At 42.5% G+C, this 144179-nt stretch overlaps 2 protein-coding genes across 6 annotated transcripts in view; one reads left to right on the forward strand and one right to left on the reverse strand.

Annotated features, from left to right (window-relative positions):
* Window positions 1-2947: 2947 nt before the first annotated feature.
* On the forward strand, window positions 2948-109993 carry LRSAM1 (leucine rich repeat and sterile alpha motif containing 1). 3 transcript variants are annotated; one of them, XM_089675185.1, is made up of 25 exons: window positions 2948-3072; window positions 15976-16084; window positions 19028-19084; window positions 21990-22034; window positions 35073-35150; window positions 36316-36384; window positions 36820-36904; window positions 52409-52530; window positions 55291-55381; window positions 57530-57660; window positions 60182-60211; window positions 60386-60508; window positions 61382-61521; window positions 66941-66985; window positions 69741-69811; window positions 73140-73239; window positions 73917-74004; window positions 76085-76159; window positions 80177-80257; window positions 83580-83675; window positions 88011-88109; window positions 88439-88570; window positions 96537-96609; window positions 97268-97404; window positions 105145-109993. In XM_089675185.1, the coding sequence occupies exons 2-25, from the start codon at window positions 16010-16012 to the stop codon at window positions 105268-105270; spliced, it is 2169 nt and encodes a 722-aa protein (XP_089531311.1). In that variant the 5' UTR covers window positions 2948-3072; window positions 15976-16009; the 3' UTR covers window positions 105271-109993. The 3 variants fall into 3 exon arrangements, with proteins under 3 accessions (XP_089531311.1, XP_089531314.1, XP_089531313.1); XM_089675187.1 differs by having other exon boundaries at window positions 2963-3082; XM_089675188.1 differs by lacking the exon at window positions 80177-80257.
* An 8904-nt stretch (window positions 109994-118897) lies between these two features.
* Window positions 118898-144179, reverse strand: part of FKBP15 (FKBP prolyl isomerase family member 15) — a 79526-nt gene continuing 54244 nt past the window's right edge. For 2 of the 3 annotated variants that reach the window (XM_089675189.1, XM_089675190.1), the window contains 7 exons: window positions 136532-136633; window positions 136269-136322; window positions 135574-135675; window positions 130650-130757; window positions 127349-128037; window positions 123668-123755; window positions 118898-119638 (listed from right to left, as the gene is read on the reverse strand). In XM_089675189.1, coding sequence (XP_089531315.1) covers window positions 119555-119638; window positions 123668-123755; window positions 127349-128037; window positions 130650-130757; window positions 135574-135675; window positions 136269-136322; window positions 136532-136633 — 1227 coding nt within the window. In that variant the 3' untranslated portion in view covers window positions 118898-119554. The remainder of the gene's footprint in view (window positions 119639-123667; window positions 123756-127348; window positions 128038-130649; window positions 130758-135573; window positions 135676-136268; window positions 136323-136531; window positions 136634-144179) is intronic. The other variant, XM_089675191.1, reaches the window with a different exon arrangement.

A 144179-nucleotide genomic window follows, 5' to 3' on the forward strand; every position in this document is an offset into this window, starting at 1 on the left:
ATCATTTACACTTTCAACAGGAAACATGTTGTCACTTTCACACCTGCAAATCATATAGTGTTTCCATTTTTTGTCTAACTCTTGTAAGTGTTGAGGGAGGGGGGAACTGTTTTTTTTTTTTTACCTAGATAATGCATTTGATCATAAGCCTGAACAATAGTCTGTCTGGGCCATCTAGAGATGGTGAAATGAGAAGCTGGCAAACCCTTCCTGGATCCATCAGTATCCAAAAAAAAAATGTCCTCCTTAAAAATGTGGTGGCTGAGAGATAAACTAACGCAGACTGAACCACATCCAAACAATTGAGTGAAAACTCTCTTTAACGAACTGGAGCTTGATAAAGGGAAAAACAATATCCTAAATAAGGTGGAATATGAAAACGACCTTGGGAAGAAAGGAAGGCACGGGCTGCAGTATCAAGAAGTAGGGTAGTAAATCAGTCCTTGGGACAATATACTGTATCAGGGGTGGACTGAAAACTCATGGGGCCCCCGGGCAATATGGGATCATGGGGCCCCTGTGTCCTTGCCCAAACTCAAAAAAGCCTATGAAAAATGTACCAGGGGCATCTCATGGGGCCCCCTACTGACCCCGGGCCCTCGGGCAGTGCCCGAGTTTCCAAATGGTCAGTCCGCCCCTCTACTGTATCTGGACAGTCTGGTGGAGCTCACTGCATGCTTGCAAGAATTCCTATCAAGCAAGAATCCCCTAGCAAGCAAGTAAACTGGGAAATGTCAAAATACATAATAAGTACGGTATTTCTAAATTCAAAGATATATACAATGTATAAAACAGAGAATAGTCTTTGCATTGGTTGACCACGCATGCAGAAAGCACATCGTTAGCAGGAGGTAAGGTGTTATTAAATGCCATCAGGGTACGCCGGCATGAATTTGGCAGGTGCCCCTTGGATCCCACAAGCAGCTGTGGACTGTCCAGGTGGACGAGCCTGCTTATTATGAACACATTGCGGATCTGGGATCAGATTAACAACACGGGAGTTCTCTCACCCCCCCGCCCCCCACCTCACCTTTAGCTCCACTAGACGGCTTTACCTGGTTTCCCCCTGGGAAAGATCTTGCTTTCTTTAGCGCATGGGGTAGAGAGGGAGATATTACTTGTTTGCAATTAGCACCCACGGGGCGACATATCTTTAGAGAGACTATGAGGTTCCTTTGGGACATACTGTGACGATCACGGCGTCAGACCCCAGTCCTTCTCACCAAACTCGTGACCAAAGGACTAGCCGATCTAAAACTCAGTGAAGGACTTGGTTTATGGCTTTACAAGCCCTTCTCTAGCAAGAGTTTCCTAGACAGAGGGGAACCAGCTAGGGAGGTTTATAGCCATAACGCCCTCCCAATGAGTTTGCTGCCTGTGATCTCTGTCATCAAACAGACCACATGTCACTCAACAGACAGGGAGGGGGATGAGGAAAACTGATTTGGGAGTGAGAGATACAATATGGAGTTGTTTGGAGCAAAATGGATGATCGCGTCCATCTCTGTGTGCACGATTGCTACACCTACCCCATGGACTTCTGGCACCATAGACAGCTACATGACGTCCTTCAGAAACTGCTTCCTAAAGCACACTCAAATGACTCATCAACTTTCTTTGAATCTATGTGTAAAGACCCAGTAGACTCCAAGCATCTACTCTCCAAAATGTATAAATGCTTATTGTCCACTCACTCCCACACTACCCTCTACTTTGTAAGGGAATGGGAATCAAAATTGGGACTAGAATTTACGCCCAACCAATTACAAAAAATAATAAGACCCAAGAATCGTGTTAGAAATTTTTATCCTGTTGATACAGGATAAAAAGTATTACCTGGAGTTTGGCTTTAATTAGTTTAGTGTATATAAATCTGCTAGTGCATATAGACACTGTAATACAGGAGGTGTGCTTTTTTTATACTTATTTAAAATTGGGCAGCACAGTGGCTAAATGGTTAGCACTTCCGCCTGGCAGTACTAGGGTCTTTGGTTTGAATCCCAACCATGGCACCACCTGCCTGGAGTTTACATGTTCTCTTTGTGCCTGTGTGGGTTTCCTCCGGGTACTCCGGTTTCCTCCGACACTTCAAAGACATGCTGGTAGGCAATTGGATCCTGTCTAAATTGGCTCTAGTATGTGTATGTATGAATGTGAGTTAGGGACCTTAGATTGTACACCCCTTGAGGGTTAGGGACTGATGTAAATGTACAATATATATGTAAAGCGCTGCGCAAATTGACGGCGCTATATAAGTACCTGAAATAAATAAATAAAACCTTTATCCCACAAAAAAAAAATCTTGCTGTGACTACTTAAAAAGTGTGAGCTGGAGTTTGGCTTCAATTTTTTACTGTATCTAAATCTGCTAGTACATTTAACACTCCTCTTCCCCAAGCTTAACAATGCTGCTGTCCAAAGGTGCCCCCTGTGCTCCTTTATCCAGAGTGGTGGCACTCTAAGTCACTGGTCACACCGCTGCGATTTGCGTGCAATTTCAGCACAATTTCAGGTGCGATTTCTGAAGCTACTCGTGAAGATTTTCAACGATTTCTTGCAATTTGCCGTGCGATTTCCATTATATTCTATGTATGTGAAATCGCAACAAAACTGCAGAAAAAGTCATGCAAGAACTACTTTAGAAATCGTGCTGCAGCAAATCGCACATGTTAAGACACTGACATTCACATTCATTAGCTGCGATTGCAATTCGCAAATCGCACAGGTGTGACTGGACACTAATACAGGAGATGTGTTACTGGCCAAATCAGCAGGTGAAAACAAAGAAAAAAAATTAAAAAAAAAAAAAAAAAAAAAAGAATGCAGTGCAGTCACTTTATCTAATGGTTGGTAAGCTGCAATATATTACGTTTTTGGTTTTGAGTTTCATAGAACACAGCCTGCATGCAGTATTCTGGATGGTACCCAGGGGGCGCTCGCTGACTGTTTTGGTAGGCGAATCACGTGACTGCAAAGACCCGGAAGCACCTGAAGTCCATGGCTGCAGCAGTGAATCTGCATGAAGAAGAAACGCAGTGAGGGGCCCCTAAGAGTCGCTGTGGCCCCCCAGCAGTGAGTACCTGTATGTCTATCCCAGGCATCGGGCAGAGCTGCTATTCTTGGTGTTTTGTGCTCCTTTGGGTCAATGTGGGTGGCTGCCTTGTGCCTATCCTAGTGCTCATTGCTAGGTAACCTGTGGATTGGGTGCTGCTGTGGAACTACAGATACCAGCATGCCCTGTCAGACCAGACAGATTAATATAACAAGCTGCTGGTATAATTAGACCTGCCCCCACAGCTTTTGTTTTCTCTGTAGACAGGAAGGAAGTGTTGGAAGGTCTGTCAGTATTTCCTGACTGTCCCCTCCTGTCCTGGTGACCGGCTGTGACACATACAGGGGTGATAAAGGACAGAGCAACTAAATCCCATGTATTTCCTAGATCAGGGAGGATCCAGCTTTCATTGTTCTCTGTTGGGTCACGTTACACAAGAACAGTGCAGGAAAAGTGCGTTCTGTGAGCGTTTCCCCAATCGTGTTCAAAACGCACTGACTTTGTCTCCTACTGCCAATACATTCATAACAGCATGCCAAACGTGGGCACCAGATATCGTTAAGCTGCTTACCATGTGATTTGGTACGGCGCATTTTTCCAAACGAATGTGTGTACCACTTCATGTGCGTTAGGGTACAATTTCAGGCCATTCAAATGAACAGGCTGCAAAATTGCACTGCAGGTGAACGCACAGGCAGTCCTGTGAGATTCTGGTGTGAACCGGCTCCAGCAATTATTGTTTGCAATATTAGTGTCACATGACCTATATGCGTCAATGATTGCAAGTGATAATTTAAGAGTCAAATCATGAAGCTAATGATTGAATCTGAGATAAATAATGACAAAGCTTTATCACAAAAATAATTTATCTCATGGTACAGATATTTTCCTAATGTAGGAACTAACAATGTGGTGCAGTCTGCACTAGCTCCGGAATGCATAGAACTTGTAACATTGCACCAGAGGGGATCAGTGTGTGAATGAAGGCACACCAAGTCTGATCACACACGGGTGACTGTGCCCTGAGCGATCCTGACACTGACAGCTTGTCAAAATCAGCAGAAGGATCACTAAGGCTGAATTTGCACAGGAATGCAGAGCGCTTTACCATTCCAGCAGCTCTCCATTCCTGGCTGCAGTAGGGGGCAATGTGGTGCAGGATTCAGCACATCACAAGGCTCCTTTGTTTTATACAAACTTTGTGAAGTGTACAGAACATACACATCATTCATTGCAATGTACAGCAGCATGATTCTCTGAGGAGCTGTACATTGCTATGCGGTTCGGCATGGTGTACTGCGATAAAATGCAGCATGCTGTAGCCTAGCCCTAGGCTGTGTTGCAGTGTGAATGGGACACATAGGTAACAGTTGTTTCCTGTGCGCCCTTGCAGTGACAGGTATTTTACAATGCAGTAAAATGCTTGTCACCATAGTATGTGTGAATTCACCCAAAGATGCTGCCTGTTTTGTACCTGTGGAATCGCTCCCTCAGTACCTGAAGAAGTGAGATGTCACTCCTATGACCAGCTATCGAGATTCAGCATTTGAGCCAGCGGCAGAGTGACGTCTCACTGCGATTCCATAGGGAAATACAGGCAGCCTTTTTTGCAATTCTACCCCTGCCAATTTGTCACTAACGGCAGAATCGCCTCTGTGTCATTAGTCTTAGAATGTTTTCGTAGTTTAACTGCTTCCTGCCCAGGCCATTGTAAAATGACGGCCAAGCAGGAGCCCTATTGTTCTGGGAGGATGTCATATGACGCGTGTCTTGCAGACCATTCTTCAGCACAATCTGTCACCCACTGTGTTCACTGGACATAGCGAATGACTGATCAGTGTACCAGCCTGCTACCAGTACCATGTGATCGCTATGACCATTCATTCTGTGACGATTCATGCCATTCATTGTGTACAATTGTGTTGCTACCTGTGAATGGTCACAGTGATCACATGGTAGAGACAGGGCCAATTAGAGCCCATCTGTACCATGTGATTATCTGTGACCAATCACAGCTAGTTACAACAATACACAATGAATGAAGGAATCTATTTAATTCAGTAAAAGTGCTTGCTAATATCAGTGAAATTCACTGCTATAAGCAATCCCCAGAGTAATACAATGTTACTAGGGTAACAATGTATTGTTTTGGCCACAGTATGTAAAAGAATGTGAAAAAGAAAAACTATAAAAGAAAAAATATATTACAAAATAATGAATTTTGTGGGGGGGGGGGGGTTTACATACTGTCGCCAGTCATTATCCCTGCTCACTGCCATGCAAATTATATGATGGTGCGTTACTGTACTAGTGACAGTTTGTAAAAAAAAAAAAAAAGTGAAACATTTTTTTTAAAATTTCCTTATTTTTCCAAAAAGTTTGGAATTTAAACTTAAAAAAACCTGCTATGCCTCTTACTAAATACCTTGGACTGTCTAGTTTCCAAAAAGGGGCAATTTGTCAGATATTTGTACTGTCCTGGCATTTTACGGCCTCTAGAAAGGTCAGTACATCAGGATTGATCAATTTTCAGATATCTATCCCATAGTTTATGGACTTTTAGAACTTTCTAGCTTTCCTACAGACTAAATATTATATACTGATTTGGGTTATTTTCACCAAAGAAGTGTAGCAGAATATATTTTGGCCTAAAGTTATGAAGAAAGGTAATATTTTTGCAAAATTTTATAAATAAAAGAAAAATGTGTTTTTCCCCAGAATTTTTTCCCTTTTTTTTTAAATTATGTAGCAAAAAAAAAAACCTCAGTGGTAATTAAACACAACCAAAAGAAAGCTCTATTTTTGTGAAATAAATTATAAAAATATCATATAGGTACAGTGTTGTATGACCGTGCACTTGTCATTCAAAGTGTGAGAAGGAAGGGGGTAAAATGGCCCGGTGTTGAAGTGGTTAAAAATTCTTAGTGTGCTTTCGCTGATCTCACTCGGAGGCCAGGAAGTTTTTTTTAAAAAGTTTATGCAGCATTTAGTGCTGTTTTCTTATTTTGTGGTAAATACCACATAAACTGATAATGAAGTGAGATTTTCATGATTGCATGTAATGTTTTGATGAAATGAGTAATGTGATCCAAGTATCACATGCGGTATTACTGTGTGAATTTAGCTCAAGAAGTGACAAAAAGCAGCAATTAATTGATGACTCATAAAGGCTATTTAAAAAAAAAAAAAAAAAAAGTTATGATGGGATTTGGGCTGTGAAAAACACTACTGGTCACATGGTCCCCATTCAGCCAATAATCATATGTATGTCAGTGAGCCCCCCACAACCACGCCAATTTCAAAAGTGACAGCTGCTGCAGGGGAGAACCACCATGTTACATACTACACCCCATGTATGAGTGTAACCTGATGTAAAACATGATTTTTTTAAAGCAGAATTAAAGTGGTTGTGAAGTTAGAAGATTTTTTTTTACTGCCTTCACAATCTGCTGTGTGCTGCTCCATCCACAGCCCCCCTGATACTCACCTCTCGATCCAGCGTTGTGCATGAGAGCCTCGACTGTCCTAGTTCTTTCTCTCTCCTCATTGTCTGAGACAGCAGTGGGAGCCAATGGCCAATCCCAGCCAGTGAGCCAATGAGGAGACAGCTAGGGGAAGGGCCCAGCTGCTACTCTGTGTCTTATGAATGCGTAAAGCGGGGCTCGAGAGCAGGCGCACACCAGTGCCCTCATAGCAAGCAGCTTGCAATTTGGGGGCACTGGTCAAGGGGGAAGAGCCTAGAGGGACCCTAGAAGAAGAGGATTGGGGCTGCTCTGTGCAAAACCATTGCACAGAGCAGGTAAGTATGATGTGTTTGTTGTTTTTTTTTTGTTTTGTTTCTTAAAGCCAAACCTTTGTTTGTTTAGCTTTGCAGTACACCATGGAGTACTGAGTAGAATAATCTGTACATTGGGGTGTATTGAAAAAGACTTATTTGGTTTTGGGTGTATTGTAGCATCTTGGCAGCCCATTCAAAAGGAACAGGCTGCCCTAATGCAATGAACATTAACATGTGGTATGCATCACAATGGTGTGAAGGGCCCTTCAAGAAAAATCTATCAAGGAGCTCAGAGTAAGTTTGCAACGTATAGTCCATGATTAAAGACAATGTCCATAAAGAGGATTGATATATGTAATATCTCAAGTAGCACTCACATGTGAGTGATTGGCCCTGGGCCCAGACTGCCTGTGTCCAGGACTAATCATTTGCGTGTGATCGCTTCATGAGTGATTATGTGTGAGTGGGTGAAGTTAGCTGCGAGAGCCAGAAACCTTCCCGTGCTTTTAATGGGGCGGCCTACTCACAGCTACTCGCCGAGCAGGTGCAAGTGTGAATGCACAGTTACAGGCTCCCCTCCTGTACTGAAATAGCTTACTCTGATTTCAGTGCATGCTGTGAGCTTTTCACAGTGTGAATTGGAATCTACAGAAAGTCAGATATAACCTGCCTTGTTTCCTGCTGGAGGATCAAGCGTCCTCTGCAGGGATTCTCAAATCATATTGCCTGACGCCCAGGACATGCAGTTCTGGACATCTGGCACGTGTTTTTTTTTTACATCTATCCTTGCCTCAGACAAGCAACGGGGTTTGCTTTTTTTGCACCTTAAGAGAACAGAAACTGGAGCTTGGTTTGGCCACTGCTGAGTGTTAAGAGAGCCCAACATTTCACCCAATCGGTGCTCATCACACTACAAGGTCTCTCCCCTCACTGCTAGTCTCTAGGTGCGGTTCTGGATACAATTAGGGAGGTGAGTAGGAGATAAGCAGCACAAAGTTAAAAACTTTAAAAGTTTAAATCGCCAAAAAGTCCCTTTTGTTTTTAAAAGCCCAGACATTCCTGAAAGCACATCTGCCTAATACAGAACAACCCTTCTTGCTATCAATAAAGACATTATTTAAAGGATGAGTTCACCTTTTGACATAAAATAATAAAAGCACATTTTTTTCACGTAAAAAATTGTGCGTTTATTATTTTTTGTTGCAGGAGCCTGTAAAGCATTGCATCAGCGATCAGCAGATTGCTGGAGCCATGCAGGTCTCCTGCAGACCTGTCAGTATATCTGCTTGTCTGTATGGGATGTACTGGCAAGCATATATACTGACAGGAAGAATGAATGAACTACCACGGCGCTCTACAGTGCTATGGTAATTTGTTGAGGACCACAAGCCGACAGCCACTAAGGCTATTGGGACTTGTAGTATTTCATTCATTCGCAGAACTCTGTGAATGAATGACACAGTCGTGTGGGCAGAGCCGCACACAGCCATGCTGTGTTTTTCAAAGGTGACAGCTTGTACAGGGAACTGCTCCCTGTACTGCTATCACAGGATGGGGGTGGATCGGGCAGTGGGAGCACGTAAACCTTAAAAATAAGTGGAACATGTAACATATTCCCAAAGGTGAACTTATCTTTTTGATTAAAATTATTTTTTTTATCAGGACAAGTAGATTGGGAGCCCGAAAAGTCTACACTGTATTGCCAAAAGGATTGGGACACCTATCCAACTCATTGGATTCAAGTGTTCCAATCACCACCTAGGCCACAGGTGTATAAAATCAAGCACCTAGGCATGCAGACTTCTTCTACAAACATTTGTGAAAGAATGGGTTGCTCTCAGGAGCTCATTAAATTCAAGTGTGGTACCGTGATAGGTTTAAATTTCCTTGCTACTAAATATTTCATAGTCAACTGTTGGTGGTATTATAACAAAGTGGAAGCAACTGGGAAAAACCGCAACTCAGCCACAAAGTGGTAGGCCACGTAGAATGACAGAGCGGGGTCAGCGCATGCTGAAGTACACAGTGCACAGAAGTCATCATTTGTCTGCACATTCAATAGCTAAAGACCTCAAAACTTTGTGAGGCCTTCAGATTAACACAACAGTGTGTAGAGAGCTTAATGGAATAGGTTTCCATGGCCGAGCAGCTGCATCCAAACCTTACATCACCAAGTGTAATGCAAAGGGTCAGATCTAGTGGTGGAAAGCACTCCGCCACTGGACTCTAGAGCAGTGGAGACGTGTTCTCTGGAGTGATGAATCACGCTTCTCTGTCTGGCGTCCCATGGATGTGTCTGGGTTTGCCGGTTGCCAAGAGAACGGTACTTGCCTGACTGCATTGTACCAAGTGTAAAGTTTGGTAGAGGGGGGGTTATGGTGTGGGGTTGTTTTTCACGGGTTGGGCTTGACCCCTTAGTTCCAGAGAAGGGAACTTTAGAGGTGTCAGCATACCAAGACATTTTGGACAATTTCATTCTCCCAACTTTGTGAGAACAGTTTGTGGATGGAACTGCTCCCTGTACTGCTATCACAGGATGGGGGTGTATCGGGCAGTGGGAGCACGTAAACCTTAAAAATTAGTGGAACATGTCCCAAAGGTGAACTTATCTTTTTGTTTAAAATTATTTTTTTTATCAGGACAAGTAGATTGGGAGCCCGATTTAGTTCCTTGGACAAGTAGTTTTTTTTTTTTTTAAATTTCCACGCCCCTGGTCTGGTCCCTTTCTCCCCAGACTGACTGTCGTTGGCCCACCCTTTTTATTCATTCGATGTGAGATCTTTCAATTAGGCTCAGCATCACATGTAGGCATTACCATAGCTTTCTGTTTTCAGGAAGCTTTGTACAGCACCCTGCTAACCCCTCCCACCAATAAAGATCTACCTGCATTACATAGAAAAGCATAGTAACCCAGTGATGATGTCATTGGTTCTCAAAAAGGTACAGTGGGGATCGAAAGTTTGGGCACCCCAGCTAAAAATTTGTATTAATGTGCATAAAGAAGCCAAGGAAAGATGGAAAAATCTCCAAAAGGCCTCAAATTACAGATTAGACATTCTTATAATAAGTCAACAAAAGTTAGATTTTATTTCCATCATTTACACTTTCAAAATAACAGAAAACAGAAAAATGGCATCTGCAAACGTTTGGGCACCCTGCAGAATTTATAGCATGCACTGCCCCCTTTGCCAAGCTGAGACCTGCCAGTGTCATGGATTGTTCTCAATCATCATCTGGGAAGACCAGGTGATGTCAATCTCAAAGGTTTTAAATGCCCAGACTCATCTGACCTTGCCCCAACAATCAGCACCATGGGTTCTTCTAAGCAGTTGTCTAGAAAACTGAAACTGAAAATAGTTGACGCTCACAAAGCTGGAGAAGGCTATTAGAAGATAGCAAAGCGTTTTCAGATGTCAATATCCTCTGTTCGGAATGTAATTAAGAAATGGCAGTCATCAGGAACAGTGGAAGTTAAAGCAAGATCTGGAAGACCAAGAAAAATATCAGACAGAACAGCTCGCAGGATTGTGAGAAAAACAATTCAAAACCCACGTTTGACTGCACGATCCCTCCAGAAAGATCTGGCAGACACTGGAGTTGTGGTACACTATTCCACTATAAAGAGATACTTGTACAAATATGGTCTTCATGGAAGAGTCATCAGAAGAAAACCTCTTCTACGTCCTCACCACAAAAATCATCGTTTGAACTTTGCAAATGAACATATAGACAAGCCTGATGCATTTTGGAAACAAGTTCTGTGGACCGATGAGGTTAAAATTGAACTTTTTGGCCGGAATGAGCAAAAGTACGTTTGGAGAAGGGGCACAGAATTTAATGAAAAGAACCTCTGTCCAACTGTTAAGCATGGGGTTGGATCAATCATGCTTTGGGGTTGTGTTGCAGCCAGTGGCACAGGGAACATCTCACGAGTAGAAGGAAAAATGGATTCAATAAAATGTCAGCAAATTTTGGATGGTAACTTGATGCCATCTGTGAAAAAGCTGAAGTTAAAGAGAGGATGGCTTCTACAAATGGATAATGATCCTAAACACACCTCGAAATCCACGGGGGATTACATCAAGAGGTGTAAACTGAAGGTTTTGCCATGGTCTTCACAATCTCCTGACCTCAACATAATTGAAAATCTATGGATAGACCTTAAAAGAGCAGTGCGTGACAGACAGCCCAGAAATCTCAAAGAACTGGAAGACTTTTGTAAGGAAGAATGGGCAAAGATACCTCAAACAAGAATTGAAAGACTCTTGGCTGGCTACAAAAAGCGTTTACAAGCTGTGATACTTGGCAAAGGGGGCAGTACAAGATATTAACTCTGCAGGGTGCCCAAACTTTTGCAGATGCCATTTTTTGTTTTCTGTTATTTTGAAAGTGTAAATGATGGAAATAAAATCTAACTTTTGTTGACATATAAGAATGTCTAATCTGTAATTTGATGCCTTTTGGAGATTTTTCCATCTTTCCTTGGCTTCTTTTTGCACATTAACTTGTTGCCGACCGCAGATAGCCGAATGACGGCTGCACTGCGGCCGGCCAGTTCTGAGTGGACGTTATATGACGTCCCCCCAGAACGCACTCTCCTGCGCGCCCCAGGGGGCACGCACCCGGCGATCTCCTACGGACACAGCTGATCACGAGATGTGGTAAAAGGCCAATCACAGCGGCCTTTTACCACCTGATCAGCGGTGTCCAATGACACGCTGATCAGAGGGAAATGCAAGTGCCAGTTCTCGGCTGCACTTTCCTCACGCTGTCAGATCGTGAGGAAAGTACTCCCAAGAACCGGCAGTTGTCAGAGCGGGGATCGGCACCGATTGTCAGGGCCCTGATGATCGGTGCCCAGCAGTGCCACCCGCAAGTTCCGCCCACCTGTGCCCAGCAGTGCGCCCACTAGCTCCGCCCACCTGTGCCCAGCAGTGCACCCACCTGTGCCCAGCAGTGCACCCACCTGTGCCACTCTGCAATGTCACACACCTGTGCCCAGAAGTGCCACCTACCTGTGCCCAGCAGTGCCACCCACCTGTGCCCACCCACCTGTGCCACCCACCAGTGCCACCCACCTGTGCCCACCCACCAGTGCTGCCCACCAGTGCCACCCACCAGTGCAGCCCAGCAGTGCTGCCAGTCAGTGCCACCAGTCAGTGCCCAGCGGTTGTGCCAGTCAGTGCCGCCAGTCAGTGCCCAGCAGTGATGCCAGTCAGTGCCGTCTATCAGTACCCATCATCAGTGTCACCTATCAGTGCCGCCTATCAGTGCTGCATATTAGTGCTGCCTATCCGTGCCACCTCATTAGTACTGCCTATCAGTGCCCTTTAGTGCTGCCTATCAGTGCCCATCAGTGCCGCCTATCAGTGTCCATCAGTGCTGCCTCATCAACGCACATCAGTGAAGGAGAAAAATTACCTGTTTGAAAAATTTTATAATAGAAACAAAGAAACGTTTTTTGTTTTTTTTTTAATTTTTGGCAATTTTTTATTTATAGCGCAAAAAGTAAAGTGCCCAGTGGCGATTAAATACCACCAACAGAAAGCTCTATTTGTGAGAAACAAATGATCAAAATTTCATATGGGTACAATGTTGCATGACCGCGCAATTGTCAATCAAAGTGCGGCAGCGCTGAAAGCTGAAAATTGGCCTGGTAAATAAGGGGGTATAAGTGCCTGGTAGGCAAGTGGTTAATACAAATTTGTAGCTGGGGTGCCCAAACTTTCGATCCCCACTGTATGTAATGAAAATGGAAGAGTTTTTTAATTAATTTATCAGCATGTTAATGAGGGGGAAATAAGAAACCAGAGAAGGGTAAACTTCAGCTTTAAAATATAATATCTTTGCTAAAAATGATATAACTAATACTGGTGTAAATTAGACAATACAGGTAGGAGCAATTTTTTATAGTGATACTAAAGGCTGATTTTTTTTTTTTTTTAAATTAAATAACAAACATGTCATACTTACCTGCTCTGTGCAGTGGTTTTTCACAGAGTAGCCCTGATTCTCTTCTTGGGTCCCCCACAGCGCTTCTGGCCACTCCCTCCTGCCTAGTTCCCCCATAGCAAGCAGGTCCTGAGCCGCTGCTCTGTCTGTCCATTCAGACACAGAGCATGGCTTGGCCCCACCCCCCCATCCTGTCCTCATTGGCTATGATTGACAGTAGCAGGAACCAATGGCTCCTGCTGCTATCTTAGCCAACGAAGAGGATGGAGCCACTGTACTTTTGCACATTGCTGCATCAGGCTCAGGTAAGTATTGGGGGGGTGGCTAAATGCGTTGCTGCACAAGAAGGTTTTTTACATTCATGCATAGAATACATGAAGGTAAAAAACTTGAGCCTGCACAACCACTTTAAGCTATAATGTGTTGGTTATGTTCTGTTGCATTTTGTATTTTCCATCATGTGACTGTTATGGTCAGCGCTTAGCAGCTGTCAGTGTTGAAAATAACAATGTGTGTGGACTTGTCCATTAGCCGGCAAATGTGATGGCCATCCCAACTGTGTGCTCATTACCATAGTGCAATGTAACCACAAAATAGACTACACAGTTTTATGTACTCTGTTGTTTCAGAAGAGGTCAGTATAGACGAGTTTGACTACATTCCTTACCATGTAAAGTTGACATCAAATAATTTTTACTGATTATACGTACACATTTCTTGGCATTTTATCCCCAGTCCATGGAGGACTATCTGAAAGCAAACAAAGCCAGCATTTACTTGGTGTATACATATTGAATTCTTTTTGTGCGGTTTTCTTTGTATAAGCCTAGCCATACATGTCTAGATTTATCTTGTTCAGCCCACTGGCTGAACAATAAAAAGGCACTAAGTTCCTTCATCCACACTAAATAAGCACCACTTTCCATTGTATTCTGACAGCTGGCACCCATAGTTGTCAGAAAAACTGAACAGTTACTATATCTGATTAGATGCATCCACTGTTCATCCTACAATTTTCCACTTGCGCCTTCTTCAAAATTCAATTGAAAAGTCTAAACTGTATTGCCAAAAGTATTGGGACACCCATCCAAATTATTGCATTCAAGTTTTCCAATCACCACCTTGGCCACAGGTGTATAAAATCAAGCACCTAGGCATGCAGACTTCTACAAACATTTGTGAAAGAATGGGTCGCTCCCAGGAGCTCATTAAATTCAAGTGTGGTACCGTGATAGGTTTAAATTTCCTTGCTACTAAATATTTCATAGTCAACTGTTGGTTGTAATATAACAAAGTGGAAGCAACTGGGAACAACCGCAACTCAGCCACAAAGTGGAAGGCCACGTAGAATGACAGAGTGGGGTCAGCGCATGCTGAAGTACACAGTGCACAGAAGTCATCATTTGTCTGCAGAATCAATAGCTAAAGACCTCAAAACTACGTGAGGCCTTCAGATTAACACAACGGTGTGTAGAGAGCTTAATGGAATGGGTTTCCATGGCTGAGCAGTTGCATCGAAACCTTACATCACCAAGTGTAATGCAAAGGGTCAGATCTAGTGGTGTAAAGCACTCCGCCACTGGACTCTAGAGCAGTGGAGATGTGTTCTCTGGAGTGATGAATCGCAATTCTTTGTCTGGCATCCTATGGATGTGTCTGGGTTTGGCGGTTGCCAGGAGAACGGTACTTCATTGTGCCAAGTGAAAAGTTTGGTGGAGGGGGGATTATGGTTTGGAGTTGTTTTTCAGGGGTTGGGCTTGGCCCCTTAGTTCCAGGGAAGGGAACTCTTAAGGCATCAGCATACCAAGACATTTTGGACAATTTCATACTCCCAACTTTGTGGGAACAGTTTGGGGATGGCCCCTTCCTGTTCCAACATGACTGCGCACCAATGCACAAAGCAAGGTCCATAAAAACCATGACCATAAAGCGTCCTGACCTCAACCCAATACTTTTGGGATGAATAAGAGCAGAGACTGCAAGCCAGGCCTTCTTGTCCAACATCAGTGCCTGACCTCACAAATGGTCTTCTGGAAGAATGGTCAAACATTCCCATAGACACACTCCCAAACCTTGTGGATATCCCTCCCAGAAGAGCTGAAGCTATTACAGCTGCACAGGGTGGGCCAACTCAGTATTGAACCCTATGGAATAAGACTGGGATGCCATTAAAGTTCATGTGCGTGTAAAGGCAGGCATCCCAATAATTTTGGCAATATAGTGAATATAGTGTATGTGATTGTTGAGCCAGGTGATGCTGGTAGGCCACCCACAGCTTGAATTTCGACTGTGGTGAAATCTTCCTAGTGGGGTCACAGACATGTTTAAAAACCTAAAAGCTGGGACTATAGAGCCGGCAATGGGCTTTTTGATGGCAGTGATTCAGCAAACTATTAAGCTGCCCAATCACTTCCACAACCCCCTGAATGCCCCCCCAAATGCTTGAAGATTCCCCCTGAATGTCTGTTTGCTGATCTCCCCTCTGGTATATAGAAAGGGACGTGATGTGTAATACATCGCTTCTGGTTTGACTGTCACTTTTCCCAGCTGTTGTGGCCGAGGAAGAAACTAATATAATGTAACACTACTTTACTTACTGCTCTTCCCATTTATGTTTGTTAAAGTTCTGTAGATAACATTCCTTATTTACATTCTAGAGACAATAACTTCTCCATTTGCTAAAGATTCATTACATTGTAATGCGGTTTGTAAACTGGAATTCCTTCTTTGATCTTTACATAGGACATCATTCAATTAGATGGTGTTTGTCATAACACTTCGCCCTTCTACAAGTGCCATTTGCAGTAATCATATTAGAGACTTGCTGAACAGGTTATCTGGTAATAAGTTTATAATAGATTGCCTTTTTGCCAGAGCTAGGAAGCCACAAGGTACTGATGCACAGTTCTCTTCAGAGATTTGATCAGTTCCATCCTTGCTGGCCATATGCAGATTGGGCTTTGGTCTAGAGTTCTCCTTTAAGTGATCCCTGTGTGAAGCTGCTGTGGCTCTGCCTGTATCAGATTATCCCTGGCTGTCACTGTCTCCTCCTCTACACAAGATTCTAATAACCGAGGGAGCTGCCTCCCTTCATAACTGGTCCTGGGCAGCTGGAAGGGGAGAGTAATGGATTTGTCAGGCTGTTTCTTCCCGGGGGAGTGAGCCCTGGGTTACTGAACTCTGTTTGTTGCAGCCCTGTTGTCTAGGCAAGGATCGAGGTGCCAAATATGATGCCGCTTTTCTTCAAGAAACAGAAGCAGAGCGGCGAGGCCAGGAAACGCCTGGAATATCAGATGTGCCTGGTAAGTCCTGACTTTTATCGTAATGGCATGATTTGACATATAAAAGAATACTCTCACAGATGAATCTGGTCCATTGCCAGGAGGTGATCTCATCTTAATCTTGTGTGAGCTCACATCACTGCAGACAGTGCCGTACAGTACTATATAGTGTAAAAAATATTGTGGTTGTTTACTTTATGATCCTAATACTCGCTACATCCGCCACTTATATGAAAGAGCCTAATTTCCTCCATATGTGAGCTAATGGGTTTAAAGTAAGCCTGTGGTTTGCCCATTCAGCGCAGCTCAACAATCTCTGATGATAGCTCTGCCCTATGCTGTAGATACTTACCTGTGTTTCCCATTCACCCCTTGGAACGCTTTGACATATTCAGTAATTCCTGGTATGGGGGGGGATGCATGAGCAGCCAGTCCCCAGGTCTGAGTGCTGTCATGTGGGGTTAGGGTCCAACTTACACATAGCTTTATTTTTACACTCTAGAACAGTGGTCTCCAAACTGCATCCCTTTGCCTTTATCCAGCCCTAGCGACACTATTCCTACTATTGACACCAACATGGGGGCATAATTCTTGCCACTGACACCAACAATGGGGTACTATTCCTCCCACTGGTACCACGGATAGGGCACTATTCCTCCCTCTGACACCAATGATGGGGCAATATTCCTCCCTCTGACACCAATGATGGGGCAATATTCCTCCCACTGACTCCACCAATAATGGCATAATTCCCGCCACTGACACCAACCATGGGGTATTATTCTTCCCACTGATGTCAATGGCGGACACTGTTCTTCCCATTGACACCAATGATAGGGCACTATTCCTCCCACTGACACCACCAGTGCGGTCATAATGGAAGAGCTCAAGCAGGACTAATAAGTCTTTTTAGAAGGCATATTGAGGAGCTTACTGGATATCTGGCAGGTTCAACAAGTATTTTTCTAAATTTGCAGCATTTTTTTGGGATATGTGAAGGAATGAAACATAATTACCTTCTGTTTTAAGAAGGCTTTGCTGTCCTACACAGCATTTTGTAAAGGTACATAATATTGGGGAATATGCATTGATTTCAGAGTTATACTGAATGTCTTTTTCTTTTTTGCTGTCTTGTTTGTGTGTATAGTTTGTATTTCTGTATGCTGGTTCACAAGCACCGTCTGCTTTTTAATTACTGGTGCTGTACAATGCTGTGCCATATAATACTTCTAGACTTGAGAAGACATGCGTCTGTTTAGCCATACTAGGGTGGCAGAGAGATAATCTGCTCTGTATGGGTGAACCCGTCTGAATTATTCAAAGAATTAGATAGCTTGTCCCAATCGCTGGTGTTCCCTGCTGGAAAGTTGATCTCTGCTTGATGCTCCCTTCCCTCCTGACTTATATCACCTTGTAAGTTTACAGAGCTGTCTGCAGATGGGTTGCCTTGGTTGAATAGTGTGTGTACATACAGCCTTTCTCTTGAACCTGAAGACAGCTGTATTGTTCCACCTTTCTCACTAAACCCAATAGACAGGGGACCTGTCTGATTAAAAACAGTAGACACTCCACAATATTTATTGATGTGAAACAACCACAATACTCCTGGAAGTCACATGGGATCAGAGTTATTTCAGCTTTAGAAGCTGAGGTAGCTTTCTTCCAAAAAGGTGTATAACAAAAAAATAGGATTTAGTAGTACTTAGGCATTATTGATTAATTTGAAGTTTAAAGGGTAATGACAGGTTCACTTTAAAGATTTGCTTTAGATATACAAAATATGTAAACGTGATTAGCTAAAAGAATATGTAAACCCAACATTTTTTATTCTTGATATCTGCCTGCTGTACCATATACTTGTATGAAAAAGTATCCTGTTCTCTGTGTAGTGCTTCCTTTGGGTGACATCCCTGGTGTTCCTGTCAGTCCCTCTCCTTTCCTATTAAAAATTGACCACGCTAAACAGGAGTACAGAGTGTGGTCAGTTCTCTAGCTGTGCTGGGAACTCAGCCTGCTCTCCTCCAATGATCAGACTTTCTGCTGACACACCCCTCCACAGAGCCTATCACTGGGAAGATCAGTATGCTGCTGTTTCTCCTCCCCCAGCTCTTAGGCAGCTGAGAACAGAGGGTATGTGATCACTTATAAAAAAGGTATTTATAGTGTTTTTTTTATCTATACACAAATGTTTTGTCTTTCTTTCCTTTCCTTTTTCAACTGAATGGGTTGTTTTACAAAGTGAGGGTTTACAATCACTTTAAAAGTAAACAGAAGGACAGCCTGGTTGTCAGAAGTCTTGGTGACAGCTCTGAAATGGCAGAACAGGAAAGGGAAAAGGCTTAATGTTTCAGAATTTTTAAAGGAGCTAAGGCAAAAGTGCACATATCCTTAAAGAACACAAATCTAAGTAAATATTTTTATATTAGCTAATCTGTTTTGCTTAGTATGACCACCTAACAATTCTGTTTTTCAAGCATAGATAGTGGCTAATATGTAAATTAGCTTTTCTCATAAACCTGAAACCAGGATAAAACTGGCCATACACAGCGTCCTTCATCCATACAAACGAGGTGGATGGAGTCATCCTCCCCACCGGAGCGTCCAATTCTGGTACCCACCACTGAAAGAATACTCCGGTTAGTGGCTGCAGCTGACTGGTTGCAGCCACTGATCAAGGAAAATATGTCCCTTCAACAGAAGTTGATTAAACATTTGCCTTTTGTTGAGGAGAAACAGTCACATACAGCTCTTCAATTCTCAAATCCTTTCAGATTTCCTATGAAACTTTCTGTATTAGCCCATCAAGAATCGAATAGATGCGCATAGTGCCTTCTGGGAAATTTCTGAAGGTTATCAGAAACACAGCAAGCGTGATATGTACTAGTAATTGATATCTTCACTGTAAAGAAGGTCAATGTTGCTCAGTTTGCCTTGATTATAAGAACTTCCACATTTTCCTTGCAGGCCAAGGAGGCTGGAGCAGATGACATCTTGGACATCTCAAAATGTGAATTATCAGAGGTAAGTCATAGGAGTTTATATACTGTGTGTGTGTATAATTTTTTTATTTTACAAACTAGATTATACTAGATAATACTTTCTTTCTGTCTCTCTCTCTCTCTCTCTCTCTCTCTCTCTCTCTCTCTCTTTCTTTCTCTCTCTCTTTTCTTCTCTCTTTCCTTCTCTCTTTCCTTCTCTCTTTCCTTCTCTCTTTCCTTCTCTCTTTCCTTCTCTGTTTCTTTCTCTCTCTCTCTCTCTCTCTCTTTCTCCCTCTCTTTCTCCCTCTCTTTCTCCCTCTCTTTCTCCCTCTCTTTCTCCCTCTCTTTCTCCCTCTCTTTCTCCCTCTCTTTCTCCCTCTCTTTCTCCCTCTCTTTCTCCCTCTCTTTCTCTTTCTCCCTCTCTTTCTCCCTCTCTTTCTCCCTCTCTTTCTCCCTCTCTTTCTTTCTCTCTCTCTTTCTTTCTCCCTCTCTTTCTTTCTCCCTCTCTTTCTTTCTCCCTCTCTTTCTTTCTCCCTCTCTTTCTTTCTTTCTTTCTCTCTTTCTCTCTTTCTTTCTCTCTTTCTTTCTCTCTTTCTCTCTTTCTTTCTCTCTCTTTCTTTCTTTCTTTCTTTCTTTCTTTCTTTCTTTCTTTCTTTCTTTCTTTCTCTCTTTCTTTCTCTCTTTCTTTCTCTCTTTCTTTCTCTCTCTCTTTCTCTCTCTCTTTCTCTCTCTCTTTCTCTCTTTCTTTCTCTCTTTCTTTCTCTCTTTCTTTCTCTCTTTCTTTCTCTCTTTCTTTCTCTCTTTCTTTCTCTCTTCCTTTCTCTCTTCCTTTCTCTCTTCCTTTCTCTCTTCCTTTCTCTCTTCCTTTCTCTCTTCCTTTCTCTCTTCCTTTCTCTCTCTCTCTTTCTCTTTCTCTTTCTCTTTCTCTTTCTTTCTCTCTTTCTTTCTTTCTCTCTTTCTTTCTCTCTCCCTCTCTTTCTCTCTCCCTCTCTTTCTCTCTCCCTCTCTTTCTCTCTCCCTCTCTTTCTCTCTCCCTCCCCCCTCTCTCCCCCCCTCTCCCCCCCCCCTCTCTCTCCCCCTCCCCCTCTCTCTCCCCCTCCCCCTCTCTCTCCCCCTCCCCCTCTCTCTCTCCCCCTCCCCCTCTCTCTCTCCCCCCTCCCCCTCTCTCTCTCCCCCCTCTCTCTCCCCCCCTCTCTCCCCCCTCTCTCTCCCCCTCTCCCCCCTCTCCCCCCCCTCTCTCTCTCTCTCTCATTCTTTCTCTCTCATTCTCTCTCTCTTTCTCTTTCTCTCTATCTCTTTCTTTCTCTCTCTCTCTCTTTCTCTCTCTCTTTCTCACTCGTGCCTCGCCTAAAGTGACTTTTAAAGTAATTTTTTCTACAACAGATATTATGATAAATCAAATGAATTTGCTGCTTTTTCTAAAAAAAAAATTAATTATAACAGTTCACCACCCCCCGTTGGGACGCATGGAGTCTTGTAGGAGTTCCATGTATGTGAACACTGCTCTGCCAACAATTGTACGTGTTGCATTCTGAATGCTGCACACACAGGCAGTGTGAGAAGAACACAGAGCATAATCCACTCCTCTCCTCCACAGCAGTGATTGACATTGTTCTGTTTGCTTCTTGTGCTGTGTGTGCGACGCTCAGAAACACTACACATACAGTTTTAGTACAGAGTGGGAACCCACATAGGGGGGATTCCTATGTGACTCCAGAGAGGAACATATAGAATAGGGAGTGTTGTCAGTGTGGCCAGGGGAAACTTTTAAAAGTAATTTTTTTTAGAAAACAATGCAAATACATGTAGGTTATATTATCTGTTAAATGGAAAAAAATGTCACTTTAATGCATCAATAATATTGCTCCAAAACAATATTGATAGCCGATGCCTGCAAAAAGAGGTATTGTATTCATATTTCCAGTGGCCCATGTGTCCTGCTTCAATCAAGCATTGTAGCCTCCATTAGACTCTTGAGCATACAGCACTTCTTGGACTTTTGGATGCTGGTGTCCCTGCCACAAACAAGTGGTTCTGTCCTCGAACCCCTACTTTCCTGCTGTTTGAACAACAACAGTTTAGGAACTTTAGGAAATAATTCTTGTCTCATCATAACGTGGAATGGTCTTTTTTGTGTATTTTATTATGCCAAGAAGCTAACAGGCAGTTGTTATTAGGATTTTTTTTTTGAACAACAGTTTAGCTTTAATAAAGAATTCATTTATATTATAAAATGGAATTGCATTTTTTATGTATTTTTTTTTTACTTTTAGTTTTGTGATATTTTTTTATAACCAAATGACCCCTTCATTTACATTCCTAGCAGTGGGAGAGTAGCTGAGGTGTGGGAGAAAAGCTTGACTCCCATGATGCAGTGGATGTCTGAATGCACACAGCCACCAGGTTAATAAGATAGTTGCTCTCTCATTACGATTACAGGGAAGGAAGCAAACATGTTGTTTGTCAATATTTAGCAATTTATTTAGATCCTTGTTTTTAAAGAACTATCTTTTTTTTTTTTACTGTTCTGTCCTCCATAGAACAAAGTACATGTAGTACTTTGTCCCATATTGCTAGACGCTTCGTAAACCTAGGTATGAGGTTGGACTGCCCCCACCCCCATCCCTCTATTTCTCTTGACTATCTGACAACATAGCTAGAAAGGAGACAGATGCTTCATAATGCTTGCTTGTCTCAGTTCTGAGTACTTTCCTGAGACAAGTGGTGTCAAGAGGAACGCAAAGGCGCAGGGGCCAATCCAATCTCACAGCCAGGCTTAGGAAGCTTGTAGAAATTTTTGACAAAGTAAGTACTGCATGTACTTTGTCCCATGGGGGGGGCAGAACAGTGAAAGAAAACGAACAATAATTTATTTTTTAATTATCCTTTATTGTTATTAAATCATATTACAGTTTAGTCAACAATCAACATCTGTTGTCTGTTTCCAGGTCCCTGATGCTACCTTCTCTATGTGCCGAGTCCTACAGAAGAAGGTTAGTGTTGGAACAAATGCCTGGACAATTGGTGTGTTACACAAAAGTTAAAATGTGTACCTTTTATATTGACCATGCAAACTTTGCTCTCATCTCCCACCTTAAAGAAAATATATACACACACACAAACACTAGTGCCAGAAGTATTGGTACACCCCTCCAAATCATTGGATTCAGGTGTTCCAATCACCTCCATGGCCACAGGTGTATGAAATCAAGCACCTAGGCATGCAGACTGCTTCTACAAACATTTGTGAAAGAATGGGTCGCTCTCAGGAGCTCATTGAATTCAAGCGTGGTACTGTGATAGGTTGCTACCTGTGCAATAAGTCCATCCATGAAATTTTCTTGCTACTAAATATTTCACAGTTAGCTGTTAGTGGTATTATAACAAAATCGAAGCAACTGTGAACAACAGCAACTCAGCCACCAAGTGGTAGGCCACGTGAAATGACAGAGCAGGGTCAGTGCATGCTGGGGCGCACAGTTTGCAGAAGTCTTCGACGGTCTGCAGAGGGAATAGCTAAAGACCTTCAAACTTCGTGTGGCCTTCAGATTAGCACAACGGTGTGTAGAGAGCATTATATAATAGGTTTCTATGGCCGAGCAGCTGCATCCAAGCCTTTCATCACCAAGTGCAATGCAAAGCATCGGATACAGTGGTGTAAAGCAAGCTGCCACTGGACTCTAGAGGAGTGGAGACATGTTCTCTGGAGTGACAAATCAGGCATTTCTGTCTAGGAATCCGATGGACGTGTCTGGGTTTGGCGATTGCCAGGAGAACGGTACTTGCCTGACTGCATTGTGCCAAGTGTAGAGTTTGGTGGAAGGGGAATTATGGTGTGGGGGTTGTTTTCCAGGGGTTGGGTTTGGCCCCGTAGTTCCAGTAAAGGGAACTCTTAAGGCATCAGCATACCAAAACATTTTGGATAATTTCATGCTCCCAACATTGTGGGAACAGTTTGTGGATGGCCTATTCCTGTTTCAACATGTTTGCGTATCAGTACACAAAGCAAGGTCCATAAAGACATGGATGAGCGAGTTTGGGGTGGAGGAACTTGACTGGCGTGCACAGAGTCCTGACCTCAACCCGATAGAAACCTTTGAGATGAATTAGAACGGAGACTGCAAGCCAGTCCTTCTCTACTGACATCAGAGCCTGACCTCACAAATGCGCTTCTGGAAGAATGGTCAAACATTCCCATAGACACACTCCTAAACCTTGTGGACAGCCTTCCCAGAAGAGTTGAAGCTGTTATAGCTGCAAAGGGAGGGCCAACACAATATTTAACTTTGCGGACTAAGATTGGGATGCCATTAAAGTTCATGTGCATGTAAAGGTAGGCGTCCCAGTACTTTTGGCAATATAGTGTGTGTGTGTGTGTGTATGTATGTGCATATATATATATTTTGGGGTTATACCGGTATCAGTGCCATCTCAGTACTCTTGCAAATATTGCAATACTTGAAACTGATACTTTCAGGCATGGTTCTTTCAGCTGTATTCCCCCAGTGACAGCTGAACTATCAATTTAAAAAAAGCCATAAAAAGAAAAAATCTGCCAATAACACTGTTCAACAAATTTTTATTTTTTGCCAGTTTTGGAAACAAAAGGATCCATTTCTTAATGAATTTCACATTCTGAGTTCAAATATAACAATGAAATTTGTCAATTGGCTCTAGTTTTTCTGTAAACGAAAAGTTTTCTACTATAGGCGTAATGACTACATAATGCACAATAATTATATAGATAGATGTCTTTCCACAAATATAAAGCAAGTGATATTGACTACATAACAAAGCCTAAATGGCATAATATATTGCATAGGATTACCAAGAAAAATTATAGCCATAAGCTAAGTTGAATCATTTTAATACTTAGGATTCTCACTAGTTTTGTCTTCAGTTTGTGTCGGTTTTGCTTCTCTTGGCTTTTCTCTTGTATTCGAGGAAAGGGCTATCTCTTACAACTGCACGTGACTACACGCTTCAGGTTCTTCGTCACTTGACTCAACCACGAAGGATTCTGGTGCTTTAAGAATTGGTAGCCCCTCTCCATGAGGAACTAGACGTATTGCCGATGGAATATTTAGATAGTGCACAGATAACTTTTTCTTCTTATTTAGCCCTTTTACAATTGGAGGCACCATACAAAAGTAACAATTACTAACATGATCTGTTGGCTCTCTCCAAATCATTGGCACAGCGAAAGGCATAGATGCCTTTTTTCCATTCAACCATTGCTCCAGTGCCGTCCCACAAGAATTGCAGCATATATGTGGTGCCCAGCTCTTGTCCTGGTCTCCTATCTTGCAGCCAAAATACAAGTTGTAGGCTTTCTTAATCATTCCTGTTATCCTCCTTTTTTGTGAGATAAAAGTTATTTCACCGCAGATATAGCAGAAATTATCTGCTTTATTCACACAAGTTCGAGGCATTACTGAGTAGCCTATATAAGCATAAAACAAAATGTAAAGATGCTGTCGAACTACAATCAGCTACAGATACTGCAGCTTTTATGCAGTGAAGTGATGCAATTAAAGGCTAATATTGCATCATCTCAGTATACATGCAAATTTCTATTGGTCACCAGTATCAATTGCGCAATATGCAGCTGAAATTGCATCATAATTTTGAATGGCTTACGTCATTAGATGGGTGAATATATCATGGAAACTAGAGCCAATCAACATTTTTTAGGGTCATTTTCGTTTTCAGCACCCCAAAATTATGTAAGATTAGCTAATTTTATGCCCAAAACTTTTTACCTGTTGAACAGTGGTTCTTAAGGAGCGGGGCCGCTGCGTCCTTATCAACCGATGACTCATTCAGCTGTCAGCGGGGTTCCCCGCTGACAGGTGAAGTGTAAACAAGTCAGGCAATTGGAGCTGTCAAAAAAAAAAACAAAACAAAACCAGCCTGACAATATTTATCTGCTGCCCTATAGTAGAAGTGCTGCTACAGGGCGGCAGGGCTGCGCAATGTCACGTGTTTATATACGTGATTTGCATTACTGGGTAGGGTGCACGTGTCACCCTACCCGCACCACTATTGAAGACTAGAGATGTCAATCACCGGGTCCCGGCCGGCAATTCCCCACTAGCACTCGGTGATCGTCGGGGAAATCTGACAGGGAGAAACCTGTGTATACACAACACAGGTCTCTCTCCTGTCAGCAAGGACATGCTGCTTTGTATTTCTCTGCACAGCAGAGAAATGCAAAGCAGCGTGTCTTCGTAGTAAAACACAGCACATAATGTGAAACGTACACAGCACACAGTTAACCCTTTGATCGCCCCAGATGTTAATCCCTTTCTGCCTGGTGTCATCATTACAGTGTCAGTGCTTTTTATTAGCACTGATCACTATTAGTGTCACTGGGGATGTCTTGTGGCAGTTAGTTCCCACCCAGTGTCAGAATGCCCGCCGCAGTCCCGCAAAAAGTCGCTGATCACCACCATTACTAGTATAAAAAAAAAAAATGTAAATTCTACTATATATACCGCCATTTGCAGACGCTATAACTTTCACGTAAACCAATTAATTTACACGTATTGGAATTTTTTTTGTAAAGACGTAGCAGAATACCAAAAATGAATCAAGTGAATGTCGCGCCCCTATTCCATATCAAGTTATTGCAAATATGAACCAACACAATTTATCAATAAAGCAAATTAAAAAAATTCTTATGAAACATAATATTTTTTAGTGATAACTGAATAGTGATAGTCCCAAAAACAAGATGTGATCAGAAAAACATATATGGTGGATACAGCAAAAAAACATCTCTGGTGATGAAAAAAAAAGACAAATCCCAATATTGTGATTCAAAATAAATAATTGCAATTTCCTGTGATTCCTTATTAAGATTAGGTTATGCGCTCACCTCCTTGTCAGCCTATAGAAGGCTTACTGCGCTTTTCGTTCACACATGGAGCTTTGAATCCTGTGTTGCACCATTTGAAGAGTGGTGGGTATCTCTCAAATGTTTCCCAGTGCTCCTTTCCTCTTTTGCCAGTATCCCTGCAGGGATCTCTCTCTCCTGATACTCTTTACCTCCTCCTTAGATGTTCCTCAGTAGGAAAGAAATATAAAGATAGTGCCTTATCCTTTTAAGGTTTCAAATGCTTTATTTTGTGCCCAAATGCACTCACATTAAATCTAGTATAAAAACGCTTTTGTTAGAATCAATTCAGATCACTGTGTGCGCCGCACAGAGTGTATACTCGCCGTCCACGGGTGCTGAGTGACGTCGTAGCCCCTCCCTTCATATTTGCAATAACTTGATATGGAATAGGGGCGCGACATTCACTTGATTTATTTTTGGTACTATATACACACATGGTTAGAGGATGTGTTTGATGTCAGCGAACCTCATATAACTATAACAAGTGGCTCACAAGGAATATCTAATTCAAATGTAGCAGAATACATTTTGGCCTAAATTTATGACGAAATTTGATTTTTCACATTTCTTTATTGGATATCTTTTATAGCATAAAGTCAAAAATATATATTTTTTTCAAAATTGTTGGTCTTTTTTTGTTTATACCGCAAAAAATAAATAACACAGAGGTGATCAAATACCACCAAAAAAAATCTCTATTTGTGGGAACAAAGGATATAATTTTAATTTATGTACAGCGTAGCATAACCACGCAATTGTCAGTTAAAGTAATGCAGCGCCGTATCACAAAAAATGGCCTGCTCAGGAAGGGGGGTAAATTCTCTGGAGGGCAAGTGGTTGCTCAGCCACTAAAACGTAAAGATAAAAAGAAACATTGTTTCATTTTTGTATCTTTCTGTTTATTCATCTACAGATCAAAGGGATGAACTTCATCTGCAGATGAAGTCAGTTAAAACCAACCTGTGAAGTAAAAAAAAAAAAGGTTTTTTTCCCCAAAATAAATAAATGTTCCTCTGTTTAACCCCTTATTAACCCTTAATGTACTGTAATCAGCCTTAATTACCTCCTTATTTTCCTTCTCCATTTATTATTTTCATGTTGATTTTTTTTGTTCATTTCTATTTTAAAAACTATTATTAATTAAACCTTTTTATTTATTTTTGTTTGCTTTGTTCATTAATATTTTACACCTTTAACACATAATGAAACGTTTCACACTGAAAAAAGAGCAAAATCAATTAATTTCATTTGTAAATAACTTTTCAGTGCTTTGTACCAGAATCTTAATTTTAGTGTAATTCTAAACAGAACACATTACAGAATAAAATATGCAATGTTTATGTGCCTCCCAAATGCCCAGAATGCACTGGAAAATGGTAAATTGTTAACTATTTCAGACTGTTTGAGAGATATAGAGAGAGTAGAAGCAGAGAGAGCAGTATTTGTTGAGATTAGCTGTCTTTTTTTTTTTTTTTTTGCGGTGTTTGGATGTGTTCCAGCTCATTTGTGTGCAGAAATTATTGCAGCAGTATCTAACATATTTTCTTTCATGTGAAACCTCAAAGTAAGGTATACCAGGTGAGTACCGGGAAAACGCTTTGCATGCATTTTTCATGATGAAAAAAGGCTCTGGACAGCATCTGGAAATGGAAGAGTTAAAAAATTTTTCCAAATGAGGTTAACCGCGCTTACAAGCGTTTGGTATGTGAAACGCTGACAAAGTCTACTCCTAAACGCAAGTTTGGTGCGTTCAAAAAAATGACTGTAAACTCAACTGCCTGTAAACGACTATGTGTACATGGACACACAGGAAAACGTTAGGGAGAGTTCAGGGGCTGCTGAAAAAAATGCAGAAAAGCTCCTAAACTTGAGTGCTGCAGTGTACATGGAGCCTAAGACAGCAGAACTATGGCAATTTCTTTTGCTGCTTGTGGGCCTAGCATTTTATTGACAATTGCTGTGCATGCTGGTAATAGGACTGTCTCAGTAATTGTGTGTGGCTTCTTAGCCATAGCAACTATCTTTGCCTCTGATCTTTTTCACACTTTATCATCACTTGCTCTTGTCATTTGTGTTGAATTTTCAAACAAAAAAATATTACTGATGGATGAGTTGTTGTCAGGTGTCTTTTTTAAAGGGTTAGTTCACATCTGCGGAAAAAATAAAAAGATGGGCTAACACCCGGTCCCCACTGTACTTACCTGCGTTGTTTGCTGAGCTGTCAGCTTCCCCGCAGGTGGTTCAAGGGTGGAGGGATTTAAAATCTCTGCTCTTCCTCTTCTCTAGCAGCACTTCTGGGACAGATCAGATTAATTGCAATATTGTAACTATCACAGGAGCAGAATTCACAGCTCAAGCACTGGCGCTCCCATAGGACACTTGCAGGTTCTTGGTCTGACACATGAAGGCTCAGAAAAGAGCTCCATGAAAGAGCCAAGTTCATTCTCAGTGAGTGTGCATGTAGTACAGAATTAGATGATCTGCTTCTGATTTCTGCTGCTTCAGATCCTGGATCGGCAAAATTTCCGCTCCTGCAGAATTTCAGATTAACACCAATTTCTGCTACTTCAGACCTCAGATCAACCCCAGACACTGTACCTTCATAAATGCAGGAGTTATATATACCTGCTGCAGGGTTCAGTCATGGAAGAGTGAAGGTGTTGTTTAATGTAGGCATATGCCCTGTAGACTGCTTTCTGGGATCCTAGATGAGACAGGAAATTAATATGAATTACAGAGCTAACATGCCCACAGACCTCAGATCAGACCCAGTTTCTTTTTCTTCAGATCTTTTATCAACCCTAAACCCTTTACTTTAGCCTTCAGATTAGCCCTAATCCATATACTTCCAATGTCCTATAATCAGGCTCAGTCCATACACATCTGACAAAAAATCATCCCCGAATCCATAAACTTCAGACCTCAGGTCAGTTCCACACAGTGTACCTTGGCACTTTACAAAACAATGAGAATAAGGATGAGGGTACCGCTGTGTAATGGTGTGTGATCTTTCTGACAGTCTGGCAGGTGTACAGACTTCCTAAGCTGCTGGCGTGGTTTCACTTATCTGGGAGGAGGGTGGGTTAAGCTTTGTAATTGAAAGCCCAGGATGGGAGCTGTCAATTACAGCCAATTCAGTCGCGTGCCAGGGGTTGCCAACTCTTGAACTAGAGCAGTAGTTTCCAAACCGCAGCCTGTGGGATGGATGCGGCCCTTTGCTTACCTTTTATCTGACTGATGAGTTATCTGTTGTGAGGGATGTGGCGGCTGACTTGCTGGACGTAATATAATTAGCAAAGATGAAACAAGAATCAAAGCTGTAAGTGCAGTCCGCTGCATCGATGTTAAGAGTCCCAAAGTGAATTTTACATACATTTAGTTCATAAAATTCCAACATACACGTCACATAAATCACTCAACCTGGTGTCCAAGTGCACTCCACCCTCCAGCACTCTGGAGACTCACCGACTCACATTGCCTGTCATTTTGTGTGGAGACTGAGCCTGTGGGGGTTTATTTATTCAACAGGCATTTCTTCCAGTCCTAGAGTTATTCTGGGTTAATCCAGAGTCTGTCTGCTTTTTACCTGTTGGAGCAGCTTTAAACACAATAACACTGGTGGAGCGTACTGCACTTGCAACTTTAATTCTTTTCATCCAGCTGTGCTGGCTGTCAGAATATAATAGCTACATTGGGAGAGTCACCCACCAGGGTTGTTTAGTTTGGATGGAGAATTCTGTTAGAAAAAAATACATTTATGGTCAGTCTGCAGAATTGAAACCTCTGAAAAATAAGGTCACCCTCCTGATGATATGCAACCATACAACAAACAGGACTAGGGGGATCACTGGAGCAGGTGCATTAGGTTGTGAATTTTTTTGGTATGTAAAAATTGCTGCCAAATTTATTCATCTAAGCTTTTAGTTGTTTGATGATAGCTGTCCTTTGAACTTCCCAAAAACTGTACACTCCAGCTCACAGCATGATCATCCTCTTTGATCTCTTGTAATCTTTGTTTGCCAATAAATTAATAATACTTTTATCTTTCCAGTTGGCTTTCTCTCAGTAAAGAATCGACAAACAGAAGTATATTATAATAGAGTACCTACGAAAGAACAATAAGCCACTGCAGTTTTAAAGCCCAACTCCAGCCCAAACACTTTTTGGAATTATAAACATTTTTGTCAAGTTATTTCTGTCCTTAACACCATTGGGGAGTTGTCACCTTTTCTCTCTGTCACAACCCAACAAGGAATGAAAGGAGAGTTTGCCATTGGGACAGGAAGACATTGAAAGTAGTATTCATTTTCTTTTCCTAACAGAAGTGAGGCTGAATCTCCCCAATAGTGATACAGACTGCAATAAGGCCTGCCAAAGGTTCTAACCCTTTCCCTTTTTTGTAAAAAAAAAAGTGTTTGGTTTTTTTTGTAATCTGTTCCTCCACTTGCTATACTTCCTATCACTTCCTGTTGCTAATGGAAGTGAAGGGAAATGTCTACAACAGGGATACAGTCTGCAATGAAAATCTTATAGAGTTTCTAACCCTTCCTCTTTTACTGAAAACGTGTATTGCTGTAGTCTGCGTGTCACTTGGATAGATTTCCCATACCTTTCTGTTCTTAAAGAATCAGTTTATTTTAAGTTACCTGTTACCCATATTCAGAGTGTAGCAAATTACTAATACAGCAGCCGTGCACCCTACCGATCCCCCACTGTGGCAGTAGACGTGGGATTATCTTCCCGCACCCGATGTCATAATTTAAAAACAGCATGGCTGTGTGGGGCTCCGCCCACACAGCTGCTCTTTACATTGATTGAGTCCTGTAAATGAATGAACTACAAGTCCTGTCTGCCACCACAGATTGTAGTTCTCAGTGAACAAGAGAGCGTTTACCAGATTCTTCCAGCTTTTCAGTAACTGTTTGCAGATAGCTTTACTGAGTGTCTGCAGGAGCCTCTCATTGTACCTGCAATCTGTCGATCACAGGTGCAATGCTTTGCAGGCTCTTTAGTTAAAAAAATAATAAATGCACACATTTTGCCTGTAAAATCATGCACATATATATATATATATATATATATATATATATATATATATAATTTTTTTTTTTTTTTCTTTTACAAAAGGTGAACTTGGCCTTTAATGAATGAAAGAGAGGGGAAAGGTCCCTAATTCTGTGTTTCAAACAGACACAGCCTGAAAGGAGACTGCACTCTCTTTAGAAATCCCAGAGTGCTTTGGGGATGTGTCATGGAAACACCCTTAAATGTTTAATTAAACATCTATATAAAAAAATAATTTTATGTCGTTGGTAAAAAAAAAAAAAAAGAAACATTTCTATCAAGATTATAGTGTCCTATAAACGTTACCTGTACAAAAAAATGTTTACCCTTGACATATTTGTTCTAAGATTTCTTTTGTTCGGCCATCTCCATAATTGTTCACTTTGGGATAGCCTCTGGTTCCACCATGTTTTTTATTGGTTGCTATAGCTGACCTATACGCAAATTAAGCCCCTATATGTCTGGCCAACAAACTAGTCAGTGGAGTCACCTTGAACTGTTACTGCCTGCCATAGGACATGTCAATCACAGCGTCAACAGAGAATCCTTGCATATAGCATTGAATATTGCATTTTTGTTTAATTTAAAGTGAACTCATGATGATAGAAATTTGGGAACTATTGGTGATTAGATAGTTTATGTCCTTTAAACATAAAAAAGTAAAAAACATTTTCTTTTTTTTAATCCCCACCCTTCTTAGCTGATTCAGGAATCATGTAGTGTATATGTGGATATACTGTATCTCACAGAAGTGAGTCCACCCCTCACATTTTTGTAAATATTTTATTATATCGTTTCATGTGACAACACTGAAGAAATGACACTTTGCTACAATGTAAAGTAGTGAGTGTACAGCTTGTATAACAGTGTAAACTTGCTGTCCCCTCAAAATAACTCAACACAAAGCCATTAATGTCTAAACCGCTGGCAACAAAAGTGAGTACACCCCTAAGTGAAAGTGTCCAAATTGGGCCCAAAGTGTCAATATTTTGTGTGGCCACAATTATTTTCCAGTACTGCCTTCACCCTCTTGGGCATGGAGTTTACCAGAGCTTCACAGGTTGCCACTGGAGTCCTCTTCCACTCCTCCATGACGACATCACGGAGCTGGTGGATGTTAGAGACCTTGCGCTCCTCCACCTTCCGTTTGAGGATGTCCCACAGATGCTCAATAGGGCTTAGGTCTGGAGACATGCTTGGCCAGTCCATCACCTTTACCTTCAGCTTCTTTAGCAAGGCAGTGGTCATCTTGGAGGTGTGTTTGGGGTCGTTATCATGTTGGAATACTGTCCTGCAGCCCAGTCTCCGAAGGGAGGGGATCTTTCTCTGCTTCAGTATGTCACAGTACATGTTGGCCTTCACGGTTCCCTCAATGAACTGTAGCTCCCCAGTGCTGGCAGCACTCATGCAGCCCTAGACCATGACACTCCAACCAACATGCTTGACTGTAGGTAAAACACACTCGTCTTTGTACTCCTCACCTGGTTGCCATCACACACGCTTGACACCATCTGAACCAAATAAGTTTATCTTGGTATCATCAGACCACAGTTCATGGTTCCAGTAATCCATGTCCTTAGTCTGCTTGTCTTCAACAAACTGTTTGCAGGCTCTCTTGTGCATCATCTTTAGAAGAGGCTTCCTTCTGGGACAACAGCCATGCAGACCAATTTGATGCAGTGTGCAGCGTATGGTCTGAGCACTGACAGGCTCACCCTCCACCCCTTCAACCTCTGCAGCAATGCTGGCAGCACTCATACGTCTTTTTCCCAAAGACAACCTCTGGATAGGATGCTGAGCGCATGCACTCAACTTGTTTTATCGACCATGGCGAGGTCTGTTCTGAGTGGAACCTGTCCTGTTAAACCACTGTATGGTCTTGGCCACCATGCTGCAGCTCAGTTTCAGGGTCTTGGCAATCTTCTTATAGCCTAAGCCATCTTTATATAGAGCAACAATTCTTTTTTCAGATCCTCAGAGAGTTCTTTGCCATGAGTTACCATGTTGAACTTCCAGTGACCAGTATGAGAGAGTGAGAACAATAACACCAAATTTAATACACCTGCTCCCCATTCACACCTGAGACCTTGTAACCCTAAGGAGTCACATGACACCGGGGAGGAAAAAGAGCTAATTGGGCCCAATTTGGATATTTTCACATAGGGGTGTACTCATTTTCGTTGCCAGTGGTTTATACATTAATGGCTGTGTGTTGAGTTATTTTGAGGGGACAGCACATTTACACTGTTATAGAAGCTGTACACTCACTACGTCACATTGTAGCAAAGTGTCATTTCTTCAGTGTTGTCACATGAAAAGATAGAATAAAATATTTACAAAAATGTGAGGGGTGTACTCACTTCTGTGAGATACTGTATGAACAGCCATTTCTGCCACACAAGTGAGGACAGATAGAACATTTTTATCAAAGTAAGTTTTATGTTTTGTTGCTTTTTACTTTCTAATTCTTATAAAGAGCATTCCAGTGAGTTTCTGAAAATGACCACTAGCTGGGAGTGTCTGCTTATGCCATCATAACATTACTGACTAAGCGACTGCATGTGTAAAACATGTTGGAAGTCTTTGTTCATCTCCTGTACATCTTATTTTATGGATCAGTAAATAAGATGCTTTGTATTATGTCATTGTGCAGTTATCCGCCTTTTCTGTAAAAATCATATATTCAGCCTAAATGTGCAATGCAAAAAAATGCATCCCCAGGTAGTGCACTCCACTTATGGGTTAATTTTTTTCTCTCAAAATAACAAACATGGTATACTTACCTGCTCTTTGCAATAATTTTCCACAGAGCAACCCCAAACCTCCTCCCTTGGGGTCCCTCGCTGGCGATCTTGGCTTCTTCTCTTCTCCAAGTGCCCTCAAAGCAAGCTGCTTGCTATGGGGGGTACTTGTACAGGCTCGATCGTGAACAAGGTTGTGGGTGTCTATAGACACACACAGTGAGGCTCAGCCCTATGCTCCGCTTCCTCCTCACAGGATTTGACTGACAGCAGCAGGAGCCAATAGCTCAAAGTCTCCTTTGAGAAGGGAAAGAGGGCAGAAGAGCTACTGCAGACAGTTACAGTGCTGGATCAAGATCAGGCTCAGGTAAGTATTTAAAGGGGGGGCTGGGTGAGCAACATTTGAAAGGTTTTGTACCTTAAGGCAGAGAATGCGTTTAAAGTAGAAAAAAAAACCAAACGTTTTTGCCCTTATAAACACTTTAAGGCACTTTTCCAGGACTGATAACAAGATAGTCGCAGAGCTCTTTCCAGGTCTGGGTAAGGTGGCATTGCGTCAGTGCTAGCCTTGTCTCTGAAGACTCGCTTAGTGAGAAAGATGATCAGGCTGAGCACTGGTAGCCATCATGATACTGGATTGCGGAACGGTTTAAAATTTTCTGTTGGATTTAGTTGGAAAAGGTTAGTGCTGAGTGATTGAGCACTGTCATCCTCTGCTGGGTTGAGTGACTTGTGTTCTGTGCTTACTGTCTCACCTGCAGCATTGAGGGATCGCCTTCCCACTGCTGCTCCTGCTTGCAAGAACCATATCAAACTCCGATCTTCACTCCATTCCTGCTGCCCACATACAGTGACTTGGCTAGCTGTGGCCATCTGACCCTACACCTGTTAACAACAGTTGGCTTTGTGAATACCTGGGGGACCTGCTACATGCAATGAGCTACCTTGCCTTACCACCTTGACTGTAACATGCCTGATTCTAGAAGTGGGGGACAGTCCCACTGTCCAGGTGCCCCAAGCTCACACTCCACTAATGGCTCCGGTTCTGCTTGCATCGTGCCTGCTGATGCGGCTGACCTCTGAAGCCCAGAATTATCAAGCGAAAAAATGATCACTGTAATTTATGCTGGTATATATTATTAATTACAAAGAAGAATTTGTGGTCTATTGTTTGCTTATCCATGGGGTTGATCTTAAACCTTATTTACCAAGCTTAGAAAACTATTTTATAAACATACCCTACTGCTTTAGTAAATCAATCCTCATATGTATATGGTGAGCAGTACAGTTATGTAATTTAAAGTCTAATTCATTTGTTGTTGCAGGTTTTGATTCTTCACAGCAACTTCTTAACTCACTTGGTGCCCAAATCATGCCAAATTCTTGATCTAGCAACCCTTAAGGTAAGTGTGTATTTTTAGTCTACTAGCTCAGTGTTTTCTGTTCTTGATGTTGGGCAGGTCCTCAGAGGTGGGAGGTCAGTCCTACAAGTCACTTTGGTTGAGTCAGAGTTCACAGAATGCATAAATTAAAGACATGCAGTACAAGCGGATAATTTAATTGTGATGGACGTTTTGGTGCAGATAACTTAATGAATTAATCATAGCTGACACACTTTCAAACACATCTGTCATCTCTGCTTCTATCCCTTTTGTTTAGTGTAAGTTTTGACTAGCAGTAAGGCTTAGGTTCAGGTTAAAGTGTATGTAAAGGCAATCTTTTTTTTTTTTTTTTTTTTTAGTTAGTTTTGGATAGGATAGTGAAATGTTAGACCCCTTGTCAAGTTATTTATTGCTGTCTGAGTTCCCACTGGGGAGATTCAACTCTAATTTGTCCTGGTGACCATTGACGATGAACAAAATGTGAAGAGAAATCTAAACATTTTGAGCTTCCACCAGACCAAGAAGTGAGGGGAAAATGATTAATGGGGAAACCTGTGACAACTGTCTAACATGGGAATTACATTCACTTTAGAGAAATTCTTTATCATTTCCTGAGATGAAGGAAAATCCCCTAACGTGATGTCGGGAGGTAGGAGAGGTTTAACCCTTACCTACTCTTTAGAAAAAAAAAAAAGCTATGACTTTGGTACTAAAAAGAGTTGTGTGCCACAATTTTATGAAACTACACTCTGGTTTTCAAACTCATACACATAAAACTACATATATTTATACATACAGATAATACTTCTAAAACAATCAGTGCTCTAAAGAGATTACAGAAAGGAAACCCCTACAGTGAGGGTGTTATGGCTGTGGCAGTTGTGTTCTAGATTACACATTTGTTATGAGGGAAATAAATGAATATCATCTGGTGAAAGAGAATTCGTAGATCAAGGCTATGGCATTTGAGGAAACATTTAAAGTCATGGAGGGTTGGAAAAAGCCTGATATGTGAAAAGATTTTACACCGAATGGGAGCAGCCTGATGGAAGTCCTAAATAAGTGTGTGAGTAGTAGATTTCTTTGTGAATACATTTTCTAATGGTCGTGTACCCAGACACTACAGAAAGTCTAAGTTTCTGCCAGTTTGTTTCTCTCATGCAAAACTATGCTTGTTTTATTTTAGGTTCTTGATCTCCATGACAACCAGATTTCATCTCTTCCTGCTGACATTGGTCAGCTTACATCTTTACGGGTAAAGAAGACACTTAAAATTTGATTATTGGGCCAATGGAATATGGGGCACCTTGGTTAACGTATATATCTACACTGGCATTTAGAAACACATATGGAGTGCCATCCTTGGGGTACAGAAATCTGTGTGCTGCATTGAAATAAGTCATGTTCTTCTATGAATTAGGCAGAAAAAAGGCACATTTGATAAGGTAGAGCAAGAGTTAAAAAGAAAACAAATGGCATTGGGTTCAATGAGGCTATGCTCAATACAGTAACTTAAGGTAACAAATCAGAATTCAACTGTTCATCAATAGTCTTAACATCAAAAAACTGATTCTGATTGGTTGTTATATTTGACTGCATCTTTCACATTAATAATCGGCTTACTTATTATATCCTTTGGCTTCTTAGCCTTGTGTATTGGGAAACCATTGTTCATGTCTTTCATTTTCAGGTGCTGAACGTAGAACGCAATGCCTTAAGGACACTCCCTGACTCCATTGGGGACCTCGTCCAGCTTCAAACCCTTAATGTGAAAGGCAAGTTTTTTACATCCTTGTAAACATCTTACCATAAAGAGTTTCGGGGTATCCTACAGCTTTGTTTGTGGGGAAAAAAAAGTTGGCATTATCAAGACCCACCATGATACAAATCTTGACATGAAGTAGGAGTATGCAGAACCATTCCTGGATTGTATTTTGAATATCATTCTAGCAAGCTACACATTTTAAACTGAAACATTTTAATGTAATGTTGATAAAAAAGTTACAGCCAAGGTTGTTACTTGTTATTTACAGCAATTTATGAACACAAAATCATGGCATCTCACTCTTCTTTATTTAACTAGTTCAGCTCTTTGGATGTACTACGTACGTCCAAAGAGTGCACCCTTAAGCAGCTATCAGCCTGTACCCATTTTTGTTCAGTCATCTCTTGGCTTGAAAGTGAAAGTAATGGGGCTCTCCCTCATGTGCTCTGCTTCTCTTACCAGTAGCATAGGATCACAACTGCCAACTTCAGGATGAAGCGCAGGGGGAGACCAAGGCACATCCATGCCTCAATCTCCCCTGTACTGAAAGAAACAGTAAGCGATGATGATTTTGTCACTTCCGGTTTCAGATTCTCCATTTCCTGGATGGCACAGCCAGGGGAGCATCTATCTGAGCAGATCTGTGCTCGGTTAGATGCTGTGAAGGTAGGGGAGTCACTGCGGGTCTATTATACCCTTAAAGGAGAAGTACAGCCAAAACTCTTTTGGCCGTATGTCTGTGGATCACAGGAGTGCAGTTCGTTCTGCACTTCTATGACCCATTTTCACCTGGACTGAAGCCCACTGTCAGCTGATGTCACTCAGTCGGTCCTGGCTGGGGAAACATCCTGGCTTTTACCACTTGCTCTCTGGAAGATTTACCCCCCTTCCTGACCAGGTAATTTTTTGCAATATGTCGCAGTGTTACTTTAACTGACAATTGCACGGTCACACAACGCTGTACATAAATTAAATTTATGTAATTTTTTTCCCCACAAATAGAGCTTTCTTTCAGTGGTATTTGATCACCTCTGCGGTTTTTATTTTTTGCACTATAAACAAAAAAGGCTGACAATTTTGAAAAAAAAAAATATATTTTTGACTTTTTGCTATAAAACATATCCAATAAAAAAATTTTAACAATAAAATTTCTTCCTAAATTTTGGCCAAAATGTATTCAATGATATCACATGGGGAGGGGGAAGTTATTAACCCATTGTGCTAGCAATAAAGCAAATTATAATAAAATGTATTTTAAAAATTACCGTAACCCCTCTTGCCCCACACACAACCGCAAGTGCAAGCCCAGGGTGTGCTCGTGTTTGTAAACCACGGTTTTAGCACACAGATGAGACATTAGCACAAACGTCAGATTGAGAGAAATAATTCTAACACAAGAGCTTCCGGTTAAGTCTAAACTGATTAGCTGTAAAGGCTTTGAAAGCGTCACGTATGGAGATTTTTGGGTATCGTGGTTTCTTGCGATATCACAGGCGCATGCAAATTTAAGACTTAACACGTTTGGTATCTTGACGCAACTTCATCTTCTTCTGGTGTGTGTTTGCATTTGAATTATTTTTAATATATTTTTTTCTGAAAATTTGAGTTTGATAAACAGTTGTGCAAATTTCATGCAATATGAAAAATTACATCTATCATCTTTTTATTCTACAAGGCCTCTGCTTTCAGAAAATATATAATGTTCTGGGGGGGGGATAGGTATTTTTGTGTCCAAAAATGAAGATTTTTACATGAAATGTACCGTATTTTTCGCTCCATAAGACGCACCTGACCATAAGACGCACCTAGGTTTTAGAGGCGAAAAACAAGAAAAAAAAATATTCTGAACCAATGGACTGCAGACACAGTACAGGGGATGAGGGGATGACCAGAGACTGCGGACACAGTACAGGAGATGACCAGAGACTGCGGACACAGTACAGGAGATGACCAGAGACTGCGGACACAGTACAGGAGATGACCAGAGACTGCGGACACAGTACAGGAGATGACCAGAGACTGCAGACATAGTACAGGAGATGACCAGAGACTGCAGACACAGTACAGGGGATGACCAGAGACTGCGGACACAGTACAGGAGATGACCAGAGACTGCGGACACAGTGCAGGGGATGACCAGAGACTGCGGACACAGTACAGGGGATGACCAGAGACTGCGGACACAGTACAGAGGATGACCAGAGACTGCGGACACAGTACAGGGGATGACCAGAGACTGCGGACACAGTACAGGGGATGACCAGAGACTGCGGACACAGTACAGGAGATGACCAGAGACTGCGGACACAGTACAGGAGATGACCAGAGACTGCGGACACAGTACAGGAGATGACCAGAGACTGCGGACACAGTACAGGAGATGACCAGAGACTGCGGACACAGTACAGGAGATGACCAGAGACTGCGGACACAGTACAGGAGATGAGCAGAGACTGCGGACACAGTGCAGGGGATGACCAGAGACTGCGGACATAGTACAGGGAATGACCAGAGACTGCAGACAGTGCAGGGGATGACCAGAGACTGCAGACAGTGCAGGGGATGACCAGAGACTGCAGACAGTGCAGGGGATGACCAGAGACTGCAGACAGTGCAGGGGATGACCAGAGACTGCAGACAGTACAGGGGATGACCAGAGACTGCAGACAGTACAGGGGATGACCAGAGACTGTAGACAGTGCAGGGAATGACCAGAGACTGTAGACAGTGCAGGGAATGACCAGAGACTGTAGACAGTGCAGGGAATGACCAGAGACTGTAGACAGTGCAGGGAATGACCAGAGACTGTAGACAGTGCAGGGAATGACCAGAGACTGTAGACAGTGCAGGGAATGACCAGAGACTGCTGACCTTTGGGGAGGGAGGGGGAGCGGGTACCTGAATTTGACAGGTACCCGCTCCCACTTCCGAGGAGTTGTCCTTCCCTCTTCTTCCCGGGCCGGCTTCTGTGACAGCCGGGTGCCCACTGCGCATGCGCGAGAAGCGCTGCGCTTTGTGAATGGCCCAGCGCCTTCTGGGACCTGTCATGTGTCCCAGAAGACACCGGATCATTCACAAAGCGCAGCACATGCGCAGTGGGCACCCGGCTGTCACAGAAGCCAGCGCGGGAAGACTGTGCAGCGCTGGAGCGAGGAACAGGTAAGGCCCTGCAGGAGAGAACAGCTGAGCGGCCGGCCCGGTATTCTGACATGGTGGCGGCAGAAATACCAGACCGGCCGCTTTATATTCGCTCCATAAGACGCAGTGACATTTTCCCCCCTTTTTTGGGGGGAAAAAGTGCGTCTTATGGAGCGAAAAATACGGTACATATCATTTTACATCAAAATGAAAAAAAAAAATTGATCCAATGCTGAACTAGTTAATCATAAATTCCAAAGGCTAAAAACAATTAAAACCCATCCAGCTAATGAATGCTTCTCGTGCAAAGTGCACTATTTTTCAAGGCAGTTGGAACTATCTTCACTCACAGTGGAAAGAAAAAATAAAAATAAAAAATAACTTACAGTAATGTGGTTGCACAAATATGCATATTCTTAAACTAATACTTTGTTGAAGCACCTTTTTATTTTATGACAACATTCAGTCTTTTGGGGTAGGAAACTTATCAGCATGGCAGATCTTGACTTGGGAATCTTTGCCCACTTTTCCTTGCAAAAATGCTCCAAGTCTGTCAGATTGTGACATTTTCCTGTGCACAGCCCTCTTCAGGTCACCCCACAGATTTTAGATTGGATTTGGGTCTGGACTGTGGCTGCACCTTTCCAAAACTTTGATCTTCTTCTGGTGAAGCCATTCCTATGTTGATTTGAAGGTATGCTTTGAGTCACTGTTGTACTAAAAGGTGAAATTCCTCTCCATCTTCAGCTTTTTAACAGAGGCCTGACTAATAATAATAACAACAATTATTATTATTGACTGATATTTGGTACTGTTTGTAAGTCCCTCCACCTTGACTAAAACCCCAAACCCAGCTGAAGAAAACCAGTCCCAATAAAACCTTGAGGTCTCATCAGATCCCAATTCAAAATGGCAACCTTACATTCTGCTAGCGGTGAAACAAACTATCGCAAAAGCCTGGAAATACCAGTTTGTCTCCTTCGTGGAGGCCCAACGCCACTTAGACAACTTTATTACTGAAAAGCTTACTAGCATTCTTTTAGACACACATAAAAAGTTTTCTAAAAACGTGGGCCCCATGGATACAATATGCTCATCCCTCCATGCGTCCCCGGAAAGCTACACACCACTATAGACATTGACAGCCCTGAGTTTCTGGTCAGGGTGTCCCCTACATTCTCCATTTCTCCTATTTCTCTCTTAATCCTGATCTGTTTCTTTCCTTCCTTCTCTTTCGGCCCTCCAATTTGGGAGACCTTGGTTACTATGTTTCCTGCCTATCCTCCGTGACTCTCACATCCAATTCCAGAGTGTCTCCACATTTACAGTTAACAAATAATTTACACTTTTCCCCTTAACCCTCCCCCCCTTTACCTTCCCTCTCCCAAATATCCTCTTTTCATAAAATGTGTATAGTTACTGTAAACTTTGCATGCACTGTGCCATATTCATAGAGCTTTAGTTCATTCACCAGTACTGTCTCTTATGATTTACAGCAGCACTCTGAAATTCTTTTATATGTTGGTTATTTTTGTACATTTGTTTTGGTTTCATCATGTATTCTATAAAACTTATTGAAAGCAGAAAAACAGCTCCAAAGCACAATGCTGCCACCACCATGCTTCATTGTGCGTATGGCGGGGTTTCTTTTGGGGGGGGTTTGGTAACATGTAGTGTTGGTTTTGTGCCAAACTTACAAAGTTCAATTTTGGTCTTATCTGACCATAACACGTATTCCCATATGCTGTTGGCAGACTTGATGTAGGTTTTTGCAAACTGTACTGGGCTTGGATGTTTTTCTTTTTTTTTTTTTTCTTTATTATAAAGGTTATGCATCTTAACAGACAGACACATTTAAATTCACATATATGAGGGTCAAAAGCCATCAAGGACAATGTGAACCAAAATTCAAACAAGCATCTCATGAAAAATAGATGACTAGCAAGAAAGAATGACTGAATGGGTGAAATATCAAGTCATATATTGTACAATGTGGTACAATATGCAAAAGCATGATGTTACCCAGCCTTTCCAACTTTTGGATACAGGAAAAGGGCAAGCATAGGGTGCCCGAGGGGGTACCCTGGATCAGATAGAGACAGGAAAACAAATTATGGGAAAGCTAGAGAGAGCTACGTGGCAATCTTCTCAAGGGAAACTATCAGTAATGGGGGAGAAGAAAAAAGAAAAAGGGGACAAGATGAAGGGAAAGAGAAGAGAGGACTAAACTGAAAATCAGCTATTACCAGTAGCAAATCCAGGTACCTGCCGGCTTTAGCCAAAATTAACCAAATAACTGTTGGTATCTAGAGGACAATATAAAGTCATTCCAATAATATTTTTTGGTTTTGATCAGAGTTTTTGTCTTCGAGAGCTGCTGTAAGGTCCTCCATCTCTTGAATATCATCCACTCTGGCAACTGGATGTTTTTCTTAGTATGGAAAGGCTTCTGCAAGCACTGCTACTAGCCACATATACAGCATGACAAGCACTGGTACCAGCACTGTTGGAGACACTGTTATAAGCCACATATACAGCCATCACAAACACTATTAGAAGTACTGCTACAAGCCATATATATAGCCACAATTATGGATTAGTTCAGGTGTGTTCAGATCCTAGTCCGAACTCGCCTGGGCTATCCTGCCAGAAAGTTGACACTGCACACCACCAGTCATAAGCAGCAGAGGCATTCCCTGCTTGAAGCTGCATACATACCAGTGGCATGTATACATGTGGCTGCAGGGTGGGGAATGACTCGCCCGCTTATGATTGATGGTGCATAGTGGCAGTTTTCTGGCAAGATAACCCAGCCAGGTTCAGACTAGGATCTGAATATGCCTGAGATTATCCCTGACCACAATAAGCACTGCCACAAGTCCTGCTAATAGCCACAGCAAGCACTGTCACAAGCACTGTTGCATTGCTACAAGTCACATATACAGCAGCAATAAACAGCATTGCTGCAAGCCACATGTATAGCCCATCGACCCAAAATGTCACTACAGGAACACATTCAGTTATTTAATTTAGACTAAAAAGACCTCCTACATTAGTAACTGCATTTAGTTTGGCTTCTTCCTGTAAAAGCATTTTCACACAATCACCTCGTTGATACCTCACTTAAATAATTTTCACTCCCATAACTTTCACTGCTTTTACATACCCATTTTGTCTTTCCATAATATAATTAATAAAACTTTCTGATTCTGTTCCATTTTCAATTGATCTCAAACGTTCTTGAATGTGCTCCTTCAATATTCGAATCGTTTTACCTAATAGCTACAAGGGCACATTATACAATAGACCATATACAGTATCTTGTGCGACAAGTTATCAATTCTTGAATGCATTTCATGTATTCGCCTAAGTCATCGGATTTAGTTTCATCATATAGGGGCATACAGTGAAAGAGCCACAACAATAGTTCTCTTTATGATGCATTTTTGACAACCAAGTTTTTCTTCTTTTAAAATTAAAATTTTACTCCTCGCCAAATAATCCTTGTCTTACACTTTCTAAATGCAACCATTGGGCAATTTTCTGCTTAATACTTCATTCGGCTGAACTATATGCCAGTTCTTTTTAATACTTTAATTCTTCCCATTGAAGAGAATTAAGAAAAAAAAGAGAATTGATCCTTCTCTTTTTCTTTTGTCTCATATTCTTCATTAAACCCTTTCTATCCTGGCTGCATGCTTTCAAATAAGCCTGTTTTATCACATCCCTGCCATTATCTCTCTTCTCGAACCTTTGACTGAGTTTTACTGCCTGTTGAAAAAAAACATCCTCTTGCATATTATTTTTCACATTGGGTCATCTAATAAATCTAATAAAAGATTTATTAACTAATTATCCAAATAAGATTACAACAATCATATGACATACATAGTACTCATGTACAGTGATCATTAGAGGTTATACAGGCTTCAGATGACTATTATTAATAATATAACTGAATACAGATACATATTTGAAAGTGGTGACCCAGACCCCACAACCTGACAAAAGAGTAGCATCAATATCCTTAGTTCATGTGGCATTTCTTCAGTTTTATCTGGAATACAAGAAAAAAAGGTTTCCCATATGTGTTGCATTATGATGGTGCAGAGAGGGAAGGACAGGTTTCTGGGTGTATTATCCATTGGTTCCAAAGTGTTTTTTTTTTTTTTTTTTTTTTAGTACCTAGCTGTATAATGGTCATATATAAACTTTTTAAGTGGAAGAGTGGTGGTGATCTCATGTAGGCATGCGTTGAAGGTTGGGGAGGTAGTCTGAATCCAGGTGCGTGCAATCAGTTTACAGGCAGCAAAAAGGTTCTCATGGAGAAATACAGTTGAAAATGTATCTATTTAACCACTTGCCTACCGGGCACTTATAGCCCCTTCTTTACCAGGCCAATTTTCAGCTTTTAGCACTGTCGCACTTTGATTGACAATTGCGCGGTCATGCAAGATTGTACCCATAAGAAATTTTTATCATTTTTTTCTCACAAATAGAGCTTTCTTTTGGTGGTATTTAATCGCCGCTGGGCGCTTTACTTTTTGCGCTGTAAACAAAAAAATTGCAAAAAATTTGTGAAAAAAATTTTTTTCTTTTGTTTTTATTATAAAATTTTTCTATTATAAAATTTTTCAAACAGGTAATTTTTCTCCTTCACTGATGTGCATTTGATGAGGCAGCACTGATGGGCGGCACTGATGGGCGGCACTGATAGGCAGCACTAATGAGGTGGCACGGATAGGCGGCACTGATAGGCAGCACTAATGAGGTGTCACTGATAGGTGTCACTGATAGGCTGCACTGATGATGGGTACTGATATACAGCACTGATAGGTGGCACTGACTGGCATCACTGCTGGGCACTGACTGGCGGCACTGCTAGGCATTGACTGGCACAACCGCTGGGCACTGACTGGCAGCACTGCATTGATGGGCACAGGTGGGTGGCACTGCTGGGCACAGGTGGGTGGCACTGCTGGGCACAGGTGGGTGGCACTTCTGGGCACAGGTAGGTGGCACTGCTGGGCACAGGTGGGTGCACTGCTGAGTGGCACCGCTGGGCACTAGTGTGCAGCACTGCTGGGCACAGGTGGGCGGAACTGCTGGGCACTGATCATCAGGGCACTGATCATCAGTGCCCTGATGATTGGTGCCAATACCTGCTCTGACAACTGCCGGTTCTCAGCAGTACTTTCCTCGCGCTCTGACAGTGTGAAGAAAGTGCAGCCGAGAACCGGCAATTGCATTTCCCGGTGATCAGCGTGTCATTGGTCATGGCTGATCACGTGGTAAAAGGCCGCTGTGTTTGGCCTTTTACCACATCACGTGATCAGCTGTGTCCGTAGGACACAGCGATCATGGAGATCGCCGGATGCGAGCCCCCAGGGGCGCGCAGGAGAGTGCGTTTTGGGAGGACGTCATATGACGCCCTCCCAGAACTAGCCGGCCACAGTGTAGCCGTCATTCGGCTATCTGCGGTTGGTAAGAAGTTAAATGTTCGTGAAATGGCCCAATAAACCTTTGCTTTAGATTTAAGGATATTGGAGAGCCATTTCTTGCATATTATTACTTCTGAAATAAATAAATTGGCCATTAGGGACTGCTCTTTTTACATGTGATGGAAAATAACTTTTCTGGTGGAGGAGAGTATTGGATGTTATATCCTTTCTATATCCACATATTATGAAATCATTTCCTTTTAATTTTAGGTCCAAAATGATGCTTCTCATCCATCATAACAAGCAGTCTACATCATGTTGACAATATTGCTTTTCAAAGTAATTCAAAAAGTCCTCAAACTGATCCCTTTTACCGTTCCGTATAATAATGATTACATCCACACAGCAAATCCATGATATACAGATAGGTCCATATATATTTGGACACAGGCACAATTTTAGTTTTTTCAGGTTTTTAGCAAAACATATTCAAACTATAGTTATATAATGGATATGGGCTGAAAGTGCATACTCTTTGGTTTAATTTGTGGGTATTTATAACCAAATTGGAGGAAGGGTTTAGGAATTACAGCTCTTAAGAGTAGCCACCCCCATTTTTCAAGAGACCAAAAGTAATTGGACAATTGAATCAAAAGCTGTTTTGTGGCCAGGTGTGGACTACTCCTTTTCTTCATCAATTAAGCAGGTAAAAGGTCTGGAGTTGATTCTAAGTGTGGCATTTGCATTTGGAATCTATTGCTGTGAACCTACATCATACATTCAAAGGAGCTGTCCATGCAAGTGAAACAGGCCATTGTAAGGCTTCAAAAACAAAATAAATCAATCAGAGAGATAGCAGCAACGTTAGGAGTGGCCAAATCAACAGTTTTGTACATTCTGAGGAAAGAAGAACACACTGGTGAGCTCAGCAACATAAAAATGCATGGACGTCCACGGAAGACAACAGTGGTGGATGATCGCAGGATCCTCTCTGTGGTAAAGAAAAACCCATTCACAACATTTGGACAAGTGAAGGACACTCTCCAGGAGGTGGGCATATCATTGTCAAAGTCTACAATCAAGAGAAGACTTCACAAGAGCAAATACAGAGGGTTCACCACAAGGTTCAAACCATTCATAAGCCTGAAGAATAGAAAAGCCAGATTAGACCTTGCCAAAAAATATCTAAAAAAGCCAGACCAGTTCTGGAAAAGCATTCTTTGGATGGATGAAACTTAATGAAATTAATCTGTACCAGAATGGCGGGAAGGAAAAATTGTGGAGAAGGCTTGGAACAGCTCATGATCCAAAGCGCACAACATCACCTGTAAAACATGGTGGAGGCAGTGTGATGGCAGGGGCATGCATGGCTTCCAGTAGCACTGGGTCATTGGTTTTATTGATGATGTGACAGAAGACAGAAGCAGCCGGATGAATTCTGCAGTGTTTACAGATATACTGTCAGCCCAGATTCAGCCAAATGCAGCAAAGTTGATTGGACAGCGCTTCACAGTAAAGATGCCCACTATCTCCAGTTCTATTTATACTAGTTCTGGAATCCCTGGCAATTAAGATTAGAAGCCACCCAGATAACAAGGGCAATGTGTATGAGGGATAGGAACATAATTGTGTGCTTTTCGCTGATGATATCCTCATGTTAATCTCTTCCCCCATTATAACCATTCAGAATCTACTTATTACCTTGCAACAGTTTTCCACACTATTGGGCCTTAAAGTGTTACTAAACCCAGGACCCTGCATATACTATATCTGGTCTTCCACAGTACACAGAACATTGAATTGCAATTATTTCAATAAATATAACCTGCTATACACCTTTTCTCATCATCAGTTAGAGCTGTCTTGTGACTTCTATCAGTGTCCAGCTGAACACATGTTAAAACTTGTAGGAGGTGTTTTCATTCTGCTGTGGGAGGATGCAGAACCCCTGACCTCTTTCTGGATAGTGCTGATTGGCCCTGTGCTGATCACATGCACTCTCCCAAGAAAAATAAAAACCTCTCTAGCAATACACACCAAACTGAGCATGTGCAGAATGTCTCCACATGATATGTCTTATCAGGAATCAGGAGGGGGACACTGGAAGAAGGGGAGGATCAGAAAAGTCAGGATCAAACAGCGTTTTTACACAATGCAAAGGATTAACCCCTTAGGTTCCACAGTGAGTATAACAAGCATGTTTTACTGCATATACAGACTGATTTTACTGTTGTGGGTTTAGTAACACTTTAAAGTAAACCAATCCAAATTTCAGGCATTGAACATTTCCTTGGAAGCCCAGACCCTTCTCAATGTTCAGGGATGTTTTCAATTTTAAATGGGTGACTGGCACCCTTCCTTACCTACACCAAAGGAATTACCCTCCATTATGCAAAAACAATTGTGGTTTGTCAGAATTTATTCTGTGAAGATAGTTCTGCCTAGAATCTTCTACTTGTTTAGGACTTTACTGATAGGGATTTCTAGTCATGACCTAAGTCTTTCAAAATAAGGTATTAAAATGTATATGGGGAGATAAGAGTGATCAAAAGAACATTAGGTGTAGGCCGGCTAGTCTGGGTCTAGGTTGTTTATCGATATTAGGCGTTCCCGGATCCCTGCTGTTGGTCTTGCCTTCTTTTTCTTTCTTTTCTTTTCTTTTTGTCTTTGTCTGTTTTTTGTGCGGCGGTAAAGATCTGCCTTTTGGTTTCACTGTATTTTTAAAATTTTCTGTGCCATTGACAGCCCCTGTATGGGGGTGTGCCTTTTGCTTCAGTTCTTTCTTGTTTAAAATGTGTAAAATTAATAAAATTATTGAAATACAAAAGAACATTACATACTCCTAAGCCAAGAGGAGGTTTGGGAGTACCTGATTTGTTCAAATACTTCCATGTGGCTCAATTGTTGCAACTTATCAAATTCCATTTGATGCAACTAATCAAATTCCATTTGATACAACCGACTCCCGCATTGATGTCAATAGAAACATTTTCTTGCGTCCTGAAAAGAGTAGATCATCCTATGTGGTTACCCAGCATGGTTAGACCTAAGATTTTATGCCTGTCATTCTCTTTTGGCCTTTGAGACCGTCTCAGCATGCATGAGATATAATTTTCAATCTCCTTATGGTCCCTTGGTCCCCATATTAAATAACCCTGCCTTTTAATCCAGGTCTTACACCTAATAATTTCCAGTGGTGGACAAATAAGTGATTTAGTCTAGGGCAGCAGCATACCAACGTGGTTACTTGCTATTTGCCTAGGCCGAGGCCTACCACACTCCTAGGCCGAGAACTACCACACTACCACTGCACCTGGCCTGGCAGGGCCTGCTGCGGCCTACCACGGCACACCCCCCCCCCCCCCCCGACATCCGAGGGGAGCCTGCAGCTGGCCTAAAGGAGCTTCACCCGCACATCCCCATCCACACCTGAAAGCGTGAACCGAAGAGGGCCTATTTCCACGCAGTTGAGCCCAGCAGATGATCTCGGCCTGGTGAGGCCTACCACCGCCTACAACGACGCGCCCCTGCCCGGACCTGAAGCCCATCTGTCTACCCCCTGTGAGTACAGCCAGCGTGGGAGAGGGCCCGACTGCTGTTTCCGTGGTCCCTTAGCCCCTACTACACCCAACTCCCACAGCGGATGCCTACCCCTCACAACCTTTTACTAAATCTCATCTCTACCACCTGGGAAACACTTCTACAGCTGATGTCCACCCCTCATCTCCTCAAACCAAACTTCATCCTACAATCTGGGACTTGCACAAACTGGAACCTGTAGCTTGATTACAACCATGCTACTACCCCCCTGCACCGGCGCCTGGCGCCATGGATCCCCTGGGGCCAGTACTACCCTTGGCCACAAGTTATCTAACTGAACTCAACCCATCTTGAACCTAAGCACGAGAACTCTAGCTGCAGGAAGATACAACGAGATACTGTACTGTACGTTGGACTATCTGCAATCAAGCACCCTGAGAAACATTCCACCACACCTGACCACCACTTCATATACCTTCCTAAAATGCCTCCTCTACTCCTCCTCCTCATACTCCTCTCCTCCGTTCCTAAAATCTCTTTTCTCTCTGCTCCACCCAAACAACTGTACATCTCATCTTCACTGTTTCCATCTCCCTACTACGGCTCTCATCACCTCCTCTTGATATTCCACTCTCCCACTGACCCGAATGCCATCACTGGTAGACATACGCGCTCATGTACATCCCGCTCCCATGCCACCTTTCTCACCCTTCTTCTTCTCCTAACTTCTGGGGACATCTCCCCGAACCCTGGTCCTCCACTACCTCGCCCACACACAAGGCATCCTCTTTCTTCCATGACCTGCCGCAACCCCCTCAATCTAATACCTGTCCCTTTGCTCCCCAAAACCACCCTCCCGTTTTCATGTGCACTCTGGAACGCCCGATCGGTTTGCAACAAACTTACCGCCATCCATGACCGCTTTGTCTCCCGCTCCCTTAACCTCCTAGTGATCACTGAAACCTGGATCCAAGCTACTGACTCTGCCTCCCCTGCGGCACTCTCTTATGGAGGTCTCATCTGGACCCACTCACCCAGACCCAGCGGTCGGAAAGGTGGTGGGGTTGGTATGCTCCTGTCACCTCAGAGCACCTTCCAAGTACTCCCAAACCCTCCCTCTCTATCCTTCTCTTCTTTCGAGACCCACTGCATCCGGCTATTCTTTCCAATCTCTCTGAGGATTGCAGTAATCTATCGGCCTCCTGGACCCGTGTACTTCTTTCTCGATGACTTCTCCGCCTGGCTTCCCTTCTTTCTCTCCTCCAAGCTACCCACCATCATCCTTGGAGACTTCAACATCCCTATCAACATCGATAACCCGGCTACATCCCAACTCCTCCACCTCTTCTTTTGCACTCGCACAGTGTATGCAGTCCACCACCCACTCCGACGGGAACACCCTAGACCTTGTCTTCTCTCATCTCTGCACTCCCAACAACCTCACAAACACCCCTTTCCTCTCTCTGATCACAACCTCATTACCTTCTCCGTCTCCTCGTCCTCAAACACCTATCCCTCCAAACGTCAAACTATCACCAGCAGAAACCTCCGCAACTTGAACCCTGCCCCTTTCCACTCTGCAGCTGACCAACTTTACGACAGCATCCTTGCCCTGTCCTGCCCTGACCTGGCCACTACTGTTTATAATAACTCGCTGTCAGCCACTCTAGACTCGCTAGCACCCCCAACAACACGTAGCATTAGACCTCGACCGCTACAACCCTGGCAGACTGACCACACCAAAATCTGAAACCGACACAGTCGTGCGCTGGAGCGACTATGGCGAAAAACCAAATCCCAACAAGCGTTCACCTGATATAAATCTGCCTTCCTAACGTACACTTCCTCCCTTCATGCTGCCAAGCAAGCCTACTTTGTTACCCTCATTAATACTCCAATCCATTAATAATCCTCATTAATACCTCCAATCCTCGCCGGCTTTTCTCTACTTTTAACTCTCTACTCTCTCCGCTCCCACCTCCACCCAGTACCTCACTCACTGCCCACGAGATTGCTAACCACTTCAAAAACAAGATCAACGCAGTTCGTAGGGACATCGCCACTGCTCAGACTTCCACCCCACCTAGCATTCCTCACACGAAAACCCCTCAACACTCCACTCCTTCGACCTCGCCACTGCTCAGACTTCCACCCCACCTAGCACTCCTCACACTAAAACCCCCTCAACACTCCACTCCTTCGACCTCGCTACTACTGAAGAGGTCACCAAGGTCTTCTCAGAAGCCCGCCTCACCACCTGCCCCCTTGACCCTGTCCCCTCACAACTCCTACGATCACACTCTTCTTCCATCCTACACTCCCTCACTCACATCTTTAATCTTTCCCTCTCTACTGGCACATTCCCCTCCCCTCTAAAGCACGCGCACATCACTCCCATACTTAAAAAACCCACCCTGGATCCCACTAACCTGAACAACCTAAGACCCATCTCCCTGCTGCCATTTACATCCAAACTCCTAGAGCGCTTAGTCTATAATCGCCTGAGTTCCCATCTCACCGACAACAACCTCCTTGATCCCCTACAGTCTGGCTTCCGCCCCCTACACTCCACCGAAACTGCCCTACTCAAACTCACCAACGACCTGCTTACCGCCAAAACTAATGGCCACTATTCAGTGCTCCTACTCCTCGACCTCTCTGCGGCTTTCGACACGGTTGACCACCCCCTCCTCCTCAAAAAACTACACTCTCTTGGCCTCAGAGACTCCACTCTCTCCTGGCTCTCTTCCTATCTATCACAGCGCTCCTTCAGTGTTACCTAAAACGATGCCAACTTGGCATCTCCCACCACAAAGTAAAGCGCTGAGCAAACTGTCGGCGCTATATAAATCCTGTATAATAATAATAATAATAATAATTGTGTACAGCTGAAATTTTTGAAGGCAAAAAAATCTCAAATCAAGTTAATTTACTGGAACATCTAAAGATCAGTTTTGTTAGTAATTATTGTAAAGAGGCATTCACCTCTTTAAATTTACTTTGCCACACCTCTTGGTGTCTACGCTATGTGTGTTAGCAACTTTTTATATTTTTTTGGAATGCGAGAGAGTCACATTAGATATAATAACCTCCAGTGAGCACTTGGGCACATCTTTATCATTCACCTCTGTTTGCAGTGGACAGTTGGGATGATTTTCAAGAGCCTCTTCTCTCCATCTGATGTAACTGGCTTGTGTTTGCTGTGTGGTTTAGTTTTATTGGCAATGGGCAAAATGGTATCCCTAAAGGCATGTGCTGATGGATTCATTAAGGCGCCGTGAACTTGCAGTAAGAGATCCTGTAACTGGTTTGGCTCACCTGTTTAATTTGATCAAGTATGGGACACATCACTTGCTTCATACTAACTTTAAGTGTTTTTTTCCCTCTTGCTCCAGCAAATAAATTGAAGATTCTTCCACCAACAGTAGGGGGGCTACGCTGCCTCCGCACTTTAGACATCAGGGAAAACAGACTGAATGAGCTGCCCCCAGCCCTGGCCAATGTCCGCACTTTAGAGGTAAGCAGATATTTTTGTTAAATTGTGTTCACCCGTGAACAAGGTGGGAATTAAAGAGAAACTAAACTTCAAAATACTTATCTGCTTCAGCGGTCCCATGCCAGCGTGGTCCCTACGCACATGCATAAGAGTGCAGTCATTCCAGCACACACTCACTGTATAGCTCAGTGTACTTTTTACAGAAGACTGTGATTAGGCAGGCAGGTTTATTTTATTGCAGAACAGACATTCCGGGGTTTATTTACTAAAGCTGGAGAGTCCAAAATCAGACTCCCTTCTGCATAGAAACCAATCAGCTTCCAGGTTTCATTGCCAAAGCTTCATTGAACAAGCTGAGGTTAGAAGCTGATTGGTTTCTATGCAGAAGGGAGTCTGATTTTGGACTCTCCAGCTTTAGTAAATAAACCCCTCCATGTCTCTTCTGCAATAAAGAACCTGACTGCTCCTTTGTTTTTTTTTTTTTAGACTTTAGCTCCAGTTTAACTATAACTGGATTAACATAATAATACCCTGTCCCTTGTTTCAGCATTAGCCCAACTCTAGCCCCAATTTATTTATTTTTTTTGATAGCGTGAAGTAATCTTGAAACTCCTGCCAAATTTTGATTGCTGGCTATTACCCCTTTTTCCTAAGAACAGGAACGGAGAGTAAATTTACCTACTTCCTTTTATTTTCAGTTTTAAGGGAATGTTCCCAGTGGTGGCATAGATATTAGTGACACACTGTAGTAGACTGAGGATGGTTTTGTACCTCTGTAATGATTGTATTGCTGTCTGTGGCTCTGTAAGGAAGATTTCCCCATACAGTGAAGGTATTTGATCCCCTGCTGATTTTGAATGTTTGCCCACTCACAAAGAAATGATCAGTCTAAAAATTGAATGGTAAGTGTATTGTAACACTGAGAGACAGAATAGCAACAAAAAAAATCAAAAGAAATGCATGTCTAACAAATTATGCACTGATTTGCATGTTCATGAGGGAAATAAGTATTTGATCCCCTATCATTCAGGGGATCAAATACCATATTTTTCGCTCCATAAGACGCACCTGACCATAAGACGCACCTAGGTTTTAGAGGCAGAAAACAGGAAAAAAAAATTCTGAACTAATGGACTGCAGACATAGTACAGGAGATGACCAGAGACTGCGGACACAGTACAGGAGATGACTAGAGACTGCGGACACAGTTCAGGGGATGACCAGAGACTGCGGCCACAGTACAGGAGATGACCAGAGACTGCGGCCACAGTACAGGAGATGACCAGAGACTGCGGACACAGTACAGGAGATGACCAGAGACTGCGGACACAGTACAGGAGATGACCAGAGACTGCGGACACAGTACAGGAGATGACCAGAGACTGCGGACACAGTACAGGAGATGACCAGAGACTGCGGACACAGTCCAGGAGATGACCAGAGACTGCGGACACAGTACAGGAGATGACCAGAGACTGCGGACACAGTGCAGGAGATGACCAGAGACTGCGGACACAGTGCAGGAGATGACCAGAGACTGCGGACACAGTGCAGGGGATGACCAGAGACTGCGGACACAGTGCAGGGGATGACCAGAGACTGCGGACACAGTGCAGGGGATGACCAGAGACTGCGGACACAGTACAGGGATGACCAGAGACTGCGGACACAGTACAGGGATGACCAGAGACTGCGGACACAGTACAGGGATGACCAGAGACTGCGGACACAGTACAGGGATGACCAGAGACTGCGGACACAGTACAGGGATGACCAGAGACTGCGGACACAGTACAGGGATGACCAGAGACTGCGGACACAGTACAGGGATGACCAGAGACTGCGGACAGCACAGGGATGACCAGAGACTGTGGATAGTACAGGGGATGACTGCTGACCTTTGGGGAGGGGGGGGGAGCGGGTACCTGAATTTGACAGATATCCGCTCCTACTTCCGTGGAGTTGTTCTTTCATCTTACCTGTTCCTCTATCCAGCCGCGCGCTGTCTTCCCGGCTTCTGTAATGGCGCTCGGCATGACAGCCGGGTGCCCAGTGCGCATGAGCGAGAAGCACTTGCGCTTTGTGATTGGTCCGGCGGCTTCTGGGATCTGTCATGTGTCCCAGGTGCCGCCTTACCATTCACAAAAAGCACCGCTTCCTGCGCACTTGGCACCCGGCTGTCATGCCCACACTACAGAAGCATGGAAGACCGCGCCGCTGGATAGAGGAACGGGTAAGATGAAAGAACAACTCCACGGAAGTGGGAGCGGGTATCTGTCAAATTCAGGTACCCGCTCTCCCCCCCCTCCCCAAAGGTCAGCAGTCATCTCTATAAGGTCCCGCTGTAGAGCTGAGCGGCCGACCCGGTATTCTGACACGGCGGCAGTGGAAATACCGGACCGGCCGCTCCATATTCGCTCCAAAAGACGCACTGACATTTTCCCCCCTTTTTTTTGGGGGAAAAAAGTGCGTCTTATGGTGCGAAAAATACGGTACTTATTTCCTTCACTGTACCTCCTGTCCAGGTGACAGATGTTAGCAGAGAAAGAGCTATCTCTTCTGTGGGTATTCAGACAGCATTAAAAACCAGACAGAGGTTCTATCTCTACTCTTCAAGAATGAAAAAAGAGCTTTCGATCAGAGTTGGACATAATATACCAAAACATAAATATATCAATTTATCTCTCAGGCTGTGTAAAATGTCTTCCCTGTTTAAAGAAATACCAAATATTTAGTGTTTTAAAAATCTTATGCTTAATGTATTGTGTGACATATTAACAGACCATGTCTTTGGATGCGGCAGTCATGGTGTTTCCTCCAGTGTCGGTGTGCAGTGAGGGGACGGAAGCTATTCAACAATTCCTGTGCAAGGGTAAGGTTTTCCTCTAAAGGGCAAGTTCTTTATTTGCAGTATATTTTAGAGTTGCTGCGTGGGCAAGAACACCTCCCCATTATTTACCTCTTTTGGTTTATACTGTAATAAATGGGAAAACTTAGTTATCTGGGCTGTGGACAGTGTTTCTCCGGTTCTAACAAAAAGTCTGTGTTTAAGGTCAGGTGAGGTATTAAGGAAAAAGATGTTCATTCCCTGAATAATGCAGCTGGCATGCTACACTACTTCAGATATGGGCCTTCTGGTTACTAGCAGGGGCGGAAGGGGCGACTGCACTGGGCTCTGTCATAATCTGTGGTGAAGGGGGCACACTGGGAGCTTCTTCCACTGCTCCTGCCTGACAGGAGAAACTGTAATTCTCCCTGATGTTACTGCACAAGGTATCACTTCCCTTACTCCTCCATTCTGGCCACTTCTAGACATTCCACACAGCTGTCTGGCTTACACCCTTTCCATCCCAGTCTACTAACTGTCCTGTCCCCCATAATGCAGCCCTAGCACTTTCTCTGCACTCCTTCAATCTGCACTTTGTTAAAACATACTCTTACTACCCAGAACTCCACCTGTTCGCTTTTTTTTAAATTCCTAATAACCATGCACTACGAAGTGGCCACAGTGTGATTGTATGTGCGGTATACCCTATGGTTTTAGGAGCGCTCCCTTTGAATTCTATTACACAGTGAGTTTTCATGAAAGCACATCAAAGTCCTACATGCTGCATCTTCGATGTGCTTTCACAAAGCGCACTGTTTAATAGAATTCCATGGTAGCACTCCTGAAGCCGCACATACAATCACACTGCAACCAAACTGCAGCACACCAGTGAGAGCTCACTATAAGGCTAGGTTCACACCTTTGCATGTCAAATATGTGCAAATAATTGTGGCTCTCCTGATACCCACGGAAACACACTGTTCTTTAGTAGATGTGCAGAAGTGCTATTAACTGTTAATGGCACCCCCCTGCATCTGCTAACACATGCCTTTTCACATGCACCAAAACACATGGTGTCTCTGTCTCAAAAGTGGGACATTAGGAGTCTTTTTAGAGCCCTGATATTTCAACAACGCCCCTAAAGGGCTGTTAAAGATGTAAAAAAAAAAAAATAATAATAATAATTACATTCTAAAAATTATATTAAAAATGAAAAATAAATAATTAGGGCTTGTTCACATGTGTTTTGGTCTCTGAAGAACGATCAGCATTGAGATTGCTCTTCAGGGAGCATTTGACTGGCTGTAAGGTGGAATTGTATTGCCTCCTCAACACTTGCTTCAACATCTTCAACCTTGCACTAGCATGCTGCAACCATGTGCATTGCAAAAAGTTGTGGGGCAGTTGCAGAGCAGCACCATTCACTTGAATAGGTCAAGTTTGACAATGGGTTTGAAGCAAAACATCACAGCCGCAGCATGTGTACATTCCTCGGTGTTCCCTCTGCAGCTAAATGATGCAGCATTTGAGGCACCCATGGGGTGCCACTTTGCCCCTTCCCAGCCATCATAATTTAAGCACACCCATTCTTCACTGTGTCCCTCATTTCAAATTCAAAAGCTAGGTCGTACATTAGTACTATTTCAGTGCATGTCACAAACATTACATAATTTACACCATTATTAGCCCTATCCTGGGGGGTGCAGTTAGTCAGACTTAACGTCAGGCACATATGTATTTCTATTTGAGCTTCCACTGCCATCAGGACTATAATTTTGGTTTAGAGACATTTTAAAGACCTACCACCCATGGACATTTTTTGAAAAATATGAATTTATTTTGTTTTGTTTTTGTTTTTTATTCTTTATTTGTTTTGACTCACTATTAGTGCAGATGTGTCAGGTTGTAAGGCTTTCTTGTTTCCTGCCTGAGCTACTGATTTATAACATATCTGCTATTACAAGGAAAGAATAAACCTACACAGCACACAAAACTATTCCTGGTAAGGGAAGGCAAGATTCAGGAACTTACAAGTACTCATTCCTGAATGGTTCTATTTAGGGCAAACTGGGCTGTGTTTTAAATGTGTTTTTCTTTTCTCTGACTTTTTTAAAATCTGAATATGGAAAGTTTAAATAATTCTATAAATATATTTATTCAGCATAAACAGCTGTGTTCCTGATTCTTTCACAGAGCTTGGAATTGAGTACTGCCCCCCATCGCAGTACCTGCTTTCTGTTTTGGAAAGTGATGTTTGTGATGGAGGAACAGATTCTGTAGATGGCGCTTTTTTGAAGTCTTTGAAGGAGGAGTCCGAATGGCAGGTCAGCTGTGTCCTGAGTATGCCAAGCTAACCTTGTCTTTTACACAGGTTTATGTACCAATGTGGACTATTTACCTGAACAGGCCACCAACTAGGTTTGAAGGCCCTTTTTGTGGCCCCTGACATTTCTGTCTGACTGTATGTAGTATCTGTAATTATCTGTAAATTATAGCTGATTTGGGACACTTAAGCACAGTGAAACATTAGTGTGATAATGCTAAAGCTAGGAGAACTAACGATGTTTACTCTCCCTCCACACCACAGATTAAGCCGAGAACCTTGTATTTACTGATAAAAATACAAGACTTATCCTGAATGGCGAAGCTGCATTAAGGCCGACTTGATTCAGGTTCAGTAGCAGACAGGAAGTCTTTGGCACACATTTCCGCTTACTGTATGTAGCTAATGCTACAACAATATGTTACAGAGTACACAGCAGCTGCAAAGTTGTATAAAGGAAATCGTTAATTTGGGCCAACTTGGCCTAAACCATTTCAAATCATAGTAAAGCTGAAATTCTACTTTATGGATTATCATGTTAGTACTTGAGACCGTGAATTATTATCCCTGCACGTTGCATTTTAGAGAGTACCTATAAAGTTGGAAAAAACTGCTGTAAATGAAAGAGAAGGAATCTTTATCACTGTAAGAACTGATACTCACCCTCCTTCCTTTACAGCATTTATGCACTGTTCTTAAAAGAGAAGTATGGCCAAAGCTTTTTGGCCACACATCCTTTACTTGTGCCCTCCAAAGACCCAGATTCAGCCAACAGTGGGCCAAAGTCCACTGTTGGCTGAAGGCTCCGGAAGGATTCCAACCAGTTTGTAGGGATCCACCCAATTGCATTATTGACAGCTGATTTTGGCTCTTAGAAGCCAGCTGCATGCATCCTCTCTCCAGCTCCGTGCTTCAGTTAGCACTGGATTGGCAGAGCAGAGTGCGGTGACTGATAGTCACCTTTTTCTGCTCAGGGCTGACCAAGACCAAGTGATCTACTTAGAGCCGGCAAAGTACAGTTGCAGCATCACAGTAAAGCTGCAGCATAGAGAGGAGTATGGATGTTTATTTTTTTTTTAGTATAAGGGGATCTCTGCATAATATATTGACCTATGCCTAACAAATGTTATACAGATGGCTTTTTAAATCTGGTTATTTAAAATTCTCAGGTGCAGTGATCCATGATATGAGAATGTTAACTAAAGTTCCAGGTTCGAACTAGGAACACACAACTGTGTATGCGATAATCACCATGAAAGCCAATCATGGTGATCATACCCAGGCATACTGCAGTTTTTGGTGAAGGTGAGAGCCCTAAGAAATACTAATGTGCAGAGTTTAAGGCTACGTTCACACTTGCCTTGTTAGCAAGCGGCAGACAGGCGTTTGGGAAGCTTTTTTACCATTTCCCAAACGCCTGGGAAATTTTTGCACATTGCATCACATGGTGCTGTTCAAATGGGAGCGTTAGCGTCACATCGCGGCCAAAACGGACACCTCTGGTCGAGCCAGGAGGAGTTGCAGCCTACTGCTCAAGTCTAGTGTACCAAATAGTACCAAATAGTACCAAATAGAACATTCTAAAATCTATTAAGCTATGTAAATTAGTCATAGGGTTATTTATCAAATTAAGTGACATGTACTGATGCTGCTAAATTTGGTGTGGGCACCTAGGCACCAGTGAGCTCTGGTCATAAAAGGATTAAAGAAAATATGTACCAAGGTACAGTAAATGTAGGGCTATCTTTGCTGACCCCTCATCAAGTCTGAGTCTTGTTTTGCACACCTGTTCCATATTGGTTATTTAAAAAAAAATTGACATGATCATGACAGCCAGGCAGCTAGCATGATCAAAAGAGGGTTAGTAATGGCAGCCTCTGCTTTGCCTTTGGTAAAGGTTTTCATTTTGCTAAATGGTCAGTCCACAAAAAAATGATACCAAAAGTGACATGAGCCACAAAACACATGAATTCAAACAAATAAAAGTACATTATGATTAGAGTTTAGTTTGACAAGTGGAGACTGTAAGGGCTACATTCTTACTTAATTTTATATGTTCAAATAAAAAAATTAACATTGATATATTCTTTTTTTTCTCAAAATATGAAATATTGAACATAATTTATATTTACCAGTTGCTGCCAGTAAATAGTAGCTATTGTGCTGAATAAAGACCTCATTGAGTAAGAGGAGGAACATACTGTATGCCACCTTCCCTTCTGCCAGCAGAGATGGAAATGTCTTAATACGTCCCTTTTAGAGAGGCTGACAATTAGCAAATGTGTACTGGGCTCTCTTATCTGAAATTATCAATCAATGCTCTGCCAGTATTTTAGTGTTTTCTACTTTTTATCATTTTAAGAGGCCATGTGGGCAGAGTAACCTTTGGGGGTGGGATTATTTGACTGTAAGTCTGCTTGTGGAAAAAATAGAAACTAAATTGATTGCTGGGTATAACAATGGGCTGTAAGCTGTAATAGGTTTATATGAAAGTTTTAAGCCTCATTCTGTTTTTATTACAGCACAAATTTTCTGAATATGAGAAGAGAAAGGTAAGTTTTGGTGATCTAGCTCCTCAGGGGTGGGGTTTAATGTAAGCAATTTCATAAACTATATAAAAACATCAATAATAGCTTTACCTTTTAAAAACAACAAATATAGCAAACATCATTAAAAACACACCAATCTTATGATATATATATAACCTATTTAATTATTTGCTTTAGGAACAAAAAATGCTGGAAAAGCTGGAATTTGAACGTCGCTTGGAATTGGGCCAGAGGGAACATGCTCAGCTTTTCTTACAGAGCAATTCCCATAAGGATGAGATTCTACAGACAGTCAAAGAGGTGAGTGTAGCATTCGGTTGCTCATACAAGCATTTCCATCTATCTGAGGATCTGTTTGTAGGCTAACTTAAATGGATTTGGGTCTGTTTTTTTATTTAACATTTTTATTATACACAATATGTTTTGCAGGGGTCAGCTTTGAAATGTATAGCTTGCAGAAAGGTAGCCCAGATGTCGCAATGTGCATTTTATGGGCTTTCTTCACTTGTTTTTATAGTCACCATTAAATCAAGCAAAAAAGCAAAACAAAAAGATTCTGTCGCAGGGGTGTCCACGCAATCCAGTACAAAACAAAACATTCAGCCTCCTGGCTATTTATGAGACAGTTTTGGTCATCTTGGTCCTTCAGACTGCTTCAGCATAGTCTGTATACAGTCTCTCTCTAAACACACTACTACATTAATTTATACCCAAGGTGGCCAGTGCTTAACCTCCCTGCGTAGTGCTGCACAGACCTATCACTACCACCACTTATCTCCTAAACACCATTGTCTAGAGGGCAGATAAATCTCAACCACAACGTTGCCCTGATCCCAGTAGGGCTGTTGGTTACAGAAAATGGCATTATACTGGAGGAGAGAGGGGAGGCAGGATCCTTAATGATAGGGGCAAGATAAGTGACCTTTAATGTGTTTCTGTAAGCTGTCTCATCATACATCAAAAATTTTAGTAACTGCTATAAGAGAGCGCTTACTGGAAGTGAATTGGAGAATTCAGTGGACTTGAACACTGATTTGCTTCCCCTATATTCACCTGGCATGCCTTGTTTATATACTGATAAGTTGTCTGCCTTTTTCCTAGCTCAGGATCTATTTAGGTTAGGGATGGGAGCCCTGTAGTGTTGGATTGACACTCTGACTTTGTGTTTCCCAGGAACAATCCAAATTAGAGAAGGGGCTCAATGAACATCACCGTCAGATGCAGAGTGATCGGCAGAGGCTACAGGATCAGCTGAAGCATATGGAGAAGGGAATATCGCATCGTATAGCAAACTTGCTTGAAGAAAACCGCAGGTCAGATCAATTCCAAGTCTTTTTCTTGGTGATAGTTAAACAAGAACTCTCATTCAGGGGTATGATATTGTATAAAAATAAGAGGCAGTTAAGATTATCCAAGTGACAGGGGGATCTAAAAGAATTCACATAGAACTTTACAAATGCATCTTGTGCCATTGGCTCCTGGTTTCCATGAAACTTTCCTTCATCGATCCCTCTCCATGTGCCGTAATCTTCGGGTGCAGTGGGGTTAACAGAACCGAGAGAGCTGTCAATTGCACTCATAAAGAGTGCCCGACTATGCCTGAACTTTCTGCCCAGCCATGCGTTTCTAGAAGCTGGTTCTACAAGCTTCTAAGAGGGAAACATGGTTTTTGAATGAAGGGGGCAGATCTTTCAATCATACTCCCATCCTCCATTCATAGATCCACTTTCATTCATAGAAACTGTACTACTGGCTTCTATGAATGATGGAGCTGGGCAGAAATGGTAGGCATAGTCGGACTGTCTGGAAGAGTGCAAATGACAGCTCCCTTAGTTCTATTAACCCCCACTGCACCAGACGATTATGGCAGGTGGGAGGGAATCGATGGAGGAAAATTTCAAGGAAACTAGAAGTCAACAGTACAAGGGACACGGTTACGTCACTTGTGCTGATTTTTGTGTTTTTTATTTTGACTACACTTAGACTTTAAACTTTAACCCAGCCGTGGAAGGTAACCCTTAACTCTAAACCGAAACCGTTTACCCACTGTCTCTACCCCTACACTTTCACTAAGCCGTTAAAATACCTGCAGTAGCTTTCATCACTTTTTGGCCAAACCGTGTGTTCAGGAAAATCTTTCCACTTCCTGGTAATGTCGAAGCTTGCTCCCTTTCCACCCATTTTTATTGGTAAGTGAGGCAGGCCATCAGAGTGATAGCTAACAGTAATGTTTTGGAGGCAGGAGGGAGCTTGAGCTTAGTTTTTATATTTTTGTAATTTTACTGTGACTGCACTTTAATGCAATATTTAACCCAAAAGCAAACATTTATTATATTGCAGCTTACCCATTTCTTAGATGTGATAGGTGCATTCATTTTCTTTTTTTAGGCTTGATTTTTCTTAATTTTCATCGGTGATCCAGCCTGTAAGTCTGTTGTTTTTCAGAAGCAAAAGCTCTTCTTCAGTATCAGTTACTGAGATGAGACAAATCATTTAACACTAGCAGGGTTGCTTACAATGATCAGATTTTATGTATTTATGTAAAACCTTTATCTAAAAAGGAAAAAAGTGTTTGCTGTAACTACTTATAAAGCATTAGCTGGAATTTGGCTTCAATTTGTTAGTGTATTTAAATCCGCTAGTACACCTACAGCTTCCCTGTCCGAAGACTGACAATACTGCTGTCCAAAGGTGCCCCCTGTGCTCATTCATCCAGAATAGAGGCACTCTAATACAGGCAGTGTGTTACTGGCTGGATCACCAGGTGAGAACAGAGGGGAAAAAAAACCTAAGAAAAGAAAACTGATGCAGCCACCCATCTAATGACTGGTAAATTGTAGTATATTACATTTTTGGTTTTGGATTTAATACAGCTTTAAGGGTTAATGGTAAATTTTAAAGTACAACTTAGGGCATATTTTTTTTTTTCAGTTTTGGGCAGAGTGGAGAGGGATTAGAATACTTGTCAGTTTTTATTGCTGTCTGTGTCCCCGTTAGGGAAATTTGCCCTCTTTATTTGTCCTGTTAACCATTATCGTTGAAAGTAAAAGAAAATTCCACATTTTGGGTTGTCCCTGATAGGGGGAAAAGGTTCTAATAGGGACACTAGTTCTGGTGACCTGGGGGTCCCCAAGGAATCCTCTTTATTCCCTCTCATTTCCTGTTTGGCTTTGGCAATCTCCTCAACGGGACACAGATGGTGAAAGAAAATCTGACAGTTTCTAACCATCCCTTAAAGTGGTTGTAAAGGATGAAGGTAAAAAACCTTCTGTGTGCAGTATTCCCCTAGCTTCTCCCCCGATACCTAAGCCCCCTCTCGATCCAGCAATGTGCACTGGAGTCTCGGCTATCCTGGGACTCCCTCTTTTTATTGGATGAGACATCAGCGGCAGCTGTTGTCTCCCGCTGCTGTCAATCATAGGCAGTGAGTCAATGAGAAGAGAAAGAGGACAGGTCCGAGCCGTGGCTCCGTGTGCAAGGGTGCCCCCATAGCAAGCTGCTTGCTGTGGGGGCACCCGACAGGAGGGACAAGCCAGGAGAGCCTGTAGGGCACCCAAGAGGAGGATCCAGGCTGCTCTGTGCAAAACCACTGCACACAGGAGGTAAGTATAGACATGTTTTGTTATTAAAAGAAAAATTATGCCTTTAGAATCACTTTAATCTATCCAAAAGGGAAAAAAATGGTTTGCCTATAGTTCTATATTAAGGTTTAGGATACTTGTTAAAGCTGAAGTTTAGTTAATGTTTTGCTCCCAACAGCTTTAGTTACATTGCTTACCTATAATGTAATATGTTCCATGATGTACTGGATTCTATAGAAGTCTTCACTGCATGGCTGCCCTTTCCTCTTAGGCTACTTTCACACTGATCTGTTTTTCTTCGAATTTTGCATTACAAAAAGCAGAAGAAAAACGTGTGACCATGTATTCCTATGGAACTCTTCATACTGATACGTTGCTGGTCAGGTGTGTGTTTTTTGTTTTTTTAAATCCATCTTGCTGCATTTTTTGGTGCAAGTTTGGTGTGTTTAAAAAAACACATCAAAAACACCTCCCTATTGAAATCAATAGAAAATTCAGCAAAAATGCATCAAAAACGCACTTGTGATGCGTTTTTGAGTCCTGTACAAAAACACGGTAAAACGCATTTCTGGTCATCTGACACTAAAGATGATCTGAAGAGGACATGGTCCCTCCTGCCCTCTCTTCCACTGAGAAAAGTTTTTTCACTGACTAGACTGCCTGTAACATGCATGCTGTGACTGGGGGAGAGGATCCTGTGACTTATCAGACTGTCCCCCACAGATCGTTTTATGGGCACTGTAACTTTTCTCAAAGGAGGAAAGGGAGGGTGGGGGGAGGTTGTAGTCCCTGTCAGATCATCTTTTATGTAGCTGAGCCTGGAGACTCAAAGCTGTTAACTCTCACAGCGCCAAAAGCTCAGGAGCAAGGAGAGGACAGAATCCAGCACCCTGCTAAAGTTGTAGAGAAATACATGTTTGTTTTTTTAGCTAAACTTCATCCTAAACTTTTTAAATTGGTCTGTTAGTCCACTCCATGAACCTTGGACTTTGACCGGAATCCCATTTTTATTTAGGATTAGATGGTACATGGTATGGTGAGGCAGACCTGTTATTATTATTATTATTATACAGTATTTATAAAGCGCTCAGCGCTGTACATTACAAAGGGGGACAGAACATGTGACAGAACAATACCAATACAATGCAAAACATGAGGGGATTGAGGGCCCTGCTCTTTCGAGCTTACAATCTAGGAGGGAGGGGATGGTGGCACAGGAGGAGATAGCTGTGGGGGATGGAGTGGTAGGAAGAGTGGAGGAGGTTGGCAAGTTAGCAGGGGGTGGGGTAGGCTTCCCTGAAGAGGTGGGTTTTCAGGGTGCGCCTAAAGGAGAGGAGAGTAGGTGATAATCTGATGGCATGGGGCAGGGAGTTCCAGAGGATGGGTGACACCCTGGAGAAGTCCTGGAGGCAGGCATGGGAGGAGGAGACCAGGGAACAAGAGAGAAGGAGGTCTTGTGAGGAGCGGAGTGTGCGTGCTGGGCGGTACTTGGATATTAGGTCGGTGATGTAGTTTGGGGCAGTATGGTGGACGGCTTTGTTCGTCAGTGTTAGGATTTTGAATTTGATCCGTTGCGCAATTGGAAGCCAGTGGAGGGATTGGCATAGGGGGGTGGCGGAAACGGAGCGGTTGGAAAGGTGAATGAGTCTGGCAGCCGTATTCAGGATCGACTGAAGCGGGGATAGCCAGCGGCGAGGCAGGCCAGTAAGGAGGGAGTTGCAGTAATCGAGTCGTGATATGATGAGGGAGTGGATGAGCTGTTTAGTGGTTTCTGGGGTTAGGAACGTGCGGATTTTGGCGATGTTGCGAAGGTGGAGTCTTCATGAGCTTGTTAAAGATTGGACTTGGGGCTGGAAGGATAGGTTGGAGTCCAGAATGACACCAAGTACTCTGGCCTGCGGGGCGGGTTTGATGGTGGCGTTGTTGGATGTGATGGAGAAGTCAATGGGGGGTGGTGTCCGGGCTGGGGGGAAGACAAGAAACTCGGTTTTGGAGAGATTCAGTTTAAGGAAGTGGAGCGACATCCAGTCTGATATGTCGCTCAGTAGGTGTGTGATTCGGGCGGAGACTGAGGTGGGGGGTTGAGAGATAGATTTGTGTGTCGTCGTTATGAAATATTATCAGGGAAAGGATCGCTAGAATATGCAGGGAGAACACTCGCCTGCTTTGTATGTTTCACTCCCTTGCTGAAAAAAAAACATTTCAGAAAGTAGGCTGTCACCAGCCAGTGACAAAATGACATATGCAAACAGGTCAGTGTGTTAATTTAATAAACAGAGAATTGCCACCAAAATCAGGCAGGGTGACCTTATATTAAGCTCTCAGACTCACCAAAATATTAAAGGTGTCGGTGTAAACCGAAAATTCACATGAAAAAACAAACACAGTAGCTGCAAAAAGCAAGCTACCAAAGTAGGTAATGATGCACCCAAGCAGAGCAGCTCACATGTAAAAACACATTTTATTAATTTCCCGATAAAAAGATTGAAATAATAGCTCTTATCACCACGTAAGATGCTCACTTGGATATATATCCGATTCAGTCCGCATTACTCTGTCCTTATGCCCTAAATCTGATGGTCATTTATTTTGCTCTCCAAGAATCTGGGACGTTCATTTCATAGTGGCCATATTATCAATTCACCTTTCATTTGTCTATTATGACTTATGGCCTAAAATTGTGCACCAATGAACAGAGACTGTTTAATATCATTAACACCCCAGATTTATATTTCCTATTACCCGGTTAGGGAACTACCAGCTTTGCCCACAACTTGCTCCTAATCAGGAACATCAGCGTCCATTATTATATCTCCCCACTGTCCATATTGACACTGTATACTTCTTTGCACTTTGCAATCCGGATTGCTTTTTGGTTTTAATAGTGTTTTAGGTGGTTGTGTATGATATTCACTGTCTGCAGATATAATTCTCACTTTTTTATTGGGAAATTAATAAAATGTGTTTTTACATACAGCTTGGGTGTATCATTACCTACTTTGGTAGCTTGAGTTTTTTAATTTACCTCTCTTGTGTGTCCTCCATAGAAATTCAGCTGTGTGATAGCCTAGGAAAGTGGTAGGAAATGCAAATCCATTGGCTGAGTAACTATAATTATGGTTTTAAAATAAACCCCCTCTTCATTTTGCAGACAAAAGCAAAGCTCCGCCATTCTGAAGTCTCTGGAGGATGAAAGGTTAGTGACATTATTGCTGTCATTAATAGGTGATATTAAAAAATACAGTTAAACAGGTAAACTATTATTTCCCAAATCGCCTTCCTGGACAGGAAATGAGATAGGAACCACGTCCAACAGGAACAGAGAACACATCGCCAAAAAACACTTTAAAAGGAGGTTCTTCTGCTGAATTGGTCAATATTTTGTGTTTCCTCCTTCAGATGGGAAACCTTGTGCTGGAATTCAGGGTGGGGACAATGAGCTCTCTTGTGCTGTCCTTCTCAATATTTCTTTATTTTAATTTCTTTCCATCATGATTTGGGTGGTGAAGCAGGGCCATTTCTTTCTCCTTTATGCCCCTTGGAATAATGAGTGTGCAGTCTGGGGCCACCTCTTCAGCGCCATGGTTCTGGGAGTCCAGGACTTCCCCAGGCTCAGCCTCTGTTGGAGTCACAGGGCCCTTGGACCAATTTTATGTTTTTCTTCACAACTCTTTGACCGGTGGCCCCAGGCATCTCTTCTGGTAGGGACGTGGCCTGATGACTGGCATCGGACCTTGAGTGCTGGCCTATAAAATGTGAGGGGAGAGAGACAGCTTCTGGCAGGCCACTTTTGGTTCCAGGTTCCATTGCAGAGAAAGGAAGGGGTATAATACAAGAAGTGCCATAATCCCTAAAAGATACAGTGGAAAGGTCCTCTTGGTGGGACTTTAAAGGCACAAATATATCAAATGGTAAACTAACAATTCAACAGTTTAACAAAAATACGATTTTTATTTTTGCAATCTTAAAACCGACATATGAATTACAATACAACACATGGCGGTATCGTCAAAAATTATATTCCGGTGAAGATATAGAGATAAGTCATGCATGAATTGCACTTGTCGCGTTTCGAGACCAATCACAGTCTCTTCTTCGGAAGTGCTCAAAAAAGCATGACGCCTACAACAAACATATATATCAATATATATTTTTATATGTGGAAATTTCCATCAATATTGATAATATAATTGTCTTAGAATATAATTATGCACTTACATAGCCCCATATAGGGGTAAGAAGGATAGGGAGACCCGCCAAAAGATTAAAAGACATTGATTTCCATATTTACAGCCAGAGATTTCATGTGCCTCTAACAGCAAAGATGGAAATCAATGTCTTTTAATCTTTTGGCGGTTCTCCCTTTTCTTCTTCCGACAGCCATCAGAATACCCTAACAATTGCTACATTTATAAATAGAACATGCAGCGCTAATAGAAATGTAAAAATGAAACGTGATCTAAAATGCGATAGTCAAAACAATAACAACCTAATCATTGCTTGATTATATATATAAAAGGGATGATAAAATATAATTAGCGTCCAAAGATATGATCTATAATGATGAATAAATATATCTAAAGTGGTGAAAAAATTGGTGACTTCTGTGACCATGTTCATCATAAGGAGATGAGTGTAGATTGCACTAACCGGAAAGCGCAATTTAATGCGCGTTTGAGTAATAACCAACTCCTGGTCATCCACATATGGAAACTGGATCTCAGCGGGGATCGTCTGGCCTGCGTCAGCTAAGCAAGTATTGCACCCTCAGGGTCTCCAGGTACCAGAGGGAAAGCAATCCTCTCACCAGCAGGGGGAGCCTGTCTCACCATACATGCAGTGGCCACCAGGTCATCCTTATATACTTTGAAAAGGGGGGGGCTCGGGATTAACGAGCCAGAACACAGATGAATCTGATAGTGTAGTACTTTAATGGAAACCACAGGGGTAAAATGTACAAGCATAAACTCACATGCAGTAGTTGAAAGGCTGGCAAGGAGAAATCAAAATGGCCGCCGGCCATCCACGAGGGCTGTGCGGTGCTACATTTGATTGGCTGCAACCCATGTTCAAAGGATAATTTTCCATCCAGCTCCCTTTATTTTTCCTGAACAATAAAGTTTTAGGAATATGCTGACATCATCTTTATGCAGCTGTTCTTGGTGTTGGATATGCAGCAAATTACTGTAGGTGCCATGTTAAATACTGTGTATAATAATAGAGGGGGGGGGATCTGTTTTGCATTTACCGAACCAATAGTCATTGCTATGTAATCTTTTCAGGTTTAAGCATATTTTTTTCTTTAAAGTTTATTTTTTCTAGTTCTGGCTAGAATAGGGAATGGTTAAACACCTGTCAGTTTTTCTATTGCTGTTTGTGTTCCTTTGGTGAGATTTCCCTTCACTTCCTGTCTCAGAGACACGCCAGAAACTGAGAGAAAATCTCCCCAAAGACAGCAGAAAAGAAGAACAGGTGTCCCTATTGGAAGAATTCCCCATACCTCTAGCAAAAACTGCAAACATTTCAATTTTTTCTATCTTTTTTCCTGATGACAGTAGGAGAGGACAGAAATTCTAACCCATTGTGTCTTTTCCCCTATGCTAGCATTGTGTCCACAGTAGCATTTGCGTAGGCAGGGCAGAGTAGGACTGGCCATAGATCGATTACTTTGATGCATTTGGCCAGCTTAAGCATGTATTGCAATATGTGTGAACTAAATATCCCTATTTATTGCATAGTCTGCTTGAAAGGGTATATACCAGTGTGCAGAGGGTCCTCAGAATTTCTAGAAATCCTAACCCTTTGCAACTCTATCCAACACTAGAAAAAAACTTGGCTTTAGAAACACATTAATTTGGTATGTACAAACAATGATAGTTATAATATTTGTGAGGGCACAGCCTTGAAGATCATTCTCTTAGTGACATATCCTAATATGTTGTGTTTCGTAGGATAAAAATGGAGCACCTCATGGCAATCACACAGGAAGAGGCAGAAAACCTTAGACGAAAAGAAGTTGCTGGTATGTACTACAACTGTGTCTGTTCAGCTACATAATATACCCTATTTAACTTTTTGTGGGAGATTTACTAGAATTGGAGCACACAGAATCTAGTGCTGTTGTGCATGGTAACAATCAGCTTCTAACTTCAGCTTGTTCAATTAAGCTTTGACAATAAAACCTAAAAACTGATTGGTTACTATGCACAGCTGCCCCAGAATTTGTGTGCACCAGCATTAGTAAGGCTACTTTCACACTGACCCGTTGCAAAAACGACTCAAAAACGCATAGGCGTTTTTACCATGTTTTTGCTGCATTTTACAGTGCAGCACGCATACAGCTCAGTACAGGGCTCTATGCAGAGAAGATCAGCATCTGAACCCAGAGAAGCTGATAGACAAGAGGTATTATAAGGCATAACAATTAATGTTTTCTATTCTGCGTTCTGTGTTTGTGTACGGACAGCATAAGTGATAACAGGCGCAGGTAGCTTGTATCACGTTACCTGCCTATGCAAAGGGAGTCTCTCATGCATAATATTATAACACACTCCTGTGGGAAAATCTGCAAAACTGTGTTTTAGGTCTCCTTTTTACATTTTTTTTTCTTTAAATAAAACTTTTGATCTGTTGATTCCGATGTTGTGTACCAGATTCAACCTCCTAAGAGTATATACGATTAGGTCCATATATATTTGGACACAGGCACAATTTTCATACTTTTGGCTCTGTATGCTACCAGAATAAATTAAAACTAAACAATCCAAATGAATTTGAAGTGCAGACTTTAAACTTCAACCCCTTGAATTAAACATAAATATCAAGTACAAATTTTAGGAACTGCAACCATTTTTATACACAGTCCCTCCATTTTCAGGGGCTCAAATGTAATTGGACAAATGAATATAATCCTAAATAAAATGTTCATTTTTAATATTTTGTTGAGAATCTTTTACTGGCAATGACTGCCTGAAGTCTGGAACCCATGGACGTTACTAAAGACTGAGTTTCCTCCTTACTGATGCTTGCCAGGCTCTAACTGCAGCTGTCTTTAGTTATTCTTTGTTTGTGGGTCTTTCTGCCTTTAGTTTTGCCTTCAGCAAGTGAAATGCATGCCCAATTGGGTTGAGATTAGGGGCGGACTGACCATTTGGAAACTCGGGCACTGCCCGAGGGCCCAGTTTCAGTAGGGGTCCCCATGAGATGCCCCTGGTACCTTTTTCATAGGCTTTTTTTTAGTTTGGGCAAGGACACAGGGGCCCCATGATCCCCTATTGCCCAGGGGCCCCATAAGTTGTCAGTCCGCCCCAGGTTGAGATCAGGTGATTGACTCGGCCATTGCAGAATATTCCACTTCTTTTCCTTCAAAATCTCCTGGGTTGCTTTTTCAGTGTGTTTTGGATCCTTGTCCATCTGTGCTGTTAAGCGCCGTCCAATCAACTTTGCTGCATTTGGCTGAATCTGGGCTGACAGTATATCTCTAAACACTGCAGAATTCATTCGGCTACTTCTGTCTTCTGTCACATCATCAATAAACAGCAATGACCCAGTGCCAATGGAAGCCATGCATGCCCATGCCATCACACTGCCTCCACCATGTTTTACAGATGACGTTGAGCTGTACCAAGCCATCTCCACCCTTGTTTCTTCCTTTCATTCTGGAGCAGATTAATCTTTGTTTCATCCGTCCAAAGAATATTTTCCAGAACTGTTCTGGCTTTTTTACATGTTTTTTGGAAAAGTCTAATCTGGCTTTTCTATTCTTCAGGCTTATGAATGGTTTGCAACTTGTGGTGAACCCTCTGTATTTGCTCTCGTGAAGTCTTCTCTTGATTGTAGACTTTGACAATGATACACCCACCTCCTGGAGAGTGCCCTTCACTTGTCTGGATGTTGTGAATGGGTTTTTCTTTACCATAGAGAGGATCCTGCTATCATCCACCACTGTTTTCTTCCATGGACGTCCATGCCTTTTTATGTTGCTGAGCTCACCAGTGCATTCTTCTTTCCTCAGAATGTATCAGACAGTTGATTTGGCCACTCCTAATGATGTTGCTGTCTCCCTGATTGGTTTGTTTCATTTTTTAAGCCTTACAATGGCCTGTTTCACTTGCATGGACAGCTCCCTTGAACGCATGATGTAGGTTCATAGCACTAGCTTCCAAATGCAAATACCACACTTAGAAACTGCAGTCTTTTTACTGTCTTAATTGATGAAGAAATAACAAAGGAGTAGCCCACACCTGGCCATGAAACAGCTTTTGATTCAATTGTCCAATTACTTTTGGTCCCTTGAAAAAGGGGGAAGTAGCTACTCTTAAGAGCTGTAATTCCTAAACTCTTCCTCCTATTTGGATGTACATGCCCTCAAATTAAACCTGAGAGTGTGTGCTTTCAGCCCATATCCATTATATAACTATAGCTGGAATATGTTTTGGTAAATACCTGAAAAAACTACAATTGTGCCTGTGTCCAAATATATAGGGACCTAACTGTACATTTCTTCTGTCTGTTATTCAGATATTTGTCTGTTATTAGATATTTTATTCCCTAACCATATAGCTGGTTATTTATATTTACCGCTGCATATAGATATTTAGGAACAAATGACTTTACTTACATAGTTAGTCTGGCTAAAAAAAGGCAAAAGTCCATCCAGTTCAACCATTAAAAAAAAAAAAAAAAAAAGTTATATCCTATACTGTATTAACTAAATTATACACCAAACGTTTTTTGAGATTTTTAGTCGATTAGGAGGAAGCCATCCCCGCTTTTTTGCTAGCAGCTAAAACAACCCCTAGCAATAATCGCATGTAAATTCCAGCAGGCTGGTTGTACATTCAGCCTGCCCATACATGGTTCGAATCTCGGCTGGTTCAGCAGGATTCGAGCAGTCTATGGCTGGCTTAACTCTTACACTAACCCTCTCCTATTGAAACTTAGCTCTTTGTTTCCAGATTTACCTTTCCTAGTCCAGCATTCTCTGTAATGAAGCCCAGCCTTCCTGCAACCAAGGATACTAGCAAGTCCCATTTATAGAATTTGCTTCTTTGTACTATAAATACAGTTTTTCTCCTGTGTATAACTGTAGGCAAAAGTTGTAAATGCTGATTAACAATCAGGGAATTAATATTGCCTGCTAATGTATGAGTGATCCCAATTTTTTTCCCATCTTACAAAAATACTCAGGCATAAATTGTACACATTGCTATAGCTGTATAAATACCAGAGCTTTTATTGATTTGATTACTTTCATTCGGTGTCTTAAGAGTTAAATAATTTCTTATCAGATATCCCTGGCACAACAGCTGGGTAGACCAACCTATTAATTCCTGCCTCTGTCTCACCAGCGGCGATGCAGAAAATGCTGGCGGAAAGTTACCAGAACAAGCTCTTGCAAATGGCTTATGAAGCAAGGCGTCAGGAGATGGTTTACCAGACATGCTCCAGGTGAGGTGGAAAAACCCCAGATTGTCTTGAGTAAGACTGGGTGCTGTCAATGATTGTGTGCTGCTTCATGACAGGTCACAGAATAACAGGCGAGAGGTTTCTGCTAGCTAATTATTTCATCTGTACAAGGACAAAGATAGTTAGTCATTAAATGACTTTTCTTTTAATTGTGACATTGTCAGATTATGGTCAGATTTTTTGTATACTTTTTATTGGCCACTGTATTCTAAAAAGTTGATGAGTCAAGAAGCATTCAAATCAAATCAGGGATCCCACAGGTATGGGATATGCATATTTACATTAGCCCGAGCTGGGCCAATGCAAATATAGAATAAAATCCATATTGTGAATTCAGCTTCAATTCAATTTTTAACATAATATAGATTATTCAACATTTATGTAAATATTATGCATCTTGGATCTTGGATCTTATAAGGACTAAAAAAGATATTGGCATGTAAGTGAACCAAGTGTGCAAAATGTTGATATTGCTTTGAGCATTAGGCTTATGTTTATACCTCTGCGTTTAGCATACTGTTTGCTGATGACTAAATGTCATCTTGTTATGTTTTACATATACTTTAAGCTGTATTTCACTTATAGAGCTTCTTCTAGATGCAACACATTTAACAGGTTATTGTAATTTTCATTTATTACTTTTATCTTTTCGTTGACAGCCTGGCAGGAATGGACCGCAAGCTCCAGCAAATCCAGTCATGGCAGCAGCTAGATCAGAGTAAGGCCATCACCCAGATCCTGCAGGAGGTATGTGTAGAATGTCCTTTAGAGTGTACCTGTCACTTCACCAGGTCTGAACCTGAATTCATCATAGCAAGTTCCTTGAAGCTAGTGAAAAAAAAATGTAAAATATCTGTTTTGGCTGGACTTTAGACTATACTTGTCCTAGTATACAATGGAGAGATCCATTTTTGACAGAAGCAATATTTATAAAACTGTTTTTTTCAGAATAACTTTGTTAGTTTCATGGCACTTCAGCAAAAAGTACACATACAGCATCATCAACCATTGCTAACAATAAGGCAGAAAACAATCAATGTCTATGGTAGTATAACATAGTTTGCAGCCAACAATAGGTTGACAAAATTGTAATAAACTCCTGAATGATGGCGCAAACCAGCTCACAATCAGCAATAAGGTAGGATGAATCTTAAACTAAGGAAGAGAACAGAAGCAAGTGCAAGTCCAGTCCCCAGTTGCACAGCATAAGTATTCCTGTATGGTGTGTTGCTGATGAAGAGTTGGTGTAAATGCTTAATGGGAGGCCACTTTTAATTTAAGTTGAGTGAAGGTGAATATGTAGGAGAGAGACAGAAATCATATTTATGAAACTTCTACCTATTAGCTTGCTGGTAACCTCACCGAGGCATGAGGCATTCTGTCTTGTGTATTCGTTGGCAAACAATTATTTTGTGGACAAGTGCTGTTTAAAGTGTCTTTTTGCGCGAAATTGATATTTGGGTTATGGGTAGATGCTGCCCAGCTGATCTATCCACTGCATTCTTGTATCCTTTGAATCCCAGCAGCAAAATCTCACTCCTTTAGTTTCTCTAATGTAACCTGAATGCAAAATCTAGCAGTGAGCATGGTAGTATGTGGTAAGTGGATGGAGCTGCTAACCAGAGATTGCTAAACTTCCTGTCTTTAAAAAGACAGTGGGTTAAAATGCCCCATTCCCCTCAATAACTAAAATATCATACCTTAACCCTACAGTACAGGACACAGGCACAGATATTCATACACCATGATATAAGGGTATGCCAGTACCACCATAAGACAGGTTCAAAGGATTCTATTTAAATCTGTTTATTGTACCAAAGCACAATGTGGGTATCCATCTTCTTCTGAACTTAGAATCGCTCAACAGATTTAAATTCCAAAATTTTGCATGGAATCTGCAGGGTCAGTAATTGCCTCTTTGGGAATATATGGCAGCCATGGACATCAAAGATGCCTATTTGCATATTTCCATTTACCCACCTCATCAGTGCGCTTCAGAATCAATTCCAGTTTGTTGCACTGCTCTTCGGCCTATCCTCTATTTCCAGAGTGTTCACAAAAGTCTTAGCACCACCTCTGCTTACCCTTCTTAGAGTCTCAGAGAATCCAAGTAACTGGCTATCTATACCCTTGTTCTGAATGACTCCTTTCCTTTCTAGCTATCAGAAAATATGCACAAGACAAGTCAGATGCTCCAGGTCTTTTGCTGGGTCATCAATTTCAACAAATCTGCTCTCCAGCCTTCCCTTAGCCTGGAAACCTTGGGTCTGGTCCTGGATACAGCCCAAGCAAAAGTCTTTCTCCCAGAAAACAAAGTTCTTCCTCTAAGAGCGCATGCTTAATAATTGAGATCCAAGAGACATTCGACAGTGAGAGTCCTCTTGAAAGTTTTAGGCTCCTTCGAGGCAGTATTATTCAGTCCAGCACCCCATCAACATCTTGGGAGCTCAGAACAATCCAGTTGACCCTACAGCACTGGACCCTGCTTCTGAATGGATACTTAATCAGGGTGAGAACTGAGGACTCATGGACTTAGGGTAAGGTTACAGGGGAAACTCCTAGAGGGCATGTCTTCTAAAGCCTTGCCAATGTCCAATCACCTGAAGGTACAAGTCTATAACCCATGGTATATGCATAACACTTCCTATGTTCTGTACTGTACTCTAAGATATGGAATTGACATGTAAGCCAAAATTCCTTTTTGCAGGGGTTAACTGTTTTTTGTTTTTTTTTAATGTTTATCCCAAGCTTACATTTTGTGCCTTCGCAATCTCTAATGGTGAATATTGTATTTCTCTGACTCTCTATTTAACTGTTTCCTTTCTAGTCAGAAATGCAGAAAGTGGCCTTCGAGGCCTTGCAGCTGAAGAAAGATTTAATGCATCGGCAGATACGGGAACAGGTGGGTGTGATCTGAGAGCGACTAATTAAGAAGGAATGGGAATTGTATATGAGATTCAAAGAGGGGAATAAAGTGTACCTGCCTCCTACCAGTGGGTGTTGCAACCATTTTGTGTGGCAAACCAGTCAGCACAGATAGGCAGGGTGGGATAAGATGTCATGCACTAACCTTAGTTCCACACCCAAAGTGGCTCCAACATCCCCCCCAATCTCATTTCTGTGTAATGGGTATGCTTTAATCACTTCACTGCTGCTTATGGCTATATATTATGGCTGAGCAAAGAATGACAATGAATGGTAATCCATGGCAGCAACATGTTACCTTTCATCAAATTAGAGTGGTTGGAAAACCATGGCTCGTTGGTTGCTCCGTTACCTTTTTAAAAAGCTTGATAATGGGGCTTCTGCATGAAAGTGGACATACCTTTTGGAAGAAAACCATTATGAAAGGACACAGAGGTCACCTACTGAAAATGCTAGTTGTTTTTGGTTTATATACCTTCTGAGTTGCTGACCTGGAATAAGCATGCATTTAGTAAAGTCAGTACTCCTGATTTTTGTACCTGTTCCAGATCAGTGAGTCAGACAGTACTGAAGCCAATGTCTCAGCGTGAGGGAACTAGTTTGTTCAAAAGCAGAGTTCAGTGATGGAAGTATCCATACTTCCTCAGTTTGGATTTCCTTTTAGGGTATTGTTTTTGCTCGGTACAGTTTCGACTCTGCTGTAGTATGCATTTGTTCTAAATAGGAATCTCCTCCATGCTCACCTTTGCCAACATCTCAGCATGTTATTTGGCCTTCTTCTTGCCCTGCCTGGCTGTTGCTTTTTACTTTATTTTATCATTGCTCCTTGCTGCCATATTTCTCTGGAAGACACCACATTTGTATCATAGAGAACATCAAGCATGAAAAACAGTTATAGAAGCATTTAGCCAAGTTAAGTCAAAGCCACTCCTCCGGTCTTGACTCGTCCAGTATTTTTAGCAACACCTCCTTCTAAAACATTACCATTTCTGTAGAATCATACTTCATAAAAACGGTCTCTTGACAATAAAAGCTATTAACTGAAAGTTTTTCAGACATTGAACACACCTCATCTGGAAATATTCTTGTTGAAAATGAAAAGCCGGTAAATATTCCACCTCCATCAATAACGTCAGTCTTGGTTTGATTTAATTATTGGTAAATAAGAGAGAGAGAAAGTTAACCATCTTGCTGGGATGGATACATAAAGTTTAATGTAAGGAATGAAATACTTATTTTGGATAAAATGCTGTTCAAAGTCCACTTCTTGCAAAAAAATTAATAAATATATCGATATTTGCAGAAAAAAAAAGTATGTGTTTTTTTTATTTTTATGCAGATGACCCTGCAAAGCATTGGCAACTGCAATCCCTGCATTGTGTGTGCCTTGCCAGGCTCCAGCAGACTCTTCCTCAAGCTCCTAGTCCATACCAAGATAAGAGCTTTCAGTTAGAGAGCTGGAGAAAGTGTAATTGAATTATGAGTGTGGTGATCACTGCACTTTTGGTAACTGATGTCTACAACTCTGCCTGCTGCAATGGCAGATCTAATTTGTAGTTTATTCATTCAAAGATCTTTGTGACTGAATAACATTGCTGTGTGGGCGGAGCACTGCAGAGTTGTGAAAACTTCAGAATGGACAGCTGCTGTGGAAGTGAAGAACCCCTGCATGGTGTCAGACGGGGCATCAGTTTGGGGTGGGGGTGTCAGTTTTCCAGCATTTTACACCCTAAATATTGGGGTAGCATGTAACATACTCTAAAAGGTGGCGATGGCCTTTGATTTTGTTCACATAATCAAGCACTTAGGTATTTGGTCATATGGTCTCTAAAGAAAGAATCTGCCATTTTGAAATCTGATCATCTCCTTTATTAGAGCTCATGTGACCAAATGCCTATATTTTGATTATGTAAACAGCATTGGGAGGAGCCTGGAGTAACATTTCCACCAGAAAAAGTTAGTATTTGGTCCTTTAATTGTGGCAAGAATATCCGTCCCATAGCAGCTCCATGTTGACCTTGGAGTTTAAGCCACTTTAAGTTTCTAGATGTATGCTGTTTAATTTATTAGATACAAGGCAGTCCTTGATGAAGTTCATAAATACTGTATAAGCCACAGAGCAAAGCAATACATTGTAACCCTTGTTACAATGGAGGCTGTGTTACAGCATTCAATTAATACAGCTCCATAGTTAAGAGGAACGTACACTACCCTGAGGCTATGTTTTATTAGGCTGTTATACAAACTTTACAGCTGGAAGATAGGGAAGCAACTTTTATACATTAGACTAGGGCCTAGCACAATCTTAGACAAATTGAAGCTAGCACTGAAGTGCAAATATAGGATATTCCCAAGTAAGCCCTGCACAGTGTAACGATAACCTAGGACTGAATACGAATATGTTTTGCATAAGCCAAGCATTGACTGACACTCCTTAAGGCTTTGTTCACACCAATGCATTTTTAGTGCTTTTTTGTAGAAACGCACTACAGTCCATTTAACATGGTTTCCTATGGAACATGTTCACATCTATGCTTTTTTGAGCTGCTGTGTTTTTGGACAGGGCCAGGGACTTTTTTAAAAGCAAAAAGCAGCGTTTTTGCTACAATAGATTTCAATGGAGAATCTGCTGAAATGCATGGTAGTTGTGCATTTTTGCCGCATTTTGTGTTTTGCATTTTTATTCTGCCCAACAACAACAAAAATTCCACTTTAAAAAACAAAACAAAAAAAAACTTAACAAAACGCAGTAAAAATGCGTGTAGAAAAACGCAAAACGAACTGCGAAAAGCACTGCATAGGTGTGAACAAGCCCTAAAGGACGAAAGTGGGTTGCATTATTACTATCGAGAGGCAAATTTGCTTGTATACTTTACTTTTTGCCTTGTCACCACTGTTTGAATAGATTTATGATTATTAAGCATTTTTTTCCTGGCATACTGCTTTTGAATTATAATGATCTCTTTCTGAGCTTGTGATCCATGACTCCTGATGAGATCAGTTTCAAATGCTAATACCTCAACTGTATACAGTTAAGCAGGGATACTGACCTTCGCTGTCCATTGTGTACCAGGAGAATAGATTATATCATCGCTCCTGCAGACAGCATAGTGCTTAAAACCTCATAGCTCTTCAGTCCTTATTTAAATCAGTTTCAGTTGCCAATACTGACTCATGAAACGTGAGCTTCTGTGGTTTCATGGAATTTTTTTTTTACTAATTGCATAATATTTTTTACTGGATTCTTTAGTGTAATTATGTGATTCTATTACATTTTAAAGTGAAACTCTACTTCAAACTGTTTTACATGTTGAATACAGTAGAGAAGGGTTAGAACCAATGTCAGGTTTTAAAGCTGCATGTGTCTTCACTGGGAAGATTCATTCTCACTTCCTATCATGGTAACTACCAGGGAGTTACTGCCAGCTGAACCTCCTGATCTCCCTCTCTGAAATGCATTGTACAAATATTTCTATGAAAAAGTATTTATGGGCTTATCAGTGTCAGTGGCCTCCCTAGTAGACACTCAGCAGAAATGTAGGGAGAATGCACTATAGAAAAGGACATGGTAAATTCAATTTACAGCAATTGGGACAGGAAGAACGTGCAGTTCTGACCAACAGGACACAGGCTGTAATAAACACCTGACAGAGAATCTAACCCACCGTTCGTCTTTCCAGAATTGTATTTTTTGTTTGGGGCTTCTTTTCCACATAGAACTTATAACGTCTAATCTCTTGTAAAATACAATAACATATTAGCTTTACAATTGGCAGTTTGTTGGTGGCCTGCCTTATTAATATATGTGATTTGTTTTCTGCGTACGATGTAGATCCAATGCATGTATTGCACCTCCTTTTAATACAGCATAAAACTAACCTTTTGGCTGCCGCAGATGTCTCCCTTGTACCCCCGGCTTTGCTACGGCAGCTCAGATAGCTTATAAGAGTGAGATTTTATTTATCCAATCCCTCCTGTCTCATCTTCTGTCTAGATATTATTAATAGAAGCTGAGTTAATGCATCTGACTCAGCTGGAGGTAAAGAGGCAAGAGCTGGACACAGAGGCACTTCAGGTATGTGGTTACCTCCCCGCGTCCCTTCAAAATTGAAAACCTGCAGGTTTCCCGTGTTCGTCTTGTTCAGCTATTTGTTGACTGGTGGGTGTGATTTTTGGAACACCCACTGTATTCTGCTTGTCCATTAACTGGGCCATGATGTCTGCATTTTGTGTGCTCATAACTTTTTGAGCACCATAAATAATACTTTAGCAGACAGTGATATTATAGGCAGGCTTCCCAAGTGATTCTGCCTGCAGAGATGTTTTAGATCTTTGAAGGTGCTTCTTGTCAAAGAGCATGTCCAGGACGTCTGAATAACATCTGCTGGGGAGCTGTTTGAAGTCTGAGCCCCTAGCTGACATCAGCCTTGCTAACCTGAACCATTTGTTAGGCAGCCCATACACAAATCAGTCTTTTTTGTTCCACCAGCAGGTTGAACAAAAAAGAAACTGACTCAGTTCCCCAATCCACACATTGGAGCTATTGTATTCTGACAGCGGATAGACTTGCCCACCATCAGAATACACTGATCAGCATTGCTGGCTATAGCCGGCCGCACTGTTTGAGCGGCAAAAGTCCAACAGGGTGGTCGGTAGATCAACTTCTGTACACACACCCTGCCCATACATGGATCGAAATTTGGCCGCTCCCTGCTGAACCGGCTGAATTTGGATCCATGTAGGGCTGGCTTTAGGGAGGTGTTGCCGTAGTTCAGCTCCTAACAATGGCAGCATTTCCTCTTGTCTCTCTTAGCACGGTTGGTTTCAGAGTTGGATATGGACATCAAACAGCCATGGGCTCTTTAGTTTAGGTTGTAATTCTTTGAATAAATCACCTTTTATGAATCAGTAAACAGAGATTATGACTGTTCTAGACAACTACTTTAATCACCAATCAGGAGAGGTTATATCAGTGACATAAGTCCTCAAAGGTTTTGCAGGGACACTTGAAATCTTCCATTTTGTTTTTGAGCCAATATTTATTTTTGTACCATTGTGGTGCTGCTGCTAGTTAATTGGTAAATAAACTACTGGTTAAGTGCACAGATTGGCTGCCGGTCCTGTACATGTGACAGTGACGTACTTTTTGATTGGATGAATAAGGAACCAGTGGAATCATTACATACAAGTAACCATCATTGTTAAAATCTCTTCTAAAGATTCATGTTGCACAAACCATCTGTTCAAAATTCTCATCCAAGAATATTTGTCCACTAATAAAAGGGTTTTTTTTCTTGTTTTATTTCGTCAACAGTCTGTCTACTTGTTTTGTTTTGTGCATCTGTTTTTTTGTGTCTTATGCATGCTCCTGTTCTGGCGTGTTAATTCTCTGCTACCTATGAGCATTGGGCTCTGTCTATGATTGTTTTTGGGAAACCATGACAAAGATTAATTTAGCGGTGTGTAAACCTCAATTACATTTTATCTCTGGTGTGAGAATGCAGCCTATCATTTGCTATGCACCAGTGATCTCACTGAAAATGCAGCCTATCCATTCCCTAAAGACTGTGACATCACTGAGAAAGCAGGCTATACATTCACTAGAGACTGATGACAATACTACAAATGCAGCCTATCAATTCACTAGAGACCCATGACATCACTGAGAAAAGCCTTTATATTTGCGAAGGAATGGTGATATCCCTTAGAATACAACCTATTCATTCACTACAGATTGTCAACATCACTTAGAAGTAACCTCTACATTCAATAGAGACTGGTGACATCACTGAAAATGCACTCTATCCATTCACTAGAGACTGGTGACATCACTGAAAATGCACTCTATCCATTCACTAGAGACTGGTAACATCACTGACAATGCACTCTATCCATTCACTAGAGACTGGTAACATCACTGTTAATGCAACCTGTCCAATCACTACAGACCAGTGACATCACTGAGAATGCAGCCTATCAATATTGTTTATTTCCCTAAAAATGTTGGTCTCCTTCTGTCCAACAAATCTGTTTGTGCTGAATTTGTGTCTTGTTATTTAACCCTTAGAAATGTCTTTTGTATCTGTGTTTAATGTTTTGTGTCTGGATTTAGTAGTTCTGGCATGTTTTAAAATTCACCTTACAAAGCTGTAACAGAAGGTTTGTGAAATGTATGAACATTCTGCATTCACTGGTGGTGTCATCCATTCCTGTGGCCTGTGTGCAACCATGTTCAAAACAAATCTCAAATACCTCTAAGGAGTATTTGATTTAAGGAAAGTTCCACTTAGGATTACAAGTCAGATTTAGGATTTTTTCAAAAACGAACACAGAGGGGTTGATTTACTAAAGGCAAATAGACTGTGCACTTTGCAAGTGCAGTTGTACTCGTCTTCCACCGAGCTTCATTTTGTAAGAAATACTCAGTCAGGTGCAGGGAAAATTTTAAAAAATAAAATAAAAAAAGCTTTTTTGTTTGCACGATTGAATGATGGAAACCAGTAGAGTTTCACCACATTCACTATGTTCTGGGGAAAATTAGTGCAACTGCACTTGCAAACTGCACAGTCTATTTGCCTTTAGCAAATCCACCCCAGAGTGTCTCTCTCCTTCATGCACCCTTATCTGTACGTAAACTACTGTTATTTTTTAAATTATGGCCTTTAATATCAGGTTTCTTCCACAGTTGGCACTCTAGATAAAAATCAGATTTCAGCTCCTAGTCACTGGGAAGAAGATGTGTGTAAGGGACATGAATTATCCTTGTGTATACCTACTCAGGACAGCCTTTAATGACCACATCTGGCTGACTAAAGTTTCTGAAAGGAATGTTAAACCCAATCACAGTGTGAAGTTCTTCCTTTCTATACTGTGAGGAGTTAAAACATGTGTATAAATCATGGCTAGCCCCTTTAATCCATCTTTAGACCAGCTCGGTTCATTTTGCACACATACAATAATATCCATTGTAAGGGATTTAGGAAAGTAAAGGATTATTTCATTGCTATTTTTTTATTTGTTGCACCATTACTTCCAGTTCAGCAAGAAATATCCAGGCTTTGCTCATCCCTTTCCATAGATCATACCCCTCCATCGCCACCCTTGTATTTGCTGTTGGCACTGGAAACTTTTAGAAATCATCTTTTGTATGAAAGGTTTAGCAAAGTGTTCTAGCTACCTCATTTGAAGAGGTAACATGGACACTTGCTTATTTAAAACTCTTTTCATACACAAGGATCATTATCTATGTAGTAATCGCTGTGTCAGGAGCCCGGTTGTCATCTACCCCTAAAGAAACCAATTCATCCCCTTTAGATTGCCCACTTCTTGGACACTTATCATGATGACTGTTCCCTATCAACTGACAATGTTCTCATTAATGTTCTCAATGTTCTCAGGAGGTCATTTCGGACCAGCGGAGAGCCCTAAGTGAACTCCTGCAGCAGTTACTGAAGGACAAGAAACAGAGGGAAGAAGAATTGTTGGCCGTGCTGGTATGTACAAAGAGGATCAACTTCAGAATTCAGATTAGTGATTTTTGGGAAATTTGTTTCCTTGAGGCACTTGTCAGTATAACAAAACTCTACTGTCTTATTTGTATAGTACAGGATACAGCACTTGTCCTTATAGACCACGGGTTATATGCTGGCTACCTTCAGGCGAATAAACACTGGCAAAAAGCTTGCTAGGGCCACCCCTAGTGCACACTCATATAACCCTTCCCACTCTATGAGACTCCTGCTTTTCTTTGCTAGTTTGCTTAGGTGATGGACCTGTGCTCCTCTGGAAATGTATTTTTCTCTTTAAACCATTCAATTTTTTTCTCTGACACGTCTGTCATGATCTGACTACTTTTTGCTCTATGCTATCTAGCAGTTGTGAGGACTGTATCTAGACCCAACTGTGTGGGGCCGGTCACTAATGTTTGCTTGGGGCACTGGACCCTGCGTTAGACACTCAACTTGGCACAAAGTGCAACGTGTGTAGTTAGCCACAGGATGCTTTACAGGTCAGGGTCCATGTCCCATTTCTATGATTCCCAGGCCCTGAAGACCCCTTTTTGGGTATACCCATTCTGACAGGTGAAGCCTGGACCTCTGGACCGCTAATAGGTCCAGTGTTGTGGATAAGGTAGGTAAGAGACCAGGTTTCCCTGTATATTAGCACAAATTCCTGGCTTTTAATATCACAAGCCACAGTGTGTAACACATTATGCAGTTTTACAGGCAGAGGATTTGGGAGTTTTTCACTTTATTGTAGTACCCCCTGCCTTTTTTGTCCTGTAATGTTTTTTGGCAAGAGCAATTTAAATTTGGTGTTTTTTTCTCCTCCAATCAAGACTTGGGCACTAGATCTTGCGTTTGATGCTTACCTTGGCACATGGTGCAACAAGTGTAGCTAGCCACAGGATACTATAAAGATTCAGAGCCGTGGTCCATTCCTATGGCACCCAGACCCTGAAGACTGCTTCCATAGTAGGCCTGCTCTAACGGGTGAAGTTTTGTCCCCTCCAGGAACCTGCTGCATGGATAAGATAAGGCATTGTTTCTCTGAAATTGGGACTTTGTCCTGTTCCTTTTTATATTTGGGGAGCTATTTAATTTAGCATGTTATCCTCATCTGTGAATGTCTCTACCACGTTGGCAGTAGGTAAAATTTACCATTTTGAATTTGATGGGTTTTTTCCACACAACATTGCATTTGGAGGGTGGTGTATTTGGAGGACGTTGAATGATGAAACGCGTAGGGCGGGTCTTGGATGTGATGTCACGACACATATCAGGTCCATGTTCGCAGCTAGGGATTCCAGCTGGAGTGAACATGGGTATATGATTACACATATTATACTTGTGTCAGTAGAGTGGTGTTTTGGACTGATTTTAACAATAAAGTGTTTTAAGGATTTCACACTATGCAAGATTTTTCCTTTTTCTTTTCCTGCTATAATATGATGGTGTAGATCATTTGGTAATCTTGAGGACTTCTAAGAAAATAATTTTTTGGGGCACTGTAGATCGTCCCTTCCAGTGGGCAATGCTCTGTTGGCTGGTTTATCATGTTGCAAGCATGTACCTCTGCTGAGTATATTGAGCACATTTGGAGGTGGTACACACTGCGTGGTGGTGAATTAAGAATATTTTGATTGCAGTTTGTTACTCCCAGAGGGCAGTACGTTGTTGGCTGGTTTATAATGTTAACAGCACTGACTTCTGGTGAATCCGTGGTGAATCCATTTAGTATATATGGTGGTGGAACACATTGTGTTGGTGAAGTAAAGAAGATCTTGAGAAGATTCTATTCTTTTGGGACTATAGTCATATGAACTTATTTTGCATAATATATTATATGAGGATTGCACTCCTAATATATATATATATATATATGTAATTTTTGATGCTGAAAATGCACTTTTATATTTGTGTAGATTTATTTTTTTTTAGGTTGGAGTGTATAGACCATATTCATTTTGTAATTTTTAAAATAAGTTTTATGTTGAAAATGCACATGCACGTGACAGTTTAATATTTATGTAGATAAATTACTTTGTTGGTGCAAAGATAGAAGGCTGAACCCAAGGAAATTCACTATCACTGGTATTTTGGCTGTAAGTCAGTTTGGTTCTGGCCTTGAGTTTCCGTAAGGGACAAGTTTTGTCTTTATCCATTGGAAGACATCATATGTACGGTGCATTCCTGGTCACCTTTATGTCTGTTAGGCATGTTTCTGACTTGGCAGCTCTTTCTTGTAATGAGCCTTTTCTCATTTTGAGACGAAAACCTTTTTTTTTTTTTTTTTTTTTTTTTTTTTTTTACATAAGGTGGTCTTTTCTTTCCACCTCATTGAGGACCATGATGCTTGTTTCCTCTGTCATGACAAGGAAATTGCTTTACACTGTCTGACTGTGGTCAGGACTGTCAAAGTCTACTTGGCAGACATGGGCTATGATTGCAAGACTAAGTTCCTCTTTGTTCTACCTGGAGGTTCTCATAGAAGACAACCTGCTTGCTGATCCACCATTGCCAGGTGGATCAGACAGCTTCTTTCTAGGTCCTATGCCCTTAAGGAAAGGGGTTCCTCCCCTCCCTATCAGAGCTCATTCTACCAGGGCTGTTGGTGTGTTTTGGTATTTTCAACATCAAACATCTGTCTCCTAGATTTCCAAGGCCGCCACCTGGTCCTCCATTCATACATTCTCTATGTTCTTCCAAGTGAATATTCAGGCCTCAGGCCTTTGGTCTCAAGGTGCTATACACAGTTATTGGAATGTTTTCTGGTTCTTTAACCCTTGTGTTTTTTTGCGGAACCATTGGCAGTTATGTTCTGGAAGTGGAATGTTATCTGGCTCTTTAACCCTTGCGTTTTTTTGTGGTCCCATTGGCAGTTCTGTTCTGCTATGTTGTCTCCCACTCATCAGTTTATTGCTTGGGGACATCCCATGGTCTTTAATTACAAGGCCTGTGTCATGTACTGTACAAATAAGATAATAGGAATTTTGACTTACCTGTACACTCCTTATCTTAGTGTACTGTACAGGAAACAGGCTCCTCTCCTCTCTCTCGATTACTTCTTACTGCTCGCTAAAAAAAAACCCTGGAGTCTCTTAGAGTGAGCGAAGTTATGAATGTGCACTAGAGACAGCTATAGCAGGTTCTTTGCCAGTGTCCAATCATCAGCATATAACCCATGGTCTATGAATATAAGTCCTGTTTTGCACTCCAAGATTAGGAATTTACAGGTGAGTAAAAATTCCTATTTTATCTCTATTTTCCAGTGTCCAATTTTTCATTTTCTAAAATTTTGTTAGAAACTACCTATCTTTTTTATGGTGTGTCATGTGCCATTGCACATGTGCCTTTTTTGAGTCTGGCAACAATTCACATTTGCTTTAAGTTTATAGTTACCAAGTGTGCATGGACCCAGAAGCAATGCTTTGCTCAAGAAGGGATAAGATAAGAAAGTGTGGTGGTCACATGTTTTACACACCCCAGAGGAAGAAAACCTAGTGAAAAACCTGCTTGTGGTTTAACTAAAAAAATATAAAGCCTTTACACAAAAAATAAATGTTATTAAAATGCAAAATCGAAAGTGGGGAAAATCTGTCAATTAGAAAAGGACACAAAGTAAGTCCATATAGTTCCAATAGTTTTTAAGCTGTCATAGCATATATATATATATATATATATATATATATATATATATATATATATATATAGATATCGATATATATATATATTTATTTAGAACTGCAGTCCGTTTATATTCATATGCATGCATATATGTAGTTCAGCTTGCTTAGTTATGCATTTCAGTTAAAAAGAAATAAAAAGCATGACAATTAAATAAAAAGAATGAAAAAGCAGCTTTTGCTGCAATATGTAAATTCTATTGGGAGCTGTTCCCTGCAGTCCTTTAATTTTCGCCACTGAATGTCCTCAGCCTTCCAGATTGAATGATAGCCGGAGTCATGCAACCCTCCCTTTTTTTCAGCCCATGCTATCCTGGATCCATCCTCTGGGGTGGTAATATAACGGCAGCATGGGGCTCACTGTACTACTACACTAAATGTCGCTCACACGTCATTACTTAAGGGCAGTTCAGTGCAGCAGTAAGGGCTTCCCACCACTGCCACTGGAGTAGATGAGGAATGACCGGTAATGCCATCAGGCTGGCTAGAAGACCATTGGAAAAGAAAAAAGGTCTGCATCTAATATTTTTGTAAGTAGAGGTTGGTGAGGGATGGGGTAGAAGGACATGAGAAAGCTGGACTTGTACTTTTTAATGTTTCATGTGACTTTCCCACTCTGAAGTCTGTTTTTGCCTTCACTTAGCTGGAGATGGATGCAAAGAGTGAAGCCAGGCAAGAGAACTACTGGTTGATTCAATATCAGCGATTATTGAACCAGAAGCCTCTGTCCCTCAGACTCCAGGTAGGTTGTCTTTTTGTACCCAACGCATCTTTTTCCAGTGAGCCTTGAAACTGAAGTTGTGTATACCACTGTCTATTCAACAGACGCTGGTCTAACGACCATTCATACTAGAAAACTAGTAGTCAATCAGTGCATGCAGCAACTGGCTGCAGCGCTGATCTGTGTATTCTGGCAAGTTGTGGGGGTGTCCCCACTGTCAGAATACAATAGCCTATGTTGATGTGGGGATCTGTGAAGATTTTTTTTTTTTTTTCATTCAACCTGCTTGTTGAAAGAAAAAAAAACTCAAAGTGTATACCCTGCTTAAGAATCCTGTGGTTGTTTTACAGGAAGAAGGTCTTGAAGAGGAACTGGTGAATCTTCTGAGAGAGCTTTCTGCAGAGAAGTATCTTCCCATATTTGCTCATCATCGTTTCTCCTTGGAAATGTTGGAGAAGATGGTTCCTGCTGACCTCAAGAAGGTAAGCACATTTAGGGCAGCAAAAATTCTACCGGACATCTCTATTGGTAATGAAGTGAAACTTTAGCTAGACTTTTTTTTTTCTTTTTTGGATTGGTGTAGAGCAGTAGTCTCCAAACATGGAAGAAAAATATATTTTAAATGTATTTTAAAAATATTATTCCCAAATATATTGACATATATATGAAATACTACAATTTTGGCCATATTCAATATATTTAAAAATATATTTCAATATATATATTGAGGGATTATGGTGTGGGTTTTTTTTTCAGGGGTTGAGCTTGGCCCCTTAGTTCCAGTGAAGGCAACTCTTAAGGTGTCAGCATATCAAGACATTTTGGACAAGTTCATGCTCCCAACTTTGTGGGAACAGTTTGGGATGGCCCCTTCCTGTTCCAAAATGATTGCGCATCAGTACACAAAGCAAGGTCCATAAAGACTTGGATGAGTGAGTTTGGATTGGAGGAACTTGACTGGCCTGCACAGAGTCCTGACCTCAACCCAATAGAACACCTTTGGGATGAATTATGAATTGGGGTATTGGTGTCCCGATACTTTTGGCAATATAGTGTGTATATGTGTGTATATATGTGTATATATATATATATATATATGTGTGTATATACATATATATTAGGGAAAATTGTATTCCCTTTACTTATAGTAATTTTCCTTTCCTGGATCCTCCCCATGTCAGCCTACCACAGGTCAGCTTTGCCCTCTCTGACCCCTCCAGGACAACCTCTTTCCTAGCCCATAAAAGTGGCTGTCTCCCCTCACTCAGCGTTCAACATAATACTCCTCGCTACGGAGACTGAGTGGGAATCCCCGGCTGACATGGGGAGGATCCAGGAAAGGAAAATTACGGTAAGTAAGGAATACAATTTTCTCTATTCCTGGACCTCCCCTTGTCAGCCCACCATGGGATGTACCAACCAATGCTAAAAGGAACAAAGGGAGTGGAAAAACCAAGACACAAACAAACTGAATGCTGCATATAAACCTCTATTACTGACAACCACTGCAATGACTGTAGATCAAAAAAAGACTGCACCGTTGGAAAAGTCCTACTCATTCTGTGGTGGCAAATAAATGCATTTGCTGTGCTCCAGCTTGCTGCCCTGCAAACCACCTTTGCTGACTAAATTAGCCTATGCTGCCCATGAGATTGAGATGCTTCTTTTTGAATTAGCTCTCACTTCCAAAGGTGGCGGCAAGCCTAGGACTTTGTAGGCAATCTGAATGGTCTTGACAATCCACGAAGACATGACCTTGGGTAGTACTGTGAAGCTCTTCCTTGGACCTGGAGGGAAGGTATAAAGACTATCTTGTTCACGGATGTCCTCCGTGCATTTCAGATATACTGAAAGTGAATGAACCAGATCTAACTTCTTCCACCCATCTTCCAGAAAAAGTGAATGTACAGACTCCCAACCTATATGGAATGAAGTTGAAACTTTTTGGAAGAATTTGGGACCTGTCTCAGAATGAGGATCCAGCAGTTTGGCTCTCTAGCTAAAAAGGCATACATGTCAGATAATCTACTTGTGGTAGCAATTGCCATCAGGAAATATGTCCTCAGAGCCAAATGGAATAAAGAGCACAAAGTTATAGGGTAAAATGGTGGTGCCAGCAAGGCATTCAAGCCAAGTGACAAATTCCCACTAGTGATCTAATCTTCATTGCTGATTTCAGAAAAATTAATGACCAAAGGGTTAAAGGCCCATTTTTTACTTGGCCATGGCCAAGAGGACTGAAACTTGAATTTGCAACTAATTATAAGCCAGGCCGCTTTTAAACCATTTTGCAGGAATTTAAGAACATTCGATACCGAGGGAGTTCAAGCATTCCAACTTTTGCCAGAAGAGAGCCCCAAAAAAGGCTTTCCATACCTGATGGAAGGTTGAAATAGTTGACTTTTTCCTAGCTTGCAGAAATTAGTCCAGACAGCTCCAGATGTCTTAGAGACCACCTCTCAACTTCCAAGCCATTAATTTCAGTCTCGTGGGGTTCAGAAAAAACACCTCGTTCTGAATCAGGAGACCCAAACAAACTGGGAGTGGAATTGGTTGTTCTAGCCTCATCCTTTATACAAGGGGAAACCAAGGCCAGCTCGGCCAAAAGAGCAGGCCCCCTCTTCACGTTGTATCTTCAGGAGAACACTTAGAATTAGAGGGATTTTCTGCAAGAATTTCAAATTGAGGCCCCATTCGCTGTGATCTACAGAACTCTGACTCTGGTTCGCCAGAATGTTCTCTGTTATACCATCGAGATAAGAGTTATTAGCACGACTCCTGCATTTTAGAGCTGATAGAGGAGACGTGATAATTTGATTATTTTCTGTAATTGGTGGGGAGTAAACTCAAGATCTAACTGCAATTGCCATTCCCTAACATAGTATGGAGTTGTCTGGGAGAAAATGGAGAGTAGACCCCTGTACATTTGAGAGATTAAATGTTTCGGTTCCCCAAGGTACAGGCACAGAGATTCGAAAGGCGTTAAGGAGAAACGTACGTTAGGGAGTAATTTCTGGAAAAAGTCATATAGCTGTCTATAATGCCAAACGTTTATGGGAAATGACCCGAAGGACCTTCTTAGTCTGTCTATAGGCAGTATAACGACCCATTGGGGCCAATTCATACATGTAATATTCCCTTCCCTGCCCCAGGCGTTAAAAAAGCAGACATCCTCCCCAGGTGGAAACCAAGGAAATCCCCCCAACGGAGCAAGGGGCGAGGTTGGGGGGGGGGGGGAAGAGTACGCGTCCTATTGCCTTGATCCAGACCTTCAGAGTGATCAGTATAACCGGGCTGGTCCAGCTGGACAGTCCACAGACCGTATGCGATACCCAAGGGGCCCCCGCCAAATTCCTACAAGCAATAGATTTTTCAAGGTTAACCCAGATTTTTTTCTTTTGAGTGATCAATTCAATATGCGGACCAAAGCCACAGCTTAATAGTAGAGGGAATTATGAGGCACTCCAAGGCCCCCATCTTCTTTGCGTTGGTGGAGAAGTGAGTACGCCAACCTGGGTCGCTTCCCCTGCCAAATGGAGGTTGTAAATAACCGGCGTAAACAATGAAAAAATATAGGTGGCAGGTGTATTGGGATCGTGGAGAGCAGGTACAAAATGTTTGGCAGGATTGTCATTTTAAAAGTATTAATTCGACCCATCCACGTGAGGGCAGTGTTATGCCAGGTTCCCAGATCTCTCTCCTCCCCCTGCAGCAGCACTCCATAATTTGCAGAGTACAGTAATTTGGGGTCTGATGAGATCTGAGTGCCTAAATAGGGAAACGTTTTCGATTGCCATGTAAACTGGAAATTAGTCTTGTGTAAATGGATAAGATCAGGGGGGATTATGACCAGTATTATCTCCGACTTCTCATAGTTAATACTAAAATTCAAAAGAGAACCATATCTGCGAAACTCCGACATCAACACCGTTAAGGTGGGAAGTGGCTGGGTTATATAGAACAGAATATCATCGGCATACGCCAATAGTTTATGAACCCCAGACCCAATAGAGACCCCTTTTAATATCTTAATTGCTCTGAATTTTCTGTAGGAGCGGTTCCAGCACCAGAGCAAACAAAAGAGGGGACAGTGGGCATCCATGTCTGGTACCGTTGCATATACTCAGCGGTTAAGTCGCATTCACCTTAACTCGAGCCTCTGGGTTGGCGTATAGGGCTTCACCTAGGACCAAAAGTAATAAAAAAAAAATGGAGAAAAAAAAGCAGGAAGGTCTGCAAAATCTGACACAAAACCAGCTCTGTCATTACTACTAGAGAAGGGCCATAGTAGAGTCATTTGGGGAGGGACGCTGTGGGATAAAAACAAACTATAAAGCTCTAATATGGCATCCAGGAGTGTCCGATGTCAGGACCAGGAGACCCTCAAGGATCTTGTCTAGGAGAGTCCGAAGAAGCCCCCCTCCGTTGGCGCTGTCATGAGCGCTGGGGTGTTGGTTGCCAGCTTACTAGGCCCGGGGGGATGAACACTTCAATGGTGTGGCGCCAGTCCTGGAAGTCGACCTGTGGCAGTTCCAGAGTCTCAAGAAATTTAGGCAGGTCATCCTTGTTGTTTAGGGTAGCAGATTTCCCATGCCTTCGTGTGGTACGGCGAAAGGGGAAGCCCCATCGATACCCCCTCCTTGTGAAGAACCACAGGGCCCAAGGCTCGTCGCATCGTGAGGGTGCATCTAGAGAGGTCAGGAAAAAGCAGCATGTTGTATGTATAAACTATGCAACGCTAATAAAACCTAAAATAGCAATCACATAAACCAAAGTCTTAAATACCATATAAGGCGCTGAATCCCAATGAGATGGGATGTATAAAGTGACAAGTGTGATAAAGTCAATAAACTTGTGATGAAAAATATCTGTGACTCCTGTGATAATGGAAATGGATATAGATTGCACTAACCAGATAGCACAATCGCTTGCGCATGGAGTATATAAGACCTACTCCTGGTTCTCAGGATCTGGAACACTGCAGACGGTTGAAGTCATCAGGGCAGCAACCACCAGGTGTCATACATCCGGATAAGGTAACCAGCCTCCAGAGATGCCGATATTAGCCACCAAATGTAATCTTTTGGTTTTTTGCCCATTTATCCATAATGGGCTCTTGGATTTCAAATATCAAAAGGAAAGAATCTTTTTTTTTTTGTAATCTTGGTAGTATTCTTTCTGTGTTTTGGGTGGAGAACTCTTTTTGCTGTGTCTCTAATGTACAATTTTACTTGCTGTGTGTCTGCAGCTTTGTCACATGCCTCCCCCCAATATAGGATGTGTACACTAATTTGCCCAGCAATGCCTCAGCTGAACAACCCCAACAAGCCACCACTTCAGGGTGGGTTAGAGAAGAGCCTGTGGAAGAGGTAGAAGACCTTTTCCTGTGCTGGCCGGAGGATTTACTCTTCTTGGAGGCGTTTTGGTGACGAGACTTTCCTTGTCCCATTTCCTATGCCCATATGGGCCACTGGTGACGGTGTCCTAGAACGGCCACTTGGTGGATGTTTAATCCACCCTGGATTGTTTTGGTGAAGCAACTTGTCCTGGACGACAGGAGTGCTTTGGACGTCCCTTGGTGGATGCTTTATTCTGCGCTGGAGTCTTTTTTTTTCTGCCAAAAAGGTACACAGATAGCACTCTTAAAAAGTAGCAAAAAAATAAAATAAAATTGATAATTCCAGAAAGCAAGGAAAGAGAAGAAAAAATGAATGACTAAAATAAAATAAATTACAAATAAAAATTAAAAAATACCTCTCCATTAGACCAACAGTGCTTGAAGCTGGAGTTTTTAGCAACAGCCTAAGGGGGGATATAACCTAACCAACATCTCAGAGTCATAGTACATGTGCATGCATCCAAGAATAATACCTCAGGTGACCTACAGGGAGCAGAGCAGCAGAAGGACCCAGGCTTGGGCAGTAGAGTGATTAGGTAAACAAGTGGAGCTCAGAGACACAGCAGCTTCTGCAGTAATCACAGAGCTGCAACACAAGAGAGAGAAAACCAGCCTCTAAATAACGCGGTAGCTTCCTGTGTCACAGAGCATCCTGGCAACTCCATGGCAACCCGGGAAGTTCAGCGCCTGCCGCCTGTTCTGTAGCTGGAACAAACTCTGCCGCCATGATGTATGGATTACCAGTCCCAGGCAGACCCCAGATGCCAGCCAGCCCACAGACCTGCTGAGATATGGGACTACAAGTGCCAGCTTGCCCACAGACCTGCTGAGATATGAGCTACAAGTGCCAGTCAGCCTAAAGACATGCTGAGATATGGAACTACACGTGCCTGCCAGCCCAAAGACATACTGAGATATGGGACTACAAGCCAGCCAATCTATGCACAGGTAAATCACCCTGCCTTCCCAGCAGTAACTGCTGTAGGGTGACATAATGAACGCGCAGTAATTTATACTGCATGCATAACAATCCCCGCACCAATGGAACCCACTGCACAGGGAGGTTTACAGCCCAAACAAGGGGTCTTCTTACCCAAGAGAGGCTGAACCTGAGAAGGCCATAGGAGAGAGATTTTCTTTTTTTTTTTTTTTTCAAGGTGTCTGTAGCGAGGACGAAAAAAGAACACTGAGTGAGGAGAGACAGCTGCTCTTACGGGCTAGGTTGACCTGGAGGAGTCAGAGAGGGCAGAGCTGACCCGTGGTAGGCTGACATGGGGGGAGGTCCAGGAAAAAAAAAAAAAATATATATATATATTGAAGGAAATAAGTATTTGATCCCCTGCTGATTTTGAATGTTTATCCACTCACAAAGAAATGATCAGTCTAAAAATCAAATGGTAGGTGTATTGTAACACTGAGAGACAGAATAGCAACAAAAAATTTCAAAAGAAATGCATGTCTAACAAATGATGCACTGATTTGCATGTTCATGAGGAAACAAGTATTTGATCCCCTATCATTCAGCGGGATTTCTGGCTACCAGGTGTCTTTCATACAGGTAACAAGCTGAAATTAGAAGCAGTCTCTTAAAGGGAGTGCTGCTAATCTCATTTTGTTACCTGTATAAAAGACACCTGTCCACAGGAGAAATCAAACAATCAGATTCCAAACTCTCCACCGTGGCAAAGACCAAAGAGCTGTCCAAGGATGTCAGGGACAAGATTGTAGACCTAAACAAGGCTGAACTGGGCTAACAAACTATCGCCAAGCAGCTTGGTGAGAAGGTGACAACAGTTGGTGCAATCATTCGCAAATGGAAGAAACACAAAACAACTGTCAGTCTCCCTAGGTCTGGTGCACCATGCAAGATCTCACCTCATGGAGTGTCAATGATCATGAGAACAGTGAGGAATCATCCCAGAACTACACGTGAGGATCTTGTCCATGATCTCCAGGCAGCTGGGACCACAGTCACCAAGAAAACAATTGGAAACACACTACGCCGACAAGGATTGAAATCCTGCAGTGCCTGAAAGGTCCCTCTGCTCAAGAAAGCACATGTCCAGGCCCATCTGAAGTTTGCCACTGAACATCTGAATGATGCAGAGGAGGACTGGTTGAAAGTGTTGTTGTCAGATGAGACCGAAATCGAGCTGTTTGGCATCAACTCAACTCGCCATGTTTGGAGGAGGAGGAATGTTGCCTATGACCCCAAGTACACCATCCGAACTGTCAAACATGGTGATGGAAACATTCTGGTTTGGCCGTGTTTTTCTGCTAAGGGGACAGGACAACTGCACCGCATCAAAGGGACAATTAACAGTGCATTGTAGCGTCAAATCTTGGGTGAGAACCTTCTTCCCTCAGCCAGGGCATTGAAAATGGGTCGTGGATAGGTGTTCCAGCATGACAATGGCCCAAAACACACGGCCAAGGAAACAAAGGAGTGGCTCAAGAAGAAGCACATTAAGGTCCTAGAGTGGCCTAGCCAATCCCCAGACCTTAATCTGATTCAAAACCTGTGGAGGGAGCTGAAAGTTCTAGTTGCCAAACATCAGCCACCAAACCTTAATGACTTGGAAAGGATCTGTCAAGAGGAGTGGGTCAAAATCCCTCCTGAGATGTGTGCAAACCTGGTGGCCAACTACAGGAAACGTCTGACCTCTGTGATTGCCAACAAGGGATTTGCCACCAAGTACTAAGTCATGTTTTGTGAAGGGGATCAAATACTTATTTCCCTCATGAACATGCAAATCAGTGCATCATTTGTTAGACATGCATTTCTTTTGAATTTTTTGTTGCTATTCTGTCTCTCAGTGTTACAATACACCTACCATTCGATTTTCAGACTGATCATTTCTTTGTGAGTGGGCAAACATTCAAAATCAGCAGGGGATCAAATACTTATTTCCTTCACTGTGTGTGTATATATATTTTTTTTTTTCCTGGACCTCCCCATGTCAGCCTACCACGGGTCAGCTGTGCCCTCTCTGACTCCTTTAAAAAAAAGGACATCATATAGAAACACTATACTTTCTCTTTGATTGCAGATTGGAGTGGATGAAGTTGGCCTGCAGATATCCATCATTGAACGAGCCAAAGAGATTCGCAGACACAGAAAGGGTAATGTCTTATTTCCGATAAACATGAAGCAGTGTAATTATGGTCAAAACTAAGCCTGTGTTGCCTATAGGTAAAGCAGTTTACCAGACACAATCTATATTTAAATCCTAACCATCTGGTAGGCTCACTTCATAGACTTTTTTGTCAGTTTTTTACTTGATCATTTATAACATTTTTTTTTTTTGCTCCTAGACGCTCAAGCTCAAAAATGGTATTAGCAATAGGATAACACTATTTAGCTTCTTGGAGCTTACAAAAATGCTAGTGTGCATGGAGCCTTATATCTGGTCATTGCTCAGACCTTTGTATATTCTCCAGTGGATCACTTTTATAACTGATCATTGTTCAGACCTTTGTATGTTCTCTATTGGATTGCTTTAATAGATTGCAAAATGTGAAAGAGAGGGTTTTGGTCACCTGCTCACCCAGGGGACCAAGTGAAAGCCAAGTGTGTGCTGCCAGAGAACGGGACAGCTAAGGGAACTTTTTTACTTTGCACTACATAGGCAAATAATAAGTACACTTTAAAGTGAATCCATTTTTGATACCTGTTAACCATCTGATTTTGTTCTGAAATACACATATTGCAGTTATTTCTTTACTTCTTCTCTGTATATTATACTTATTTTTAATATGAGCTGTTTTCTGATGAAAGCAGAAGTGAACAAATTGTCACCTAGTCAACCAGAGCCCAGCAGTCCAGCTGCCAGCGAACTGAGCCCAACAGCGCCCCCTGACCTCTTACCTGATGTGGCCAACAGCAACTCTGAGTGTGTAGTCTGCATGGAACAAGAGGTAGGTCCTGAAAACACAAAACAGCATCTTAGATCTAAAATTACTGCAACAGTGGAACTATAGAGTTTCTGTTTGTGAAAATGTCCCATTTAGGTCAAAGTGATAGGTCCTCTTGAAACCTGCCTCACACTCACTGATCATGACCTTCAAAGTGCTCCAGTGATGTTCTATTTGCCTGTCTGAGTCCTTTTTTTTCTGTTTTATATTTCTTTATTTTTACCAGATACCACGTGTAAATGTAAAGTATGAGTCACATACAACAATGTCATCAGTACATACGAAGAAACAAATTACAGGGATTGCATGGACATGTTCAATAAAGATAATTTTGTTTGGTCTGTCAGAGCCCTTCTGTGAAACAAGCACACCAGCTATTGAGCTACTCTCCTCCTCTGCAGAATTTAGTTTGTTAGAGTATATGTGCTTTTTAGGTAGAACCCCACTGCATACTATTTGTCTCAGAGACATGACATACCTCCACTGTACCCTACAGAGAGAAAACTACATCCTTATGGTATTCCCATGGCTCTAGATCCCAGGTACATGTGCACAAGTTTGAAACTCAAAAAACTTTGCTCACAGAATAAATTGAAAAGAGGGTTTATTCTCCTTGCTTTCCCTCTCTACTCTGCTTTACATGAGCCATTCAGCATAATAAAGAGCAGATATATTGAATTAAAATTTGTGTGGGCTTGGTCAGTAAAATTTTCTTCCAGGTCCAAGTTTCATGTTTGTGCTATGACTTAGGATCTTCAAATCACAGCCCCCCATCCTTTACATCAGTGTCCTCAGTTCCCCACCACATAGCAGTCCCCAGCCTCTCTTACATCAGATCACAGGAGAAAAACACAGGCTGCGGAATGGTACAGCCATGGCACTCTGGAAAGGACTGTCAATCGGTTTTGGTCCAGGTCATGGTCCACCATTTAGGGATGCCTGCTATAGAGTGGGTAAGATAATTATTAGATACCCTGCAGATTTTGTAAGTTTGCCCACTTACAAAGAAATGAAGGGTCTATCATTTTTATCATAGGTGTATTTTAAATGTTAGACAGAATATCAACCAAAAATCCAGAAAAAACACATCAAACAAATGTTATAAATTGAGTTGCAGTTCAGTGAGTAAAATAAGTATTTGACACCCTACAACCAACATTAATTCTGGCTCCCACAGACAGGCTATGGGCTCATGTGGTACACAGATTAGTCCTGTCAATTTAAGAAGGTTCTCCTAATGACAACTGATCATATGTATAAAAGACATCTGTCCACAGAATCTCTTTCTTCCATTCAAACCTCACAACCATGGGCAAGACCAAAGAGCTGTCAAAGGATGTCAGGGACAAGATTGTAGACCTGCAAGACCATCAGCAAGTAGCTTGGTTAGAAGGAAACAACTGTTGGAGCGATTATTCGCAAATGGAAGAAATAGAAAATAACCCTCGATTGCCCTCGGTCTGAAGCTCCATGCAAGATTTCGCCTCATGGGGTAAGGAGGATCATGAAAAAAGTGAGGGATCAGCCCAGAACTACATGGGAGAAATTTGTGAATGATCTCAAGGCAGTTGGGACCAGGGTCCCCAAACAAACCATTGGTAACACAATACGCCGCCATGAATTGAAATCTTGCAGCATCTGCAAGATCCCTCTCCTGAAGAAGACACATGTACAGACCCGTCTGAAGTTTGCCATTGAACATCTAAATGACTCAGAGAAGGATTGAGAGAAAGCACTGTGGTCAGATGAGACCAAAATTGAGCTCTGTGGCATTAACTCGACTCACCATGTTTGGAGGAAGAAAAAAAGTGGATTTTTCATGCATACTTACTTGTAAAATCCATTTCTTGGAGTATATCATGGGACACAGAGCAGGCTATTCATGACTGTGGATTATATGCCACCTATAGGTGAATAGACACTGGCCAACTGATCAGAGAGGAAGTCCTCCTCTATATAACCCCTCCTACACAGGAAGTACTTCAGTTTTTGAAGCAAGCAATGAAATTCCAGAAAGAGGGGAGGGACCTCTGTGTCCCATGATGTACTCCAAGAAATGCATTTTTCAGGTAAGTATGTAGAATAAATCCAGTTTTCTTTATCGTACATCTTGGGACACAGAGCAGGCTATTCATGACTATGTGGGATGTCCCAAAGCAATAAAGAATTTTGAGGGGAGGGTGACACCATGATAGCTACCACCAACAATCCCACAAGACCTACTCAGCCGTTCGCAAGATGCTGCAGCCAAAGGCAGAATCCTCTGCGGCTCTGACATCCACCTGGTAAAACCTTGTGAATGTGTGGACCGAAGCCCATGTAGTGGCCTTGCAAACCTGAGGAACTGACGCATGATGGCGGATTGCCTAAGATCCCCCCACACTCCTGCTAGTATGTGCTCTCACCCGAAAGGCTGGGAACTTATCCTTCAAACCATAGGCTTGAATGATTAACTGGTGTATCCAATGACAAATGGTTAACCTGGAAGCCACCTGCCTCTCCTGGGCCCTTCTGGGAGAACAAACCAGGAATCCTGACCTGTGCTGCCAAACTCCAAGTAAATCCTGACTTCCAAAGTACATTCAGAGTATACAGTGATCTTTCCCCTTCCGACTGGACTAGGAAAATAAGAAGGGCAAGACACTGTCCTGATTTAAGTGAAAACTAAAAACTATTCTAGGCAAGAAGATGGATGAGGACGCAACATCACCTCATCATTTTGCAAGACCAAGAATGGCTTCCTACGTGAAAGAGCCACCAGCTTACACTCTTCTTGCTGAAATGACAGTAATCAAAGAAGCCACATTCCATGCAAAACATTACATTTCTTTAATTAGCTCAAAAGGTGGCCTCTGCAAGAACAGCCAAGATCAGGTCCCAAGGACACCCCGGTGGCCTGACAAACAGGACCACCCGTGTTACATCCTGTATGAAGTACAAATCAAAGAGTGAGAAACCATGATCTCTGGGGAAAAAAAATGGATAGGGCTGAAATCTGACCCTAAATGGCACCTAAGGTCAATTTCATTTCCCCTCCTGATAGGAAAAATGAAAAGGCTTCACACCAGGCAAATAGGATTTATTGGTCCTGTAATGGAAGCTCCCTGAAGCCGGCTTCCTGGTGCTCAACTGGAAGACAAAAAAAAAACAGGAACCATGACCCCCCAGATCCTTGCAGACCTGGGCTTCAATAGCCCAGCCTTCAATCCTAGCTATCGTAAAGCAGGATACGTTATTGGACCCAAAACAATAGGTCTGGGTGGACCTGAAGTGTCCAAGGCGCGTCCCCTGCCAGACACATTATGTCAGTGTATCAAGCCCTCCTGGGCTAGGCCGTCAGTGGGACTCCTGTCCTGGACACAACCTGTCTAACTTTTTGTAGAACCTGGAAGTCTGTAGATCCATATCCAGAGTTCCCTAACACCAGCAGATTGCCAAGAATGCCGCTTATGGCTAGGGAAAACCCTCTGCCAGTTTCCTATACCTGGAATATGTACTGCCAACAGAGACGGCACATGATGTTATGCCCCAGACAGAATGTGGTGTACTTTTTTCTGAATTGCACGATCCTTGGTGCTGCCCTGGTGGTTGATATAAGCCAGAGCTTTTGGATTGTCAGACCAAACCCTGACCACAACCTGTGCAACTGGTTCGTCCAATAATCCAGAGCAAAGTGTACTACCCCAAGTTCCAAGATATTGATGGGCAGTTTTACCTTCTGTGGAAATCAAGTCTCCTGAACTGTAGCCACCTCCAAACCAGCCCCCCAATTGGAGAGACTGGCATCAGTGGTTACTATCTTTTCTATCACTGGAAGGAAAATTACCCCTTCTTCATATTCCAAACAACCAACCACCAATTTGGACTCTGCAATACCCCAGGGACAAAGCTCTGCGGCAATCCAATGCTTGGACCTTCATGAACCAGACAGATGGAATGTTCCTTTACAAAAGACCTGGAGTGGAACCGTACTGCGGCAACCTGCTTCAATGTAGATACCATTTCCTCCTGCAAAGACCTACTGAAGGATACCTTTTTGCTTCTTATATCTCACTTTAAAGGTTGGAACTGACTGCTCCCTGAGCACAGGAACATCAAGGTATTCTAATATTGACACGCCCCTGTGAGCCTAGCAAACCCTGCACTGGACTAGGAGCCTTGTGAACCCTTGGGGGGCTGTGGCCAGCCCAAAGAGCAGTGCCTCAAAATAGAAAATTACGATTCTTTACTGCAAATTGCAGAAATCTTGATGGGCCTGAAAAAATCAGCACACAAAGATATGCATCATTAAGGACAATGGACCCCCGAAATCTAACTCTTGCGAGAGGCCATCATTAATCGGACTGACCCTATCGGAAACAGAAAGACATTTAGACTTAGGTCTAGTACCTTGAGATCTTAAGATAGATCTCATCTCCCTGTTTGAGTTTGGGCCTGTGATTGTGTTGAGTGACTTGAATAACCTCAGAGACTACCCTAGCATCCTATGTCCGAGATACTTCTCCACACACAGCAGCCTCAGGCTCTGGAGGGGAAACGTTTAGTTTCCAAGCTCAGACGACAATCGGGTACTTTCTGGATAATGCGGCCACAGCCCATTGCAGCTCCACTTACCAGAAATAGCTGCAATGCCAGACCAACGCAGTAGCCCAGATACACCTGACCCCACTGGTCTACCAAGTTATGTAAACATCGCCAAATTACCCCCCACTGGACCTAAGGGTGGTGCACCTGCCTCCCCCTTCTGGGACCTTTTAATCATATAACAACTAAATAGTGTATCTGCTATATTTGCCATAACTTAATTATGCAGACCCACAGGGATTCCAGTCCATAGCCATGATGGTCTACAGCTACTTAATCATGCAGGTATGCAAGCCTGCAGACCTGCTGAACTATGAAGTTTATATAAGTATGCTGAGCATTCAAATATGCAGTTCATGCAAGCCCCAAAATGCAGTTCATGCAATCACATGAATGCAAGCATAAAAATGCACTTCATGCATGTATAAGTATGCAGTTTGTGCAAGTATAAGCATACAATTTGTGCACGTACATATGCAGTTTATGCAAGTATAAAACCAATAATTATGCAAGTATGCATACAATAATGTAATACTATGCTCGACCTGCCCTGCTGCACTTTTTTGATGCGTATAGTTTCATCAAACTGTGTCAAAATCAACTACACTTGGGCCCCATACTAGCTTTTCAGTTTATGCATTAGGTATGCATGTCTGGATGCAGTTTATGCGCTAGGTATGCATGTCTGGATGCATCTTATGCAATAGGTATGCATGTCTGGATGCAGTTTACGCACTCTTTATGCATGTCCACTACCACTAGCCAAGCACCTATGCATCAAATGCAGCCTCTATGCTGCTTCAATGCAGTCTATATGCAAGCTCCTGTCGATCATATGCAAGCTATTTTGGAAAACAACTCCTATAAGTGCACTGATACCTGAATAGGGGTGTATCAGAAAACAGTTGTACAAGCTCACCGAGAATATGCAGACTAATACAGTGTATAATCATGTCCTGTCTGGTTATGTAACTCCTTCTCAGGAGTCTCGCAAACCACCAGCCACATGGGACAACAAACACAAGCTAAAATGGCCACCCATCTACTTCCTGCCTCCACTGCAATGAATAGGCTATAGAGAGTGGCCTCATAACCCGTAGTGGCTGTAGGAGAAACTACAGCCCCAATACTCCTTTAGAGACACACAGAGCATGGCCTGGCCAGACCAAGCAGCACACTACGACCTGGAGAATGTTCAGATTTTTTTTAAAGAAATACTGCAAAGGTAAACTTACCATTCCCGCCACAGGACTCTGAATCATAACAGGAGTCTAACTTTCCCCTATCATGGCAGGCTTTGTCATGCAGACCTTCAAGGATTTGGCCCCCATAATGTGGGGCCACCGCTTTGGACCTGTACAGCACCCTGATGGAAAGCTCCTTGGTCATAATTATACTGCACAGGGTTCCATTATGCAGGGTCCAGTGCCATATGGCTGCATTACAGGCAAAACCTCAAGGATTCTTCTCCATATCCAGTGAGGCTTGGGTATAATCCACTTTGGCTAACTGCTTTCCGAATGGATCTGATTAAAGTCCCTGATTCTCTAATGGAACCATTCTGGACCTTGAAGTATGCTCCAAGAGCGTATGCAACACTTCAGTGACCACACACCTTACAGACACTGGCAAAAAAACTGAAGTACTTCCTTTGATGGAGCGGTTAGAGGAAGTCCTTCCTTATATGATTGGTTGGCCAGGGTCCATTCACCTATAGGTGGCATATAACCCACATAGCCATGAATAGCCTGCTCTGTGTCTCAAGATATACAATAAAGAAATGCTGACTATGACCCTAAGAACACCATCCCTACAGTCAAGCGTGAAGGTAGAAACATGCTTTGGGGCTGTTTCTCTGCTAAAGGTTGACTTTGCCGCATTGAGGGGCTAATGGACGGGGTCATGCATTGTAAAATTTTGCATGATAACGTTCTTCCCTCAGCCAGAACACTGAAGATGGGTTGTGGATGGGTCTTCCAGCATGACAATGACCCAAAACATAGTGACAAGGCAACAAAGGAGTGGATCAGGAAGAATCACATTAAGGTCATGGAGTGGCCTAGCTGGTCTCCAGACTTTAATCCTATATAAAATTATGGAGGGAGCTGAAATTTCGAGTTGCCAAACAGCCAAGAAACTTTAAGGGAGAAGATCTGTAAAGAAGAGTGGACCAAAATCCATCCTGAGATGTGTGCAAACCTGTTAACCAACTAAAAGAAACATTTTACCTCTGTGCTGGCCAACAAGGGTTTCTCCACCAAGTACAAAGTCATGTTTTGCTTGGGGATCAAATACTTATCTTACTAACTGAACTGCAACTTAATTTATACCATTTGTTTGATGTGTTTTTTTCTGGATTTTTGGTTGATATTCTCTCTATTATTTAAAATACACCTATGTTAAAAAGCTATAGACCATTCATTTCTTTGTAAGTGGGCAAAGTTTCAAAATCTGCAGAGGATCTAATAATTATTTTCCCCACGACAGAGTCTTTGATGTTGTGCAGTTATATCTTCTATTAGCTCTAAGCAGCATTTCCCATAATGACAGCACTCTGAGCAGAACTGCACATAATTCTTGGATCAGTGTGGCCCCCTAACCTGTATCAGGTTTGTGTCAGGGTTCAAAGCAGCGCCCCTTATAAGCATGCTGTATGGAGTTGAAATGGAATTTGCCATTCCTCACTCAGGGATGGTCCTTGTTGCCCGCTGTAATACTAATCCTCTGCTGTCAGTACTTTGACTGGGACTGGTATACATATTAAGAAAATCAGAAAATAGCACTTATCTGGATATTTGTTTTAGTTTACTGACTCCAACAATGTACATTTCTAGTGGCGTGAGAGAGGTTTAGAACCTCTGTAAAGATGTTATTGCTCTCTGTGTACTCATTAGGGAGATTTACTTTCACTTCCTGTCCATATGACAGGTGTCAGACAAGACAGGAAATGAAGGGTCAGGACACAGGCAGCATTTAAAATGTGACCAACGTTTAACCCTCTCTAGCTTACGCACAATAAAAATAAATGCTTTAAAAGGAATCGGCTTTTAAATACGCTGAAAAGAATCACTATACAGTAAAGGACTAGGCCCGCAAAACTGTTCCCTTATGTATTTGCTTATGTATTTGTCATAACCATGAATGATCTTCCTGTTTCAGGCCCAGTCAATATTCATTCCTTGTGGTCATGTTTGTTGCTGCACCAGTTGTGGAGATGCACTCCATGTCTGCCCACTGTGCCGAAGAGATATTGCCCAGCGCATCAGGATCTACCACAGCACCTAACAGAAGCCTCATTGGAAGGTGAGGAAGCCAAGGCTGCTGGATATGAAAGCCATGAAGAAACAAGACTGGGAAAAATTGGAACTGCTGAGTATTTATCTGTGATATTTCCTGCTTACTCTGTGAATCCTATCCGCTATAGACCAGTACTATGTACAACCGCCAATCCATTCATAATATGTCTGTTAGGTTCTACGCCTTGCTTACCCCAGTGGAGGTTTACTGTATCACTGGGAACAAAGCTATTTGTGTCCACATTTATTGCACTTATGCTGTGCTGAGTCCTTTGTGTGTCAGGCCTCCTGAATGTGATTTTATAGTTTCTGTCGGACTGAGTCCTGGCTTTTTATATGGTCTTGGACACTCAATCAGTGAAAATTCCAAACTCTATTCCTGCCCACCTTTGTGTGCTCCAGCCCCTCCTGTTATATTCTCCATAATTTTAAATAAGTGAAAATCCAGCAGGGGCAGTGAGAGCCCTAAACTCAGAACAGCCATCTCACCAACAGAGGCAGATGCATGAAATTGTCAGCTGGCTCTTAAATTGTTAAAGGTTCCATCCTGAAAACAGACATAACTACATATGGTTTCCTTTAACTACACTTCTCCTGAAGGTTCTGTGTTCCAGTCGAAATCAAATTCAAGCTGTTGTTTTTTTTTTCAGGTTAAGAAGCAGAAGTAAAATCTGGTTGCTGGCTATTATCAAAGTTACCCAGCACAGTAATTTACCGAAATCTCAGTTTATTTGTATTGAGGTCCAAAGCAGGAAAATTTAGTGGGATGTGAGAAGTTCTTTTGTTTTGTAATCAATATTATGTTATTTTTATGTTAGTGTACATATACTGTATGTAGTTTTATTTATTCCGTGTATGATGATGCAGAGTGACCCACAGCTGCTGCAGGCTGGCATCATAGGCCTCTGCCTGTGTAAGTACTAGAGCTTCCACATCAGCTATGTTGTCCACTGAGCCGATTCTCCTGAAAAAGCCATCCATCCGTACACAACATGGAACCAGCAGCAAGTCCATTTCTGTTGACATTTTTCCAGTGCTGATTTGAAAATGAAATTTATTCCCTGGCTCTGTAAAATTACACCTCTTGTTTTGGTGAAGTCTTGGAGATGAATAGGGGGCTACAGGCAAGGGAGTTACTGTTTTGTGCAAGGGCCATTTAACAGATTTGCTTCACTTCACTCCCTTTGAGAACTCTCTTATTATTTGGAATGGGGGAGGACCAAGAAAAGGTCTCTTCTGACCGCCAGCACAGCTTTAATAGGCTGAAATTGGGTTTTATCCACGTTTTTGGAAAGGGCTGAAGTCTTTTCTATAGAGCACCCTCTCCAGTGGGACGGGACACAAATGCTGCATTTCATACTGTATTGTGGACTGTCTATGGGAATTTATGGGGGTGTAAAAGTGGTGAGTGACCTTACAAGTTCTGGAAGTGTCTGATGATGGACGGTTGCCCTGGCAGTAGAGCTACAGCTACCCAGTGGGGGGGCAGCAGGTTTTATTTGCCTGATTTGGCCCTTGAGCTGTTTTTCGCTCTCGATCTAGTTCAGCATTCTGGGACAAAGCAGAAAAGTGCAGTTTCAGCAAAACTCTATATCTCTTCCCTGACTCCAGGCAAATCATTGACTGGCTGGTTAATGGTGCAGGAATGGATGATGGGAGCAGTTACATACTAAAAGTTGAAAGTTAACAGGAGAAGCTCAGTGGCAGTCCTCCATTAAGTGCTTGTGGTATGTAAATGAAAAGAGCTGTAGTTATAATCATGTAGCCATGATGGAACTCAACCTTTCATGGTGTCTGCAAAGGAGATTACATGTGGAAAATATTGACAGTTAGCCTATAGATGCCACAGCTGAGCTGTTTGAAGCTGGAACAAAACTGGGTTACCCGTGCCTATCATACATCAGTAATTGCCACAAGAAAGTGGAAATTCTTCTTGAAGGTAAACCTTTGTCCCAAAACCCCACCAATCACATGCTAAGGGGCTGTTAAAAGTTTCTATCCAGTCTTGGAGCTGCACGCTTGTCTCAGAATAGTACAGCTCTAATTTACAGGTAACCTGTGATGAGAGAATGTTTTTGGGTAGCCACTGATAAATTCTAAAAATGCTGATTACCTGGCTGTCATAGTGGCCTTCTCTCTGCAATACTAAGAGTCACTGACCTAGATAGGGATCCTGATCAGGATTTCCAGTCTGTATTCTTGTTTTAAATCATTGCATTGGGATGTCAGCAATGGCAATCACAGTAACCCTTTTACTGCCAGACACAAACAGTTGGCCAGTAAGAGGCTGTAAACAAGCTCATACCTTCAGACATTTGAGATGACTTCTCTTCAAAGGCTGCACAGAGACCCAGCCAGATGCTTAACTAGCTCTCCATGCAATTTTGAGGCTAGAGATATTTTGTGATTGAACAGTCTCATGTATTCTATGTTACAGACAGGAGATGACATTTGATGATTTGATTTCCTTCCATAATCTAACATAGTAGGTTTATTGGTAAATTACATCGGACTGTAACCTTCTCCAGGTGGAAGGACTGATATGGGCTGCTAAGTGCTACCTAAAAATGTTGGTTTTAATACTGGACTTTGATAAAAAAAAAAAATGTTATCTTGTAAAAATGAACACCCCAGATGCAGAACTCAGTTTAACATTGACCTTAATATAGACCCTTGCCTTGAGCTTGTACAAGAGCAGTGTATACAGCAAGTTTTTGGAAAGCATTGGCAAAGGTTTCAGCCCTTAAAGTGCTTATAAATCTTCATTATTTTGTTTTTCTGAAAATTAAGGTCTTATTCACGTGAATAGAAGCGTACACTCCCAATGCACACGTTCCTGAGTCTCGCAGGACCCCTTCCTCAGGCATGTGACATGGTCACATGCCTGAGGAAGGGGTCCTGCGCGACTGAGACGTTGCCATGCTGTAACTATGTGATCATTCATTAACGCTTTTGGACCCATATTGGAGATCCTCTGTGTGCTGGTGACATTCTTCCTTATTCACGTGAATAGGTCACTTTGGCAGAGGATCCACCTGCCAAACGCAACGTGTATGAATTTTACCGTGCTGCAGCAATGTCTACTAACGCTGGCCATGTTAACTTGTGACTCGGTGGGCAAGGGGTGGTAAAAATGCAGATCAGCCACCTGTGTTTACTGCCCCTTGGCTACGCTTATAAAAAAAAGGCCTAAATCTAGTCTAAAGTTTAGCCAAAGCTTGCTTTTCGTACAGCTGTATTCAAGCAAAAATGGGGTTTAGGAGCAGACACAAAAATACGTCAGTTGCTTCTGCTAGTCGAAAAAAAAGAAGCCTCTTTGCTCCTCAGATTTAGTTTTACTCTCTTACTAAGGCCTGACTTCATGGAAAGATAACCCCCCCCCAACTGGCATCCAGTTACAGTATCTTGACTGGGCACTGGACAGTGATGGCTGTAGGCAGGGCTTGGCCCATGGCATGAAATATAACCTTCTAATAGGGAGAGAGGCTAATAAAAGTAATAGTGGGCACCTTGTGTGTGTCCTCGGGGGATGACCTTTACTGTAAAGTGTGTGCAAAGGCATTTCTAGTTTTAGCTTTGAATAGGGTAGAGCTAGAACCTCTGTCAGGCTTTTTTTTTTTTATTGCTGCCTGTGTCTCCACTGGAGAGATTTCTCTTTGCTTAAATGGAAATCAGAGGAAACCTCCAGAATGGAGACACAGCCTACATTTCTAGTAGAGTGAGAGATTTATATCTCCTCTCATTACTTTATTGTGGTCTGTTTTCCTCATTTGAGAGATTTATCCTTACTTCCTGTCCAGGTGATGTGTGTCAGACAAAAGAGGAAGTGTGGGCAAATCTCAGGAACAGGCACATAGACATCATTTAAAATCTCGACAAGGCACAGGAAGCATGACCTGACCAAGGTTTTAACCCTTCCCTACTTTAAGGAGACTTACCTTCTGTATTTGTCCTGGTGTCCACTGTCACAGCAAGGGAAAGTGATTGAAAATCCCAAAATTATGAGTTATCATCAGAGCAAGGCAGGAAAACACCTCATCCTAAGACAATGCTCTAAAGAAGGAATTTCCATTTATTTCCTTTTGCGACTCCAGGCCAGAAAGTGAAGGAAAATCTCCCCAGTGGGACACAGATAGCAAAAATGACTTTATAGTGGTGTTAATTTTCTCTAGTTTAATATTGAGAACAGATTCTCTGTAAAGGGAACCAGTCATGGCAAATGATGTTTGTGACATCTTGGGTTATCACCCAGGACAAGGAGTCCTCATTGGTGTTAGATTTAGGGAAGATCACACACAGCCCTGGCACTGCTCCCTGAAGCAGGACAACAGCAGCCACAGCACTGGACAGGAGTCTTTGCTGTAAGAGGTTTCCTAAGCATATACTATAATGATGAACAAGGGGGTGAATTGCATTAGGATAGCTTATCATAACTACATTGCTGTTACAGGAACAAAAAGAGCTGAGAAAAACTGTATTGGGCAAAACTGCTTCTAATGTGTCCATTTCAGATACACTTCTATTTTTAAACCTTACATTGTGTCTGTGACCAACATATTTTGAGTGCATCACTGTGCTGTATACTCCATGCAGCTTCCTGAAAGTTGTGTGTGCTGTGTGATCCTGATGTTTACAGTGCTGTGCCACTGATCCATTGCATGGGGACACTCCCACCCTACTTCTTGTAATAAAATAAAGTGCCTTTGCATGAATGATTTGACTTGTTATTGTGCAGAGTTCATACGTCGTGTTCTAGAGACCCATTGGACAATTGTAATTGAACACCCGGTAGGAGTATTCATGTTCCCCAGGTCTCAGAGCTACAGCTGCTATCTCCAAGGAGGAGTCAAAGTGCAAACTGTAAGGCTGGCCATATATTATTTAATTTTCTGTTCAATTTCTGCCCAATTTCCTTTAGATTTACCTTCAACGATGTAGCGCAAGGACCCGCCTAATTGGATATAATTGAAAAAGTGTTGCTTAGGTTTGACCTCATATTATATGGTTTTTGGTAAATATAAAGCAAAATTCTCAAGAAAATTGTATAATGTATGGCCAGCCTTAGTGTCAGTTTCACCCCCATGCCCATTGTTTTCTTTGCAGCTTCCAACAGGTGGACCTGATCATACTCTCCATGTGAAAAGGGCCTAAAAGATATCTGTCCACCCAGGTATGGGGAAAAAAAAATGGAAAAGGTCTGCAGCCTTTTCCATGTTTCTGGACCTAAACATGATGCACCTGAGCTAATCTGATGTAAATAAACACAAGTCTGTTTTCACCTGGCCACCCTTGGATCTAACAAGAGCCTGTAAAAGCAGAAAAAAAAAACCCCACAGGTACTGATGTCACAAATGTGGCACCTGTCTCATTCTGCTCCAAATCAGCAGGAAATAAGTTCATGTCTCTCATGCTATGCTCCCTGTGTTAGAAATGTTCTAAATCAGACATCAAGTCCCACAGTGTATTGCTTTAGTAAATGTCAAGGTTGCACACAAGCCGAGTTAGTGGTCACATGGTTTAGGAACCACCTTCATAATTTATTAAAAAAATAAAAAAGTAAAACAAAAATGCCAATAATAAAGTAAAATCAAATGGACAAAATACAGAAAACAATACTCAGCATTCATCACAAAACAATTTTCCTTTTCAAGTCACTTATTCCAATAAAATGGCAGAACAATGTGCTGTACAATTCATAGATACTAAAAGTCTGCATGAATGTATTAATATAAGGCTTGAGGCAACATAAAATTTACAGCAGAATGAAAGGTGTAATGGCATTGTTACTTTCACAGCTGGATACCCTATTCTCAATGCCTTCCTTGTACAGGGGAGAGCATAGTTTTCACTCGTTCTACCTACTTCTGAAAGGGATGGTGCTTGCACCAAAAGTGAAGAAAGCCTGAAGGTGATGACTGTGCCAATTTGCCCGTTCTTCAATATAAAGTAGCTCAGTGGGGCGCACATCCACTTTTAAATGTATATAGAGCTGGAAAAAAAAACTATTAATGCACACTTACACACAGAAGAAGAAGTTGCACTTTAAAAGTGTCTGAAGGTGGAACACTCTTTTAGTACAAAGGATTTCTCTGCTCCATAGAGTATAAACTGTATTAACCCGAGACGCTTGAACTTGTGCTCCCAACTAAGTCCAAGACAACATCAGGCGACAAGGGTTTGAACAAAGTCCGACATCAGGTACCACTTTCGTAAACTCTCTTTAACTTAAGTACATGTCCCTGGCCCTAATGTATGAACATGTTAGTTAGTGATAAATCCACTGACCATGTTCTAACCATGGACTCGAAGTCCACAGTATCCTGGACATAAGGATCCCTGCAATGCTCTCAAGCTTCCATTCTGCTGAACCCTTTGCAGCCTGATGGTCAGAAGTGCTGAAGGTATTACCAGGTCTTCCGTGTTATTCCATAGCATTTGGCCCTTCTAAAGGAAGAACTTCTCAGAGCTGCAACACATCAAAAAGAGACTGCAGACAAAACAGAAAAAGATCCAACATTTGAAAATCTGTACTCTTCTCCAAATTTCTTGCATGGAGTACTGGACATTGATCATTTGGCCTGGAGAAAAGTTTTGTTAATGCTTTGTATCAGCCTGCAAATTCCACAGACTGTGTAATAATTAATTCCTTACACATCTCTAGGAAAAGTTCTGAAAAAAAGGGGATGCACAATGTCCAGAGGTTGGCTTACAGCCTGATCTTTTCTTTTCGGAGGCACAGTCTGTATCACCAGTTTAAACTATATTAAGAACTTGAGTTGTCCCTTTTAGGTTTGCAACAAGATATATAACCAAATATTATACGAGATATATAACCAAACCTAAGATTGCTGCACTGTACCAGGATTTCCTACAAGATATTGAAAAAGCGGCCAAGGTGTTTGGAGCAGCCAGCTAACCAAAACCAATATACCAGTTCTGTAGTTCCCCATAAGCAAATCTTACAAGTGATGGTAGTGGATGTACAGGGTGCAGCAAGTACAAGTAACAATTGGGACGTCCATTAAAGGTACTGGCATCTACAGTCTGGTCAACAAGAATTCTGAGGGCTCCCTGGCACCATGGACCTGCCATCCGTAGAAGCCGAGATTGGAATTAACCCAGGAGAATGTCCTATCTGTTACGAAGCTTATACGACCTCTTTACAGTCACGAGCACCCAAAACCTTACAGTGTGGCCACACACTGTGTCTGCACTGTCTAATGAAGCTAGTATGCCACAGCTTGCTGATGACCTTCATAGTGTGCCCATTCTGCCGCAGAGTCACCATGATACCCGAGGAAGGGGTACAAGGCTTAAAGACAGATGAGGAGACCTTACGCAGGTCCTCTGTGGCCACCATGTTCAATACCACATCTGATGATGCCTTATCTGGACGTTCAGAGTTTTCCAGCCCAAGAATGTCACTATCTTTTTCTGACGACCATGCTTCATCACCTCGACTGTCAATCTTTACAGTCAGTGACGTCCTAGTCCCTAACCAGGACCAGCTCTGGGGAGGAAGGTACATGCACGAAATTCGGAGCACTTATCTCCTAGGGATCAGCCGACGAGTAGCATTGTCTGAAGCGCATCCAGCTCCAACATCAAATTCTTTCTCTGCACACAGTTTGAGACTTTGTCTAGCTTTGGGACTGATCATAGGTCTCGGTTGTATCTTCTTTTTTTTCATATTCTTCAAATAAGCAGAAAGTCTCCACCAACAAGACATCAAGGAGGAAGTATTCCCATTTCATCAAGCAAATGACACCCATAAAACTGCGAAAAACTTTTCAAACATTTGTGAACTAAAGACTGTTCTAACCATGCCACATCAGGTAACACAAGCACACTCCATCAGCCAAAGAGGAGCTATTAGTCCCACTTCAGTTTTATTTCTTCAGTCTTTTAAAAGGTTGCATACCTTTTATAAACCTGCATGAATTGCATATTTCATTCAAAGCTGGTGTGTATATTGGTCTGTTTGCTGTACTGTGGAAGCACCATCATGACAGTGATGGTTGCAATTCTTGTTTTTATACCAGGACAAGCTTCATTCACACCAAACTAAGTCTATAACAACTTTTGTGATGTGTTGACACAAATATATTCACACCATGCAGATTTAATAGCACAGAGCGGTGTATATAATTTACATTCACCAAAACGCAAAGAAATGTACTTTTTTCTGATGATGAACATTCCATAGTTTTTTGTCACCTCAAAGTTCATTGTTGGTTTGGCAGACAAACCACAGTAATTTAAAAGTGTAAACAAAATCTCCTTTATTAATTTACCTATTATATAGTTTTATTCTCCCCCTTCTCTGAGTGGTTACTTTTGCATTTTCAGTTCCTTGTCTATCAGTCTTCCACAATTTGTTCTGTGAGCTTGGCATGTAATCTTACCCCAAAGCATCTACAACAGACTTCAAGACAGTTACTTCTTAAAGATCAGCTCTAGCCAGTTTATTCCACATTCTAGATGGAAGCAAGAAAGGGCTAGCTGTTCATGTTTCCGAAGGGGGGGGGTGAATACTTGAAGGTTCTATCTATGCCTTCCAAATGCTTTAAATAAAAAAACTTATATACGCCACAATGATAGGCAGAAACATGCGGTTTGCTTATCCAAACTGAACTTCTGACAGCCCCAGACCTGGGTGCAAAGTATGCAATATCTTCCAGATTCCAAAGTGAAACTTGGAAAAGATACCACATTCCACAGTGACCGGCTGGGAGACTAACAGCTTGACTGGGGAAAGGGCATTCCTGATTTGACAAGTGACTCAGTTAATAGCTACATAATGTATGTATAGCAGCCTCAGAGGCTCTTAGATAATACTCAAACCACATTTAAAGAGGAAAAAAAAAAACTCCATCATTGCCATCTTGTGTGTTGTCATCACACTTTCATGCTAATTTATTCTGTATTTCATTGTAACAGATTGAATATAAAAAAAAAAAAAGTGGACGTGGCCTAACACAGTAGGCTCAATTTACAAAGCTTTAACAGGAGGATAACACACTCTGATTTAACCACATGATTAATCTGAAAAGAAGTGTCACTTTTTTTTTTTTTAAATAAGTCTCTTTATCCTGGTGTGTTAGCTTTGTAAATGGAGGTATATGTATGTGTAGTGTTGTCTGTAATCTTGTTCAGACTTCTAGTCTGAGGAGGTGTGTGCTGAACTCAGCCACCAATTCACTTCCAGCTTGGCTTCTTCATGCACAGGCTACGCAATCAAAGTATGTAGCTGCTATAGGCAACACATATGCTTTTCTTTCAGTCATTCTAGATCCACATGCTATTGCCAGGCTGTCGTGCCACTATGGTAGCCTGTTGGGCTTAATTAATAATCAGGTGCCATTTTCTGTATTGCTGTGTCACTGCATAGATTGTGGTTGTATTACACTCTCTGCTGAGATTATAAAACAAATAAAACTCGGCTATGATAATTCCTTTAGAAAATGATCTATTCTTATTTAAAAAGAAGAGAAGTAAGTCAGAAAAACCATAATGAAAGTCATGTTTCATTGTTCTATTAAATCCAATATGATGTGACTTAGATAACAGCAGCCAATCATTTATTATGTTAGAACGGAATAATGACATGATTTAATAGAACGGAATAATGACATAAGTGTGGCTGCTCTACCTCTTGTATATTCTCTATACTTATTACTTATAAGTAAAATGTGATTAGTTGTTATGGCTAAGGAAAACCATAGAATATTCTATTTTCTTTCCTGCAACCACAGAACAAACATTCATATTGACTCCATGTTCTGTATAAACAGCTGTATAAATTCTATGCATTGACCTTTTTAAAATACTACTTACAGTGGGGGTCAGCTATCAGTAGATCTCAGCCAGGTGACTGGTAGATCACAGTCAGGGCTTGCTGACCCACCATCCTAGAGCATCAGAGTGCAACGTAGAGGGACTTGTAAAGTTGGAGCTGGAGTACGGAGCAAGAGCTCTGTAGTACCGGCTCCTACACCCTGTCATGGTTGGTGGGTGTAGCTCCTGCCAAGCAAGACTCATTCAAGTAAATGAGGTCACTGTGCAAGTGCCCTGCAACCTTGTGCAATACAGTAAACAAGAGGTTAAACAGGCAGCGGTGTGTTGCTTTATCACCTGCTTTGGCCTCTTGAACCCATCAGAAGCATGCAGTTGTGGGACACTTGCAAAGTGGCCCCATTTACTTGAATGGGTCTCAAATGACAGGCAGTAGTACCTACCAAAAGCAACAGGGGGTGTAATTCCTGCTGCGGCATGTGTATACCTTTGGCTGCTGCCTCAGCAGGTAAAGGGGGGTAGGGACTGGGGGCAGTAAAACCATGGACTCAACTGCAGGGTTTTACCACAACCCAACTTTAGATGTGAACGAGGTCTAAGAGTGCCGCTGCCGGATGCAACTAAGGGCTCATTCACAAGTGCAGCAGATACTACTGCTCCTCTGAGAGTGTTTGACAGGTGCTAAGGAGATGATATGTTGCCTCCTCAACACCTGACACCTGATTTAAATCCATCATTGTGACACAGTAGCATGGCAATTAGAGGTTTAAATCAAGTGTGAGGAGGTGACACTGCCCGGTGATCTTTGACTTTTCCCATGTTGTTAAGGTAGATCTTTACCTCTTTAAGGTTGCCCACCCCTGACTTACAGTATTTAATTAATGTATATACACAGCGATTCCCAAGATACACTGCAGTACATATAGATAGCTTTATCTGCCCACACTCATGAGCTAGGAGGGTTTGTCTGGCTCCCTTCTGAGTCCAGAGCTAATGGTAAATTAAAGCTGCTGACACCCATAGAAGAGGTGGCCAACATATGATTCTAGAATATGTAACGAGCAAGCGGACACCTACAAGTGTTAGCGAGCAATCATTAATGCGGAGTTCCGCTTGAAGGACTGCTCCCCCACTCCCCATTAAGGACAGGCACCTTTGGGGGGGGGGAGTGGGTACCCGAATTCAACAGGTACCCGCTCCCACTTCTGCTTCCTATTGCCCTAGGCGATTAGACCGGAAGTTGTCCTCCCTCCCCGTAGTCTTTTGGGACACGTGACAGGTCCCTGAAGACTACAGGACCATTCATGAAGCACAGCACTACTCACGCATGCGCAGTGAGTACCCGGCTCTGAAGCTGCAAGCAGTCACAGCCGGATGCCCACACTGAAGATGCCGAGCTCCTGGAATACAGGCTGTAGCGGACACACGTGGGACAGGTGAGTGGCAGTTTTTTTTTTTTTTTTTTTAAGTCAGCAGCTACAATTTTTGTAGCTGCTGCCTTATTTTTTTGACAGGATGAGTGGAACTCCACTTTAAAACACAGGATTAGTTTATGCAGCCCCTGAACGGAAGTTTAGCCCAGAAGCCTGTTTCAGGATCCACATTTTAGGTTTCTAGCTCAGCTTAGGCAGCAAGTTATTACCTAAAACCAAGAACAAACAAAATCCTGATTAAGCCACAGCAAACCTCTCTTGCATCTAAAAGCAGTCAGGGATGCGGAACACCTCTGCTCTCATCTCACGGACACCCAGTGAGGAGGATCATAGACCTTCTTCAGACATGTAACCCTAACTCTCCCCTCCCCCCCACCAAATCAGCAGCATGCATCTGGGGCTCAGCTTGTCACCAAGGGCTCCCCCCTACCCCAAACCTTCTGAGGCAACACAAGGGAGGACTCCACTAGAGTCTCTGCACCCACAGGGATAGTGCTTCTCTTTTGGTGAAGAGGAGACCTGATTGGGAGAAAAGGTCCCAAAACTAGGATACTAACAATAGTCCTAGCCAAGAAAAGCTCAGATACGCAACCCCTCAAGGTGCACAGTCCCTGAAATCATCATTTAGCACGTATATAAGGAGGCCCCAGCAAGAAGGCCTGAGGGAACAATAACACAAAAAAAACCCCAAAAACATTTAGATGTTCCTGTTAGACTGGAGGAAACTAATATTGAGCAGACTAGATGACTTGTGCTCTTTTTATAGATTATGCGTGAAGCCTTTCCCATTTTAGGCAGGCCAAGCCTCCATGTGCTGTCCTGGAAGATGGTTATGAAAACGTTGCTTTATAAGAGCATGTGTTTTAAAGGAGTCCTTCATTTACCACCAATGAAAGTACGTTGGAATCACATTTCCTGCTTTACATTTATGCCCCTGATACACAAGGCCTATGTCCTTATAAAGTGAGAGCAATGTAAGGGCTATTGGTTTGGTTTATCAATAGAAGAATGGAGAAATGTTTCATCATTTCATTTTTATCCTGTTGCAGATATTTCTCCTTACTTAAGACAAAACTACTTTTTTTTTCTGTTTTTTTGTTTTGGAGTTTAATTCATTCCACTTGTAAAGGAGCTTTTACTGAGTCAGCACAGCAGTCAAAACCATTACAATGGGGCTTCCTCCATTTTTGCTTGATTTTTTTTTTTGTATAATATTGAGAACGTAACAGAAGCTAGAAAACCAGACAAGAACAGAATCAAGAATTATGTCAGGAAGATCGCACTGTTGGTGTACCCAAGACATAAAGAGCCAGGGGCTAACTCAGCCTACCAAGCTCCATCTGTAAGTAAAATGTCTGGCTGGACAGGCTGCACAAAAAGCAGTTCCAATTTGTGAAAATTAATGTGCAACTAAAGATAAAACTTTTCCTTTTATTTAGGGGGGATATGATCAACATGTATAAATACATCAGTGGTTCATATAGTGAACTCGGTGTAGAGATATTCACCCTGAGGTCATCACAGAGGACAAGGGGGCACTCTTTACATCTGGAGGAAAAGAGATTTAATATCCAAACACGGAAAGGTTTCTTCACAGTGAGAGCTGTGAAAATGTGGAATAGACTCCCTCAAGAGTTGGTTCTGGCCAGCTCAGTGGATAGCTTTAAAAAAGTCCTGGATTCTTTCTTAGATACACAGATTATAACTGGATATAACATTTATAGGTAAAGTTGATCCAGGGAATATCCGATTGCCTCTCGGGATCAGGAAGGATTTTTTTCCCCTGCAGGATCGTGCTTTGTTTTTTTTTTTTGCCTTCCTCTGAATCAACTTGTGGGTATAGGATTATAACTTTTTTTTTTTTTAAATGGTTGAACTGGATGGACTTTTGTCTTTTTTCAGCCAGACTAACTATGTAACTATTTTGGATAGAGTAAGGAAGCATTATAACCTCTGTCGGTTTATTTTATTTTGCCATTTCAGGTTTGGGAAATTTCCTTTAACTTCCTGTTTTGTATTTGGGACAGGAAGTAAGAGGAAATACCTCCAAAATGAGGCAATCCCTTGTTGTCACCAGGGTCACAAAAATTAATGTCCCTATTTGAAGATTTCCCCTCTATGTTTTGGGGACAACCCAAAATTTAATTTTGAGGATAACAGTAAGCAAAACAAATAGAGTGAACTTCCCTAAAGGGGAACACAGCAACAAAAACCTGCCAGGTGTTCTAATTCCTCTCCAGTCTATCGAATCTTTGTCTTTAGTTATACTTTAAGCTTTCGGGTGCAGGCACAGGAATTACTCACAAAAAAGAAAAAAAAAAGGCATATACAAAACCAAACATTATATACACGGTCTACTGACATTACTTCAGAATGGAAATAACACAGTCGTGTTAAACCGTTTTATTTCAGCATAATGTGCTTCTGGCCATTAAAAAAAGAGAATTAGTAGAGAATTGTAATACAGACATGATCAGAACCAGTAGTTGCCAACATTGAATGATGCTGTGATTAGATGGCGCCAAAAAATGGGACACAGAAAGAGGAACAAATTTTCAGTACTGCGTTGATGTCAAGCCTGCTTTTAGCCACATGTTGCACTTTTGAAGAGCCTTCCGCAGGGCATTATGAGTCCCCACCTAACTACTGCAGTGCATTGTTGGTTATGTCTGCTTCTAGCCATCTTTTTCAGATTCTAGTTTAGCAGAGCATTATGGGTCACTTTGTTCTTCCTGCAATGTGCTGAGGGTTCTTGTAGCCTGGCTGATTTTCCTGCAAAGCTTTGTGGGTCTTTACAAATATTCAATTTAATCCAGTTTGCTGGCAACAAGATGGCTGAACTGGCCACTACAATGAGCACATAGGAAGAAAATAGGCTTTGAGTGCTTGGCTCTAGCACTGTCAAGCAACACAGAGATGGCTTTGCAGGTTCCAGAATTCAAAGGTCACATTAGGACCCACTCTGTCCATACTGCTGCTCACCGCAAACTTGTGTGCTTCAGTATTGAGGAAGTATCACCTCCAAAATGGACTCCTATGTCATTCTTATCCTAACCAATCCAAATCATTTTCTTCATCGTCATCATCATCGCAAAAGAGAGGGGCTGGAGGTGGACGACCCTTCATACTCTGGAAAAAAAGGACAAAGATCATGCAAAACGATAAGCGGAGATTCTAAGAAAATAAATGCAATACATACTGCATAGCAAAAAACTGCAGACTGACACATTACATGTCCTGTGTATACTGTATAGTTGCATTTCAGGGGACTAGCCTTGCACAAGCTGGCTGAAAAGGTGGGTTTGACTTTCTGCTCATTTCTTGAAGCTGAATGGTATGAATAGTATAAAGAAACCTCAATGCATACGGCAATGTGATCAGTGAATGTGAATATTATTTATAAACGTGTTTCTAGAAATTTTTTGTACAAAACCTACTCTCTAGTTTGCTTGGGCAAGCTGACTCGTCCAGTTGATGTTTCCTCTCTAGTGTAGGACACAAGATTGTCACCTATTCTGTCCAAGAATGGCATCTTGTCACCTATTCTGTCCAAGAATGGCATCTTGTCACCTATTCTGTCCAAGAATGGCATCTTGTCTACCTTCTATGCTATGGCATACGTACACAATTAAGTATTTCAGTTAAAGGATAAGTTCACCTTTGAACAAAAAAATAATAAATGCTAATTTTTTTTTGCAGGCAAAAAAAATGCATTTTTTTTTTGTTGTAAGAGCCTGTAAAGCATTGCACCATCGATCAGTGGGTCGCTGATGCCAAGCAGGCCTCCTGCAAATCTGTCAGTGTATCTGCTCGCTTGTACCTCATATGGGCAAGCTGATACTGACAGGAAGAATCAATGAACTATCACAGCGCTGTGGTAGTTCATTGAGAAGTACAAGCTGAAAGCCGCTAAGGCTGTTGGGACATTATATTGTAAAGCGCTGAGCAAACTGTTGGCGCTATATATATATCCTGTATAATAATAAAGGGAGACAATACAGTTCAATACAAGAGGGAAAGGAGGGCCCTGCTCCTTGGAGCTTACAATCTAAGAGGGAGGGGCTAGTGGTACAAAAGGTAATAACTGCGGGGGATGGACTGGTAGGAGGAATAGAAGATTCCATTATTAGCTGAGGGCAGGATAGGCTTCCCTGAAGAGATAGGTTTGCAGAGATCACCTAAAAGTGAGCAGAGTAGGCGATAGTCTGATAAATTGGGGTAGAGAGTTCCAGAGGATGGGGGAAGCTCTGGAGAAGCCCTGGAGATGAGAATGGGAGGAGGAGACAAGGGAGCTAGAGAGCAGGAGGTCGTGGAATGAGCAGAGAGTACAGTTTGGGTGATATTTGTAGACACGATTGCTGATGTAATTTGTGGCAGAGTTATAAATGGTTTTATATGTTATTGTTAATGTTTTGAATTTTATTCGTTGGGCAATGGGAAGCCAGTGGAGGGATTGGCAGAGCGGGATGGCAGATACAGAACAGTTAGTAAGGTGGATGAGTCTGGCAGCAGAATTCATGATAGACTGAAGAGGGGATAGCCTGCGATGAGGTAGGCCAATGAGGAGGGAGTTACAATAGTCAAGGTGAGATATAACCAGGGAGTGAATAAGTTGCTTAGTGGTTTCCGAGGTTAGGAACGGGCGTATCTTGGAGATGTTACAGAGGTGAAGTCTACAAGATTTGGACAGTGATTGGATTTGGGGCTGAAAGGACAGATGGGAGTCCAGGATTACACCTAGTACCCTGGCATGAGGGGAGGAACTGATGGTTGTTTTATTGATCTTGATGGAGAAGTCGGGGGGGGGGGGGGGGCACGGGCTGGAGGGAATACAAAGAGCTCAGTTTTGGAAAGATCGAGTTTGAGGAAATGGAGTTTTGGAAAGTTTGTAGTTTCTCAACCATGGAACTCTGTGAATGAGTGATATGGCCGGGCAGACAAAGCCCTGTATGGCCACTTTTTTTATTTCTTTTTAAACTTTGACAGCTAGAGGGGAAGACGATCCCCCTGCTAGCTGTCAAAATGGGGGGGATCTGGGAGTGATAATTGGTCATTTCATAACATGTTACACCCTGAATATGGGTGTAACATGTAATATGTTATGAAAGGTGAACTTATCCTTTAAATCCGTAGTTGTATATATGCCTGAGAAGGACCTTCCTTGCCTTTGCAGTGAAATCCCTCCAGTATTCTCTCACAGCCACAGTTCTGGCCTGCTCACAAAAGTTCAATTTTCCCTGATCAGTATAAGTGACTAATTCCTTTATTGGTGTTACATGACCATTTACTCTAACCACCTAACCATTCATTTTGTTACACTTTGAAAAAAATGTTTTGTTTTATTGGGGTTTAAAAAAAAACAAAAAAACTTCAGATTTGGAAGACAGAGAAATGGTTAAATCCTCTGTCAGAATATTATTGCTATCTGTGACCCCCCACAGAGAATTAGAGCAAACTGAAATTGAGGGGATTCCTTCCAAAGAAGCAACAGGGACAATTAGAGGTTGTTTATATCACATTCATACTGCTGCTTAAAAAACAAACAAAAATGCACATTTATAAAAGAACAGCGGTGATGTGCTTTATAAATGTGCTTCACTCTGGGTTTAGGACTCTGAAAGAGTGGGTGGGGAGGTTGAGTTCCCAGGAGAAGAGTCTGATCATGTGATCTGTCAAAGTCATGTGACCAGAAAACATGCACTATTGGCAGGAGAGCCAGACAAAAAAGATAGAGTCTCCGAATTAATTTATTAGTTTATATAAACAAAAAAAATCTGTGTTTCTGGGTTCAGGAAAAAGCCCGCCTTCATCAGGACTTCAGTTAATATAGAAACCATGAATGGACTCAAAATACAGCTTTCCTGTGTGTAACTGTGTGTAGGGAAGTGAATAGTTGGATCGGGAGAGTCACTGCCCACTAGCATCTGGCTAAAATCTTGATTGTCTTGCTTGCTCAAGCAGATACTGCTAGCCAGAAATGCTCCTGATTCAGCAATTAGCTTCCTATACAGATTCCCACAGCATTCTATTTTGAGTCCATTCAATGTTCTTATGTTAAAGTGGTTGTAAACCCTTACATATACCCAGTGTAGTGACTGGCCTTAGGTGATACACAGATAAAACAAATCCTCCTACATACGTTGTACCTGTTTATCTGCAGTATTCTCATCTGTGCAAAGTGCAGAATTTATACAGCTTGTCTGAGGTTACAGAAACGGGGTGAGGAGCTAACATTACACTCTGTAGAGCTCAGTGAGGAGAGATGAGGGCTGATTGGAGGGAAGGGACACCCCCCCTCACACAGTACCAGAGCTGAGAATGTCAATCACAGGCTGTGTGTGCTGGAGGTCCCTCCCCTGTCACCTTTTTATCTCTTGGTGTTAGGAAAGCTTGTCAGAAGTGATTTAAGCTGATAGCAGAGGAAAGAGGCAGCAGACAGAAATCATACCATCCACTATAAAATTAGTCTCTTGGTGGGGAGAAAGCTGCCCAAAAAGAAACTCCCCCATCTCCTCCTTAATATCTGGTAAATAATAATACCAGATTCTGTGTTCAGTAAACATGAAATTAATTCACAGGAAACCTATGACGATATCAAGACTCATAAACCCAGTTGTGTTCCTAATAAATGTTAAAGGAAATGTTCACCTTTTGACCAAAAATAATAAATGCACATTATTTTGCAAGTAAAAAAAATGTGCATTTATTATTTTTGGTTGCAGGATCCTCTAAAGCAGTGCACCAGTGATCAGAAGATAGCTGGTGCCATGCAGGCCTCCTGCAGACCTGTCAGTATATCTGCTTGCCTGTACAGGAAAGCAGATATACTGACAGGAAGATTCAATGAACTACCACGGTGCTCCACAGCTCCGTGGTAATTCATTGAGAACTACAAGCCCACAGCCGCAAAGGCTGCTGGGACCTGTAGTTCATTCATTCACAGGACACTGTGAATGAATGACTCAGCCATGTGGGCTGTTTTTAAAAAGTGACAGCTAGTATGGGGAACTTCTCATGTAAAATGTTCTCAAAGATGAAACTATCCTTTAAAGACTATAATGAATGTAAATTCTTGCCAAAAGGAAGCCAATTCCAGAGATGATTAAATTATTTCCCCCAACAGGATACAATGGGTACTGCAGGGGGTTAGAAGCTTACCACTTCCTCCTCTTCATCCTCTTCTTGCTTTGTCTTCTGTTTTGGAGAAGATGCTTTAAACAAATCTTCATCATCAGAGGCTTCCAGACTGAAAAACAATAAATTTGGTGACTAATTTACTTAAAAAAAAAAAAAAAAAATTCCACATTAGCGAATACCAACTTTATTTGTATTTCTTACTCAGGATTCATTATTTTTATTGCTCCATTTTTAACAAATTAAAATAATATCTAAATGTGTCGCGCTTCACACTATATATTAAAACTATTATAAACTTGTGACACACAATAATATAAACGTGGCAAAACTGTATGCTTCACACAGTGCAATATCTTGTTCAAAAAAGCATATAAATATACAATCATGAAATTAATATAGAGTCCACTCTGTGCTTCCAATCTTGCTAGTGTCTATAAAACGTGCCGTGCAACACTCCCGGTGCTCAAGAATAGGTGTACGCTCACCTTACTAATTAGCCAAACTAAGTGGCTAATAACGCTTTTGTCCCATCAGGACTGAGTGGTGTTTTCCATGCTGAATGCTTGTTTCCAAATTCAAATGGATAGGCTTGAGCTACCAACTTTCTCCCACCAGGGGTCTCCCTCACTCCTTTCTATCCACACTGAGCCTTGGTGGATGGATGAGGTAAATCTGTATATTGCTTCCACCTCTCGGTATTGTGGGATATCATAAAAAAGGAAGTAACAATAGTGCCTTATCCTTTAATATGTGTGTGTGCGATTTTTCTTTAATAAAAAGCACCTGATTTTAAAGTGCTATTTCAAACAAATATAATGTGCCCAGGTCCTCAGTTTGTATTTGCCGCTATCCGTATCAGCATCGTGATGTCAGAGCCCCTCCCCTACACGTTACGCCACAGGGTCACATGGCTTCATCAGGGGGAATCGATCTATCCACCAAGGCTCAGTGTGGATAGAAAGGAGCGAGGGAGACCCCTGGTGGGAGAAAGTTGGTAGCACAAGCCTATCCATTTGAATTTAGAAACAAGCATTCAGCATGGAAAACACCACTTAGTCCTGATGGGACAAAAGCGTTATTAGCCACTTAGTTTGGCTAATTGGTAAGGTGAGCGTACACCTATTCTTGAGCACCGGGAGTGTTGCATGGCACTTTTTATAGACACTAGCAAGATTGGAAGCACAGAGTGGACTCTATATTAATTTCATGATTGTATATTTTTATATATTTATATGCTTTTTTGCACAAGATATTGCACTGTTTGAAGCACACAGTTTTGTCACGTTTATATTATTGTGTGTCACATGGTTATATTGATTTAATATATAGTGTGAAGCGCGACACATTTAGATATTATTTTAATTTGATTTCTTTACACAGCTCATGAGTATGTGTTTAGTGTTGATGCATCACAATTTCATTGATATTTGCTAAGTTTCACATGTTTGTAAGATTGTTGCACAGAGAGAATATCACATTTTAGCTCACGAGTATCACTTTCACTTGGTTTTTCATTTTTAACAAACTTTAGTTCCTAGCACTCTTTCGACCTGCTCATCAAAAGCTACGAGATTTGTAGAAACACACTGACTGCTGAAATCCTTCTAAGATTAAAGAGGATCTTCAGCCTCCCTCAATAACATTAAAAGTCAGCAGCTCTAGTATTTGTAGCTGCTGACTTTTAAACATAAGGACACTTACCTGTCAAGGGATCCAGCACTGTCCTCACGCAAGCCAATTCTTCAATGGGCTTTGGGTCCATCATCTTAACTAAGGGAAAACTGCTGTTAAGCTTCAGCCGGCTACCCGCTGCGCTTTGTGAAAGGTCCTGCAGTCTTTTTGGGACCTGTGAAGTTTCCCTGAAAGTTGCAGGTGAACAGGGGAAGGGGGGAGGGGTGATCTAGGCCTAGGCGGAAGTGGGAGTGTGTGCCTGTCAAGACCAGAAACAAGTGCCAATTGTTAAAAGAGGAAGGGGAGGAGGCAAACAAGCTGGGCTTCTACTTTAAAGTGGTTGTAAAGGCTCAAGGTTTTTTACCTTCATGCATAGAATGGTACAGGTAAAAAACCTTCTCTATGCAGCATTCCCCCCTCCAGGCCCCCCTAATACTTACCTAAGCCCCTCTCGATCCAGCAATGTGCACTGGAGTCTCGACTATCCCGGGACTCCGCCTCTCATTGACTGAGACAGCAACGGGAGCCATTGGCTCCCGCTGCTGTCAATCACAGTCAGCGAGCCAATGAGAAGAGAGAAGGATGGGGCCGAGCCACAGCTCTATGGTGTCCTTTTATCATGCAGCGGTAAATGACAGCTGCACAGTTCTCCGGCATTCTCAGAGGAGAGAGTTCACTGAATGCCTTTTTCTGAAGTGGTGTAGATCACTTCTCCGAATGAAGAGAGAAGCGATCTACAAAACGCTTTGAACGCTAGAAAATGGTTGCTTTTACTATAATCTCGCGAGATTACAGTAAGAGATCCAACACCATTTACTAAGCAGCAGTAAATTACCGTTGCTTCGTTTACGGTTCCCCCGATTCTCCACCTCTGGGCTGGAGAACCTGGAGGAAGAACACAGATCGCCAGTGAAGGGCTGACATCGCTCCTTCATATACTGTCTGTGTGCTGAGATGACCAGCGGAGAACATGTTCTTCGCTGATCATCTCTGTTTCCTAAACCACTAATGATCGGAGATCAGCAACGATTCTTAGGATCGCCGCTGATCTCTGTTTAATAAAAGGACTTGGCGTGGCGCTGGCTGGGGACCTCAGAAGAGGAGGATCCAGGCTGCTTTGTGCAAAACAACTGCACACAGCAGGCAAGTATTGACACGTTTGGTTTTTTTTTCTAATCACTTTAGAATCACTTTAATAACTATCTAGCAGTTGCAGAAAAATCTGAATAGACTTTATGTTGCTAAAGCAAACCGGTCAGGATCTTTACTTTTTAAAGATTGAAATGGCTTACAGTGAACACCACAAAGTTTCTTCCAAATATATTAATAGCCACAATACCCTGCTCTGTGCAGTCACCTGACACTTTGTTTCATATTCACCAAGGAGACTGACATACCTGGCTTTGGGATGAAGACCCCACTAACCTGCCAACCCACTGTCCACGGAGTGTGCTTCAGTACCAATAAGGACAGATGGACAGGGTTTGCCTCTGAAATTTGGGAAGTCAAGCCATTAAAACCCCATTTTGGAAACTACCAGTGGGGGTGTATGGGGAAGCCCATCTTTATGTTCACACAACACCAGCATTGCAGAAAATCACAGATTTGGAATTACATAAGGGAGATAAATTAACATGATAAAAGTCTGAGATCATTTTAAAATAGTATAGTATCTACCTAAATACTCAGGTTAGGAAAACACAAATGTTCTTATTGTCTAAGCATTCTTTGGGTGACAAAGTAGACATATGTGGTACAACCAAGCCCAGGAGGAGAGACACCGAACAAAAGCAGACTGGTATACTTCTCCTCCCGTAGGCTATGCTGCTCCACACAGAAAGTGAGGTCAGAGTTTTAGCTTTTTTTTTTTTAGTCCTTTTTCTCCTTTGCTTTCCAAGCTGAGTATTTACTCTTTCTGGTTTTCATGGAGCTTTTTGCCACAACTCCTAACAGTGTTAATGGTTGACATACAAGAGGGGTTTCCCCAATCTTTGGTGTGAAATTTTGTATTCTGTGGTATAGTAGTCTAACCTGAAGTCTTTCCTTTCCTCTGGCTTGGCATGACTGTGAGTTACATGGATTCCAGTTGATCCAAGAGCAGAGGTCTCCTCTTTAGGCGGGACTGGGCTGCTACTGTAATCATCATTTCTTAAAGGTGGTGGAACCTCTTGCTCCTCCTCTGTAGCTGTGAAGTCATTTGATTGCTGCGACTCCTCATTCTCAAGAATATTCTCACTGGAAAATGTGTGCGATTCAGCACTGGAGCTTGGGGCAGAATGCTCTTGAAGAACATCTTTTTCGCCCGACGTTACTTGATCTTCCGCCGTGCTGGATTCAGGTGTATCACTGGAAATCATGTGAACAAGAGCTGATGGAGTGTCTAGATCTTCCTGGATGACCCTGATGGGTAAGGCTTCACCTTCTTCCTGTAGATCTGTAGAGGTAGAACCTGATTCCTGATGGCCTACTGAATCAGTATGCTCTTTGACCTCTTCATGATTCTCCTCTATAACACCAGGAACTTGCTCAAAAGTGGACGTTCTGTTTTCCTTGACTTCTACATGCACCTCGCCCAGATTTAATGTTTGTTCTCTCTGTGGTGCAGGCTGAACCACTTCAGTTTCTGCACTTTCATCTTCTTCCTCCTCTTCTTCTTCACTGCTGCTTGCTGTCCCTGTCTCCTCATCCTGTGGCTTAGTTAACAGCTGTAGTGTTGTTACCTAGCAGAAAATGTAAATACTGCATAAGTGTAAATATAAAACAAAAAAAAAAAAACCCAAAAACAAAAAAAACATACATTTTAAAACCATGTTTTTTTTCCACTCGTCAAACAACAAAAAAGAAAAATTCCGAGCTCTAACTTGCCAGCCAGCCTGCAAACAAATCAAATTAACCTGTCTAACAGTATGCGATAAAAACAGGGGTTTAGTTAGAACACATTTGCAAATACATACGTAAGCTACAGAGCCTCGTCTCGGCACCCCAGTATTCTGTATTTCCTAACTCTACAATTTTAAGAGCCTCCATAGTAGATGCACATGTATTTAATGGATAGACCAAGGGCAGATGGACCTGAGGGAGCCCACCCCTCGTTAATGGTACAGGAGCGCACTGGACACCCAGCACGTAGCACAATGGCAGCTAAGGTATCCAGTGCGCCCCCTCGACCAACAATTCAACAGTACAAAAAATATTTGTTTCACTTCTGCATAAAAAAAATGGTCATAAAAACAGTTAAAATTTATTGTTAAAGGCTAACTAAAGTGAAAAAACAAAAAAAACATCTTTACTTTAAATGTCAATTCTCAATTGTTTCATCCTGTTTCTTTAAGCCTTTTGCTGCCAAAGGCCTGTACTTGGCTTTAAAACACAATTGGTCAGACCATTTTTACCATTTTTCCTTTCTCTGCATTGATTTGCATTTTTATGTGCATTAATATGAAATGCATTAGGGAAACTCATTCATAAATTGCACTAAAAAAGGTGCACGTTTTTTTTTTTTTTTTTTTTAAATGCAGTGAATCACAGTGCATTGTGATAAGTTACTGGGTGTTGTAAGGAACTGCAACATCCATGTTACTAAGGTGCAGGGGTGGACTGACAACTCATGGGGCCCGTGTCCTTGCCCAAACTCAAAAAAGCCTATGAAAAAGGTACCAGGGGCATCTCATGGGGCCCCCTACAGACCCCGGGCCCTTGGGCAGTGTCCGAGTTTCCAAATGGTCAGTCTGCCCCTGCTAAGGTGTGTTGGTGTGCCATTAACAATGAATGACAGACACCACAACGCATCACCTAGAACAACACCGGTTTGTGTGCTGTGGCAACGTATGCAATAGTGCGTGTTTCCGCATATCACTGATGTTAATAAGGAATTGTTCCTTTTAAACATTTTTGTTACAGCAGATTTATTATTTTATTGCTTGCATTTATTTAATTTATTTTTACTACTGAGGGAAGAGGGGCTTTAGTGAAATACAAGAAGAGATTTGAGGGCAGAGTGTCCTCAGTCTCTTCTCTATTGCAGCTGTAGCTGCACTCACACATTGAACAGGAAGTACTCTGTATAGAGTGCCTCCTAATCATTTATAAATTACCATTCATGTTTAGTATCTCGGTATTCGTGAACGAACATCAGGTGATCAACACCGATCACCTCCTGTTTATTCAGGACAAATAGATAAACATGATGGGTCATATTCACTGATCCTTCACTCCACCATCCTGATACTCTCCCTGGGCACTGACACCTTTCTCCCTAGCACAACCCACTGTCTCTACTGTTCCAATCTGGGGGGATCAACAGGCACAGTGGGAGGTTACTTGCTGGTGCCTGCTTATCTATGGATCTTCCCCGTTGAGCACCGGATGCTTCTTTTCTGCACAGCCCACTGTCGTCCCTGCTGCAGGATGGGATAGAAGAGGAGGGTATCAGAGCTGTGCAGGAGTCACAGCATTTTATTTATTTTTTTAATGCAGCAGCAAGGATCACTATCATTTTTGAATAAATTACTATGATTGAATTATATTTAATGAATTAATTATTAATGGCTACAATCAGCAGCTTATAAACTGCTGAATATAGCTTTTTATGTATGCAGCAGTCAGGAGAATCACTCTGATACTAGTTCATGGTCACTGAAGCAACCGAATGTTAAACCCGAGTGGGAAATGTAGCCGATGCAAGGAATACTGGACTTGGTCAGCTGGAAATGGTTCTATAGGTCCATATGCTTTATGTCCATGGCAGTGAAAGGGTTAAAGTTCTGTGCCTATTTAAGCCCCATAAATACCTTAGATTTTTCTTTATGCCTGTGTCAACAATTCATTTCACTCTCTCAAGGTCTCCCTTTGTAGCCACCCATTCAAATATACTGAGAGCAGAAAGTGTAAGTGCTGACAAGGGATGAACCTGGGTGAAAGAACACATCCCTGATATCCCAATTGACCAGCATGTTCCTCTTTGCTGACCACTGTATGGTGCAGCCAATAGCGGTGCTCTGTTAATCAGTTGATTGGTTACTCTTCCAGAAGCAGGTGTAATAGAATTAAATCAAGCAACTGATGGGCAGACTGCACAGTTAAAGTTTACGCCATGCAGTGGAGAAGGGGGCGGGGGATAGGATGTGGTCAATATTGCTTAACGCAAATTTTCTCTATGCAGAATAATCCAACAAAATATTTCCTCAACAGCTGTTGGCAAGAAGGTCACTCATATCAGCCTATGCTCCTACCTACAGGGGCAAGGAACGTAGTTATGTTCCTGACCACTGGAAAGCTGTGTGATACACAAATGAACAATAACTGTATATGTATTGCCCCTTAAACCATTTACCTTTATAGTATTCATAATGGTGCCCAACACAACTCGCCCACTGTACGTCTCCTCCAGATCAAACTCCTTTCTGAGAGACTGAAAGACTCCATTCATGATCTTCTTCACCTGACAGAAAAATCCAACCCACACACGTAAATATCTAAGAGTTGTAGAAAGCATACAGACATTAAGGGATTCAAAAACTGCTGCATGAGCAGTATCTGAGTCCATCTACTTTGGGTTTAACAACTGCTCCTTGCCCCAGGTCACCAATGGCAGTTACGAACAATAGCACACCACGAGAGAGAGAGAGAGAGAGAGAGAGAGAGAGAGACGCACACACACACACGAGAGAGACACACGAGAGAGAGAGACACACGAGAGAGAGAAAGAGACACACCAAGAGAGAAAGACACACACACACACACACGAGAGAGACACACAATGAGAGAGACAGATACATGATATGAGAGAGAGAAAGAGAGACAACAAGAGAGGGAGGGACACACAACGAGAGAGAGAGAGAGAGAGAGAGAGACAATGAGAGAGAGGCACGAGAGAGGGAGACACGCACAACGAGAGAGAACAAGAGAGAGATGAGAGAGACGCAACAAGAGAGAGAGATAGAAAGACCGAGAGAGGGAGAGAGAGAGACGAGAGAGAGAGACGAGAGAGACGAGAGAGAGAGACAACAAGAGAGAGGCAACGAGAGAGACAACAGGGGGGGAGAACGGGGGAGAGAGGGAGAGAGAGAGGCGGAGGGAGAGAGAGACAACGGGGGGGAGAAAGAGAGACACCGGGGGGGAGAAAGAGAGACACCGGGGGGGAGAAAGAGAGACACCGGGGGGAGAGAGAGACACCTGGGGGAGAGAGAGACACCGGGGGGAGAGAGAGACACCGGGGGGAGAGAGAGGGGGAGACACCGGGGGGAGAGAGGGGGGGAGACACCGGGGGGGAGACACCGGGGGGGAGACACCGGGGGGGAGAGAGAGGGGGAGACACCGGGGGGAGAGAGAGGGGGAGACACCGGGGGGAGAGAGAGGCGGAGACAACGGGGGAGAGAGACAACGGGGGGAGAGAGAGGGAGACAACAGGGGGGGGGAAAGAGAGACACCGGGGGGGAGAAAGAGAGACACCGGGGGGGAGAAAGAGAGACACCGGGGGGGAGAAAGAGAGACACCGGGGGGAGAAAGAGAGACACCGGGGGGAGAGAGAGACACCGGGGGGAGAGAGAGACACCGGGGGGAGAGAGAGAGGGGGAGACACCGGGGGGAGAGAGAGAGGGGGAGACACCGGGGGGAGAGAGAGGGGGAGACACCGGGGGGAGAGAGAGGGGGAGACACCGGGGGGGAGAGAGAGGGGGAGACAACGGGGGGAGAGAGAGGCGGAGACAACGGGGGGAGGGAGAGGGAGACAACGGGGGGAGGGAGAGGGAGACAACGGGGGGAGAGAGAGGGAGACAACGGGGGGGGAGAGAGGGAGACAACGGGGGGAGAGAGAGGGAGACAACGGGGAGAGAGAGAGGGAGACAACGGGGGAGAGAGAGAGGGAGACAACGGGGGAGAGAGAGAGGGAGACACAACGGGGGAGAGAGAGAGGGAGACACAACGGGGGAGAGAGAGAGGGGAGACACAACGGGGGAGAGAGAGAGGGAGAGACAACGGGGGAGAGACAACGGGGGAGAGACAACGGGGGAGAGACAACGGGGGAGAGACAACGGGGGAGAGACAACGGGGGAGAGACAACGGGGGGGGGGGCAACGGGGGGAGAGAGGGACAACGGGGGGAGAGAGGGACAACGGGGGGAGAGAGAGACAACGAGGGAGACAACGGGGGAGAGAGAGGGAGACAACGGGGGAGAGAGAGGGAGACAACGGGGGAGAGAGAGGGAGACAACGGGGGAGAGAGAGAGGCAACGAGGGAGAGACAAAGAGGGAGAGACAACGAGGGAGAGACAACGAGGGAGAGAGAGACAGGAGAGAGAAAACGAGAAAGATAGAGAGACAGAGAGAGAGAGACCGGGAGAAAGGGAGAAAGAGAGAGAGAGACAACGAGGGGGAGAGAGAGAGACAACGAGGGGGAGAGAGAGAGAGAGACAACGAGGGGGAGAGAGAGAGAGAGACAACGAGGGGGAGAGAGAGAGAGAGACAACGAGGGAGAGAGAGAGAGAGACAACGAGAGAGAGAGACAATGAGGGAGAGAGAGAGAGAGACAATGAGGGAGAGAGAGAGAGAGACAACGAGAGAGAGAGAGAGAGAGACAACGAGAGAGAGAGAGAGAGAGAGACAACGAGAGAGAGAGAGAGAGAGACAACGAGAGAGAGAGAGAGAGAGACAACGAGGGAGAGAGAGAGAGAGACAACGAGGGAGAGAGAGAGAGAGAGAGACAACGAGGGAGGGAGAGAGAGACAACGAGGGAGGGAGAGAGAGACAACGAGGGAGAGACAACAAGGGAGAGACAACAAGGGAGAGACAACAAGGGAGAGACAACAAGGGAGAGACAACAAGGGAGAGAGAGAGACGAGAGAGAGAAAACAAGAGAGACAGAGAGAAAGAGAGACCGGGGGGAGAGAGAGAGAGAGAGAGAGAACGAGAGAGAGAGAGACAACGAGAGAGAGAGAGAGAGAGAGAGAGAGAGAGAGACAACGAGAGAGAGAGAGAGAGAGACAACGAGAGAGAGACACAACGGGAGAGAGAGAGAGAGAGACAACGGGAGAGAGAGAGAGAGAGACAACGGGAGAGAGAGAGAACGGGAGAGAGAGAGAACGGGAGAGAGAACGGGAGAGAGAGAGAGAACGGGAGAGAGAGAGAACGGGAGAGAGAGAGAACGGGAGAGAGAGAGAACGGGAGAGAGAGAGAACGGGAGAGAGAGAGAACGGGAGAGAGAGAGAACGGGAGAGAGAGACAGCGAGAGAGAGACAGCGAGAGAGAGACAGCGAGAGAGAGAGAGAGAGAGAGAGAGAGAGAGAGAGACAACGAGAGAGAGAGAGAGAGAGAGAGACAACGAGAGAGAGACATAACGAGAGAGACAGAGATCCGTTCACCCATTTCTGTGCTATGTACAGGTGTTAGTTCACTGCTCCTAACCCCAGTTGATCAGCTGTTAAAACAGTAGCTACAAGGTTACCATAGCTTGCCAACCATTTAACTTTGCTTGATATGAACCAGGCTGGTATAGAAAAAGCCCAGTTACAATATGCCTGACAACCAGTGGTGTATTTAGGTTTTGAGAGAGCCTTCCACTAACACCCCCCCCCCCCCATCGAGTCGAGTTCTACATACACTTTCAAGCAGCCCAAAACCTCTCTCGGATCCCACCTGGTCCCCATGCCACATGTGTCCCTTCTTCCAGGGTGCAGTGCTGCCCACCTGAAAAATGCCACCCTAGGCAAATGCCTTGTTTGCCTTGTGGTAAATATGCCCCTGCTGACAACACCTTGACATGCCTCACCAACCTTTTTTATGGCATTGATGCAGTAAAGGCTTATATATGGCAGATTGACCATGCAGCTCATTTTAGTTCAAGTATTGTCATATTGTGCTCCTTTACAAACAACCACACCGTCTTTTTTTTCCAGAGCAGCCTGTATTTCTGCTGAAATTACCTGTGAATTTTTCTTTGTACCCCGAGCAATTCTTCTGGCAGGTATGGCTGCAATCTTTTTTGGTCTACCTGACCTTGGCTTGGTATCAAGAGATCCCCAAATTTTCCACTTCTTAATAGGTAATTTAACAGTACTGACAGGCATTTTCAAGGCTTTGGATATCTTTTATATACTTTTCCATCTTTATAAAGTTCCATTGTTTTGCTACGCAGGTCTTTTGACAGTTCTTTTCTGATTCCCATGGCTCAGTATCTAGGCTCCTCAGTGCATCCACATGAGAGCTCACAAACTCATTTACTATTGATACACAGGCACCAATTGCAATTTAAAAAGCCACAGATGTAGGAATTGAACCTTTAATTGGCATTTTTACCTGTGTGTGTCACCTTGTTTTTCTATACCAAGGCCAAACATTCAGGGTATGTAAACTTTTTATCAGGGCCATTTGGGTGATTTATGTTATCAATAAGATTTAAAATGGAGACAAACAACTTTGTGTTAATACATGGCTTCATACGATCACTATGCCTAAATAAAAGACAGTTTTTGGCATGAATAGTAAAATTTTCAACATCAATGCCAAAATGTCACAATTTTTTCCAGGGTATGCAAACTTTTGAGCACAACTGTATATATGCTAGATATTTCTGTATAGCCCCAAAAAGAAAAAAACCTTTGTAAAAGTGAACTCTGCTTTCTTAGCAAGAAAACCCTTATCTGGTGCCCCTTTGAACTTCATTTTACTTTGTAACTAAGACCTCCCTGACTTCAGACCTAAACTCCACCCTCCTGCCGTCACTTTGTTGCGAAGGGCTTAACCTCCTCAAATTTGGCCCAAGCCCGGTCTGCCTGTCAAGCCTCCTTTGCAAGCAGAGCTTCCTTAATGGCCTCAAAGATATCCCCATTGGACAGGGGGCAGAGCAGATGGACAAGGCTTCTTACTGATCTTTAAGATCAAAGTAAAAAATTTAGATCAGAGGACAGTACCAAGTTTCTGAAATAAAAAGGTAACAGTAGGCTCCTTGTAGAATCTGTTTTAACATTTAAAATGGCCAAAATATTCTCTTGAGAACTGAACAACCAGAAGATTTACCCTGTATTCCTGTTCTGGTGACCACTCAAAAATTTGGTATTTTCTTTCAATTTCAGTGATAACAGTCACAAGAAGATATAGAGTGGGCGAATCTCTCTAACAGGGACACAGAAATAAGACCCAGTTTTTCAAATCCATCCCCACTCATAAAAAAAAAGAAAAAAAAAAAAGTTTTGCCTTCAGGTATACATTAATTATCAGCTAGTCTGCTAAAATGCCTGCTGGGTGGCAGTTCCAAATACTCACTTCTTCTGTGGGGTCCTTCGCCATATTTTGGTCACCAACACTTGTCTGCATGTCTCCACGTTGCTCTGTTAGGGTAATGACCTGAGCCTGGAGCTGGGCGCACTGATAGGAGACACAAAATGGCATGCAAATAGATACAATTTTCATTTCTAACTTTGCAAGATAAATATCCCTTTAATATTCAAGCTGGTCACACTTATCAAAATCAAGTAGTACAATCTATGAAGGAAGTTGAGCTGTAAAGAAATCCATGTGTATGCAATCACAAGGTCCAACACAATTTAGTCCTTTTAAGTGTCATATTAAAGCCCACCTCCAGCTAAAATTTTATTTGTATGAAGTGGAGACATTATTGCAATCGCTGTTTGTGAGATTTCCCCCATTTCCTGTCACGAGAGACAGTGATGGCAAATCTGTAATGGGAGTTAGAGACACAAATAATGAAAGTAATGGAATTTTTCTGCCCTGGTCTTCCTGTCCATTCCCCCCAGCCCATTTCTTGTACGGGTGGCACAGGAATCGAGGCAAAATGTCCCCAATGGGGTCACAGACAGAAATACAACCTAAGGAATTTTAACTCTTTCTGCTCTAGACAAAACAAAGGAGTTGGGTTTTAAACACATGTAATGTAACTACAGTTGTAGGTAATGTTCTATCAAATGACTGAATTTGATGAGTAGCAGAGAAAGACTCACCTGCTGTCTCAGAGGATGGAGCTGACGTACTTTCTCCTGGAGCTGAGACACCATCTAATATATCAAGATGACAATTATTACAAAAAAAAAAAAAAAAATTAATGAAAGAATACTTTGGGAAATGGAGTCACATTGAGGTTTTTACACATGCATAAATAATGTGAGATTACCAAAATTCTGTAAATTAATCTGTAATTCATTTTCTGGGATTCACAGCCCATACTTAAAAAGCCATAAAAAGGGCATATAAAGATTTCACTCACCTCTTCCGCTTGGTCTTTTGCCAGATCAGTGTCATTTTCTCTGGTTCGAGATTCTCTAAGCTTCTCATTGAGCGATGTAATCTGGCTCTGGAGATGTGCACACTGAAGGAGACAAACGAAGGCCAATACACAGAAATGACAATCTGGCTATTTGCAAATGATCTTTAAAGCCCATCTCTGAGCAAGTCAAATTCCTAACCTTAACCCTCTAAAACCTCCCAACTTACCTACCTTGATGTCCAGGTAATATTACCCAGACTCAGGATTAACTTATTCCAGCAGCACATGAAGGAGTCTGCAGGTCTACAGCACAAAGAGTGCCCTGCAGAATTAGGTGGGGGGAGTTGATGAGAGCGGTCAGCTAGGCAGCTGGGGTGACTGATCCCCTGGGCAGATAGTGCTGTCAACCCTGGCAGAACGACCACACTAAACATCTTAAACGACGCAATCGCGTGCTGGAATGATTCTGGCGCAAAACCAAATCCCCTCAAGCATTCTCCCTCTACAAATCCGCCTTCCTCACCTATGCCTCCTCCCTCTACGCCGCCAAACAAACCTACTTCGTAACCCTCATCAACACCCTCTCCTACAATCCTCGCCGGCTCTTCTCCACTTTCAACTCCCTACTCTTTCCCCCCCCCCCATCCCCACCCAGTACCTCACTCACCGCCCACAAGATTGGCATTCACTTCCAAAATAAGATCGATGCAATCCGTAAGAACATTGCCAATGCTCCACCTACCTCCCCACCTAGCCTCCCTCCCACTACAACCCCTCCAACTCTCCCCTCCTCTGACCTTGCAACCGCCCTGCCCCCCACCACCCTTAACATCCCGCACACCATAACCCCCCCAACACTCTGCTCCTTCAGCCTTGCCACCACTGAGGTCACCAAGGTCTTCTCAGAAGCCCGCCTCACCACTTGCCCCCTTGACCCTGTCCCCATACAACGTCTCCGGTCACCCTCCTCCTCAATCCTACACTCCCTCACCCACATCTTCAATCTCTCCCTCTCTAGTGGCGCATTCCCCTCCCCCCTAAAGCACGCGCACATCACCCCCATACACAAAAAACCCTCCTTGGACCCCACTGACCTGAACAACCTTAGACCCATCTCCCTGCTGCCGTTCACTTCCAAGCTCCTTGAGCGCTTAGTCTACAATCGCCTAAGCTCCCACCTCACTGACAACAACCTCCTCGATCCACTACAGTCTGGCTTCCGTCCCCTACACTCCACCGAAACCACCCTACTCAAAATCACTAATGACCTGTTAACCGCCAAAGCTAATGGCCACTACTCAATCCTCTTACTCCTTGACCTCTTTGCGGCCTTCGACACAGTTGACCACCCCCTCCTCCTCGATAAACTACACTCCCTCGGCATCAGAGACTCTGCTCTCTCATGGCTCTCTTCTTATCTCTCCCAACGCTCCTTCAGCATTACCTATAACGCTACCTCTCTGTTGGGGTCCCCCAAGGCTCTGTCCTCGGGCCCCTTCTCTTCTCCATCTACACCTCCTCCCTTGGCAAACTGATACACTCCAACGGCTTCAACTATCACCTCTACGCCGATGACACGCAAATTTACCTCTCCACCCCTCAACTCACCCCTTCAGTCTCTGCCCATATCACCCACCTGCTGAACGACATATCAGACTGGATGTCGCTCCATTTCCTCAAACTGAACCTTTAAAAAACTGAGCTCCTAATTTTCCCCCCAGCCCGCGCCCCCCCCCCCCCCACCCTGTCCATCACGACCAACAATGCTACCATCAGTCCCACCCCGCAAGCCAAAGTCCTAGGTGTCACTCTAGATTCAAACCTGTCCTTCCAACCCCATGTCCAATCGCTAGCAAGCTCATGCAGGCTCCACCTCCGGAACATCTCCACAATACGTACGTTCCTAATCCCAGACACTACTAAACAACTCGTTCACTCCTTCATTATCTCACGCCTGGACTACTGCAACTCCCTCCTCACCGGCCTACCTCATCATAGACTATCCCCGTTTCAGTCTATCCTGAACTCAGCGGGCAGACTCATCCACCTTACCAACCGCTCCTCTTCTGCCACCCCCGTCATTCCCTCCACTGGCTCCCGATTGCCCAACGCATCAAATTCAAACTACTAACACTGACAAACAAAGCCATTCATAATGCTGCCCCAAACTACCGACCTGATACCCAAATACCACCCAACCCATAATCTTCGCTCCTCACAAGACCTCCTACTTTCTAGCTCCCTGGTCTCCACCTCCCACACCCGACTGCAGGACTTCCCCCATCCTCTGGTACTCACTACCCCAATCCATCAGACTGTCACCTACCCTCCTCACCTTTTAGGAGCACCCTGAAAACCCATGTCTTCAGGGAAGCCTACCCCACCCTCACCTAACAGCCGATCTCCTCCAATCCTCCTACCACTCCATCCCCCACAGCCACTTCCTCCTGTGCCACTATCCCCTACCTCCTAGATTGTAAGCTCGAAAGAGCAGGGCCCTCGAACCCCTCGTGCATTGTATTGTTACTGTACTGTCTCATGTACTGTCCCCCACTATAATGTACAGCGCTGAGCAAACCTTTTGGCGCTATATACATACTGTATAATAATAATAATTAGAACAGTTAGCAGGCAGAATTTCCCTATTACATTGAAATGAAAGGAGTCAGTGGTTTCTTCAAGAAAGTCCTAATAATTAAAGTGTTACTAAAGTAAAATTTCTTTTTAAATTAAAAGAGCAAACATATCATACTCACCTACTCTGTGCAGTGGTTTTGCACAGAGTGGCCCCGATCCTCCTCTGCTGGGGTCCACTGCCTCGATCTTGGCTCTCTCTTCTTTGTGTGTCCCCATAGCAAATGGCTACTATGGAGGGCACACACTTTCTCCTCACTGCATTTGATTGCCAGCAGCAGAAGCCAATGACTTCTGCTGTTTTTCAAGTTCTGTGTGAAGAGGAAGAGAGGGGAGAAGAGATGCAGCTGTGCACAGTGCTGGATCTCTTTTCCCCTCTCTTCCCCTTCACACAAGGAAGGGGAGGAGAGAGAAATAAAAAACGTTCTTTAAAAGTGCGAATGCATGCAGACGCAGAAACGGTCATGCACTGACTGGGATCTGCATGCTCTTGGTCGCCTTCTTGCTAAAATTATCTTTTTAGGGCTCAGGGATCAACAGCTGAGCTACACCCCTGGATCCAGGAGCCCAGAATTCAGCAGATGACAGCAAGGGCGGTGAAGAAAAATCCTCCCCAGCCCACACAGCAGTCCCATTCAGCAAGCCCTGCTCAGCCATCACAGCAACCCTCTAGAGCCAGGGTGGCTTCGGGACACAAGATTTACAGCATTTGGCATCCCACAGGTACAGCAGCCTACTTCACCCTATCTACCACCAGCCTTGTAGGTCAGTGTAGTTCGGGACCCCTTTTCCTCAAAGTCCCAAGAAGAGCTCCTGGCCACCCCACAAGCGGACCATCAGCTACCTTCCCCTTCTCCTGCCTCCCTGGGGGAAGAGCTGGAGCTTTCAGCATTTCATATGGACAAGAACATGGCAGAACTCAAAGAATTACCTTCGAGCCAGGCTAGCCTGTCACAAGAGCATCCACCTGTACAACCAGATGCTTACTCAGGTGATGCAGTGCTTATTGCCAGATTCTCTGCTCTCCTGCAACAAGAATTGTCTATGACATGTAATATTATTACCACCAATTTGAGAAGTGACTTTCAGAGTATTGGAGAATGGCTGGACACTACTGAACCTAAAATGGATGGAATAGTAAAGAGTAAATCAAAATGCTAGTATGATTTCTCCCCTCCAGGGGCAATTAGCTCAATTGAATGCCAATAGAAGACCTGGAAAATCAGTCTAGGAGATACAATTTTAGGATCAAATGTCTCCCAAATTCATTTATGGACCTGGAGGAGGCTGTGCATTCCCTGATTAAGGACCTGATACATGAAATGTCTTCTCACCAGCTGGAAATAGATAGGGTCCATCGTACCCGAACAGTCCTCAGACCTGATGGTTTGCCCAGAGATGTCATTGTAAAGCCACATTTGTACAGAATCAAAGACAAGATCATGATGGAGGCTAGAACCAAGAGTGATCTTTCCATCCTTGGGCACACAGTCCAAACCTTTGTAGACATATCCAAACTAATGATCCAGAAGAGGGGATCACTGAAACCCATGCTTGCACACCTGGTTAATCACCAATTATCGCTGGCCATTTCCATTTCACTTATCTTTTACATACAAGGGCAAATCACATTCCTTCACCAACTTCCAGTCTGGAGAGGAGGTGCTTTTGGAACGGCCCTAATATCAAAAGACTCTCCCCACAACTAAAGCTCAACATGCAGCAGCACAACCGGTCTCTCCTCTGTGGTACCAACAGAAGCAGCCTACCTCCTGGGGATCTTCACCCGTCACCTGACCATCTATGTGATGCTCCTTGGTGCTTATTCTCTTTGTCTGCAGAGACCAGCTGTCTCGCCCTGGGACATCGTCCACTTTTGAAGACACTTCCTCCAGTTAATCTCTAGCTCACACTTGTGAACAGTTTTTGGACTTCCAGTAGGCCACAGAATCATGGCAACTCTAAATGCTCCACATATTTCCTTGCATCCCCACCTCTTTTTCCTCTCTTGGATGGATGTCTTGCTACTTCAGGAGACACATTTCTCTCGCACATCTTCCCCCAAATATTTGAATGCTAGATACCCCACTTTCTGTTTGTCAAATGGACCAGATAAGAAAAGGCGATTAGCGATATGTGTAGCAAAGAAAGTCTCCTTCACACCTAATGTAGTTATAGGAGACAATGAAGGTAGATATTATGGTGGTGGGGAAAATGAATGAACGTACAGTCACTCTAATCTCATACTATGCACCCAACACAGGTCATTCTTTTGCTCTGTGCTAGAGTTTTTGATGCCTTATGTTGTGGGATACGTATATATAGGGGGTAATAGGAATACTTCCCTGGACCAAATCTTAGACAAATCTAACCCCCACAATGCAACCCTTAAACATAACCCCAAACAAAGTTATAGATTGGTAAGAATATTGCATTCCTATGATCTTATAGATATTTGGAGAGACACCCGACGATGAGAGATTACACATTTATTTCCACGATCACAAAACCTTGCGAAAAGATGATTTGTTTATACTATCGCCACTACTTCCCTTTGTCTCATTGGCAAAAATTATTCCTTCCCCGTGGTCAGATCACTCTTCAGTCTAAATTTCGCTATCAGATCTGTAGATTAGGCTCAGGCTGCCCTCCTGGCACCTCAATACCTCACTACTCAATGACCCACTTAATTTTTCAAAAAAAGGAAACGGCCCTCCTTTAATACTTGAAATAAAAATCCCTCATCGGACACTTCTCCAAGTATTACTTGGGCAGCCCACAAGGCTACCATTCGTGATAAATTGATACAGATCACGTCCAGAGCTAAATGAGTTTGGGACAACAGATTAAAACTACAAGATGAGGAGCTTCAGCTCATGCGGTAACAGTGAGCTAATCCACATTTAGACTTAAGGCACAAAACTGATACAGCGCAAACAGCTCTGAATCTTAGTCTAATGACAAAAGCAGAGAAACATATCCGCTGGTCTAGACACCACTACTGTACTATGGGGGATAAATCCAATACGCTACTGGTGAGAAAACTTGTCCCCCGGCCATATACTTTGGCCCTGCCAAAATTACGCATGCAAAATGGCCATCTGACCCAGAATCCGCAGTTGATACTAAGACAATTCTTCCATTTCTACTCCAAACTTTATGCCTCTCCCAAATTGTTCTCTAAAATTCAAGCTGAACACTTCTTTCGGGACATCCCTTTTTCCAGAGTAGTGCACAACCACATAGACTTAATGGAAGGGGAATTTACGGAGGGGGAAATTCTGACAGCCATCAAAAGTCTTAACCCATCAAAAGCATTGGGACATTACAGTTTTTCTGGACATCATTATTGGAAATATGCTGAGCTTTTGACTCCCCATTTAAGTTCCTTTTTTATGAATCTGAGAAAGGGTACCTCTGTATTGCCACATGAAAACAATGCATTCATCCATGCCATCCCCAAACCAGGCAAGGACCATCGTGATTGTACGAACTCCAAATTTCACTGATAAATGTGGATCTCAAAATAATGACAAATTTTAGCTACCCATTTGAACACCTTCTTGCCAAAATACATCCACCCCAACTAAGCGGGGTTTATACCAAACAGGCAGGAACCATATCAAACCAGATAACTAATCAACATTATTTCAGCTTTGCATTCCAATTGAGACGAGTGTGGAAAAAGAGGAGGCATGTTGTCTTTAGACCTTCATAAGGCCTTTGATCCCTTATCATGGGAATACCTTTTTTACCTTGGAACACTATGGGTTTGGCAACAAATTCCTCCAAATACTACGGTCAATATATAGCGAACCCAGGGCTCAACTGTTAGAGGGTATACCTCCCAATGCATTAATATACATACAGGTCCCAGACAGGGCTGCTCCCTATCCCCATTCTTATTTATATTGGCCTTAGAGCCCTTAGCAAGTAAGATTCGAAGCTCACCGGATATACAAGGGGTTTACTGTGGGGATCGGGAACACAAATGTGCCATGCTTGTGGATGACATCCTGATGATTCCCTTTATCTTCAATTACCTCAATCCCTAATTTACTCTTAGAGTGGTTGACTGTAAGGCCTGAAATGGATGTAAAGCATCCTAAGACTAAGTCCTTAGTGCTTAATATATCCTTAGAAGTCCACACAGTCCATACCTTGCAAAATTCATTCTCTTTCAATGGCAAATCAGAAGCCCTTCCCTACCTGGGCATTTTCCTAACCCCCTCTCTTCATACTTTGTACCAAAAAAACAAAATAAAAAAAAAAAATATATCCTCTACTTTTTAAAAAATTATTAGAAGACATCAATAGATGGACTGCCAATCCCCCTTCATGGTTCAGTCAATTGTACTCGATATAAAATGAATATCTTACCGATGATAATATATTGGTTCAGAACTCTGCCTGTTTCGATCAAAATATCGGACAAAATTGTTTCAACAAAAGGTTGTTGAAATTTATATGTGGGAAATAAGAGACCCAGGATGATTAGGCACACACTATACACGCCTAAATTGAGGGGGGGATTGGAAATACCCGACCTGGTCAAATATTATCAAGCTGCACGCCTGCCACAGTTGATCCACTTTTACACACAGCAATCTTATCTGTTTTGGATGATTTTGGAATCTTCTCTCTATCCTTCCAAGGCAATTAACCATTTGATATGGTTGCGGGCAAATCGGACAAAAAAGGACAGATCGGTAATACTGTCTACAACTCTGTCATTTTCATTGAGTTTATGGGACAGATTATCAACTACTCATAAATTTAAATCTCTCTAGGTTTCATTGGCCCCATTGCTTGGTAAACCCGATTTCACCCAGAGTCTCCATCTTCAAAACTTTGCTTGGTGGACCAAGAAGGGCCTGCTATGGACTGCAGACCTCTGTGACCATAGAGGCATCTTGTCGAAACAATTCTTGCAGGAAAAATTTCAGCTTCCTAATTCAGAATTCTATCGTTTTACTCAAATAATGCATTTCTTAGCTATTTTGAACCGAACCTC

The sequence above is a fragment of the Staurois parvus genome, unplaced genomic scaffold (genome assembly GCF_062004578.1).
Source record: "Staurois parvus isolate SC_StPar_1 unplaced genomic scaffold, SC_StPar_1.0 ptg000154l, whole genome shotgun sequence".
In the NCBI taxonomy this organism is placed as follows: domain Eukaryota; kingdom Metazoa; phylum Chordata; class Amphibia; order Anura; family Ranidae; genus Staurois; species Staurois parvus.

Excerpts from the sequence above, each read along its gene's own strand:
- LRSAM1 (XM_089675185.1), top strand. The coding sequence starts at position 16,010 with ATGATGCCGCTTTTCTTCAAGAAACAGAAGCAGAGCGGCGAGGCCAGG. Across the intron at positions 16,085-19,027 it reads TGGAATATCAGATGTGCCTG|GCCAAGGAGGCTGGAGCAGA; the intron begins GTAAGTCCTGAC and ends TTTTCCTTGCAG. Across the intron at positions 35,151-36,315 it reads TTGATCTAGCAACCCTTAAG|GTTCTTGATCTCCATGACAA; the intron begins GTAAGTGTGTAT and ends GTTTTATTTTAG.